Source organism: Schistocerca serialis, chromosome 6 (genome assembly GCF_023864345.2).
Source record: "Schistocerca serialis cubense isolate TAMUIC-IGC-003099 chromosome 6, iqSchSeri2.2, whole genome shotgun sequence".
Taxonomy (NCBI): Eukaryota; Metazoa; Arthropoda; class Insecta; order Orthoptera; family Acrididae; genus Schistocerca; species Schistocerca serialis.
In genome coordinates this window covers 363,050,240-363,194,418 of record NC_064643.1, presented here as the reverse complement: position 1 = coordinate 363,194,418, position 144,179 = coordinate 363,050,240, and positions in this window count along the sequence as shown.

Below are 144,179 nucleotides of genomic sequence, written 5' to 3'. Positions count from 1 at the left end.
TTTATTTATATACTACACAGAGTGGCCCACTTAAGCGTTTCAGCCCAAATATCTCTGGAACGAATACAGATATTGAAAAACGACTTCCATGGGTATGAATGTAAGGCTTGGGTTCATGATAGTAAATCCTTTGAGTCATTGTAAAACGGAAGCAAATATTTGTTTCAACACACACTTATGTTTTTCTAAATGGACACCCAGTATTATTTCTTAGGCATTCAATAACATGAAAAATCTCAAAGACAATGGCGTTGGTTGCATCGCAATTCAAGAATTACATTCTTAGAAACTGCAAAGCGAAGTTGACGCTTCAGATAAACAAAACGCTCCGGCATTGCACATCCCAAGATGCAAGCGTGAACCTCACGTAGTTTACAATGGCAATGTGACTGATGTACCGAGACACGACAAAAGCTGTACTGTTATTATGCGGACTGGAAACGGTACAAATGATCAGTCACACATAAAGAAAAATAAGGAAAGGGTTTACTCGTCCGTGCTTTATTGATCTTTACTACGCTACTAGAACGGGTATAACGGTAACGAAATACCCAATATCACCGACAATGGTAAACGTAATTAACGGCTGACGAAAGATCTAACAGAATGGTAGATGCTAGTTGTACGTAGCTGAACATCAATGTAATGTGGCGTGAAATGTACACGACGTGTCACTGAATGTTTTTAATGACTAAGTTACAAATGAACTTCTGCAAATGATGGAATGACAATACAAACGGACAGTAGTAAATACAAAACAAACACACTTCTATGTCAAACACATCGCGGTTGCGACCAACGTGGGGTACACATTTGTATCTGGGGATGTGCAATGGCATCCCGTTTTCTTTATTTCGAGCGTCAGCTTTGCTTCGCAAATTCTTGGGAGTTATTTGACGTACTGTGATGTAAACTATGCCATTCTTTTTGTGATTTTTCATGTTACCGATGGCGGAAGAAATTACGCTGGGTGTCCTTTGGAAACTCATGTTTGTGTTGAAAATAATATTTGCTTGTATTATTTACTTCCATGAAACCCCTCATTACATTCGTACCGTGGAAGTCGTTTTTCAGTACCTATTGTTCCAAAGATATTTGCTCTGAAATGAGGCACCCTGAACACATAATTGACAAACAGTATTTTTTATGAAAATATGTGACAGCAGAACCGTCAAACTGACCACAGAATTTATTAAATTTTCGTTTCCATAACGAAAAAAAGCAGCAAATCGATCGATCCGTTCTCAAGTAACTATCTTTCTTAAGTGATTCTAATTTCCGATTTTTTCGGTGAATTTTCTTAAAAAGTTCTTTAATACAAACCTTGTTTTTATATTTACGAACACAACAAAGGCAAACAAATCTATCGAGTCGTTCTTAATTGGTGAGATTTCATACATGCGACATTGACGTTAATTTCAGACTTTTCTGTTGGATTTTCCGAAATTTTTCTTTAATACAAAGCTTGTCCTGACTGTGACGAACCCAAGAAAGCGGAATCAGCCAAATCGGTCAAGCCGTACTCGGGTGATGACGCATAAACTTTTTATTTACATAGATTTGCAAAGAAGATGAAACTTTTATGCATTGTAAGAGTGAGGGGATTCAGTATATTATTTCTCTTCTTTCAGTTACAATGAATGAAAAATTTTCTCACAATGTACTTTAAAATTAAGAATACATTGAATTTAAAAAGAAAGAAAGAAGTTAGTTAACTGGCGATCTGTGACCTAGGAGATGATGCCCCGACCTTACAACCTGCATCCAGCCAATCCTGTCCTGTGCAGCCTTCATTCAGTTTCCTGTAAATCCATCATACTGCAGGTACTCCACGGTACTCCACGCTCCCATCTTGTTCGTGATCTTTCCCCGGGGCACATTTCCTGTGGTCTTCCACCCAGCACTACATTTGGAACAGCTACCATCAGCGCACTAGTCCATCTCATTGTAGTTGTTGAAGCTTTGCTTTTTGTACAGTACTGGGCCGATTCATCATAGCATATATTTATATTTCAGGCTCCACTGGCCAAGAAATCTTTCTTGTGAGATTTCCCTTAAACACCATCAGCTTATTTTTCTATCGCTTTTGGAGGTACTAAGCGTCACTGTGTCTTATAACAGCAAAGGGGCAATTATTCTACTACAGGCCTCAATTGAGATTACCTGTGGTTTCATTATTAGTTTTATGCTGTTGTATGATCTGGGAGCATTAACAATTCTTTCGTGCTATTCTACCTATTTTGACAAAATGTGAGAAGCAATACGGCGTCTGATCCCAAGTATTTGCTTTATTTTGTTACCGGTTTTCTACGCACTGATAATCTTAAGAATGATCTAAGACGGATGAAAATATTTAAGACGAAGAGGATTTTGAGAAGTTAACAACACTTTAAGCAGCTACTGCTTAGAAAATAGCAAACAACCTACCTGTAATCTCGTGCAATCGCATGTACTGCCGGTAGTCTGCGTCTTCCCAACACAACTTTTCGACGGCATAACTCGGCACCTTCATCAGATGTTTCCTGCGACTGGTTGACAAACTGATCCTGTCCTTTATCTATGCCTGTCAAGTTTCTGGTGTTCCACACGCTGTCCGCGACCCTTGCGGCAGTTTCTGGCGGTGCTGTCCATCCCTAGAGGTTCCGTCTTCCTTTCACTCCCGTTTCTGCTGTTTTCCCTGGTGGCGGCAGTGGAAAGGCGTTCCGTACTGGGTCGGCGCCCGCGAGGCGCATTCCCAGCTCTGTCGGCAAGCTGCAGGCGTTTTTAATACTGTTGGGAACCGCTACGGCTTTTTATAGTGCCCCTGTCATTCTCCAGGCCTTGTGGGTTCGGTACGCCCCAGCAAGGTGCGCTTCCTGCCGAATCAGGTTGCTGTGGGAATTGCATATTCCGTCCGTGCACCACGAAGCAATATCACTTGGCGGTGGCCGCCGTCTGGAGTTCTGTACTGTGTCCACTCTTGTGTGGTGCCTCATGTTTCTGAAGATTGATGTTGTTCCCTCTCTTGTCCGTGAGCGATTCAGTTGTCTCCCGAGGAGATAGTTGCCGCCTGGTGCTCCAAGAGATTCGACCCGTTTATTACGCCCCTATTTGTCTGAGGTTCGTCACTGGACAAGGGATTTCTTCAGTTGTTTCTTTAGCGATTCTAAAGCCGTATTTTACGTCGTACTGAGCTGGTATTCTGCTTCCCGGTAGATCAGGTTCTCTGTCATCTTGATTTCGATAAATCCAGTAATACGACTACCCTAAAATCTGGGGGTCTGAGCCATGATTCAATGTGTCCTGAAGTGGTAACTGCTGAGCAGAAACGCAACATCATCGACTTACTTTCTGTGTGGATGCCAGTTTTATGAACTGACTGAAGGAGTGGCAGTGGATAGTCCCTTATCTCCGCTTGTGGCAAATCTGTTTACTGAGCGATTAGAGGTTGAGGCACTTACGACTCCTGCCTGCCAGCCGACGTGTTTCTTCAGGTATGTTGCCGGCACATTCGTTGTTTGGCCACGTGGTTCGAAAAGACTGGACGTGTTGATTGACCATCTGAACTCGAGACAACCCAATATCTTCAATCGGGGTACTGATGATCAGCTGCCGTTCCTGGATATCCTGACGAAAACGAAGAAAGACGGAACATTAGGAAACACTGTGTATAGGAAACCAACACATACCGACTTTTATTTACAGGCTGACAGCTGCCATCATCCGGCGCAAAAGAATGGGGAACTGATAACACTTTTACACCGAGCCAAGACACTTCCGACTCAGATAGTCTGACAGCAGAGTTAGAACATCTACAGCAAGCGTTTACAGATAACGGGTACTCAACTTAGAGACAAGGGGTACTCAATCACGGACGTCCGCAAAGCGCTACATCCCACCAGACGACCTGAAAGAACGGGTGAAGAACAAGAAGAAGAGACCTGAAGGGTAACCATTCTACGGTATGCAGAGCCGGTATCTGCTGAGATCAGGAGGATTCTGAAAAATAGAACACAAAGTCAGAAGTGTGTTCTGTCCGCCAAAAAAGATCAGACCGTTGTAACGATCAAAGATACTCTGAGGAATGCCGGTATCTACCTCATACCGTATGAATGTGGTGTGTCCTACCTCGGTCACTCCATCAGAACAGTTGACATGAAGTATGAAGAGCACCAAAGACATACAGACATAGCAGGCTGCGGCAGACAGCTGAACCATCGGTAGCAGAGCACTGCCTGCAACTTGAACACGCCATGCTTTATGATAAAACCAGGATCCTGGCTCAGACCCTCAGATTTTGGGATGGTGTGATGACGGAGTCTCTCGAAATCGAGATGACAGAGAACCTGATCAACGGGGAAGCAGGATACCAGCTCAGAACGGCGCTGAATTCGGCTTTAGAATTAGTAAAGGAACAACGAAAGAAAGTTCACTTCTCCTGTAACGAACCTTGGATCACCAACGGGATCGAATCTCTTATGGAGCACCAGGTGGCAACTGCCTCCTCGAGAGATACCATGATAAATTTCCGTTTGGCGTTAATCCGTTCTGTTCATTCAGCAGTTTTGTAGAGTAGCGTTACTTATTCCCGTAGCTCTGTATTTCTTCAAATAGGTTCAATAGGCGGCAATTTCGGGCAGTGTCTACGACTTGCTTGATGTAATCTATTTTGTTTACTGTGTGGCTGTGCTCAGTCAGTTGTTGTCCAAATGCGGATTTGTTGTGCTCATGTGCATACATCTTACGCTAATATTAAAATTTCTGCCAGTCTCTACAGCATAAGAATTCTTAAATTCAACACAACGTACTTCACAGACGCCTGAATATGAAAAATTATTACGTTTCACTATAGACACTACAGCCAATAAGTGCAATGGCACGGTCATAATATATCACGTTAGTATTGTCAAAATTGAAACTTTTTTGCAAAAAACCGGGTCGTTATGTACCTCAACAGTAATAAGAAAAACTTCCAAGCAGACATGCATAAGAAATTACGAATTACACATTTTTACTTACTGAGAAAGATAGAGACGCGTTTAAAATGAAGAGCCATAGTATCACCGACGTCTCAAGCAAAAATACAAAATAATGGCAGCCTAATCCGTCAGATTGTGAACAACGGGTTAAGCCCTAGTTATAAATCTAATAATATAGCAAACGCAATATTAAAGCAGCATATAAATTTCACGAAAACTTCGGAGTTAAGAAGAGTTGTGAATTCACTGATGCTATTAAAGACGTGACTATTTCTAAAATAATGCAATTTTGACATCACTCATTATGACTAACTTTTACACTAATGTACCATTATTGAAACTGTCGAGATTATGAAACGTAATCTCAAGTCTCACAAGGAAAGCAGAAGCCATAGAGTTCGTTGAGATGCTTGAATTCGTGCTGTCCTGCAGGTGTTTCACTTTGCGATGGGAAGTAACTTAGTTGGTGCATTGGCTGTCATTTTTATTTATGACTAAGAAACAAACTTTTTAAAGAAATTCTCTGAGTGCAGAGATCAAGTCATCTGCTAACACCTTATGTAGGCGAGACCCTGGTGATGCTAAAAGCTAGCGCAGAAGAGATCGATGTCTTCGCGCAAGGGTTTTATTCTATGCATCCTAAAATTAAATCTACTTCATAAATAGAGAAAACTAACTCCACTTATAACATTACTCACGCCAAATCCAGTCACGAAGTACAGTATAAAAGAGTCTTCATTACTTCCATGATTTACCGACTTATTCGCCAGCCATTATACAGTCAAACAATACATAATGAACTACACATATTGAAACAAATAACCAAATGCCTACTCAGACAGCTTTTTCGTGCGATCAAACAATAAGGTAAAGGGAAGAGGAGAACAAGAACACCATAGAGAACAGGAAGCAACGAAAAAAATAATTATCCGAATAGCCTATTATGGACAATCTTTTCAGCTGCTAGAGAAGCAACTGAAGAAACCAACCATCGGATGCGGCTTTCAAATAAATAGAGCACTGAAACTGCGGCTTACACACAAGATAGGTGACCAATGTAATAAATTTCGAAATTAGCGTATCCATAAAATATACTACGATGACTGTAATAAATTTTATGTTGGATAGACAGGCAGAAAGTTATATATTTGACTTAGGGGGCATACACATCTGTAGAGCAAAACTACATTTGGATAACACCTGACTGAATACAACATTACTGCAAACAAAATACATTACAACATACAAGTCGTATACACTGTGCCAAGAGGCCGCCAGTTGAACCTTTTGGAAGATATACAGATCTCCGGGGATAATAAACCACACTCCACATCACCACTAAAAGAAGACAACGAATTTACGCCGTACACCAGTTTATTGTTGTGTGACTGTATGTTGTTGTTTTTGCAGTTCCTGATGTCCTGACTCTGTCCACATGTTTTCTGCCCTGGCCCTGTGTCGCCTAAATTTCTTGGTTCTGCTTTATCGATCCCGTTCAGTCCGCGTATTCTTGTGCCTTGAGGTGCTGCTTTCAGCTAACTTCACTATGGGCTGAATACGCCTCAGAGGCAGATTTGAGAGCTGGAATGTATACCGTCGTCAGTAAATAGTAGACAAAAGATGAGGTACGTCTATGAAGCTGAGTGGTCAGCGCGGCTGACTGATTTGGGGAGATCTCGAGTTCGACTGCTATTACTTACAGGGGTCTTTCCGTGGTGGGAGAACTTGAGCAGCGTGCACTCAGCCTCATGATAGCAACTCATCACCAACTCAGTAGAATAGAAGCGAAAACTGAAACGGCAGAGAGGACGGCGTGCTGATCCAACGCCCCCCCCCCCCACCCATTCGCCCCCCCCTCCCAAACACACACACACACACACACACGCACGCACACACCACATCTAGTGACGCAAGTGGCGGACGGTGACACGAGAATGATGAGAATGTGGACGGAGTTTCAAGTTTACGAAGACTGATGAGATTCATTTGAAGTTCTCTAATGCTATATATACTGCGACAATGAATACCACAATAAGCGATTAGTTTGAACTGAATGGACAGCTCTAAAAAGAGCTATCACAATTTTTGGAGTTACTAATGTCGGTAATAGGGACTTAACTGCCTAGGTACCATGGATAACGTCACAAAGAAAGAAGTAAAACAGTATAAGACTGTAATACAGCAATACAAATCACTTAGGATGCAATACGTAGGATACACAGAGAAGCTAATGTAAAATGTTGCAAGAAAAATGTGAATAAATGGAAAAGGAAATGGTAAGACACAATCATCAAACAGAAGAATAAAAAAAAAGGATATAAGATGATGTATACGGAAGAAAGGGAAAAAAATTGATTGTCTTTAGATGACGATTAGTACGGCTTTAAGGAATCCTAAAGGCACCAGAGATGCAATTCTTAGGTTGCTGTTGGTAATGGAAGCAAGACTCACGAAAAACCAAAATACGTACATACGATTGTGGAACTATAAAACACGTCTGACGTTGTAAGAAGAAACAAGATGCTCGAAACTGTGGAAAACACAGCAGTAAAGGAAAGTCCTCAGCATAGAATGTGTGTACCGGAGGCTTATGGACTCTGTAAAGGAGAATGGGTGGCGATCTGTAGCGAATAGGATGACAGAACAAAGCTGGTGTAGCCACACGTGAATAGGAGCACACAATTCATCGCAAATTCGTGATCATGCGTTTAGCACAGACAACCCTTTCGTGCTCCCAACTCGACCCAGTGTCATCGCCAGTTACGAATGCAGTGGGCATGGGTTGGTTGTTTGATTTGGGTGAGCCGACTAAACAGCGAGGTCATCGGTCCCATCGGATTAGGGAAGGACGGAGAAGGAAGTTCACCGCGTCCATCCAAAGGAACCATTCCGGCGTTTGCCTGAAGTGATTTAGGAAAAACACGGAAAAAGTGAATCTGTGTGGCCGGATGCGGGTTTGAACCGTCATCCTCCCGAATGCGAGTCCAGTGTGCTAACTACTGAGCCACTTCCCTCGGTGTGGGCATGGGACTATAGCGATTGCACTGTGGATCAGTGGAAACGTATCACCTGGTCGGATAAATCCCGTTTTTTGTTATTCCACGTTGATGATTGTGTCCGAATAGGCCATTAACTAATGCCAGTTCAAAATATGCACTGCACCTCGACAAAGGCCGGTGGGGACAATATTGTGCTACGCATAACATTCACCTGTACTGTTTAAATTACACAAAGTAAAATAAGTTACCACATAACCAACAAAATATAAAAGAAAATAGTTCATAACACTAAAACAGCAAAGCCACATTTTCACAAATTTGCTCCTGCTACTACATAGGGCAAACAGTACGAAAGAAATTCGATACAGAGAACACACAGATGTACTACGTTAAAAACATTTAAGTATATCTAGTTTTGTAACCCACCTAGCAAAAACAGTCATTCAATTACAAACGTCAGAACAAACCTCCATATCCTACATATTGCAGACAAAGGAGTAAAAATGGATGTCCTGCGACAATTAGAAATTCTCGCCCATAACAATAAATCACCCCACACCGCTTAAAATAGAAAAAATTGAGTTAGCAAATAACCCGTTTTTCCAAAATTTAAAAGAATCATTAAACTCGAAAAATTAAATAACTCAAAACAAAAGAAAATACATCCTCTACCTCTCTCCCATCCCTCTCTCTCTCTCTCTCTCTCTCTCTTGCACATTGTATCGCGTACTCAAAACTCTCACCTTCTAATAGACAAACACACACACACACACACACACACACACACACACACACACACACACAAAATATCTTCGTTCCACATGCCAACCTGACTGATATCTCATTATTAAAAGATAAATTAATGCTGTGATGATTATTGCTTACTTCATAAGAGTTAACCAATCTTAGTTAAACAAAAGGTAAATGAAATCTTAAACGAAATTTCAGTGTCAAAATTATAGATGTAATATCTTCCAGACTCGTTGAATAACAGATTTTCTAAATAACACATGCCAATGTTGCCGATAACTACATATTATTTTCACTAAGTGTCACCCGTGTGTCTTACAAGAGATGAACAAAGAGAATCTTTGGCATAACTTTAGCTATACTGCTTGGTTTATTTATGTTTTGTAAAGCATGTGGAACGTGTTAACCGTACCTAAGTGTACAAAGAGATGTAAAATTAACGTCACTGGGAAACATTCATTATGTTTGCCAGAATACTGTATGCACCAATAACCAACAAATTTGTACTAAGAACTCTAAGTAACGTAAGTAATTCGATCTTATAATGTGAATAATAATCGCCATCCTCACTGCTTACATGTTTCGCTTATACATCTCCCCCGCGAAATTTAACCGACAAAAGAAGATGCTGTGATATGCAAATGATTAGCTTTTCAGAGCATTCACACAAGATTGGTGCCGATGGCAACACCTACAACGTGCTGACATGAGGAAAATTTCCAACCGATTTCTCATACACAAACAGTACTTGACCGACGCTCCCTGGTGAAACGTTGTTGTGATGCCTCGTGCAAAGAGGAGAAATGCGTACCATCACGTTTCCGACTTTGATGAAGGTCGGATTGTAGCCTATCGCGATTGCGATTTATCGTATCGCGACACTGCTACTCGCGTTGGTCGAAATCCAATGACTGTTAGCAGAATATGGAATCGGTAGGTTCAGGAGGGCAATACTGAACGCCGTGATGGATCCCAAAGGCCTCGTATCACTAGCAATCGAGATGACAGGCATCTTATCCGCATGGCTTTAACGGATCGTGCAGGCACGTCTCGATCACTGAGTCAACAGATGGGGACGTTAGCAAGACAACACCCATCTGCACGAACAGTTCGGCGACGTTTGCAGCAGCGTGGACTATCAGCACGGAGACTATGGCTGCGGTTACCCTTGACCCTGCATCGCAGACAGGAGCACCTGCGATGGTGTACTCAACGACGAACCTGGGTGCACGAATGGCAAAACGTCATTTTTTCGGATGAACCCAGGTTCCGTATACAGCATTATGATGGTCGCATCCGTGTTTGGCGACATCGCGGTGGACGCACATTGGATGCGTGTATTCGTCATCGCCATACTGGCGTATCACCCGGCCTGATGGTAACACGTCTCGGTCACCTCTTGTTCGCATTGACGGCACTTTGAACACTGGACGTTACATTTCAGATGTGTTACGACCCGCGGCTCTACCCATCATTCGATCCCTGCGAAACTCTAAATTTCAGCATGATAATGCACGAACGCATGTTGCAGGTCCTGTACGGGCCTTTCTGGATACAGAAATTGTTCGACTGCTGCCCTGGCCATCACATTCTCCAGATCTCTCACCAACTGAAAACATCTGGTCAATGGTGGCCGAGCAACTGGATCGTCACAATACGCCAGTCACTACTCTTGATGAACTGTGGTATCGTGTTCAAGCTGCATAGGCAGCTGCACCTGCACACGCCATCCAAGCTCTGTTTGACTCAATGAACAGGTGTATCAAGACCGTTATTACGGCCAGAGGTGGTTGTTCTGGGTACTGATTTCGCACAATCTATGCACCAAAACTGTGTGAAAATGTAATTACATGCCAGTTCTCGTTTAATATATTTGTCCAATGAATACCCGTTTATCATCTGCATTTCTTCTTGGTGTGGCAATTTTAATGGCCAGTAGTGTATCATCTGATGATGAATAGCTCGGCGGTTCGAACCGGTAACGGGATAATAAAAATAGAAGTACCAATGAAAAGGCGACTCGCTGCAGTAATATTAAGAAACCTACATTCATGACAGTCGCAGTGGTATTCATAATGGATAAAAGTCTAGGCGCTTGAGTCCGGAACAGCGCTGCTGCTACGGTCTCAGGTTCGAATCCTGTCTCGGGTACGGTTGTGTGTGATGTCCTTAGGTTAGTTAGGTTTAAGTAGTTCTAAGTCTAGGGAACTGATGACCTCAGATGTTAAGTCCCATAGTGCTTAGAGCCATTTGAAAAGTCTTTATTTTAGTCATTGCTTCTTTAACGAATAGATTGAACAGTGGGGGAGATAAAAACATCCCTGCCTTACGATTTATGACAGTTCACGGAGCAGCTAATGGTATGATGACTGTCACCAAGAGTCGTATCTCGATCTTCCACAGTGAAGCAATTTACCAATATCGAATTTAGTATTTCATCTTTTTCTCCTTCTTGTTCTGTTTATCTACCATCATTGCCAGTATCGTCACTGAACGACTGAATAAATAATTTGGATCCACCAAGTCCCAAAGGAATTTTAGGCAGATGGGTCTTCGAAAATTTGCTTTCTAATTCAGTGACCACTTTTTTCAATGCACTGTTTACCCTAAACTATGCTTAAGCGTCCATAATGGGCGTTTATCTGAAATAAAAATTGAATATTCACCCAACAAATGCACAAGAGCCAGGGAGCGGAGGGAGCAGGAAAACAGTGGAGGATATATATATTGTACAAATGTTTTCGGTCAATTAGGAGGGAGACTCGCGTTGGCGTAACACGATGAGTCAGAAATAAAAATTGCTGAAACGAGAGCCGTGCAGTCCCGTGCGACAGCTGCATTTGCATAGAGAGAGGGAGAGAGAGAGAGAGAGAGAGAGAGAGAGAGAGAGAGCGCAAAGCGTTGAGTTGCTGCTCTGGCGTAGCGAAGCAGCTGTATGTAGTGTGATTTCGAACTGTGACCCTTTTTCAAAGCGAGTGAGTACCTGTACTACACAGGCTTAGTACTTTAACTTATTGAACGTGTTTGCCACGACTGAGTGCTTGCTGGGAACACAATGTTCTAATTTCGCCTACACATTGCAACGTATTCGAAAATAAATCCAACGCAACATTTCAAAAACACGCTTCTCGTTGTTTTGTAAGGCAATACCATAAATACATTTCACATTTCATTTACATATCCTTTCATTTCGGAATACTTGCGGTATGAATTATAGATCGTTCGTTTTATCATAAACACTTATGTTAGATTTCGACACGCGGGCCGTAGTGGCCGTGCGGCTCACGTAAAACCATTTTTAATGATTTCATCTCTGTCTTCTCCGCTGCCCACGTTCTGTACTGACACACACCTCTGCTCCAAGCATCGTTTTTCATCATTTTTTACAGTGTTTTCCTAGGGTTTCTTGTTGATAAAACTGCTCGAATGCCACAGCCATGTCCGTAGAGTGCCGCTGCTCTATACCTGTCCGGCAGCTCTCGCTATTTTCTGAAGCGTTCCATACGTGCTATTGATAGTAGAGTATTGGCCTTGCTGTGTTTTCGTTTTCCGATTCGGATCGATCCTTAATCTGTCTGCGCACACTAACGGCGGCTTTCGTTATGGTTGGACTTTGCTTCTGACAGCCATTCATTTTGGGAACTCCGCCGTCACAGAAAACGCCGATTTGGTCCAGCGGTCTCTGTGTCGCCGCCAGTGAGAAAGATGGTAAACTGTGTCCTACCTATGCCGTGTAGGATGGAAAAATTTCCTTGCGATATGAAACGCGTGCAACACCACCAGACGGCTTTCAGTCTCATAATGTTTTCACTCATCAGTGTATAAGTAAATGCAATAGCTGTCACCAGACTTGAATTACTACAGTGGCTGATGTAGAACTGAGAGAGGACTCATGAAGTGATATTTCCTATTATCAAAAATATTGCAGATAATTTTAATCCAAGGACAGCCACAACTAAATACTCATCATAGTTTGCGAAACTTTCAAGCAGTAAAATATAGATGTTGAAATGAATAAAACTGATGAACATATAGACGAACTAAGGATTATTAATCTTCTATAGCTGTATTTATTGAAGTCCTTGTAAACTCTAGTCTGCAGGGGCTTCAATAAATGCAACTATAGAGAATTAACGAGCTTCAGTTGAGCTATATGTTCCTCAGTTACATGCTCAACAGTTTTATTCAACATCTATATTTTATTGCTTGAAAGTTCTGTAAACTATTTGCTAAAAGTATACCCAGAAGTCCTAGAACTGGAAAAGAAGGATTTCTTGCTGATGCAACATACCTAAATCACATTCAGTTTTCTGTTGACAGTGTTCTGCTAATCTCTAGTGTGAATAAATTTTAAAAAGGAGTGGAGAAAGTTAACTTGTTAGAAAGCCCGCTTAAAAAATCATTTGCCAAGAGACTAAAATAGTATGTCATCAAAACACAGAAAAGAAAGTAGTATAAATTTACGATGATATATGAGAAGTGGTCATGACTCTTTATATTTAGGGCAACCGGAAATAAACACTGAACTAAATGGCTCTGAGGACTATGTGACTTAACTTCTTAGGTCATCAGTCCCATAGAACTTAGAACTACTTAAATCTAACTAACCTAAGCACATCACACACATCCATGCCCGAGGCAGGATTCGAACCAGCGACCGTAGCGGTCGCGCGGTTCCAGACTGTAGCGCCTAGAACCGCTCGGCCACTCTGGCCGGCAAAAACACTGAACTGACAGTGAATGAAATGGAAATAAGACCAACACAGGCCGGAAGCGCTTTTGATGAACAGGAATTGCAAAACTAAGTTGCGTTAGGAAAAGAAATTTTAATGCGCCACGTTTGACATACAGCAATGATACATGGACCCGACTAATATAAAAGCCGAGGATCGGTTACTGAATAATGGAGAGACTTGTGTTTTGAATTACTAGCAGTGGCAGGGAAATAAGCGAATGAATCAGGGAAGAGGCTGACGTAAAGTCGTAGTTACGACTGATGATAATGAAATGGAGATGATTGAAACGTGTAGCGAGACGAATTGATGGTTTATGAAGCAAGGGCGCTCTTTGGTGGACTGTGATGGATAAAAGACAAAATGAAAGTTAGATTGCTTACATCAGAAAACATGCAGCAGGAACATGGATGAATACTGACGAAAAGCAGAAGAAAATATCTAGAGGAGTGCTTTCCGCGCTAGCTGACATTAATTCGCATGTGGTGACGATGATAATAATTGTTAGAATACTTTGTCTCCACTCTACAACATAGCGACGAGTAACCAACAATCGCCTCTCGTAAGTGCTAACAAAAGATTCCATTAGTCTAGTAGCGTACTCATAACAGTTACATAATAAGGGGAAAACAGTACCTTGGTTAGTTACATACTCCCTGCCTGAACACTACCAAACTAATACTCCAGTACATACGTGACTTTCGGATACTGAGATTAAAATTTCGTCCTTATGGGAGCTTATTTTCAGTATTTACAGTGCAGAAGGAAACCGTTACTACAGACAAAGAAAGGTACGAGTACATGATGGAAATTGGGAGGTATAACCGTCATAACAAGAGATTGCAAAGGCAGGTGGCACGAACGGTAAAGAGATAGGCTCAAAGACGGCAGCCACGACTTCTTCTAGAATGGTTACACCTCGATAATATTGTAGGATTTTTCGACAGGCTCTGAAGAAAATATGATTGACCCCAAGTAAAAACATGTCGAGCGTCATCAATATCGGCAAGGAATAGACTACTGGAAGTTGGTTTACGTTCTCGTGTTCTCATGCGTCGTTTACCGTTGACACTATATCGCAGACAGTGGGACAATGAGTGGGATTCTCAGCAATGTGTGTCTATTCTTTCAACCTATTTAACACAGCGACCAGAATATATGTAACGGGCATAGCGGTGTGAGTCTACACACACACACACACACACACACACACACACACAGGGCGAGAGAGGGAGAGGGTAGGAGAGAGAGGGGGAGAGAGGGGGAGAGAGGGACGGGAGGGGGAGGGAGGGGGAGACAGAGCAGCCACCATGCCAGTGTTTGTGCTTTCCAACCGTAATGAAACCTCTTGTTTCTGATCAACATGTGTTGCTACAGTCACTTAGCAGGAAAGACAAAGATTGTAGCACATTCCATTTCTTCTGGACGACATATGCGGATAAAAATCACTCTTGAACCAACGCGAAGCAATGTTCATTTCACTTAAAGATCATGTCCCAACCACCTCATTTCTCGACAGAAAGAGATGATAACACCCAGAAAAGCCCCAAAGACAATTAGATTAAAAGTGAGTGCATGCCTGTTTGTATTAAAAAATGTATGGGAGTGCCAATGTTTCACTTACAGTCAAGGAAGCAATCAAAAACTGACCGATAAATGCAGAGAAACAACGAAAGTGTGAAGGAAATGATAGTTAGCAGTGGTCATTGCTGGTTGGTTAATAAGTTACGTGTACCAGAGGTTAATTGAAATCCTTTTTTATCGAAAAGGAGTGGAATGAGTTAGCATAGATAATTGCTTACCATGGATGGCTAAATGATTGCCATTTAAAGTTCCTTAATGCCACATGGCCTAAAACTGACATTAATAAACCGATAATTGTTCAGTCCCATTTATACAAATACACATGAAAATGCTTATCTTTTTTACAGGCTGCCAGTTTCTAAATAAAAGTTAGTCAGTGGCATATAAGGACATGTCCAGAGGAAATAATTTTACAATAGTTTAAAACTTGCATTACTTCCTATCGGACACTTTATGTTATTGGAGAAAGACAAAAAAGTTTTGTGGATTCATACTGAAAGCCTTTTCACTGATAAATTCAATAATGAGTGATGAAGATCAGAACTCCGCTACTCCTTTCAAATTGTGACGAATTTGTAAGACGAATTTCATTAGCGGAAACATATATTGAATGCAGCTGAAGTGATTAACCTCTTGAAGAGGAACCTACAAGATAACTAAGTGAGCCCAAGACATTATTTTCATTACTCACTGTTGTTCAGTCAGTACTTTCAGTGCGAGGGAGTACTGTTCTCCTCCGGTAGTTATTATTATCTCGTTTGTTGTTATCTGCTCTAGACCATAACGTGTTCTAGGTGAGACAACGTTAATTACTATTTGAATCCTCCTGAAAAATAGAAAATAATGCATCTTACAAAACTTCTGGCATTCGGTATTACTCGCCTGTGCAGAGAATATATGTTTATACACGAATAAAATCTCTGAGAGGAATGATCCAATGGCGAAAATGGATGTAAAATAAAATTTTTCTGAACATAAGTAGAATTTCAAATGGTCTGAAACTATTGTCCTGGCTTATACTAATCATGTCGTCCCACCACTGCTTACATAATATGTAATATCTTCTTGTGTGCCACTACAGTTTTTCTCTCTCCGCTGCTACTTCCAGCACAAGGTCATCGTTCGGTGAAGTGGCACTTGTTGTCCCGTTAACATTTTACCTGTTTGGTTTCGAATGTTATCTGTCAAATTACTTTTTAAGTTTGTTTCACAACAACACATTTCTTTGCTTCCAGTTTTTAACTGAATGAAATTATCATTATGTAAACCTCAGGCCTATACTTCGCTGAGTTCTAGACGTAAACTAATCAAATGAAAATTTGCACGAAGTGCGCATAGTCTAACCAGGAATAGAAAAATAAGCCATTTCAAACTAAAAAGCATACTGTGAAATAAAAACAAAAGAATAAGCAAAATGATGGCAGTCTATTGAATGTGAAAATTTCTGTACATCTGTGAAATAAAAATCTGTTGCTCGATACTATTAATCTCTGAGCTGGTGCACCCCTAGCATTATACAATGCCTGGATGCTCATTAGCAAGTTTCCACAAATTGGTTGGGTAACTGATGTGAGAATAGCTCCTGCGGTGACGCGCAGCACTTTTCAGCTAGCTCAAGCACGTTCACACGGATTCGTATCAGCAAATACCTCAGGCCACCCCACTGAATGGAGTTGTTCCTGCTGGCGGAAGGTGTACACGAGATGTACTCCATGCTCTCATTTATTGTAGTCTTCAAACACGGACGCACCACAAAAATGTTTATTTGCCAATACTGTATAGATCTGAAATAACCCTCTACAACGATGAGAGGAGAGAATGTGAGGGCACTATTTATTTCATTTTATGGTATGGCTAAGGCCGCCCGTCGGGCAAACCGTACGTCAGATGCTGGTCTTTCAATTTGACGCCACTTTGGCGACCTGCCGCACATGAGGATGAAAGTATGATGATGAGGACGACACAACACCCAGTCCCTGGACGGAGAAAAGACCCCGACCCAGCCGGGAATCAAACCCGGGCCCAGAGGATTGACAACCCGTCACGCTGACCATTCAGATACCGGGGGCGGACATGAGGGCACTGAATGGGTGATAGTGCATCAGCTGAGAAGAAAATCAAATAATCATGGAGGATTTGAACACTGTAATGAAGGAGAAGAAATAGAAGACAGAGTTAAGGGCAGTAGAAGTCAGTGTACTCTGTTGTTGGGTGAAAGAAACTTGAATGTCCATGAAATGAAAAGCATATAGCGAAATAAGACACTTAAGATTTAAGAAACAGGAAGTGCATGGGACCTACAGAGAAATGATTGCAGCACAATGCGAAGTAATTGAAAAGTAAAATTCCATTGGAAGGAATGGTTCAGCATTTACAAAAGTCAAAATTCTGAAGGTCGCAACATTAGTAGTGTGAACGGAATTCCACTGGTGGAAAGAGATCGTTGAGAAACTGTTGACATGATTGAGGAAGAAATTAGTCTAGATTTGGAAGGCAAAATAACAGTTTTGATGGCACTTTTGGACTTACAGAAGATACGCGATCAACAAAGAAGGAGGGATAGTTAGCATTTCTTCGATATTGAGTGAAGCTGGAACGAACCAATTGTTCAAGGTAGTGTGAAACACATATGAGATTTGAGGTATCGGACTCTCTGAAGAAATCATCTTTGTAATCTTGAAGATACAACTGACTCCTGAACGCGCAAAGTATCGCACGGATCAGTTTAATAGCTCATACACCAAAGCTGCTCGTAAGAATAGTATACAGGAGAATGGAAAAGATAATTGAGGATTTGTTATTTGGCGAACAATTTTGCTTCAGACTAGGTAAAGGTACAGACACGTTGTTCTGACGGTGTGCTGGAAAAGGAGGCGACAAGACTTAAAAAAATCAAGACGCCTTTATAAGATTTGTTAACCTAGGAAAAGCACACGACAGGGTAATCTGGTGCAATATGTTGAAATTCTGAGCCATCTAAGTACAAGTAGTATTTACAAAAACTGACAAAGAACGACACTGCGCAACAAAATTGGCGGATCACATTACTGAACGCCGTAATTGTTTCCCATTCCCACGTATAAGTTTGCAATTTGGCTTAAAGGTGCCTACAACCTCCCTGTGGAATGATGCAAAAGCATGGCGCCCTGCTACCTCACCCAAGCACTCCGCTTCAAACAGCAAGGTGTCGACACATGCTGAAAAAACGGCCACAGGCTCAGGAGATCATGTGATTTTTAATGTGGGTTAGTGGAATTACGCCGGCACCAAATTTCACCGCAGTTCTGTCCAAAGCCACCAAGGATGTATCACAAGATAGTAAGATCTTCACGCCGATTTTTGCCCAAAATTCACAGTTTCCTTTGCCCCCTCTGTGAAGAAGATGAGAACCACGACACCCAATGTTGTAATCACACTTTTCTTGTGGATGACCCAGGGAAATATTTCAGGCACTCCGTCTCTCAGAATAGACACTAAAAGGCCTAAGGGGGTGGTGTAACGGACGTCAGTACCACCACCTCATTCCTTGGGACGGGGAACGCCACTTCGGGGTCAAAAATGACAGTTCGCATTGCGATGAGCAACAAGATGACGTACTTGACAACATTCGACACTGATGCCACTGTCTGAACGCTTCAATCCCAAACACATCCTGGAGCTGAAAACCCACTGAACGTTACCAGATCCCTTTGGAGTGTAGGGCGGCAGCAATGTTTCCTCCTGCGTACAGGGTGGACCTACTAGGGATTGTTCAAAACCATTCTGAACGTGATCCGAAGCAGCAAAGGACATTTCTGCTTCCACTCACCTCCTGCTTTGTGTCCTGGAGTGCTGCGATTGTGGGGGGAAATAAACATTAACATTTGCCTGGGAAAGACTCCCTGCCCCCTCCCTGTCCCAAGGTCTGCAAAAGTGTCGGTACCACCAACTATCCACTGTTGGGAAAGTTACAAATATACTTGTCAGGAACTTGGACCCACACTTACCCTCTCTGCTGCTCTAGCGCTCAGCGTTACGCAACTCCTTCGACATCCTTCATGTTGAACTTCCCTACCTTCAGACGTTAAGAGCACCCGCGAGACAAAATTGGTTTCGCCGTTTCCTACAGGGGCATTTTTACTGTGCTCAACAAAGGTGCATAAAAGGCACCGAGGATGTGGTCTAACTGCAGGGGTGGTGGTCTTAGAGAGCCACTTTGCCGTTCTGTTCACGCACATCTTATGTAGCCCCTCCGCCACTCCATGATCACGCGACATCAGAGCGTGAAACAGAAGTGCTGAAGAAGCATAAAACCCATTTGCTGTTTCGGATCATGTTCAAATTCAGTCGAATGTTTATGATTGTTTCCTAGTGGTTCCACATCGTAGACTAGAACAAAAATTGCGATCGCGCTACACTCTGAATGAGACCGATCACATTCAATGGGATTGGAGCTTCACTGTGATAGGAATGAAACGCTCACGAGGTTGCAGCAGTGTCGAATGTCGTCAACAACGTCGTTCTGTTACTCATCGCACTGCATACTGTCGTTTTAGACCGCTAAATGTGTAGGAATGACTGGTTCAACAAAAGAAATGTTTACACTGACGCCATTTATGTCACCCCCTGAGGCTTTTTCTTGTCGATTCTGAGAGGCGGTGTGCCTGATATTTTACTCTTGGCCACCCATAAGAAAACCACATGATTTCAATACTGGGGGTCACGGTTTTGACCTCTACTGCAGAGGCGGAAAAAGAAGGTGTAACAGGGGTTGTCAAGATCTTCCGAGTGTGTGATGCGTCCACGGTTGCACTGAGGAGAATTATGGTGAACTTTGGTGCCAATGTGACATCATCGACTCACCGTTAAGCTCACAAGAACTTGTGAGCCGTCGCCTTTTTTTCATATTTGCCGTCACATTGCTGTCTGAAGTGTCACCTGAGCCCCAGCATGATGTGGAGGTTCCAAGCTATCATAAAACTATAGAGGAATGTGGTAGGCACTTTCAAGCCAAATTTCGAATCTAAGCGTCGGGAAGGTGGACAATTACGAAGTCTGGAAGAAGCGATACTTTAATTTTGTTGCACGGTGTATAAGATTGGAAGACTAAGCAAAATTGAAATAGTCTTTCTCCACTACTGTTCAGCCCGTACGTCAAAGAAGCAATGAGGACGAGAAACGCAGGTTTAAGATTGAGTTTAAAATTAAAAGTGAACCATATCAATTATAAGATTCGTTGTTGACACCATCCTCTGTGAATGCTGGCACAGGAGGTGGAATCGTGGTGAAATGCATTAAACCAGTCAGAAGACTGATGATCCGAAGAAAAGAAATGGGAGGCGTCCATTGTCAGTGCGTGATACACCCCAAAACTCTGCTGAATGTGTGGGACTGCATGCCTGAGACACGCGTTGATACTTATCCTCCTCCACAGTCTATCAGCATCAGATACCAGAAAAATCCTGCACACTTTCGCGAACTAAAACTAACGTACTGTACTCTTTTGTTTTTAATGGACGCCTACAGACCAAATTAATCGTGTGGAGACGGCTTTGTACAATCTGAGTCGACACTGCCCAGCTACATGGGTAGTTCGCATCTCTCAGCTGCGTCTTTATTGCGCAAAATTGAAAACCGGAAATTGTAAGTACTGGTCATCGGTTGACGTTGTTGACCGTGGGTGGACAGTGTGAGGCAGATGTTCAGTGTTTCGTGCCTCAAGATAACACCTGAATGTTCGAATTGCGTTAGTGCAATGTACATCATTTCGGCGGATTCTGATAACGCTACTTATTGTAAAGATAAATCCGGTAAGAAAACACAGATGAAAAAATATTGCCATGCACCAATCTACTACTGCTTTATTTACCTGTGTGTCGCTATTTCCGATATAGGACGATATTTTCAGCTGTATGGAAGTACGATGCTTCCATTTCTACAACAAAACATGATTAGTTTCATTTAGCTTTGAGTTATATCTTTATCATCCTCAACCTTTCATTCGTGGCACATGCACTTGCAGTACTTTTCGTTGCGTTACTTTGCTGTTCCAGAAAATCTGAGAATGACAAGCCATTGTATGTAGGATATGGCGGATTTGTTAAGTTAGTGGACTTTCCATTGGGAGGAATTTACATCTAGCACTCATGTTTGTCTCCACTCACCTTTCTGTTTCATTCCTTTCACTACCTAGAGACCAACCCTTGAATCCCTTGGCACATGTTGCACTGATCGATCCTGCTAACAGTTAAATGCTTCCAGCATGTGTCTCTACCGGTCAAGGCAGTAGACAAATTGTTTCCGTCAATCACTAGACACTAAAGGTTCACTAAGTTTGGCATTATTTGTAACACCCTGGGGCTTATTGACGAGACTGCGACTTCGTAACAGTCACTAAACTGGGTAAAAACTACGGAGTTCGGGGAGACTTCTCACGGTTACAAGAACAACACCAAAATATACTTCAACAAAACTAATAGTAAGTTTTCTTATTTCTCTCAGCCCCAAACCCAGGACCGTTTTTTTTTTTAATGTAACACTGTGTGCTTTTCTACTCAAGAACTGCCATAGCGTCTGAGTTGTATGAGCAATTATTAGTGATTCACACACGCTGAATATAATCACATCTCTATCTCTTTCTATCATTATGTTATCTAACTACACACATACAGTAAGCACAGTGATCTAATGCAAACAAAAATTTGTGACATCGGCACATTATTTTTGGTACTTTAGTATGATTAAAATTTTAGAGTAAATAAAATTAAAGGTTCTGATACCATAATTAGAAGTCTATAAGGAACAAATGCGTTTTCTGCTAATCTGTGCCAGTTTCTGAATGCAAATTTTGATTCTTAATTATATCGAGATGTGAAAGTCAAAACTAATTAGTGCGCTCCAGATTGTTTAGCGTTTAAGTTCTCAAATGGTTCAAATGGCTCTGAGCACCATGGTACTTAACATCTGAGGTCATCAGTCCCATAGAACCTAACTAACCTAAGGACATCACACCCATCCATGCCCGAGGCAAGATTCGAACATGCGACCGTAGCGGTCGCGCGGATCCAGACTGAAGTGCCTAGAACCGCTCGGCCACTCCGGCTGGCTCGTTTAAGTTCTGTTTCGGTATATTTCATTTTACCACATCAACCTTTCGTAAGATCCATTGTTTGTACAATTGTGTACCTGATCTTGAGATAGAGTCTACGACAATAGTTACCTCACCACTGAGTTTCAGCCAAGAGTATATGGCGTTCTGTTACTCTTTGGTTCATTTTTGTTGTGTTTGTCTTGGTTATATTTCTTATTTGTTGTGTGTTATCTTTCGTTTACGTCTCTTTACTAGTCTTCTCGGTAGCTGACGTCTATTTTCTGAATTAAAAAATTAGTGTAATGCCGTTCATCGTTCACGTAGAGTTTCTTCTACGGATCGTGTACCTGACAAGGTCGACTGTGCATAAGGCTTGTAAGTTTCATTCACTAAAGACACATTTTCTGTCTCTCACATTAATCTGCGTATCATCTTAGAAACGTCGTGGTCTACCAGATTTGTGTGGCTACGCAATAAACAATGTGCAGCAGATTGCTTACGCTGAAGACAGCATTGCCGAGGAGTTATTTTCTGTCATTAGGGCGCCTTTGAAAGAGAATTACTGATTGGAGGCATAAATGAAAGGGGTAATTAATTCGAACAATTGGCTAGTAATTGTCGAGCGGTTAGCTGATGACTATTATCGTCAATTGCTTCTTTTCTGGCAAATGTTCCTCGAAAAGGCACAAGCGTTGAGTCTTCCATAAAAATGAGTTACTGTAATTAATTGGATCAGCTTCCTCATTCATTTAGAATCTTCACAGATGGTAACGCAAACTAAGTTGATAAAAAAATACTTTTCATTATGTTGTAGTTGTAAGTAATGTGTGTTCTATAGGCGTATCACCATGTGCAAGTAAACGTATGACATATTTAATTGATTGTTTAAATCACAGCTCTATGCTACAGAAGTTCCCCAACGTATTTCGTGCTGTATTTCGCAGCGGAAGTCAGATGCAGAATTTATCTGGGAGTACCAATAGCAGTGATAGAGCAGAGCAGTGATATAGCGGTTAGTCACTACTCTTTTTGAGGAGCAATGCATATATAACTCACAGTGAATCTCAGCTTCCCACACACAGCACTTAAGGGGCATGTATCCAAGCTTACCATACGCAGCACTTCGTGCGCATGTCAGGATGGTTCTTTAAACATTGCTGGGGAGTACTTTCCTGGTACCGTTTCTGACGTGGCCGTGCCGCCGAGAAAATAAAATGAACCTCGTGTAACTACTAGGGACGTTGGTATTTATCAGAGGGAACCTCATATTGTCATTTGCTAATGGTTAATGTACAGTGCCTGTGGGGAGATACAGAACGTTAATTTTGTGTAGTAATGTGGCAACACGGTCGAGAGAATGTTTTAAGGAAATCCAGTGATCTCAACCACACAAGAAGTATTCTACGGTCAACTATCATTAAACTGTTTTCTGGCAAAAGTCACTTGTGTAATATATTCCTACGGCCGAAAAGTAAGTACGTAATACAAAAAGGAATCTGTCTTCATATATGGTGTACTGTAAACTTATTACTACCCACTTTTTCTTCGGGAAAAGCACTTAACTCAAAGTAATATAAATGCAGACGTAGGTTGCAGTTGCTGTGAAATGACAATTTGTCATACAAGTTTTGCTAACTTATTGGGATCAAATTATTTAACAAATTTTAATATTGCGACCACAGTTTGGTACAGAAACCATTTCAGAGCAATTCTAAGAAACAATGGAGCACAAACTGGAACACTTTTGTACGTCAGGGTGAGTACTAGAGCTACAGTCACCAAACTTTCTCAGAGCTTCTTGCACGGGGAATATTAGGGCACAATTATAACAAAGTCACAGCTTAACTCTTTTGCAGCAATTACAAGTGGGTAATGAAACTTATAGTGAAAAAAAAGTATCTTTAACCAAGAAAATCATCGTAGAGACTTCAGTGCTCTTCACAGTCGTCACAGCTATGTTTTTTTCTCGAGTTCAGACAATGCTTAAGTCATCATGAAAGTTTATATATTTCTATAAGTCTTAAGAAGGAGAGTTACAGTCACCTCTCTGAGTCAAATCTGTCTTTACAAATGACTGACTTACGGGATATATGCTACTATTATAAAATAGTTTCTGTCCTCCGAGTATCGAAAATGTTGCACCGAAATACTTAAAAATGCAGCTGAGGTGAAGATCTTTGACATCAAACAAAGAAAGTATATTTATTCTGCTGGTTGTACAAGAACCTACGTTATCTTTAAGGAACTTTCTTAAGTGACACACAATATATACCCATCTCGTAGCAGATTTGTTCTTATGAGTAAACCACATGTCCTGTTTGTTGAAAAAGAAATGGTAGAAAAATACATTTATTACTTCAGATATGAAACTCTGATATGATCTGATATTACATATCACTGATATTAATTTTTTCAATTACGTGCTGTCCAACTTCATGATACAAATTAAGAAAGTACACTGACGGAAAAGATCCCAAACTTCGAAAAATAATTAATGTAGAATAATGAAATTTCTGGAATACATTTGCCTAGGTAACATATTTAAGTGATATACTTCGCAAGATCACATGTTAATGTAAGCATGAGGTAAGCAATTGCAAATGTGAAATGCTAGTACTTTAATAACCTGTGAATGTTGAATGAAAGCATCGACATGTGTATGCATTTTGCTGTAGGTACCGGGTGTCAGTTTGTGGGATGGAGTTCCCTGTCTGTTGCATTTCTTCGGGCTTTACAGGGACGGTGAATGCTGTTTGTGGGGAACACTAGAGTTGTTGATGTTCCACACGTGCTCGAATGGGGAGAGACATCTAGTAATCGAGCAGAGCAAGGCCTAATGCAGACCCTCTGTTGGCTACTTTGGGCTACAACAGCGGTATATGGGCGAGCCTTATCCTGTTGAAAGACACCCCCTGGCATGCTGTTCATGAATGGCAGCACAGCAGGTCGGATCACCAGATTGGCGTGCAAATTTGCAGTCAGGATCCGTGGGATAGTCACGAGGATGCTTCTGTTATCATACGAAATGACATCGCACACCATAGCTCCAGGCGGAGGTCCGATACGTCTAGCACGCAGACAGATTGGTAATGGCTCCTCAACTCACCTACTTCTAACCAACACACAGCTGTCTCTTGCACCGAGCTAGAACCAGCTTTCATATGAAAACACAGCAGACCTCCACTGTTCCTTCCATTGAGCGCTCGCTTGACACCACTAAAGTCACAAATGGTGGTGGTTTGCAGTCAGTGGAATGAATGCTACAGACTATCCTTGAAGTAACCGATTTGTAACAGTTCGTTTTGTCACTGCGGTACCAAATCCTGTTCAAATTGCTGCTGCAGATGTAGCATGATGTGCCAGAGCCATATGCTGAACACGATGGTGTCTTTTGGTAATGTTAACGTGTGACCTTACATTCTCACGATGACCGTTGCCAACAATCATATACAGTGGCTAAATTCTCGCCAAGTCTTTTGCAATTCCGCAGAAGAAACTTCCAGCTTCTCGCAACAATACTACAAGACGTCGTTAAAATTGAGTGACATGTTGATAATGGCGTATTTGTTGCCTTAAAGGCATTCTTGACTAACATCAGTTCACCACGGCCACCCTCAAAGGAAACTAATGCTCACGTCCGTTGCAGCGCGTATTTAACGCAAGTCTGATTTGCATCCTCATAGTGGAGTCACTACCGTCATTCTTACGCGACTAACGCAAAATTTTAAGAGACGTCGTCTATCCGTTCTAGAAATGCACCTACCAATTTTCATTTGGCGATACAGTTTTGTTTCCGAAAATGTATTTAAGGAAATGCGATACGAAATTTGACCTAGCCCATGACCGACTTAGCCTTATATATCTCTGCAGAGAACAAGAACATCATATGAAATGTATGCTTTCAAATAGTACACCCTACATTATCCAACATTTCTAATTACCTTATGCCATTAATTATAATGCGTAAGAAATCGATAGTGTGCGGCTTTTATTTCGATTATGTTCAATTTCGGGGCTTTTTACTGTCAGGTTGTACAGCCTGACATCTTGCGATCCTCCAAGTGTCACTAGAATGCGCCATCGTCAACTTCGCTTCTCAGGATCGATGTATGATAATGACCAAAAAATATAATTCCTTGAGCATTTGTTTTTATGTGCCTCTCTACTAAATTTAGACCTTACATCTGCGAGATCTGCTCGAATCTAGTTTTGGGTCTCCAGAAACAAAGTATCTCCTCCCAAGATTACTCTTTCCTTCAGATTAGCGATCGTTTACGTTTTATTTTGATCCACAACCTTCCACAAGCTCCTTTCGTCATTACCTTATCAACATATGATACCTTTAGGGTTGCATTAGTAACAGCGCCTCCTCAAATTTCGAAGTGCAAATCATAATTTTTTTAAAACTTATGTTCTGGCTGCTGCCAGGCGGTAGAGGGCAGCTGAGCCCAGTGTGTTGGTAAAGTCTGGCACTGGGAAGAATTGCTGTCATTACGGCAAACACTCCAGCCAGACGGGTTTGGGAAATCGCCGACAGGCAAAGTGAGCATAACTGCTAACGACGCAACACAATGTCACCAAGAGGGAAGTAACGCGTGCTCCGGAGAGCTCACACGTTGCGAATATGAAGTGGTGTAGCTATCCGTAATCGGTGACGAGCCTGCGAGCTAAGCAGTTAAAGCTAAAGGGACGAATAACGTGGACCAAACCCATTCGTCCCCCATCAGTAAAACTGCGTCAGTAACGTATCAATAAATGTGTAAATAATAGACTTTATGGGCTCAGCGTGTTCATTCGTGCAGCCATTCTGTCTGCGTCGTGATCCAGAAGACAGACAGCCTGTTGAGTTTCAGAGAAACCGCGATTAACACTTTGCTGGCTACCTGCCCACTGATAATTTTGTCAAGTTCCGGCCCGAGACATGCTGCATCCTTAGCAACTGTCTGGGGTTGAGAAACGTTACCAATACTAGCAGGTGGTGTGCGGCCAACCGCCGCCCTTTGAGCGACGTCGGCCGACGGACTGCGAGCTTTCTACACTCTGGTTAGGGGAGGCGCTCCTTCGCAGCCTCCTAGCCACCTAAACGTCATTGCTCACCTCCCTGAAAGACTCCTGGCTCGTGATGCAGCCAATTATTGCTCGGCATCCAACATCTGGTGCCAGCTATCGCACCCGAGCGCACGACATGGGGGCGAGGAGTAAGTTCATGAGCCGGTACCAGCCAAACTCCGGAGGGCCTGAGTGAGCCAAGCCCATTTCTTCGTCTGCTTGCAGGTCACATGGCATCGTGTAGCAGCTGGCCTCAACCCACATGACGGGCTCCACAGGAGCGTCAGTGGAGTCTGCAGCTGGCTGCGATGGTGTACATTTCGCATGGCCTAGAGGATGACCGTCGCACCGTTCATTGCTGCTGGAAATAATAAACTCTCAATGATAGCACTGTTTCAGTGAATGTCCTGGAGTAATTCAGCTTCACCTGCACCATTTCTCTCAGCCGTCCTGAAGCATAACTGTCTTGCCTAGGCTGTGTTGCTACAGTTGGTGTCATTAAGTGATCGTTACACTTCCCAACGCTATGGTTCGGTAGGAGAAGTGTTCATTGGGCACATTTCAGTGCCAAAATGTTCCAATATGGTATTCAATAGGCGTACGAGCATTGGTACTTGTCATAACTGTAGTGCAGAAGTATCAGCTCAGCATAATGTGTTGTGGTCAATTGATTTTTTATCTGTTCTCAGTCGTTAGATTTAATTTTTGCGAGTACTGGACAAATAACGTTTGAAGATACGTTTCTGAAGACAAATGAACCCGTGGACTTCTCGCTGTTTAAGCGTAGTAGCAGACCCGATAAACTAGTACCTGCAAGGTGCCAGTTTTGCTATCTTTAAGGGAACGAGTTGATGTACACCAAGGCTGTAGCAGCCATATGTTTTACATTTACGATGGTCATTGTTGGGAATGTGAGTGAGCCCTGACAAGTCGAAAAAATTAATTTACACAGATTTCTTAGTACTTTAGTGTGTTACTTAGTTCTTGGTGTTTCTGGCTATTAATTGCAGTAGGAGTATCGTGCGCAAAATACTGCAAACACATAATACTACTACTGTGGAGATTGTTGGTAATTAACAGAACAACTGCGAGTGTTAACAGATAACTGTCGCGAAAAGCAGGAGAATGAGGAACTCCTTCCTAGATCTGAGGCTTTGGAAGCCGTTCAGTTTTAATCAGAGTCGAAGACTGGAGAAAATCAGACAGAGCTGGAGCTAGCTTCTTCCTCTTTTGATCCTTCTGCAGCCGCATTTACCAAACCCTTTTCGGTGAAACAACTGAAGACGTGTCAATGTAAATTAGTGATGTTACAAGTACTGCTCCAATGAGCGGTAGGTCATACGAATTAATCCTTCATGTGGCCAACTTGTGTTTAGCAGGGGAAGTCAAGATGTAAGTGTTATATCAGAACCTCCTCAATAAAGCACAGTCGTTTCAGCAGTTGATCGCTGTACTGTGCCAGCGTTATCAATAACAAAACCGCACATGTTTTTATCGCGAGAAGCTCTGTACTTCGCCTTTGAAACTTAATAAGGCTATGGACGTCTTTTCAAATAGAGTTCACAAAGTCAATGCGCAGCATAAAAAAAAAAAAAAAAAAAAAAAAAGAAAGAGCGTTAGATGTTTCCTTGGGAAGAATAACCATAAATAACCATAGAAATGTGACATAGAGTTCGTGTTGAGAATGCCACTGATTTAGGGGCAGCTGTTAGAATTTCAGCACAGTTGGAGGAGATTTTACGTCAAACCAACAGATAGATCGTCGTGTATTCACTTCGGAGGTCAAATTTATCAAATGTGGATGTAAGGGTCATATAATGAAAGATCATCGGCAAACAGAGGGCAGGTTATGTCACCAAACATCGGGATAAGAGGAACGGGAAGCATCGTAGAACAGGGAGCTTTGTCGGGAGAAGCGGTCGTTAAATTTAAACGGCAATGTTTCGATCATCGGCAAACTGTCAAGACAGAGCATAATACACACAAGTTAGTGCATAGGCGGTATTACGCGTAGGAGCTGAAGTGAGTAGTGTAGAAGAAAGATTCCCTGTAGACATGGGAACACAGGTATACGTTATCAGTCTGGACCTGATGAAAAGGAAGAGTCTTGGGCCATCACGAATTAAGATACGTGAAGTTTGAGACAGCAGTGTTACGTCATCAGGTACAGCAACAATTGATTTTACTGTCGGGAAAACAAAGTTTACTGAATATATGGAAGTTTTACCATATGCGTTTGAGCCATGCGCGACTCGTATTTGTGCCGTTTATTATTTGACATCTTGTCTTTGCGGTACTGCCGTCCTGATTCTTATACGATTTACTGGCGTCACGAAGTTGCTGGCCTGCCTGCCCGTGAGGGGCAGCAGCAGAGCTATCGATAAGAGCGCTGTCGTACTACCTTTGCAGCGACCGCTAGTATTTCCGAGTCGTAGTGTGCGGTGAGTTCAGTCGGTATGGAGCTCCAGTGAGATCTGGACAGCCAATACTCGCCCGATCGCTGGGGACACACACATTCACTGTCCGATGGAAGGAGACTTGAGCAGCGACAACCGCTGGTTGGTCGTTCGGTCGGTTGTCTCATCGGACGACGTGTATTTGGTGTTCCGATCGCTTCTGGGCCCCTTCTTTTGATCATCTGATGGGACATGGTTCGGCTCCTTCCATGTGCAGAGGTGCCGGATTGCCAATGGGCAAGAGTTTCCTTTGGATGTTTGGGTCCGAACCAGTGTCTCCAGGCCTTCGTTCGTCCGAGGGTAGTCGGGATGGAGCTCCAGTGAGGTCTGCATAGCCAGTACTCGCCCTACTGTTGGGAGCGTACATGCACTGTCTGATGGAAGGAGACTTGAGCAGCGACGACCGCTGGCTGATCGTTAGGTCGGTCGTCTCTTCGGACGACGTGTGTTTGGTGTTCCTATTGCTTCTGGGCCCCTTCTATTGATCATCTGGCGGGACATGGGTCTGTTCATTTCTTGTGCAGAGAAGTCGGGTGGCCAATGGGCAAGCGTTCCCTCTGCATGTTTGGGTCCGAGCCAGTGTTTCTGGGTCGTTATGTGTCCGAGATGTGACAGATCACACATCACTGAAATGGCTGCTTAGTCTGGACGAACGATCTAGTCATCTAATGTGTTGGGCTTTGAAGTCCAGTGCATTTGATTACAAGGTTAGCCATAAGCCAGGTAGGAAACAAACAAGCACGAACGCATTAAGTCACAAAGTAGCCATGTTGGCTACACTGGGAAGGAATGGGTTAAGATAGCAGCAAGCACAGTTAGAGGATAAGAACTGTCAGGCTATTAAGTCATAGCTGCACTTTATCGTACATGATGACTCATTGTGAAAAGTCACGAGATGCGAACCATATGTTATGACCGAGCAGCTTCTCAAAAGCAAGTGCTACAACTGACATCGCTATGTGTTGTTGGGGCATGATGACGGATGAACAACATACAAACTTCTCGTGGAACAGTGAAGGGACGATGTGAAGAAGCACGTCAAGACCTGTGTACTATGCATGTAGAAAGCGGATATTAAGCATCAGAAAATCCATTTTTACATGTATCAAACCAATTTCAAATGCTTAGGTTCGATATTGTAGGACCATTGAACAAAATGTTTGTGGAGAATAGTTACGTGCTTGCGATGATCGACCATATTTCATGGTTTCTAGCAAAGATAACAATTACAGATCAAAAGGCCAGTATTGTAGCACAGGTATCAGTTAATATTTGGATAATGGAGTTTGGAGCACCTTAGCGACAAGTCAGGGTATGGAATTTGTTTCGGAGCTGATGAAACAGCTGTGTTGCTTTTTTTGAACTGAGAAGTTATGAATGATCCCGTTCCTCCCTCAAACAAACGGAGAACAGAGTGCATCCACGAACCATCTACATGAATGCTAGACATGATGTTTGAGACACCTATCATCTGTACGTGGTTTGCACGTACAACTCATAGGGTCATATGGGAACATGCATGTCATCACCTAATGTGGCATAAGTGAAGATGATGCCGTCCCTCTTTAATGTTTTAAATTCTATGTTGGTATCAGATAATGAACGGGTAACGAATTTTTCTAGAAGAGTATATAAAGTATATAAAAACGTGTAAAAAGGAAGCACAAAGGCTCCGTAACGCCAGAATCAACGAATATGCGCATGGGAAAACTACCACAATAACATGTAGGGCACTAAGCCCTATACACCGAAGGGGCAGATCAAGAAATTCTGGACCAGATAGCATGGACTGTGTCAGGTCATCGAGATGACCTCACCAGTTCATGTAAAAGTACAATTTCCTAGGTTGTGTTCCAAAAATGAACAGCATAGAGACAGAAGTGATGACACTTTCTGCACGACGTGACCATCATTTTGCAGGACCATGCTAAAGCACGTAAAGTGCAAGCTGTTACTGATTTGTTTGATTATGGGGCTGCTAAATGCTATACCACCTTCTGCACTCCCCTGTCTTAAGCCCTCGTGAGTTCAACCAGATTTCTAAACTGAAGGAAACACTTGACAGCATTCGCTTCCGAGCTGCTACAAATTCGTCGGCCAATGGACCGCACCGCTCGAACTGTCAACACAACTGGAACTGCTAAGGGTATCCTACGACTTCCACATCGCTGGCCGTGAGTTATACACAATACTGGTGACTACTTTGAAGGTCAGTAAAACTTTGAAACAAGTACCTATTTTGTACGAGCTGTAAATAAATAGTTGCCACTATTAAAGTTTCAACCCTCGTACTAATGGCTCCAGTCGGAAGTAGTAAAAGTTTTAACCGTATTCATCACGTTCTTTTTTTGAAACCCGTCGTGATGTCTCATAGGTAGTTACATCTTTAAGGTATTTTTACGTCCAGACTGAAGTCATCACTCCGTAGTGCCGTGTGCACTATTTTTGGATCTTTCTGGTGAATTAAAATTGTGTTTCAAAGCAGGACCCATTACTGGGACCTTACCTGTTATAAGCAAATCACTTATGATGTACCAAAGCCATTTTCCACCGTAAAGTTTTGAGCCATGTGTGGCTCGTGTTCCCGCCATCATGTATTTTACACCCTGTTTTTAACGTACTTCCACCTCATTACGTTAATTTAAATTACTACTGTCACTGAATTGCTGCTTTGTCTGACCGTGAGCGGCGTTAGCAACGTGCATCCGTATCCCCTCTCGAAGCAACTTTGCTCGACTGCTGTTACTTCTTCGTCGTTGCCTGTCGTAAGCAGTCTGGGGCGCGATTTCTGGCTGCCAGTCAGTTGGAACGCGTCTGGATCGAGCGCAGTCCGGACCTGCCATTTGGGGAGTTGCAATGCGGTACTAAAGTGCGCATCATTTATGTTGGCGGCCGAGTTTAGGTTCGTTCTGCGCATCTGACGTCACAAAACACAGTCAGCCAACGAACAGAGAACGACGTTGCCAGATCTCGACTGCAGCGCATAGCATGGAAGAGTGTCTTCAGTTTTAGAAACGTTCAGTCATAAATAAAGTAATAGAACAAAAGCAATGTCTTGATAGCAGACTTTCTTTTATAGAAAGTTTGGAAAAAGCATTCTTTACACCAATTGCTTCATATTCTATTAATTAATTAAACCAAACAAGCAATAAGACTCCTAATTCAGGCGATAGCAAGGAAAGGTGTTTGTATCAATCTCACGAACCGCTTTTTTGCAATAAAGAACAGCGGTAATTGTTTATTTCCTATTGTACTTCGACGAAGCGTGAGTAATTCATAGTCATACCAACAGTGTTTGTCAGTATTTTGCGTGACGAGTTAGAGTCCTCATGGTGTTCTGTAATCAGACGAGATGTGTTAGCGTAACGGTTAAGGTATTTGGTTTCTACGTGAAATGTTATGAGTTCAAACCTTGTGTGCTGCTTAATATTTTCATTATTTAAAAACAGTATCGAAGTGCCTTACTTCACGAATTATATTCGTTTGAAAGCAATTTTTTGGAAATTTCTAGTGCTTTGTCTCTTCATTAACCTTTTCACTGCTGCAGACACGTGCTCCCTGCATTCCGCGCTGTGCGCGATTTTGTCATCACTGCACTGCTCGCCTGCGCAGACACATGGTGTTCCCACTGCTTTGACACACTTATCATTCGATTTCACAAAAACTATTTGGCCCAAAAATTTGATTTTTACTCGTCTTCTTGACTGATACCTTCCCCCCATAAATGACTTAATTTTGTTTCGATGTTCAACGCAGTTATTATGCAGCATCACATGTAGTAATTTTATATAAAATTTAGGTATTTTGTCCACATTTCATTCTCAACATTGTGGCAACTAAAATCGACCATATGGAAAGTATATTCTATGGACTTTTACCTCTGCAAACTCTTCAAAATTTCGTGCAATGGCTTACTATATTTAATGCTGCATAATAACTGCGTTGAACATCGAAACAAAATTAAGTCATTTATGGGGGGAAGGTATCAGTCAAGAAGACATGTAAAAATCTAATTTTTGGGCCAAATAGCTTTTGTGGAATCGAATGATAAGAGCGTCAAAGTAGTCGGAACACGATGTGTCTGGACAGGCGAGCAGTGCAGTGACAAAATCGCGCACAGCGCGGAATGCAGGGAGCACGTCTTTGTAGCAGGGAAAGGGTTAATGCGGCCGTGGTGGCTTTAGTTCATGAACTGAGCGCTCCCCCCTAAACGTAAGCTTGCGAACTATGCTATACTATGGCGCTGCTCCTATTGGCGCGTGCGTCGTGTGCAACTGGCAACGCAGCAATCTCCCGCGTCTGGGCGGGCATGCGCGAGGCGCCAAGATAAAAGAATTGAACCATAGTGCAGTCGGCTTGGAGCAGCAGTGAGGTCTGTATTGACATGGCTCGCCCGACCATTGCCACCACGCATCACTTTAGCTGGGCGACGGTCTTGGTGGATCGTCGGTCGGTCATCCTACCGGATGACTATTTCCACTGACCACTATTTTAGATGTTCTCGGCATTCTGTGTAGTCGGTCGGTTGCTGCGGACCAGTGAAGTTATCTCTGTGCAGTGCAGTCTGCTGGGTCCGCTAGCGGTCCCGTCTCAGTGTCAGAGCGTGTGTGGAGCTGTCCGATCGCCACGAGCTTCATGGTTCACCGATCCAGGACGTCAAAGTTGAGTAGTGATTTCAAGTACCAAAGCCACGTCCATTCATGTTGTGTGGTTCGTTTCGGTGGTTCGCTGTTGCGGAGGTTTTCCTGTGAGCAACACCGAGTGTTTGTATGGCTGAAATTTAGGTGCCATGCGGTGGAATTAACTATATTGGTTGACTACAATTCAAATGCACCAGCGGAATTTTCTGCCATGTGGCCGTTAGTGTTCCGGTTACCTGCCCTTGCCAGTAACGAATTTCAGGCAGCGTCCTTCCTCACCTGTTGTCGCGTCCAAGACAGTGTGTAATTTTGACAGCTTAATACACATACCTATTTGATTGTGGATAATCACGTACCGATTGTTGGCAAGCATGTCGTTTGTCGGTCGGTCCGTGGCTGTCCCTTGGTTGGGTTCAGACGGATCAAGTGTAGTTGGGCTCACCCCATGTCTCACATAAGTGAACTAGAGCAGACCGACCCTCTGGAGGCTTCCGAGTGCTGTTGTCTTTACTGTCTTTCCCACCGGTGTTTAATTGTCTGTTTATAATCTATCATAGCCAATGACAAAAGAAAAATTCTTGGTTTTACTGTGTTTTATGTAAGTAAGTTTGAATTCCGACAAGTGGATATTTGCTGAAAAGTTATTGCCGTTATGCTGTTTTCTCTTTTAGTCCGCTTTTAGCTACTTAAAACTTAATGCTTATGGTTATATTTTTTTAAATTTTGGAAAATTTATCGTGGGCCTTCAGCCTTGGAACCTTATTCTTAAAATTACCTTTCAAGCTTAAACATTGCGGCTTGGAACCTTATTCTTAAAATACCTTCCAAGTTTAAATATTGCGGACTTCTGCCTTACAAGGTTATGGTAATTTATTTTAAAATCTTGAAAATTTTATTGTGGTCCTTCTGCCGTTTGTATTGCATCTTGTTTATGTTTGTCTATCTACCCTTGCCTTGAGGCTTTCAGCCTAGCTTTGATATATATATATATATATATATATATATATATATATATATATATATATATATATGCCTTCAGCCGTGAAAGATTTGGAGTTTGAAGTTCGTAGTTGTAAATGTTTGGCTGTGTGCCGCTTTGGTTGTAAATGTGTTATTAAATTACAATAAATTACAATTATAAAGTGAAACTGGCCCTAACCTTATTTGGCCCTTGCCACAATCCTAATCACCTGTTCTGCCCAGAGGGTTTAGCGGGCGTTTCTACTTTCTTCCAGGTGTGATAGATTTATGTGTTGCCTTGTTTCTTGATTTCACAGGCTGGCGACCAAAAATTACTTTTCTCCGAGCATAAAAGGTATTTATAAATTGAATGAAATCTTTTTCTACACTTATGGATAATTCTCACAAGCCTGAATATAGTATTTGCCTTTTCGTGCTCGTGGTACGTAAGTATATATGCTTTCAGCCGTCTGACCTATCGACAGGCTTTTTCAACATGGGGCAATTAGTTTCACCATTAATTCATAAATGTAAAAGTGGTACTTATTCCTGGTACTACTAAGGTAGTCTACATAAAAATTACTTCAAACGAACATTTCTTAGTAAAAATTTACTACCATTCCACCGGAAGTTGTAACTTGATCCATAGCTCACACAAGTTGCCACCATATCTAGGCTCTTATAAAAAGAGAGGATTTAAGAGAGGTAAGCTACGAAGCCAAATCCTACACACCTACCTCCCTCCATTACACTCCAGCCATGTAAACAAATCAAAACAAAAAAGATTTCTTCTTGAGGTATCTATCAACAACATGTGTAAATGGATGCGAATTGGACCACAGGTTCTTAACGTCAAATGAAAGCGACTGCAATTCATTTTGAGGAAACTCCACAGGTAAGTGGCCAAAAATTCCCTGTACTGCAAAGCGTGGAGCTTTGATCTCGGCTGAACTCTGGGTAAGACTCAAAATCGTGCAATAAGCGAAGAGAATCGCCCCTTCGTATCCGATATTGTCAAAAGCTCAGAGTGAGCGTCCAAATATAAGGCTTCTTGTGCAAACCTGTGACTTACTTATTCGCTCCTGCACTCCTGCTCCCTAATCTGTCTCCACAATAGCACTACAAGAATGTTAAAGTCGGATGAAGAGTGTTTTGGATTCGAAGAGTACTGATTTTCACGAGCCTAAAGAAGAAGAGCATGTTCGACGCACACATACTGCTGTGAATATATTCATAATATAATTTAGTTGCAACCAAATGAGTCAGCGCAAGTTTTGACAACGATCAAGAGTGTAACCAAGCTCTATAGTCGATCCAAGGTGCTTTTTATCATGAATGGTAAAAAAAGAGGGACTTAAATCCATTTTTTTAGTCATAAGCCATTTCCCTCTAGCAGCACTGAAATTTTCCCTGATGCCTGGACATTTTTCGTAACCCAACGTCTTTTTATTCTTGTCAGTGTTTTCCATATGCTTCCCTCTTCGCCGATTATGAGCAGAACTTTCTTATCAGTTCACCTTATTTTCAATATTGTTGTGGAGTACCACATATCAAAGTCTTCGATTCCCTTCTGTCCCGGCTTTCGCACCGTCCATGGTTCACATCCATACGATGCTGCGCTTTAAATGCACATTCACACAAATTCCTTCCTCAAATTAAGTCTAATGTTTGATAAGAGCACACTTCCATTGGCCATGAATGACTCATTTGCCCGTGCGAGTCTGCTTTAAAAATGGTTCAAATGGCTCTCAGCACTATGGGACTTAACTTCTGTGGTCCTCAGTCCCCTAGAACTTAGAACTACTTAAACCTAACTAACCTAAGGACATCACACACATCCACGCCCGAGGCAGGATTCGAACCTGCGACCGTAGCGGTCACGCGATTCCAGAGTGAAGCTCCTCTAACCGCACGGTCACACCGGCCGGCTAGTCTGCTTTATGTAACCTTCTTACTTCGTCCGTGAAATATTATCACGTTTTCAAGAAGCAGAATTGCTTAACTTCTTCTACTTCACTGTTACGAAAATGGAATTTCTCTTTGACCATGATGTAATCTTCCAGTGTCCTTAGGCCTTTTCTATGTACGCCTCCTATTTTGTGCATTCTGAACTATGCATTCACTATTACGAGCTGAATTTTTATTGAGGATCTCAGACTTTCTCCTCCCTCATTGGTACTACCAAATTCTTAATCTCCGTAAATAGCTGACTGTTCCTTCTCCTACTACCGTGTTCCATTCGCTGATGATTATTAGGTGATTCCCTCCCTGTATCTACTTTCACTACATCTTCGTCTTCTGCTCATGACGTCTGCATGTGTACCTGTTATTGATGTGGGACTTAGACTGATGTCGATTTTAATGAGAACAATTCTATTACTGAATTTTTCACAGAAACTCATTACTATAAATCCACACGAAGTACAAAATACGTAGAACTACACTCCCGAAAATTGAAATAAGAACACCGTGAATTCATTGTCCCAGGAAGGGGAAACTTTATTGTCACATTCCTGGGGTCAGATACATCACATGATCACACTGACAGAACCACAGGCACATAGACACAGGCAACAGAGCATGCACAATGTCGGCACTAGTACAGTGTATATCCACCTTTCGCAGCAATGCAGGCTGCTATTCTCCCATGGAGACGATCGTAGAGATGCTGGATGTAGTCCTGTGGAACGGCTTGCCATGCCATTTCCACCTGGCGCCTCAGTTGGACCAGCGTTCGTGCTGGACGTGCAGACCGCGTGAGACGACGCTTCATCCAGTCCCAAACATGCTCAATGGGGGACAGATCCGGAGATCTTGCTGGCCAGGGTAGTTGACTTACACCTTCTAGAGCACGTTGGGTGGCACGGGATACTTGCGGACGTGCATTGTCCTGTTGGAACAGCAAGTTCCCTTGCCGGTCTAGGAATGGTAGAACGATGGGTTCGATGACGGTTTGGATGTACCGTGCACTATTCAGTGTCCCCTCGACGATCACCAGTGGTGTACGGCCAGTGTAGGAGATCGCTCCCCACACCATGATGCCGGGTGTTGGCCCTGTGTGCCTCGGTCGTATGCAGTCCTGATTGTGGCGCTCACCTGCACGGCGCCAAACACGCATACGACCATCATTGGCACCAAGGCAGAAGCGACTCTCATCGCTGAAGACGACACGTCTCCATTCGTCCCTCCATTCACGCCTGTCGCGACACCACTGGAGACGGGCTGCACGATGTTGGGGCGTGAGCGGAAGACGGCCTAACGGTGTGCGGGACCGTAGCCCAGCTTCATGGAGACGGTTGCGAATGGTCCTCGCCGATACCCCAGGAGCAACAGTGTCCCTAATTTGCTGGGAAGTGGGGGTGCGGTCCCCTACGGCACTGCGTAGGATCCTACGGTCTTGGCGTGCATCCGTGCGTCGCTGCGGTCCGGTCCCAGGTCGACGGGCGCGTGCACCTTCCGCCGACCACTGGCGACAACATCGATGTACTGTGGAGACCTCACGCCCCACGTGTTGAGCAATTCGGCGGTACGTCCACCCGGCCTCCCGCATGCCCACTATACGCCCTCGCTCAAAGTCCGTCAACTGCACATACGGTTCACGTCCACGCTGTCGCGGCATGCTACCAGTGTTAAAGACTGCGATGGAGCTCCGTATGCCACGGCAAACTGGCTGACACTGACGGCGGCGGTGCACAAATGCTGCGCAGCTAGCGCCATTCGACGGCCAACACCGCGGTTCCTGGTGTGTCCGCTGTGCCGTGCGTGTGATCATTGCTTGTACAGCCCTCTCGCAGTGTCCGGAGCAAGTATGGTGGGTCTGACACACCGGTGTCAATGTGTTCTTTTTCCCATTTCCAGGAGTGTATTAGCGGAAAAACTAACCACGTTCCAGCACATTTGAATATGATCCTACGTACAGCCAAGGTAAGAAAACATGTACCGAAATCTCATCAGTAATGGTACTGTTCCCTGAAGACCTATCACAACGTCAGATAGCAAGATCCACAATTTGCCCAGTCGTTATGACCAACATCCAGAATCTAGGTGTCGTAGCGATTACCCCTACTAATTATTAAAAAGCTCTAAACAAGGCATGTCTCAGGCTTCAGGAGATATCCAAGAACCCCGCAGAAACCATATTCTAAAGCTATTCTCAACTCGAAGGTTTGCGTGAACTTTGTAGTGTTTTACTAGATATGGACCTACAGTGGTAAGTTCTTGGCTTCCTCATATATTTCTATTGACTTACTCAACCAGCTATACGGTGTACTGAGGATTTCAAACTTCGGCGTAACTTTGAATTTGTGACGTACGTAAATCACTGACAAAAATGAAAAGAGCCATAAGTGTCAGTCGAAATCATAAGCCCGACTGGGGATTAAAAAGCTTTAGGATAACGGAATATTCAGCTTGTATACAGCGTAAAAAATAAGATATGAGCATCTACAAATCAACAAGCATAAGTAATTATTAACAAGAGTAACCAAGGAAAAATCCAAAAGAAAATAAGGAGGACTGGAACACAAGGATTAACCATTGCATGGTAACAGGATTGGGCTCAGCCGATGTCACGAACGCTTGTTTGATTCCGTACAGATTCTGAAACTTATACACAGAAAACACATTAAATATACACAACTTATGTATGACAAATAGCAATCACAACAGAGAAAATAAGGGCACATAAGTACTTGGGATTAACGTCGTAGAATTTACTTAAGTAGATAATTTACCTCCTAATGGTAACCGACAATGAAAAATAGTAAAGGTACATAAACCAGAAGAGTGCATCCACCAGTAATAAACGTAAATGCACATCTTTCCAGAGCAGCATTAAACCGTAATGGGGAAGTTTTAAGGAAACCTAAACCTAGAAATCAAACGCACCAGAAGTGCATGTGGAGATCCAGATCAAGGTTAACACACAGTAAATTTTTTTAAAGAGACCTAAATTTAGGAAGTACACGCACTGGTAGTCCAAGTAACATTAAAGGGTAATAAAAAAATTTAAAAATGTATAACTCACCGAAACCTAGAAAGCACACGACCAGTAGTGCAGGTGAAAACAAATAGAAGAGTGTGAAATTAAAACCCTCTTGCTATTGGGGATGTCCTTATTACCGGAATGGTGACCCACGTTAAGGGCTTTGGCCAAAACAACGCCCAGCAGTATAAGCCAAATCATCTTGTCTCGAGAATATCACAAGGAATTCAGTAGCAAAAGCAAAGTGGTTTGCACAAATAGTGACGGACACTTTAGCGCTCATTATTCCTACGTCAGGAGAATTAAGGACAGCGAATGTGGCCACGTCAACTAACCAAAGCAGCAGGAAACAGGCTTAGTGGAGCTCCAATATACGGCCCGTTCCCGCACAGGATTAAGGAAACGGTAACTCCCCAGCAAGTGCAGGTACGTTGCTTGTAGAAAACACCCCGTATCCAAATGCGGCGATCAGACCTCCACTAGTAGCAAGCTGAAGCCGCGATCCAGACACTCCTTCTCAGTCAACTCCCAGCAGACAGACCTAAAACTGTGACCTATGTGCGCACATAGGTCTAGCTCGAACCGCCACAAGGATGTCGTGTATCTTGACACCAGAGAAACCGTACCTATGTAACGAATCCGAGAGATATTTCGCAAGCCAGGTGTCGATGTGAAGTAGTCGCATGGCTCAAAAAAATTCCTAACAGCAGAGGTGGACCAATACCTTAATGGAAACGAAAACTCCCAACTTGGGTGCAAGCCATTACCAGGGCGATTTCTACAAAAGTACGCCGAATATTAAATCTAAGAAAATCAGAAACAGACTGATTTAAGAGCCTATTAATTTGCGTGACATATAAAATGAAGCGTTACACATTGTAGTATTACTTGATAATGTGAAGAGTCCTGCTATGGTTAGATCCAGCTACAGAAATATGTATATTACTTAAAAGAGGCCAAATTACATCGGGAAGACTGAGCAGAACCATTATAGACAATCGAAATTTTGAAATTTTATGTACCTCATTCATTAGTTACAAACTAAAGAGTAACGCATTTTATATGGTATTTATGATGTTAATGTTCTATTGGAGACGATAATAAATTGGACATATGACTGAAAAATAATCATTTTAATTTTCCAACTGTATGCGAAATGGAATTATGGAACAAGAAACAAAAAAGATAATAACGGAAACACTTCTGAGGTGTTACAATAATGGTCATAGATGTCAACAGATGTTTGTAAAGGACCTAGTTTCCATGTGGATTATGGAATAGTGAGTAAGCAGCGTGTTACAACGATGTCACTAATAGTGTGAAGCCTTTCGACAGAAAGCTAAATTGTGTTCATTAGCAAAGCACAATCGTTATGTCCCAAGTAAGAGTATACATATTTTGCTCTGCTATTTAACGCACCTCAGGGCCCATGGAGAATTTCTCCTTTTTCTATTTTCATTTTTGTTAGTCTTGTATGCGCCAAGCTCTTGAAATAAAATTACCCTTCACCGAAAGACAAAAAGTCATGGAAAACTGAAAAATAATCGAGAACGAGTAACATACGTGAATATATGCAAGAAAATCCCTAGAAGACACAGCGCAGTCTTGATATTAGCCGTATCGTTGAAATGTTTTTGTTTCGCTTTGAGGTCTAAATCCACTACAGTACTCTACGCTGCAAAGTGTCTCAATATGTCGGCTTACCTATAAGGCATACTTTTCAACACTTTACTGATTTTATAATATGTTTCTGCTATTTTCTGTGTTTTAAATTTTCCCAGCCTATTCATTGTATGAATGTAAGTAGCAAGAAACTCGGATGGGTCCAGGAAGGCCAGAATGATAGGACAAATAGTACTCCTACACAAATGTTGGAATACTTTTTATGCATGCCGTAAATTTTGATCCACTTCATTTTATTGTGAATACATTTTAATTAAATACAATTGATTAGTGAAATGACTCTTTCAGTGCATATACAATTCTGAAAGTTTCGAGCGCAGATAATAATAGTAGCTGATTCGGGGAATGTTGCGGAATGCTAGGTCCGTAAATGTATAATACTAACGAAAATTACACAAATTTTTATTTTGTCCGCCTCAGTTGAATGAACATATAATTTATTGCTGCAGTGGTTACCGGTTTCGGGCTCACTTGCCCATTCTTAAACCATACACCTCGTTATTAATCGTAACTAGACACACGACATGGTGCCGAAAGGCACGAACCGATCCATGCAAGAAAGTCAAACAACAAATAGGCCCATTGATATGACAGCCTATGTGTTTACTGCTTCACATGAACGACACAATCAAACTCTGAAAAATAAAACATTATCAAATTTTTCACGACAACTTTAATAGAGTTTGAAACGCATCTGAATGCGTCGAGTAGCTTCAGTAGCCAATACAAGTTTGTTTGCCTTGGAATGAACGGATTACCATCAACTGTGTATCTCGTCCCAGTCTAAGAGACAACACGAGGGCGTTTCATATGCAACCCAGCTTTCAGATGCAACCCAGCATGTTTACATAACACCTTCCCTTCCACTGCCAGCAAAGCTATAATGCTGAAATGTACTTCCATTATCGTAATCAATTCATGTTCTTATCTCGCGACACCCCGCGTACATACCGGCTTTATGGAAACTGAATGTTGTTTTATAAGTTTTAAGTTTTTATCTGATGATAGGAGTAGACGAAATACTGTAATAAATAAATATACTAAGTAATCTGAACTGGTTTATTCAAAAATCACAATCACAGTTCAACAATTAAGATATGTAATTTCTGGCAGACCTTCGCAAACTTAACATTGCAAAAAAAGTGGCAGTAGGCAGTCAATAAGTAAGCCATTGCAACTGGAGTCTTTGTAAACAGTTGTATCTTTAAAACAATAAAAATTGCACAAAATTTCCACGGAATGATTTCACTCGAATTAGTTTCTAACAGCCTTCTAAGATATTTGCTATTCTTCATGTAACACCGTGTAATCGCGTGTGTTGCGATAATGATTTACGTTGGATGGCAGTTTATATTTACAATGTCAAGTGTGTTGAGTGTCAAGGTACCTCAAAGTGTGAGATATAAGTTGAGCTTCTACAGATTTATTGAAATTTTTATCGATTGTCGCTCTCTTGTGGAGGACATACAGAAATTTCTAAACAAACATGCATTTCCACGTGATGGATGTCAGGTTTGCTTCCGAAGCTGCGTAACCAATTTTGTAGGATAGGAAGATCTGCTACATATTTTTTAACTTTGTTGGCAAAACAATTTCAGAAATGTCAGAAGGGCTTCATGCCACATAAAATGGTGGTTCTTATACGTAGTGTAAAGTCGTTCTGGCACATCATAAAGCAGTGACAATGGTAATATGAGTTTCCAAAATAGACACGCGTATAAAGTTCGAAGAAAAATTGTAGTTGCGGAGAGGATCTTCCTCTCTTACAAGAAACTTAGATTTGTTACAGAGTTCTGCGAGGGCGAGTAATTGTAGCAGAAAAACAGAGTTCACGTTAACTTAATTTTAAGAAGAGTAGGAATTGCATATATCGGGTAATCGGCTATTCAGCTAGAATGCCAGAAATGTGATAAATAGACTGACGTGCGTGACTTCGAACTGATAGAATAACAGACACAGTTAATTGTTTCGGAAACAAACTCAAAGGATAGTAAAACTACTTTGTAAATCTGATCTCATTCGGAGCTTTCCTTTCATTAATTTCTCTATAAAAGGAAATGTCGTGACATCATCGCTAAAGACAGGAAATTAAAATCTGGAGAGGGTGTTGGTCTTATACTGGCAGGCGTCGCTTACGAAGAGATGTTTAGAAATTCTACCCATAAAGGGGTAGATACGGGAGAAAAAGTTTATGAAAATATGTCTAAAATAAGGCAGTTTGAAGCTACAACTACGGACATTGGTATTTGGTTCTTCGGTAAGAAATTCAAAAAAATACGTGTTTCAGCATTTTTGGAAATTTAACCAGCAGTGGACTAATATGGAAGGTATAAGGCTTGTTTTAAATAAATTTGTATTAATGTTCTAATAGGCATTTTTAAAGCAACATCTGTGAACATTGGTATTTGAAATGTTAAAAAACACGTGTTTCAGTGTTTTAGAAATTTAACACTTCAGATGGTGAAATAGGGAATGAAAATTTTTGTGAAAATCTGTCATTTTGAAAGCATTTTTAAAGTACGCCTAAGATAGTTAGTATTTGGCTTCTCGATTATAAATAAAAAATACGTGTTTCAGTGTTTTTGAAAACATTGGTATAGATAAATCTACGAAAACTGGTGCCTGACCTCTACATAAATATATTTTAGGTGATGAAAGTTCCTATGGGAACACAAGAACTCAAAAGGCAGGATCAACAATGATCTCTGACTGTAGCTAAGCCTCCGACTCCAGTTAACGGAATCGCTTTTAGGTCAGAAGTACATTCAGGTTCAAATGGTTCAAAAGGCTCTGAGCACTATAGGACTTAACATCTGAAGTCATTAGTCCATGGAAATTAGAACTACTTAAACCTAGCTAACCTAAGGACATCACCCACATCCATGCCCGAGGCAGGATTCGAACCTGCGACTGTGGCAGCCGCGTGGTTCCAGACTGTGTAGTGGGACGCGAAATTGAAGCGTCACCCATCCACCAGTGTCAGCCCAGTTTGCAGATGAATGTAAGTTTAATTTAGTGGTTTGTTTATGTATTTTTGTAATCTTTGTAATTGTTGTGAATTATCTAAAGTTTTGTATTTATTTTTTATGTTTCATGTACGGAGAGGGCGGCGCAACGAACGGAGGCAGCATCTTCACTGCCGGGGTCAGAGAGAAAATTGCTGGCCACTATACGTCGCGGGTCGACAGTCAGGGAGCAACAGAAGATCCTGAAACCGAGTTGTTGCGTCGTGCTTCTAAAAACTGAAAAAATAAGAATTTGTAATGTTTGTACAACAGTGACGTCATAGAAAGTTAATCATGTTGTAAATGTTCAGTCCTATCTTGTCAAGGCTCAGGTTCAAGTCTATATGTAGTATATAGGAACATAATAAACTAGTGTATACCACGAAAGTTTAAATACGTGTTCCGAGAATTTATTTGTGAAGAATTATATCAAGGAAGAAGCATTATTGATTTTTTCGACAAGATTAGTAATTTTTGACAACGTTCATCGCGAGTTTGAGTCTTAAAAGTTTATTCAGTGTGGTTTTAATATATATTAAAGCAGATTACTTGCATTAATATAATTTCTGAGAAGAAACAAACGACATCTAAATTGAAAAAAGTTTGCGCAAACCAATTGGACTGAGTGACGTAATTCTGCGCATACGACTCAAATGATGATGTTTTAATTACAGTTTCGTTCAAGGACCATTCAGAGACAACTTTAACAAGAATTTAAATAATTTTGAAGTGTTTTGTAACTGACGTTGGTGACGAAGTCTGCACATGGTCATATATCAAAAAAAAAATCATTCATACAAAACTTACGTCGTTACACTACAACTGAAGCGCCTAGAACCGCTCGGCCACACCGGCCGGCAGTACATTCAGGAAAGATCATGCTACTATGACCGTAATCAGCGTGAAAAATTCTGTTAAAGATAAAACAAAAATATGTGCAGACCATACAGTCTACGCGAGCGAAGCAGCAGAAGCTAGGCTAGTAGTATATAATTAGAAGAAGTAGTCTAACCAAGATCATAGTGTAAAATGCACATGGTCATTGTTGGCAACAAATACGACACATGGATGCGAGCCACAATGCTAGTCTATCATTCGGATGTCAAAATATTAACGAGCTGTAATAGCCAAGTCCGGTGTGGAGACTGTAGGCTCTGTACATCTCTAGCGACCAGTAGGCGGATCCTCTAATCGAATTCCGGATCTCTTCCGGTGTCAGAATTGCAGTCTGATGAGGCAGCGGCGAAGACGGCGGCATTACTTGCGCTTCGGTCGTAATCTCGCCTAGGCTATTATTGCTAGATTAGGAATCCATCAGATTCCCCTACTGCCCTTTGCCTTTACAATATTGCCTCTCCCCCTTCCTCTTCCCCCCCCCCCTCCCAACCCTCCTTTCCAGACGCCTCTCTCTGCCCACGCCTGCGAGAAGGAAGCTGCGCGCAGGATGTAATTTCCCGCAGTGAACGAGATTGTCCCAGCTTTAAGCTTGAACGATGTTACTCAATATCCTCTTCCTTCACTGAGTTAACTTGCAAGCCACTTTGCACCCATTCTGCTGAGCGGAGCGGAGTGAATGGGTGTGCGTAATACGGAAATGCCTCAGTTTACCAACAAGGGCTGGCATTAAGTGAGTGAAACTGGCACCTGCCTCATCGCGATGTGGTGAGACACTTGAAGAACCAAATCTAGATATTTAGCATAACCTTGGAACCGATGTAAACAAACTAGAACTTCCGCGCGAGATGTTTATCGTTTATCGGTTTTCCGACTGCTTTGATGCCACCCGACATGATTTCCTCACCCAAGAAAATCTTTTCATCTCACCGTAGTAACAATAGCTACCTACCTGAATGATACTTATTCACACATTTTATAAGAATGTATGTATGTATGTATGTATGTATCGTCTGTATGTTCCACATCTCCTGCAAAATCACTGGATCAATTTCAACCAAACTTGGTGCACATATCAGTTACTGGCAGGAGGGAATGGCTGTGGAGGTAAGAATCACCTACCTAAGAAAGGGCTGGGTGTGGAGGTAAAAAACTAGTATAGCTCACGTTCGCACTAATTCGCAACAAACGTTGCACATAATCTCAAACCTTCATGAAATTTTCTGTCTTTGACAGCTCCCACAAAATAATCAAAGGAAAAACGCGTATTCCTTACTACATTTTCGATAATAAAGCAGTAAAACTGCGGCGTAAGACGTCAAATTTTGTCTTATTACTTCTTACTACTAACTGAATTAACAACAGGTTTTGGGGACAGTATTCACAAATACCACTCAATATACGTGAAAAATTATATTGTACGACACATTGTTAGATGTATATGACGTCATAGAAATTCAGCTATGTGAAATCGAAACTGCAGGACGAGATTTTCTACAAACATAAGTGAAATATGTGTACAAATTGTCTGTGAAATATATTAAATATATGTGAAATGTGCGTGCTCCCGCAAAGCATCGGCTAAAAAGGTTCTTCTAAACTCCTACATCGATTTCTGTCCAACATGGTACACATGATACTACCTGGAAGGAAATACCGTGGAGGTAAGATCGACCAAGCACTTATGATAACATGGACAATGAAAGGAAGAAATGGTCAGACAGAGAGGGAGAAATAGATACAAATGTGAGGAGACAGAGAGAGGAGGGGGAAATTGACAGAGAAAGGGGAGGAGTTGGATAGAGAGATGGGGGGAGAAGGGAATAACGGGAGTGGGGAGCAGACAGAGGGGGTCATAGGGGGGGTCTGGTGGGTGGAAGGGAAAAGAGGGGTAATAGCAGATGGACAGAGATGGGGGCATAAGAAGATGCATTAGGAGGAAGGGCTGGAGCAGTTGGACAGAGAGAAGGAAGAGGAGCTGGAAAAGAGGCAAGGACGTAAAGAGAGAGAGGGAGAAGGGGAAAGGTGGTAGAGAGGGGGGAAGGAGGAGAGGGGTGATGGAATTGGAATAAACGCATACCTGAGCAACGCTGGGTACTCAGCTAGTATGTGTTTGAATCTCTGTCTTCCTCTACAGTATTTCTGTAACGACGAAAAATTGCTTGACACATGTCCTACCATTATTTCCCGTTTTGCAGTTAGTACTTTCCGTTTATTCCTTTCCTGGACGATTGTGGAGAGCACCTCCCCATTTCTTAGAACATCATTACACATAATTTTCTGCATCGTCCTGTAACACCACACCGATTATCTCACTCTGTAGCCATCCGATAGTACATGATTCGCTTCCATGCAGTTACGTGCACCAGGCGTAAATTCTCAGACATGGCTCTCAAATTAAGACCCATGTTCCATACTATTAGTTTCAGTGTGGAATGCCATCTATTCCCATCCTAGTCTTTATAACCATCTTACTTCGTCAAGCATTAGTTTGCTGCCAAGGTCAACGGTTTTATTCACTACGTGGACCCCATATATCAAACCTGCTGCTCCTAAACATTTTCGTTTACACACATAACGGAGATTCATCAATAGATCCACTCATTACATGCTATAATTCTTCGTTTGTCTTGCAGATGAGCGATGTTGCCGTGAGAGTCTCATCGTTGTTATTATTTCAGTCTGAATTTTAATCCAACTTCATTGAGTGTCCATTACTTTCTTTTCATTTATTTTTTATTTTACACGTCTAGTTCAGTAGGACCAAACTGAGGAGCAAATATCCACGCTCATTGTGTGTGTTAGTACATGAAATTACTACAGAAAAATAATAAGAGACAAAATAAAATCCTTATGAACCTCAAAACGATCTCAAATTATAAGTTTATGTGAATGCAATGAACACTGTAACACAGGCAAGAGCTTAATTTTTGAAGAAACTCCTCTGCAGAAAAATGGTTCAAATGACTGTAAGCACTATGGGACTTTACATCTGAGGTCATCAGTCCCCTAGACTTGGAACTACTTAAACCTAAATAACCTAAGGACATCACACACATCCATGCCCGAGGCAGGATTCGAACCTGCAACCGTAGCAGCTGCGTGATTCCGGACTGAAGCTCCTAGAACCACTCGACCACAGCGGCCGGCCATCGGCAGAATAGAAGGAGTGATTCATGAGAAAACTCTTCACTTTAGTTTTGAAATTACAAGGATTACTGCTACGATTTTTGAATTCTTGTGGTAGCTTATTGAAAACGGATGCAGAAGAACATCGCACACATTTCCACACAACAGTCAAGGTGGTAAGTTCGTATCAGATAAAATTGCTGAGGCCCGTTTTCGAGACAAAAAAAATACCCTTTGAGAATGGGAAGAGTTACTGTAAAATATAATAGCATACGTCACAAGCGAATGAAAATAAGCAGAATAGACTACTTTTCATGTCGAACTATCACTTACTTCGGATAATATTGTAATAATAAAAACGGCAGCTTCAAGTCTTTGAACAAGATCCTGAGTGTGAGCTTTCTACTATCTATCTGAACAACTAGAAATTAGAACTGTTCTGCCTCACTGATCACATCCCCATCCAGCGTAATTAAAAATTCAGGTTTTGATGAAATGGGTGTTATAAACTATAGAAACTCACTCTTACTGTGATTTAGCCCCCCCAGGGGCTCAGCATTCGTTTGCTGGGTACGGGCTTGGCGACCCCGGGGTTCCTGAGCTGGGGACTGGTAAGCGCCGCCAGTCCCCTGTCACCGTAACCTCTAAGCATACTTCAACGACCACCGTGCGGCGCGGCGGTGGAATGTTGTGTGTCTCAGGGAATGGGGATCTTGGCTTGACCGCCCGGATCGCGAGGATGGAATAAACCTCTATAAAAAACCACTCAATCTCAAGGTGTGCTGCGCGCTGATGAGATGCATGGCTGTTGAGGTGGAACAGTCGATAGCGGGCAACCTCTGGGGAACCTGCCGCACCTCAGTTGTATAAGGCTTACCTAGGCACGCGGGGCTCTGTCTAGGTGGACTTCTAGTTCCCTAGCTGCTCGTGGGACCGAGATGGATCCTTCGAAATTCTCTTTTCTTCCTCCCAGCGGAAAGGGTGGGCCGCTGGAAGGTTCTAACACCCAGTCTCTTAAGAGGGCCCGTGCAGTCAGTCCCCCTGACTCCGGCGCTTCTTTGAAAAGTCCAGTCTTAGGTAACAGAATGCATTCTGGTAATCCGAATGTGTTTCTCATTGTGAAACGGAAGGAGGGTAGTTTCGAGAAGGTTTCGCCCTTCTATATACAAAAGGGATTGGAGGGAATCTGTGGCTCCTTAAAATCGGTGAAGCGCTTACGTAATGGGACCTTGCTAGTGGAAACTTCCACTTCCCAGCAAGCAACTAACCTCCAATCTGCTAAATGCCTTGGAGAGTATGCCATAGACACCGAACTGCACAGCACCTTGAACTATAGCAAAGGTGTTGTGACATGCCGGGATCTAGCTGATATTCCCAAGGAAGAACTGCAACGTGAGTGGGCTCCGGAAGGTATCGTTGATGTCCAACACATCATGAAGGGGGTTGATGGCACTCTTGTCAAATCCGACTCCTTTATTCTGACCTTCAGTTGCACAACACTTCCTGAACATGTTAAAGCTGGCTTCCTTTGCCTTAGTGTGAGGCCTTATTTCCCGGCCCCAATGCGCTGTTTCAAATGCCAGCGTTTTGGGCATACCACCTTAGGCTGTAAAGGCGAAGCGACTTGTGGAAACTGTGGTCAGGCTGCTCATGAAGGAGCTGGTTGCTCGTCTCCGGCTAAATGTATTAATTGCTCTGGGAACCACCCTGTTTGGAGTAGGGACTGCCGCATATTTTTAGAGGAACGCAAGGTCCAGGAAATAAAAACAACCAAGCGTATCCCCTATGGTGAGGCCAAGAAGATTTATAAGTCGATGCAACCTCCCACATTTGCTACATCTTTTGCTTCCCTGGTACAGAAGCCTACTCCAAAAGTCGATGCCTCAACGCAGACTGAGGTGGTGAGTGTTGGCACTAACACCTGTAGCTGTCAGTGCACTTGCAACGCAGCCAGTGTTCCAGAGCCAGTAGCCCCAACTCGAACGGCAGACAAAAGTACAGTGGCGGACTTGGTCCAGCCCCTCGCGCCTCCAACAGCTGAGGTTGTCCCCAAGCCCAGTGCGCCACTTACCACTCCCACATCCGCTCCCCCAAAGTCCACCAAGCCACAGAAAGCTACTGTGCAGCAGCAACAGCGGGTCAAATCCCGTGGTAAACCATCTGACCATGCGGATGTTGTTTTACGCGAGGCTTCATCTGACTCTTCCCCAGAGTTGATGGAGTACGATGTATGTGTGGGGCAATCAACTCGTCCCACGCCTGCCGCTCCACCTGCTGCGGTCTCCCCACCCCGTCGGAGAGACAGGATGAAGGTGCTACCCCCAACATAGATGGCTCCCATACTCCAGTGGAACTTGCAAGGGTTCAGGACGCATGTGGAGGAACTTCGTCTACTTTCTCAGGGTCGACCATTGTCTCTCTGTCTCCAGGAGACGTATTTCCATCCATCATACTCCCCTGAGATACGAGGCTATACACTCCACAAAAAGGACGACCTGCGTGGAGAGAGAGCTAGAGGAGGCGTAGGTATTTTCGTCAGGACGGACTACCATTCCTCGCCTCTCTCACTTACGACGACTCTACAGGCCGTCGCTGTGTCCGTGCACGTGCGTCATCCATTGACTGTATGTTCACTTTACTTGCCCCCACATGATGCTCTTGATGAAGCGGCCCTCACCGACCTTCTTACACAGGTCCCCCAGCCATTCATTATTTGTGGTGATTTTAATGCCCACAATGTGCTTTGGGGCTCTGCAATTACCTGCCCCAGGGGTAGAGCAATTGAGAGGCTTCTCCTGTCATCCTGTGCCTACTTGCTCAATGGAGGACAGAGTACTCATTTCTGCACGGCGACTGGGTCGTTCTCTGCCATTGATCTCTCGCTTTGCTCTCCAGCTCTTGCCGCTAGTGCTCACTGGGAAGTGGTCGCTGACTTGCACGGCAGTGATCATTTCCCAATCTGGATTCACCTGCCAGATGGCGTGGGCCCCGACAGGAGACCACCACGATGGGTGCTCAGTGGAGCTGACTGGACACTTTATAGCCAGTTGGCCCAATTCGAACACTGTGCGAATGTTGAGGTGTGGGTGGATCATATTACCAAAACGGTCCACCATGCCGCTGCGACATCCATTCCACAGTCCACAGGTCACCGGAAAAGGCCGCCTGTGCCTTGGTGGAGTGACGAATGCCGCTCTGCAATCAGGACCAGGCGTGCGGCTCTGCGGCGGTTCAAGTGTCGGCCGACTGCTGAGAATCTTGCAGCCTTTCGGGTGGCGAGGGCGAGATGTCGCCGCATTATTCGTGAGAGCAAGAAGAGGTCGTGGCAAAAGTTCCTGAACACCGTTAATCGTTCCACCTAAAGTTCCATTGTGTGGGAGACCATTAGGAGAATTTCTGGCAGAGGAGGGAGGTGCCCCATAGCTGCTGTACTGAATAACGGCACTCTCCACACAGATCCGCGAGACATTGCCCAGACTATGGCAGCATATTTTGCGACAGTTACTGCCACAACCAGTCAGGATCCAGGTTTCCAGCGCCATAGAGCGGTTGCTGAGAGGTGTAGTCTGAACTTCCCGCCCACCTCTCATGAAGTTTACAACTGCCCTTTTTCTATGTGGGAGCTGTATTCTGCATTGTCTGGAGCTCGTGACACTTCCCCTGGTCACGACAGGATCCATTACAGTATGCTATGGCACCTCACAATGCGCAACAAAGAAATCCTCCTCGCACTTTTTAATGCCATTTGGGCGTCGGGTCACTTTCCTGATGCGTGGCGTGAGGCAGTTTTAATCCCTTTTTTAAAACCTGGGAAAGACCGCTCGAGCCCAAGTAGCTACCGTAGTATTGCCCTCACTAGTTGCATAGGGAAGACCTTGGAGCGGATGGTCAACCGCCGCCTTGTCTGGATGTTAGAATCCCGGCAACTACTTAGTCGCTTTCAGTGTGGGTTCAGGAGGTTTCGTTCCACCTTCGATAACCTTGCCCTCCTGGAGGCGGCTATCCAACAAGCTTTCCTACGCCGTCATCACCTTATAGGTGTATTTTTCGACATCGAGAAGGCCTACGATACCACTTGGCGGCGTCTCATCCTGGAGCAGCTTCACGAATCGGGTTTTCGTGGTTGTCTTCCTCTTTTTATTCAGTCTTTCCTCTCGCCACGATATTTTAGATACCGAATTGGTGACGTCCTGTCTGATCGCTTTGAGCAGGAGAATGGTGTCCCTCAGGGTACCGTTTTAAGTGTGACTCTGTTTGCCATCGCTATTAATAGCATTACGTCCATGGTGAAAAGTCCTGTCCAGTGTTCTTTGTTTGTGGATGATTTCTCTTTGTTCTGCTCTTCTTCAAGCCTTGCAACGACAACTCGTCAGTTGCAACTTACGATTAGGCGTTTGGATGACTGGGCGCTGAAGAGTGGATTTAAGTTTTCCACCGAGAAGTCTGTATGTGTTCTTTTTAACCGTTCTCGTTCGATTTTCACCTTTCCTGAGTTGCGCTTGAGGGACACTATTCTTTCTTTTAAAGACACGGTGAGATTTCTGGGTCTCATTTGACTCGAGGCTCACGTGGTTACCTCATCTTAAAGACCTGAAACGGCGGTCGCTTCAGGCTTTAAGCATTTTAAAATGTCTTAGCCACAGTACATGGGGAGCTGACAGGACTTGTCTGCTCCAGTTTTACAGGGCGTTTGTGCGATCTCGGCTCGATTATGAGTGCACGGTGTATGGCCTTCGTACTTAAAGATTTTGGACGTTGTCCACCATGAAGGGCTGCGGTTGGCCACCGGGGCATTCCGAACTAGCCCCATACCAAGCCTCTGTGCAGAGGCTGGTGAACCGCCACTTCATATGCGGCGACGGCTACTTACGGTACGCCAGGCGTATAAAACTTTGTCCACACCGTACACACCTGCATACCATACCGTTGCTCAGCCTCCTCTGGCACGGTTATTTCATAACCGGCAACCTGCGACGCAGCCCTATGGGATTCGCGCACAGGAATGCCTCGCTGCAATGTCTATGGCTGGTCTTCGTGTTTTACGTCGCGGTTGGAGTAGATCTCCACCTTGGCTCCTCCGGAGACCCAAACTTATTTTGGATTTGACTCGTTTTAAGAAGGATGGCACACCAGATTTTAATTCCAGTCACTTTTTTTTAACATTTTAGATGTGCATCCCGGTTTCACTGTCGTTTACACTGATGGCTCCAAACAGGAGAATTTCCTTGGCTGTTCTGTGGTGTTCCCTGACCATGTTACCCGGATTCGCCTCCCTGCTGAATATACCGTTTTCGCAGCGGAGCTCCACGCGATCCTGACGGCACTGGAGCAGATGCATCGAGTTCGGGGCGATCGCTTTCTTCTCTGCTCCGATTCTCTTAGTGCCTTACAATCGCTGCAGAACCTGTACCCGACTGAAGAGATGGTCCAGCTGATACATAGCCAACTGCGGGGTCAAGAGGTATCCTTCTGCTGGGTGCCTGGTCATGTCGGCATCTGGGGCAATGAACAGGCTGATCGGGCTGCCAAGGAGGCCTGCAGAGAGCAGGATGTGGTCCAGTGTCCTATCCCCTTGCAGTCAGTCATCGCTGCACTCCACAGGAAGTGCATGGAGTTGTGGGAGGACGAATGGCTGGCGGTGACGGCCAATAAACTGCGGTCGGTAAAGTCAACCACTCGGCCGTGGCGTTCCTCCTGTCGGTTGCTCAGGCGGGAAGAGGTGGCCCTCACACGTCTTCGGATCGGGCACTGTCCTCTGACGCATAGCTATTTATTACGGCGGGAGGATCCTCCGTTTTGTGATGCTTGTGGTGTGCACATCTCTGTCCGCCACATTTTAACAGACTGCATTTTATACCGTGATGCAAGGGCAGAAGCACAAGTTGATGGTGATCTGCCCTGTGTTTTAGCTAATGATGAGACGTGTGTGTCTAGGGTTTTTAAGTTTTGTGATGTGTCTGGACTCTGGCCTAAACTTTTAGGCTGGAGGTTTTAGTGTATTGCAGAGTGGCTGACTCCTCCCTTTTTTTCCTTGCGGTCAGCCAGCCACTTCCATCTGCAACATTGTTTTAGCCCCCTCTCTCGTTTTCATCCTGTGTTGTCCATGTTTTACTGCTGACGCCCTGCTTCATCCCACGCTTCGGTGTGGGTGAGCACATCTTTTCCGATGATTGTTTCCCGTGTTTTATGTTCCGTTTTATGTAAATATTCTGAGTTTTTTTTTTCCTTGACACCCGTCTCACTATGATACTGAACGGGCGCTGAAGACCTTGCTGTCGTGCGCCCACAAAACCCCTCTACTCTACAACAATGTGATTTAGCGTTAGTTTATTTTCATATCGCCATTCTGAGTAATTAAAACGTCAGGTTCTGTTGAACTGCTTGTTACAAACCATAGAAACTAAGTCTTACTGTGATTTAGCTTTAGTTTATTTTCCACAAGCCATGAACTTATGTCCTGAACGGCGTTATTTGAAACAGTTCCAACGTTGCATACAATATGCTTCACTACCAAGCAAGTATCATCAGCAAAGAGAAATATTTTACCATCATCTGCAAATATTTATATAAATAAGTGGGAGTGACCTCAGCACCGATCCCTGTGGCACCCCCTTTTGAATGTGAAGCACTCTTATCCCACATCATAGCCATTCTCAGTACTGAGGAGAATGATCTTTTGCTGTCTGTTCTTAAAGTAAGAGGTGAACCAATTGTGAGTTACTCCCTGTGTTCCACAATGGTCCAGTTTCTGGAGCAATATTTTGTGACCAACACAATCAAACGCTTTAGTTAAATAAAAAAAGATGTCTAGCGTTCGAAACATTTTGTTTAATCCATCCAGTATCTCAAAGAGAAAAGAAAATATAGTTTTTTCAGTTGTTAAACCACTTTAAAACCAAACTGTACATTTAACAGCAAATTATGTGAAATGAAATGATCAATTATCCTTACATACACGGCTTTTCAATAACCTTAGGAAACAACGGGGCGTATAAATATGTCCAAAACTGTCTACATTATCCCTTTCTCGTTTTTTATAAAGTGGCTTTACTACTGAGTACTTTAATCCTTCAGGAAACTGCCCACTCCTAAGGAAATAATTACAAATATGACTAAGTACAGGGATAACATGTGCGGAACACTGCTTTACACTGGATTTGGTTCAACCCCTCGCCATCCTTATTAGGTTTTCCTTTATTTCCGTACATCACTTCAGGCAAATGCTGGGATGGTTACTTTGAAATGGCATGGCTGATTTCCTTCCTGATCCTTCCATAATCCGATGGGACCGATGCCCTCGCTGTTTGGTCCCCTCCCACAAATCAGTCAATGAATCACAGTACTTTAGTATTCTGCTAAATACTCCGCCATATCCGTGAGAGTCCTTAGTCTTCAGTAAGTTATTGACTCAGTGTCCCCTATGTCACTATCACAGAGGAGTACTTTCCAAGAGAGTTATATGATTCACTTTAGAAACTTAGTTTTTATTCAGTTCACCAGATATGCTCACAAAATGACAAATACTGTACATATGTCTGACTTATCAGTAGCAGAAACATCTTTGATATGTACTGACTTTACATTCTCGACCGTGTGCTGCTGTCCACATACTGTTTCCACAGCTGACCGTGTAGTTATAATTTTTTTTCCTCTGAATTAGCTATTTTATTTGCGTACCACATACACTTTGCCTTCCTAGAAACATTATAGACACTTTACAGTATTGTTTGCAGTACTTTACTGTAGCTCGATTGTCACTACTTCTTACTTTTTGATATTATTCTCATTCTCTTCTACATGATATCCTCATCCCACTAGTCAGCCACCCTGGCTCCCTTTTACCGCTAGTACACTGTTTAGTTTGTTACAATGGAAAGCAACTTTCAAAGAGCATGAGAAATGTGTTAAGGAGAGCATCATATTTGTCGTGTATGTTATCAGTGCTATAAATATACTGCCACCCTGGTTGTTTAACAAGGTTTAGAAACTCTCTGTTGCCGTTGGTTTAGCTTTTCTACATAATTTGTAATTATATTTAACATTTTCTTGAGTACAAAAACCTCTTCACCTTGTAGCGGCACCACAGTTTAGGATAGGGAAAGTTAGTTTTGCGCAATATTCTGAGTACAAGTTGTAGCCAAGTGCCGACCTGATTGCAGTGTGTTATACATACCAACGGTTGCGAAGTAGAATAGAGGCCACAGGGCAGTCAAATTGCCGAAAGAGTATACGTAGTGGTTTTGCATGTCGCAAATCACAGGCAGGAGGGGCCCACTGGCCAACCTAGTGTGTTATGAGTACATGACGCAAAGCAGCATGTATGGCAAAACAGAGGAGCACAGCCGCATATAAATATTTGGCGTTTATAACGAAATTCATTCAAGTGTGGCAGCTCTTCTGGATGTCGGGGCATGTCACACCACCAGCTACACACAGCAGCAGATGGGGCGCCAGCATTCCAGTTCACTGCGGGTCAGTGGTTCGACCCTCTGAGGCCGACGCGGGGTCCGTAGCCAGCCAGTGGCGGGCCACTCCATGGCTCGCTACCTTATCAGTCCACCTAATTTTCAACATTCGTCTATAGCACCACATCTCAAATGCTTCGATTCTCTTCTGTTCCGGTTTTCCCACAGTCCATGTTTCACTACCATACAATGCTGTACTCCAGACGTACATCCTCAGAAATTTCTTCCTCAACTTAAGGCCGGTATTTGATATTAGTAGACTTCTCTTGGCCAGAAATGCCTTTTTTGCCATTGCGAGTCTGCTTTTGATGTCCTCCTTGCTCCGTTCGTCATTGGTTATTTTACTGCCTAGGTAGCAGAATTCCTTAACTTCATTGACTTCGTGACCATCAATCCTGATGTTAAGTTTCTCGCTGTTCTCGTTTCTACTACTTCTCATTACCTTCGTCTTTCTCCGATTTACTCTCAAACCATACTGTGCACTCATTAGACTGTTCATTCCGTTCAGCAGATCATTTAATTCTTCTTCACTTTCACTCAGGATAGCAATGTCATCAGCGAATCGTATCATTGATATCCTTTCACCTTGTCTTTTAATTCCGCTCCTGAACCTTTCTTTTATTTCCATCATTGCTTCCTCGATGTACAGATTGAAGAGTAGGGGCGAAAGGCTACAGCCTTGTCTTACACCCTTCTTAATACGAGCACTTCGTTCTTGATCGTCCATTCTTATTATTCCCTCTTGGTTGTTGTACATATTGTATATGACCCGTCTCTCCCTATAGCCTACCCTTACTTTTTTCAGAATCTCGAACAGCTTGCACCATTTTATATTGTCGAACGCTTTTTCCAGGTCGACAAATCCTATGAAAGTGTCTTGATTTTTCTTTAGCCTTGCTTCCATTATTAGCCGTAACGTCAGAATTGCCTCTCTCGTCCCTTTACTTTTCCTAAAGCCAAACTGATCGTCACCTAGCGCATTCTCAATTTTCTTTTCCATTCTTCTGTATATTCGACATCTACATCTACATCTACATCCATACTCTGCAAGCCACCTGACGGTGTGTGGCGGAGGGTATCTTGAGTACCTCTATCGGTTCTCCCTTCTATTCCATTCTCGTATTGTTCGTGGAAAGAAGGATTGTCGGTATGCCTCTGTGAGGGCTCTAATCTCTCTGATTTTATCCTCATGGTGTCTTCGCGAGATATACGTACGAGGGAGCAATATACTGCTCGACTCTTCGGTGAAGGTATGTTCTCGAAACTTTGACAAAAGCTCGTACCGAGCTACTGAGCGTCTCTCCTGCAGAGTCTTCCACTAGAGTTTATCTATCATCTCCGTAACGCTTTCGCGATTACTAAATGATCCTGTAACGAAGCGCGCTGCTCTCCGTTGGATCTTCTTTATATCTTCTATCAATCCTATCTGGTACGGATCCCACACTGCTGAGCAGTATTCAAGCAGTGGGCGAACAAGCGTACTGTAACCTACTTCTTTTGTTTTCGGATTGCATTTCCTTAGGATTCTTCCAATGAATCTCAGTCTGGCATCTGCTTTACCGACGATCAACATTATATGATCATTCCATTTTAAATCACTCCTAATGCGTACTCCCAGATAATTTATGGTATTAACTGCTTCCAGTTGCTGACCTGCTATTTTGTAGCTAAATGATAAAGGATCTATCTTTCTGTGTGTTCGCAGCACATTACACTTGTCTACATTGAGATTCAATTGCCATTCCCTGCACCATGCGTCAATTCGCTGCACATCCTCCTGCATTTCAGTACAATTTTCCATTGTTACAACCTCTCGATACACCACAGCATCATCCGCAAAAAGCCTCAGTGAACTTCCGATGTCATCCACAAGGTCATTTATGTATATTGTGAATAGCAACGGTCCTATGACACTCCCCTGCGGCACACCTGAAATCACTCTTACTTCGGAAGACTTCTCTCCATTGAGAATGACATGCTGCGTCCTGTTATCTAGCAACTCCTCAATTCAATCACACAATTGGTCTGATAGGCCATATGCTCTTACTTTGTTCATTAAACGACTGTGGGGAACTGTATCGAACGCCTTGCGGAAGTCAAGAAACACGGCATCTACCTGTGAACCCGTATCTATGGCCCACTGAGTCTGAGAATAGCGCGAGCTGGGTTTCACATGACCGTCTTTTTCGAAACCCATGCTGATTCCTACAGAGTAGATTTCTAGTCTCCAGAAAAGTCATTATACTCGAACACAATACGTGTTCCAAAATTCTACAACTGATCGGCGTTAGAGATATAGGTCTATAGTTCTGCACATCTGCTCGACGTCCCTTCTTGAAAACGGGGATGACCTGTGCCCTTTTCCAAGCCTTTGGAACGCTACGCTCTTCTAGAGACCTACGGTACACCGCTGCAAGAAGGGGGACAAGTTCCTTCGCGTACTCTCTGTAAAATTGAACTGGTATCCCATCAGGTCCAGAGGCCTTTCCTCTTTTGAGCGATTTTAATTGTTTCTCTATCCCTCTGTCGTCTATTTCGATATCTACCATTTTGTCATCTGTGCGACAATCTAGAGAAGGAACTACAGTGCAACCTTTCTCTGTGAAACAACTTTGGAAAAAGACATTTAGCATTTCGGCCTTTAGTCTGTCATCCTCTGTTTCAGTACCATTTTGGTCACAGAGTGTCTGGACATTTTGTTTTGATCCACCTACCGCTTTGACATAAGACCAATATTTCTTAGGATTTCCTGCCAAGTCAGTACATAGAACTTTCCTTTCGAATTCATTGAACGCCTCTCGCATAGCCCTCCTCACACAACATTTCGCTTCGCGTAATTTTTGTTTGTCTGCAAGGCTTTGGCTATGTTTATGTTTGCTGTGAAGTTCCCTTTGCTTCCGCAGCAGTTTTCTAACTCGGTTGTTGTACCACGGTGGCTCTTTTCCATCTCTTACGATCTTGCTTGGCACATACGCATCTAACGCATTATGTACGACGGTTTTGAACTTTGTCCACTGATCCTCAACACTATCTGTACTTGTAAGCAGCTTCGATGCATGAGCTGTTAAGCTGATTGTGCGATAATTCTCGCACTTATCAGCTCTTGCCGTCTTCGGAATTGTGTGGATGATGCTTTTCCGAAAGTCAGATGGTATATCGCCAGACTCATATATTCTACACACCAACGTGAATAGTCGTTTTGTTGCCACTTCCCCCAATGATTTTAGAAATTCTGATGGAATGTTATCTATCCCTTCTGCCTTATTTGACCGTAAGTCCTCCAAAGCTCTTTTAAATTCCGATTCTAATACTGGATCCCCTATCTCTTCTAAATCGACTCCTGTTTCTTCTTCTATCACATCAGACAAATCTTCTCCCTCATAGAGGCTTTCAATGTATTCTTTCCACCTATCTGCTCTCGCCTCTGCATTAAACAGTGGAATTCCCGTTGCACTCTTAATGTTACCACCGTTGCTTTTAATGTCACCAAAGGTTGTTTTGACTTTCCTGTATGCTGAGTCTGTCCTTCCGACAATCCTGGCTTAACTTAATCTAACCTAACCTAACCTCCAACACACGTCGGAGGCTTCCCGAGGCGAGGGCCACCGATTTGGACTTCAGATCGTGGGCGATTGTTGTCGCCACGGTCATAGCCACGCCGGCGAGAAGCACGCAGCTGTGTGACTGCTGCTCACACCAAGCGGCGCTGAGTCGGCAGAGATGCAGACCACCGAGTCACCTACCGGCATCCTGACGATGCCACAACTCTGCTGCCGTACAATGCCGACACACGGCAGTTCGTGCACGAGTCGCTGCGGCAGCCACTCTGCGCCAGGCCCATTCACAGATAGTGAAGTGGTGTCCTGAGCATTGCGGGACCCAGTGACATAGATAAAGAGGAATGGTAGAACTGTATTTGGAAACAATAAATCAGTTGGAAAGGTCGGACGAGTCTTAATACGGTGTCTTCTACCTCTTTCCGATACATTTGGTGTTGCTGTTACATTCAGTGGCAGAAGTTGCCACTACAACGTTAATATCTGTGCGTCGTGGTCTGTAAAGCCATTCACCCTTTTACTAACATCATGTCCATCTTGTAATGGAGAACGAATAAAAATATTGTCTACGAACATGATACTGTTCTCCTGCAACCTGGCCCAGTGTGCATCAGATCATATGAATTAGGAGATCTCCCAACAACTTTTTTCTTGCACAGACACATAAAAAATTAACATTGAAGTCATCACATACAACTAATTATTGGTACTTCCTATAAAGTGAACCAAGAACCCTCCCTAGCTTGAGCATAAATGATCTGGAGTCAGAGTTCCATGACCTATACATAACAACAATTAGAAATTTAGTTTCACTAAATTCAACTGTCGCTGAACAACATTCAAATACCTGTTGACTGCAGTGTGTGATACCTCTACAGATGCAAACGTAATACTGTTTTTCACATGTATGGCCACTGCCCTATTCCACAAAGAACTCCCCAAGAAAGTACCTTATCTGTATCTTGGTAAGGGAACCCTCTGAACTGTCACATTATTTAACTGGTGCTCTGGTATACCAATAATATCTCAGCCAACATCTATAAGCAGTAAACTAAGGTGGTTCCTTTGTTAAATAGACTTCCTTTAAGCAGGGATACCTATCAGCTGATATCAATCTAAAAAAGGTGCAGCTCTAACACCAATCACTACAGGAATTTTCCCATGAGTGATCCCACCACAGTCCACTACACTATTAGCCGGCCGCGGTGGTCTCGCGGTTCTAGGCGCTCAGTCCGGAACCGCGCGACTGCTACAGTCGCAGGTTCGAATCCTGCCCTGGGCATGGATGTGTGTGATGTCCTTAGGTTAGTTAGGTTTAAATAGTTCTAAGTTCTAGGGGACTGATGACCGCAGATGTTAAGTCCCATAGTGCTCAGAGCCATTTGAACCACTACACTGTTGTTGTTGTGGTCTTCAGTCCTGAGACTGGTTTGATGCAGCTCTCCATGCTACTCTATCCTGTGCAAGCTTTTTCATCTCCCAGTACTTACTGCAACCTACATCCTTCTGAATCTGCTTAGTGTATTCATCTCTTGGTCTCCCTCTACGATTTTTACCCTCCACGCTGCCCTCCAATACTAAATTGGTGATCCCTTGATGCCTCAGAATATGTCCTACCAACCGATCCCTTCTTCTGGTCAAGTTGTGCCACAAACTTCTCTTCTCCCCAATCCTATTCAATACCTCCTCATTAGTTACGTGATCTACCCACCTTATCTTCAGCATTCTTCTGTAGCACCACATTTCGAAAGCTTCTATTCTCTTCTTGTCCGAACTATTCATCGTCCACGTTTCACTTCCATACATGGCTACACTCCATACGAATACTTTCATAAATGACTTCCTGACACTTAAATCAATACTGGATGTTAACAAATTTCTCTTCTTCAGAAACGCTTTCCTTGCCATTGCCAGCCTACATTTTATATCCTCTCTACTTCGACCATCATCAGTTATTTTGCTCCCCAAATAGCAAAACTCCTTTACTACTTTAAGTGTCTCATTTCCTAATCTAATTCCCTCAGCATCACCCGACTTAATTAGACTACATTCCATTATCCTTGTTTTGCTTTTGTTGATGTTCATCTTATATCCTCCTTTCAGGACACTGTCCATTCCATTCAACTGCTCTTCCAAGTCCTTTGCTGTCTCTGACAGAATTACAATGTCATCGGCGAACCTCAAAGTTTTTATTTCTTCTCCATGAATTTTAATACCTACTCCGAATTTTTCTTTTGTTTCCTTTACTGCTTGCTCAGTATACAGATTGAACAACATCGGGGAGAGGCTACAACCCTGTCTTACTCCCTTCCCAACCACTGCTTCCCTTTCATGTCCCTCGACTCTTATAACTGCCATCTGGTTTCTGTACAAATTGTAAATAGCCTTTCGCTCCCTGTATTTTACCCCTGCCACCTTTAGAATTTGAAAGAGAGTATTCCAGTAAACATTGTCAAAAGCTTTCTCTAAGTCTACAAATGCTAGAAACGTAGGTTTGCCTTTCCTTAATCTTTCTTCTAAGATAAGTCGTAAGGTCAGTATTGCCTCACGTGTTCCAGTGTTTCTACGGAATCCAAACTGATCTTCCCCGAGGTTGGCTTCTACTAGTTTTTCCATTCGTCTGTAAAGAATACGTGTTAGTATTTTGCAGCTGTGACTTATTAAGCTGATAGTTCGGTAATTTTCACATCTGTCAACACCTGCTTTCTTTGGGATTGGAATTATTATATTCTTCTTGAAGTCTGAGGGTATTTCGCCTGTTTCATACATCTTGCTCACCAGATGGTAGAGTTTTGTCAGGACTGGCTCTCCCACAGCCGTCAGTAGTTCCAATGGAATATTGTCTACTCCGGGGGCCTTGTTTCGACTCAGGTCTTTCAGTGCTCTGTCAAACTCTTCACGCAGTATCATATCTCCCATTTTATCTTCATCTACATCCTCTTCCATTTCCATAATATTGTCCTCAAGTACATCGCCCTTGTATAGACCCTCTATATACTCCTTCCACCTTTCTGCTTTCCCTTCTTTGCTTAGAACTGGGTTTCCATCTGAGCTCTTGATATTCATACAAGTCGTTCTCTTATCTCCAAAGGTCTCTTTAATTTTCCTGTAGGCGGTATCTATCTTACCCCTAGTGAGATAGGCCTCTACATCCTTACATTTGTCCTCTAGCCATCCCTGCTTAGCCATTTTGCACTTCCTGTCGATCTCATTTTTGAGACGTTTGTATTCCTTTTTGCCTGTTTCACTTACTGCATTTTTATATTTTCTCCTTTCATCAATTAAATTCAATATTTCTTCTGTTACCCAAGGATTTCTACTAGCCCTCGTCTTTTTACCTACTTGATCCTCTGCTGCCTTCACTACTTCATCCCTCAAAGCTACCCATTCTTCTTCTACTGTATTTCTTTCCCCCATTCCTGTCAATTGCTCCCTTATGCTCTCCCTGAATCTCTGTACAACCTCTGGTTCTTTTAGTTTATCCAGATCCCATCTCCTTAAATTCCCACCTTTTTGCAGTTTCTTCAGTTTTAATCTACAGGTCATAACCAATAGATTGTGGTCAGAGTCCACATCTGCCCCTGGAAATGTCTTACAATTTAAAACCTGGTTCCTAAATCTCTGTCTTACCATTATATAATCTATCTGATACCTTTTAGTATCTCCAGGGTTCTTCCACGTATACAACCTTCTTTCATGATTCTTAAACCAAGTGTTAGTTATGATTATGTTGTGCTCTGTGCAAAATTCGACCAGGCGGCTTCCTCTTTCATTTCTGTCCCCCAATCCATATTCACCTACTATGTTTCCTTCTCTCCCTTTTCCTACACTCGAATTCCAGTCACCCATGACTATTAAATTTTCGTCTCCCTTCACAATCTGAATAATTTCTTTTATTTCATCATACATTTCTTCAATTTCTTCGTCATCTGCAGAGCTAGTTGGCATATAAACTTGTACTACTGTAGTAGGCGTGGGCTTCGTATCTATCTTGGCCACAATAATGCGTTCACTATGCTGTTTGTAGTAGCTTACCCGCATTCCTATTTTCCTATTCATTATTAAACCTACTCCTGCATTACCCCTATTTGATTTTGTGTTTATAACCCTGTAGTCACCTGACCAGAAGTCTTGTTCCTCCTGCCACCGAACTTCACTAATTCCCACTATATCTAACTTCAACCTATCCATTTCCCTTTTTAAATTTTCTAACCTACCTGCCCGATTAAGGGATCTGACATTCCACGCTCCGATCCGTAGAACGCCAGTTTTCTTTCTCCTGATAACGACATCCTCTTGAGTAGTCCCCGCCCGGAGATCCGAATGGGGGACTATTTTACCTCCGGAATATTTTACCCAAGAGGACGCCATCATCATGTAATCATACAGTAAAGCTGCATGCCCTCGGGAAAAATTACGGCTGTAGTTTCCCCTTGCTTTCAGCCGTTCGCAGTACCAGCACAGCAAGGCCGTTTTGGTTATTATTACAAGGCCAGATCAGTCAATCATCCAGACTGTTGCCCTTGCAACTACTGAAAAGGCTGCTGCCCCTCTTCAGGAACCACACGTTTGTCTGGCCTCTCAACAGATACCCCTCCGTTGTGGTTGCACCTACGGTACGGCTATCTGTATCGCTGAGGCACGCAAGCCTCCCCACCAACGGCAAGGTCCATGGTTCATGGGGGGGGACCACTACACTATTACCTACAAATTTGCCAACATTACCTACCCAGCTACTGTGGTGCAGGCCACGCTAGTGAAAACTGATCTATTGACAAACTGGCATTACCGTAATATGAGCCATGACCTCCGCCATCCGAGCCTTCTCAAGCCTTTACTTGACACGTCTAACAGTAGCACTAATACAAGGCCAATCATGACAGTGTAACAGTGGCACAAAGTGCACACTTGCTCCACCACTTTGTCTAGCTACCTTTCCTAGGTGACCACCTACATCATACTCACTGTCCCTATCAAGACTACTTACAGCTCCGCCCACAGTCACTACCTGATCCTGTTTCATAAAATTCCTACACAACTCCCCAAAGTTGACACTCACCTAAGCCAACCTTGCACTAGGCTGCACAGTGTTGGCGACCTGGTAGTCATTCCCCAGCACTTACTGCAACTGTTGGGCTACACCTCTGCAATGAGAACTACCTTACAGTAGAATCTTCCTCTTTGTGTTTGAAACTGCAGCTCTTTTACGGTTCTTAATTACTGAGGTCTGCTGCATTTTTCCTACAATTGCAGCTGCAAGGGGCTCCCATCCACTAAAATACGACAGTTAGTCAAATCTATTGAAGATAGGCAAAGTAGAACTGTCTGAATATCTCCTCCTCCTAGCTGCCTTCTTTTGAACTGCGAGTTCCCATTCCCCAGCGCCCTTCTGCTTCCTCACCCTATCTAGATCCTCCTTTGCGTTTTGTAACTGCAACTGAGGGGCACAGATCTTACGCTCTTGCTCCTCTATTATTTCTGCTACAAATTCTACATTTCCAGGAGAGGATTTCAGTAGAACGCTCACTGGCTTCCAAATTGCATTCCCCCCAATGAAAATAGTTTGAACAAACCTCGCACGTTAACCCACTACCCTCAATCCTATGAAAATTCACACACTTGTCATTCCTGGTAAAGTGTCAACAATTACTAAAAAAACTAAATGTCTCCGTTACGTAAGTTCAATTACTATAGTAGAACGACTGAAAGAAATAAAAATAGTGATCTCAAATTTCGCTCTCAACTAAAAAGCTACTACTTCTATAAATACAACTAAACAACAATTAGTACCAATACCATAAAAACACACTCAATTTCTTACCTAAAACCAAAAGTTCAAGCGTCGACAGTTAAACATAGTGAGCGAAAGATCTTACTAAAACATTTCACTAGAAACAGTAAGAAACGCTGGCTGAAAACTGGCGTACTAAATTTAGTAAAGAACTACAACGCACAGCTTCGTCCGATTAGGCCTTGAAATCCCAACGTTCCGACCGACCACCGTGTCATCCTCAGCCCACAAGCGTCACTGGATGCAGATATGGGAAGGTATGTGGTCAGCACACCGCTCTCCCGGCCGTTGTTAGGTTTCGTGATCGGAGCCACTACTTTCCCACCAAGTAGCTCCGCAAGTGGCCTTTCAGAGGCTGAGTCCACCCCGCTAGTCAACAGCGCTCGGCAGACCGAACTATGACCATTAAAGTGCTAGCCAAGCCCGACAGCGCTTTACTTCAGTGATCGGACGGTAACCGTTTTTACCACAGCGGCCAGGCCGTTACTCAGAAACGACTTTACAAAGAGTTTCCGAAAGTTTATTAAACCGTTTGTCAGAGCTGGGTTCTCAGGATGGGGCAGGATAAGGTTACGATTATGGACAGGGCCGTAATCAGTTACTCTCGGTTGCACAACAAATACGTAAACTTTATTTAAAGAAATTAAAATTTTGAAACAATCTCTTAAAAAAAACAAAAAAAAAAAAACAGAATGGACTGTATGAAGGCTGAAGGCCTTATCACAGGAAAAAAAAAATGTTCAACAGTTTTGGGGCCCGATGGCCACCAACACTACCTCAAACAATAAACGGCTGAAAGGCCTGAATTAGAAGTCAGAAGAACAATTCAAAATACCACATATTAATATAAATACTTCGTTTTACAACAAAACTGTAACACCGTTGAAACCCTTTCTATAGAGGAAGTGAAATTATTACTCGGCTGAAAGCCACAAACAATTTCAAATAACTAACGGTTGAAGGCCTGAATTAGAAGCCAGGAAAACAACTCCAAATAACACCTTTAAAATAAATAACTTGCCTTTAAAACAAGTTTGCAAAACAAAAACAAAACAGAAAATTACTGTAACACGGCTGAAGGCCTTGTCACAAAAGAAGTGAAATTATTGCTCGGCTAAAGGCCACAAGAATAATTAGAAAACTGCAAATATCCTTAAAACTAACATCACAGTCTAAGGAATCAAGACAAACAGTTCTCAGGAAGGGTCGGACTGGAAATGTAGCTCAAAAATAAGATAAGTTAAGGCAGGCAGCCAAGGGTTGTACTCACGTAACAGGATGGCAACTCCAAGTATGGGCAGCTTAAGCGCCGACCGACTGACTAACCAATGCGCCTAACGTCCGATCACCGGTACACGATGGAATATTTTCTTACGCAAGGGTGAAGAGACAGACACCACTATGTATTCAGAAAACACCAAGGACGAAGGAAACACTAGGAACCAAGGCAGACCTCCCAAAATATATGCACAGTACAATACAAGAGACTGTCGAACTACACGCCGTGTCGGACAGCTTCAACACGACGAGGAAAGGTACACTGCCGGAAAAGTACGCTACCCTCCAGGGCAGGTAACTGAGGCGTTAGCGGCCACAAGGCTTCAAATACCATTGGTTGCACTTCACTAATAAGAATAATACTAAATTCAATGATGAATAACACATAGAGAAGGACGGATGTAATATTTCACCGCCTCGGAACACTGCCAGGCTCAGCGGCCCTGGGGGCAACAACGCGCCGACCAAAGGCGAGATCTCAGAATAGTCTAGGTTGCATTAGACGTTAACTCTTCACTCAAATTAAACGTCCAGGGTTCCGTGTGCAACGAAGTCGTCGCCCTCGCAGCTAGCCATCCTCCATGCGGCAGTGGCAGCATGCCGCTACTGGCCCCTAGCTTGCCCTCGCGCTGCATGGACCTGCTCGCTTCTGCGCCCTAACCGACTGATGGCCGTTCGCAACCCCATGCTCCTCGCAACGCGACCCGGAAATACTAGCGGTCGCTCCAAAGATAGCACCACAGTACTCGCATCAATAAGAGCTGCTGCTGTCACCCACAAGCTGGTAATCCAGCAACTTAGTGACGCCAGTAAAGTGAATAAGAAACAAGATGCCATAACCGCAATGACAAGATCCCAATCAATAAATAACATGAACACGAGGCGCACACGGCTCACCGTAATTTCACCATAAACTGCACGAAACACCCATGAAAACAAGTAAATTTAGTAACGGAATAACAGTGCACAAACAACTTTATGAGAACTTAACTTAAGAATCGCTACAGCTGGAACTGCACCGCAAAATGTAAAGATACTGCTAATATTTGGATGAACGACTGAAAACTTCTGAATTTAATATCCGAATGCAGTGCACACAAACGAATTTGTCGTTTCTCAGCTTTATGACCGCTACAGCTGAAACTTCTTTGCTTCATCTGTATACAGGCTGAATATTAAGGAAAAAAATGACAACTATACATCAATTCTTTAAATTTGTGTACGAACACCGTGGATGGTCATCGGGACACCGTTCGAAGCGTTACTTATCACCAAACTTACATAGACGATATTCCACGCCAGTTTTGTTATCCTCCTTATCAAGCCATCCTGTACTTACTTTTCGACAACGTAATGCCTGTCCGCACACGGAGAGAGTTTCTATTGCTTATCTTCGTATTTGCCAAGCCATTTCTTGGCCAGCAAGGTCACCCATATTGAGAAAGTTTGGAGGATTATTGGCAGGTCCCTCAGACGAACTCTGTCCCGTCAATTGGACAAAATTTCGCACGATATCCATCAGGAGAACATCCGACAATTTTATGACTCAGTGCCAAGCTGCGTAAGGACCAAATGTTGACCAACGTGTTATTGCCTTGCTCAATGCTCAATTTGTTAAGCTCTTTCCCGCGAATAAATCATTCAATTTTTATAAACTGTAATCATTTATTTGTCTGTACATGTGGATAACATCCACTGATTTTGGTTCTATTTGGATAATTTGTTTGTGGAGCATCGATTTTTTTTTTTTTTTTGTCTTAGGTGCTTACATTTTAATGGTTCAAAAATTGTTCAAATGGCTCTGAGCACTATGGGACTTGACATCCGTGGTTATCAGTCCCCTAGAACTTAGAACTACTTAAACTTAACTAACCTAAGGACATCACACACATCCATGTCCGAGGCAGGATTCGAACCTGCGACCGTAGCGGTCACGCGGTTCCAGACTGAAGTGCCTAGAACCGCACGGCCACACCGGCCGGCACATTTTAGTGATTTAAATGGCCTTACATTTCGAATAATCCTCGTATCTTGCTTGTATCACGTATGTTGCGGGTTACTTGGCTTTTTCCTTTTAAGGCGTCAGTCTGTTATCTCGACTGTAAATAGGGGTTTCTGGATTCAGTGCACAGTAACCACGGTTTGAGCTGACTGTTAAAGTAAAGTGTTACAATCCGGGATGAGCAGCCTACAGGTGGCGGTATCGTAGGGGAAGATATCCTAATGCTCGTATTTTTACAGCCACACTCACTGCGTTATATGTAAACAAAATTTAATCGAGCTAGAAACGAAGCTCTTCTGAGGCCGTCATCTTTATTTAGTTAGCCCAAAACGAGGACAACTTAGTATAAATAAGAGTTAACGAAGGAACTATCCTTGCTGCACTTGTAAAAGATATTCTGACGGTTTGATGGTGTGTGGAAGTAGTCTGATGTACCAAACTGCGTCAGTTTTCGAGTGGCCAGATATTCAGATAATTAGAGTAGCTGACCTAACATGTTCTGATAAACTGTTAAATTCACGATGAAATTACTCTGCTGCACTTTACCAATGACCGGAAATATTAGATATGTCTTAGGCATTTCTCTGTAAATGGTGTTTTGAGAATTCCATCATAGATGGATAATGAGACATTTCTATCTAGTACGCGTGCTGTGGCAGCAGGTCACGTGTAGATAGTGAAAGCGTTAAGTCTCTGCGATTATCCATTTAGACTGCATTTTTTTGTAGTGATTCCTTCATCAAAACGCTGATGATGCCATCCAAACATAAGATTTATTCGCTTAATATGTGACCTAGTGTCTAGGTGTCTGATACACTGACAGACCGAAAGTTATTAAATTAATACATCGTCATCTACATCTTCTCTGAAATCACAATAAGGAGGTTAGCGGAGGGTTCATCAAACCACTTTCAGGATATTTCTCTACCGCTCCCCTCGTAAACAGCAGATGGGAGAAACGAACACACGTACCTTCATGTGCGAGCTTTGATTTATCCATATGTGGATTGGAGTCAACCAAATATTCGGAGGAGAAAAGTAGTGATTTAAATTTCGTGAAACGATCTAGCCTTAACGAAATGTCTTTATTTTTATGATTCCCACGGTAACACGCGTATTATATGCCTGACTCTCCCTCTCTCCTATTTCGAGATAATACAAAACGATCTGCCGTTCTTTGCACTTTCTCGATGTCCTGCGTCAGAACTATTGGTAAGGCTCCCATAACGCGCAGTATAGACATGCGCGGCACAGGGAGTCTCGTTAACAGATTTGTTACGTCTTTTAAGTTTTTTTTTTTTTCAATAAAACGCAGTCTTTAGTTCACCCGCCCCACAACAGTTTGTATGAGAATTTAACATGTTCCTATTTGTAATCCGTAGATATTTAGATTACTCGACACCGTTTAAATTTTCGTGATTTGTCGTGTAACATTAATTTAACAGTTCCCTTTAGTACTCATGTGGAGGACCATACACGCTTTATTGTTTAGAGTCAATTGTCACTTGTTGCTCCATACAGATATCTCGTCTAAGTCATTTTGTAAACGATTTTGGCCTTCCCATGACTTTAATAGACGGTAAACGACAACATAATTTGAAAAAAAAAATGGCTCTGAGCACTATGGGACTTAACATCTATGGTCATCAGTCCCCTAGAACTTAGAACTACTTAAACCTAACTAACCTAAGGACATCACACAACACCCAGTCATCACGAGGCAGAGAAAATCCCTGACCCCGCCGGGAATTGAACCCGGAAACCCGGGCGCGGGAAGCGAGAACGCTACCGCACGATCACGAGCTGCGGACTAATTTGCAAAAAATCTAAGAGTACTGCTAAAAGTGTCTACTAAGTGAATTATATAGATTAAATAACAGTATAAAACCTATAACATATCCTTGAGGTGAAATGAACCTATATTTCTGCCATTGCGCTTAAATGGAGTAGCCTACATTAATTACGCTATGTCATGTAGATCACTCATTCATCAGGCGCTGCAACATCACGCTTTCGAAGCTGCAGTTTGGTGTGTACTAAACAGTTGGGCACAATCCAGTGTTGACACAGCTAACAGTGAACTTTGAAATAACGTTGAATATTTCGAAGAGTACGTACTGAATCGCCGAAGTTATCGCCTGATTTTATTTTTATTATGTGTTAAAAAAATTTTATTTCATCTGATGGTCCGAATTAATGTATCGCGTAGCAGAGTTTTTCACATATAACTTGTCAGAGTTCAAAATTTGAGTGTGTATTTAATAAATTGCAGTTTGCGTACGTGGTTTGTGGTTCGTCTTTGAACCTGATTTTCTAGGATAGGGGATACTTCATTGGCTTCTAACGGCTTTGGTACAATTCACATCAGCTTCCTCTGGTTCCAGACTCTTGATGATAGAGTATCACCAACAGTGAACGTTCTCGATTATTTGTTGGACATATTTCTGGTGGAGTTGTTTCTCCTCTACATCCACACCTAGAAACATATAAGTTAGTCTCAGTTTTTTCCTCATATCTCTTTCTTTGCTGTTATTAATCGAAACTCCATTTCTTATCTTGTCAGTCCACGTGATTTTCAGCATGACTGTTTAAGTCCAAAAGCTTACATTCTCCACTTTCGTAATTTTACTGATGTCCATAATTCACTTTTGTACAATGGTGTACTCCAAATGTACACTCAGAAATTTCTTCTTTACATAAAAGTACTAATTTTGTGGGGCTGAATGGCTTGGTGCAGGTCTTCCCATTGGCCGTCATTCAGTGACTCGCGTCTTTCAAATCTGTCCTAGTTATTCAACCAGGGAGACGGGGCGTACAGTGTACGTGGCATATAAACCACTACTCGCTCCTGGCGACGTGTCACTTCGTTGGAGATAGAGGTGGGATTGAAACTCCACAGAAAACTTCTATGTCCCGATAGCAATTCGATTCCGACACCTCTCGGTTTAGGGCATGCGCTTTACTACAAGACCATCAAACCAATATATTTTTAAAATTAAAGATTGTGTTTTGCACCGTACTGGCCAATAAGGCAGTGAGGAATGTTCACTACGCCAGTACCAATGCGCATTTTATATCCAGGTTGCTTCGTCCACCACATGTCATTTTGCATCGAATGTTGCAGTTATCGTTGACTTCGTCTGATACGTAGTCTCCAATTTTTATGTTAAGTTCATCAATAATTTTGTTTCTGCTGCTACTAGATACTTCTGTTATTCTATTGCTGACATTCCCTTTGAGTCATCAATCTTCTGACTGGTTTGATGCCACCCGCCACGAGTTCCTCTCCTGTGCCAACCTTTTACCTCAGAGTAGCGGCTGTAGCGAACGACCTCAGTTATCTGCTGTATGTGAACACCAATCTCTGTCTTTCTCTACAGTTTTTACCCTCTAAAGCTCCCTTTAGTACCAAGGAAGTTATTCCATGATGTCTTAACAGATGTCTTGTCCCTTCTTTTTGTCAGTGTGTTTCACATATTCCTTTGCTCTGCTCATTCCTTACTTTATCAGGCCACCTAATTCTCAACGTTCCTCTGTAGCACCACATCCCAAATGCTTCGAATCTCCTCTGTTTCGAATTTCCCACAGTCCATGTCTCACTACCATAGAATGCTGTGCTCCAAACGCACATTCTCAGAAACTTCTTCCTCAAATTAACACCTATGTTTCACAATAGCAGACTTCTCTTGTCCAGCAATGCCCTTTTTGACATACTAGTTTGCTATTTATGTCCTCCTTGTTCCGTCAATCATGGATTACTTTACTGCCTAGTAGCAGAATTTCTTCACGTCGTCTATTCCGTGATCACCAGTTATGATGTTAAGTTTCTCTCTACTCTCATCTCTGTTACTCGCCATTACATTCGTCCTCCTTCGATTTACTCTCCACCATTATTCTCTATTCATTAGACAGTGCATTCCATTCCGTAGGTCTTCTTCACTTTCACTGAGGATAGAAATGTCGTCAGCGAATTTTATCATTGATGTGCTTTCACCCTGAACTTTTACCCCGCACTTGAACCTTATTTTTATTTCCGTCATTTCCTCTTCGACATATGGAATCAGCCGTGTCTTACTCTCTTATGAACGCGAAAACTTCTTCCAGCTTTTATTGTTCCCTCTTGGTTCTTGTATATAGTGTATTTTCCCGTCTTTCTCTGTGGCTCACAACTATTTTCATCAGGGTTTTGAACATCTTATACCATTATTCTCGATCGCTTTTTTCAGTTCCGCAAGTCCTATGAACGTTTCTTGACTTTTCTTAAGCACTGCTTCCATTGCCAACAGCAACGTCAGAACTAAACCTCTAGTGCCTCTACCGTTCGTGAATAATAACTGACCGTCATCTAACAGATCATAAAGTTTCTTTTTCATTCTTCTATGTATTATTCTTGTCAAAAAGTTGGATGGATGAGCTGTTACGCTGATTGTGCGATCATTCTTGCTCTTCTAGGTTCTTGCAGTTGTGGGACATGTGTGAATGACGTTTTTGCGGAAGTTTGATAGTACATCGTCAGTCTAATACATTATCTACACCAAAGTGAATAACCTCATTGTTGCCAGGTCTCCCAATGTTTTTAGTAATTCCGATGGAATGTTACCTATCCCTCTGCTTTATACGATGTTAAATCGTACATACATCAAAAATCAGAGTCCAATACTGGATGCCCTACCTCTTCTCTCTCGACTCCCGTTTCTTCCACATCGTCAGATAAGATCTCCTTCTCTTAAAGGCCTTCAAAGTACTCTTTCCAACTACCGGCTCTCCCCTTTGCATTTAACAGTGGAATTCCCGTTGCACTCTTAATGATACCACTTTTGTTTTTAATATCACCGAAGGTTGTTTTCTCTTTTCTGAGGGCTGAATAAGTGCTTCCTACAATTACTTCTTTTTAGATTTCTTCACATTTTTCAGCCAGACATTTCGCTTTACCTTCCCTCCACTTGCTATTTATTTCGTTCCTAAGTGACTAATATATCTGTTCTCCCGAATTTCCCTGATCATTTTTGTACTTCCTTCTTTCGTCGACCAGCTGAAGTATTAATTCTGTTAGAGTTTCTACTCTCTCATTGCATCTACCAAGCCCATATTCTCCCATAAGCCTTCCTTCGATTCTTTTACCTACATCCGCCTTCAGATCCCCTATGATTATTAGGTTTTCTTCTGCTTTACGTACTGAATTAACCGTTCAGTATTCTCATATACTTTCCCTATCTCTTCATCTTCTGCTTGCGATGTTAGCATATATTCGTCACCTGTTGTTGTCTGTGCTGGCTTACTGTCGATTCTGATGAGAACAACTCTATTACTGAACTGTTCGCAGTAACTCACTCTCAATCCTGCCTTCCTATTCATAACGAATCATACTCTGTTATTCCATTTTCTGCTGCTGTTTGTATTACCCTATACTCGTCTGACCAGAAAGACTTGTCTTCATTCCATTTCACTTCACTGACGCCTACTGTATCTAGATTGAGCCATAGCATTTCCCTTTCTATATTTTCTAGCTTCCCATCAATTTCGGACTTCAGACATTCCACGCTCCTACTCGTAGAACATTATCGTTTAATTGGTTATTCAGTCCTTTTCTTGTGGTCAGCTCACCCCTGGCAATTCTCCTCCGGAGATACAAATACGGGGCTAGTTCGCAACTTTTTGCCAATAGAGAGAACGTCATGACAGATCTTCAGTAACATGGTACATGTCCTGTGGATACACATTACGTGTTTTTAATGCAGTAGCTTTCGTTACCTTCTACATTCTCATGCCGTTGATTATTGCTACTTCTTCCGCCTTTTGGAGGCAATTTGCCAGCCCAAGGGCAAGGGAGCGCCCAGAACCTGTGTCCACTCCTCCGCCCTCTTTGACTAGGCTATTGGCAGATGAGGGTGACTTCTTATGCCGAAAGGCTTTGGTTACCGCTGCCGATGATTTTTATTCAATATTTAAGCAAGGATGGTGCTCGAACCAGGGACCGAGGGCATTTTTATTACTAATCAGAGACGCCATCTCTAGACCACGGTTGCAGAAACGTATTATGCATCCATATTTTGAGCTCGTTAGACTGTTTATTCCATTCCTGAAGCTTACGACGTTTGTTATTCATAAATGACTTAATGAGGGCGCGTTTGCCCAAATAGTATTACCCACTTGCTGAAAGATTGCCGCTGATATGCTAAAACATTTAGTCTGCCCTACCTAGAGTAATGGTAGTTCAATGATTTCTGATATACATACATATAGAACTGTCCAACGTGACGCTGATTAGTTTTATTTGAAGTCAGTAGTTTTCATTATCTTTCAGATATTATTTCTCCACGTTAATGACATCAGCGATGTTCTCTGAATGTGCAACAATTTGTCATTTACTATGTGCTAGCATTTGTTGAATTGCTGAAGTTGGTAGTTTTTCAAACCTTGTGATGCACTGTATGTAAAAGGTGTCTAACGGTATGGAATACTTCTTTCTTTTCCGTAGAGACACCACTGCTGATTGATGAAGAAGGTTGTTTAAAGATCTGAGTTTTCGTGTCATTTTTGTCTTTACTGTATTATTAGCTGCAGAGCCTAATAGGGGTTGAGCTACACATTTTATCAGATGATTCGATGAATTGTGCACCTTACTCATGGATGACTACTTGAACCGAGGAAGATGGCGCTCTGTCGAAATTTACAGACATATCTTTCTATGACCTCATCGACTTTAGCTTTACTGTGATGTTTTCTGTTGTACTGTACTGTTTTGCAACCACTGTCCTCATTTTCTGTGACACACATCATTCGACTGCTGTTGTTGAAACATTTAAACACGTTGTGTTAACATCGGGCTAGTAAATCTGACCAATCACTAGTTACTCACTCTACAAGTCAAGCTAGTCTACATGTACATTGTGGCGTGGCTATACTGTTTAATTGCGCTTTGTACAATTTCAGCACGATTACAGTAAAACTAGTTACCTATTATTAATTTAACATGGGGTTTTATTTAACCACTGCTTTTCCCGGCTACTAATCATTATTTTGTGAAAGAAGTTTCCGCCTGGGAACGTGTGGCAATGTTGTCTGTCAAGCAGTGCAAATGGCACTAAGCTCACATACAGAAGTAATCATATATAACCAGCAAACAAGCTAAATGTGTGATAAGTAAACTAAACAAGAGTAATGATTTTTAGTAACTTTCAGTGCTGTTGGATAGTAGTCTCTTTACTAGATGCAGATCTTCTATCGAATTTAACGCTACTGTTATTCGAGGTGGCAACACTATCTTTAACCAAAATGATCACTTTCGTCACACAATACTACACGCACACAACACTAATGTATTTTTCCCTGTCTAAATATTTCATGAAAGGTGTTACGAAATATCCATGCTTCATACATCAGCATATAAGAATTTGTATCACATAAGATGCTGTTTGCATTCATAGAAGTTCGCTATGTTTAGAGATTATTCACTGTCTAACTGGAATTTATTACCTCAGTTTGGGTTTTGGTCCACCAATACACATTTATTATCGCAGTTATGACCGACAACACTTACGTCTGTATGGAAAATCAATTTAAAACTACCGCTGCGGCTAAAATAAGACAATCACTTATCGATTCTGCTTTAACCCTTGTTTCATTACTAACAAATAATATATGTTAAATCTTTTTGTAGCTTCACTATATGCGTTAACATTTGAAAATATTTCTCGATGTTAATCGCTTATTATCCAGCATTTACCAATAAACTGCTCTGTAGATCAATAGCGCTAAAGGCTGCGCTCCTTTGTAACTTATAAGAAAAGTTAACACTTATATAGGACGAGAATCACAGTGAAATAAAACCCCAAACAAAGACGATTCAGTTCAATAACACACAAACTCTATTTTTCAAATACTAAATTAGTAACATAACACAGTTTTTTACAGACCTCTGTGTTGCGAGACATCAGTCACATCCTATCAGTACAACAGTTGAACAAGAAGAAGGATTATTTTAGAAGAATCATAGGTAACAAAAGATGGAGATTTTCATTATGTTTTTCCAAGGGTATTGTCTGAGATATAATTTTTTACAAAGTATTATATTATGTCAGTAACGATAATTATTTATTACTTTATTAGCAATGAAGTGATTTATATTAATATCAAGAGAATGTTCATCCACATTCCACACACAATGCTGTCGTGAATATTATTCTGAATAAAATGTAGACGTCGATCTTACAACATATAAGAGACGATCAAAATGTTTCCGTTCGAAGGCCGGAAGAGGTTTGCGAGTCAGGCACAATAGCTGTGAACATTGAGGCAATCATCTCACCGAAATTCGTAACTGCCTGCAGGGAGTCATCGTCCGGCAGGAATCGTCCACCCTTCAAGGCCTTTTTTAGTGGGTCTAAGGCGTGATAATCGCACGGTGAGATACCGGGACTGTAGGGCGGGTACACGATTGTCTCCCACTTCACTTGGTGTACCTTCTGCGTCTAGTGTCGAATCGGGACCAGCATGGAACTTCGAGCACTATTCCACAACCATGGTTTTTGACAGACTTTCTTCATTCTCCGACGGATGTATACCGGCGTTTGTCCTTTCAACACCCTGAAACGTCGGTCCTGTTTGGATCCATTTTGTAATAACGTCGCCATAGGTCCCGTTTCCGTATTTACCACACGCAGCTCCGAAGTCAAGAACCCTACACTAACCTCTACCCTACATGTCGGTGCTTATATTCCCGTATCTGAGTCACGCTACGTTCGTATACGCTGCAGCAGCGCCCTCACACCGAAACTCTTTGTTCGCCCCCGATACTTGAGCCGTGGGGGGACCGGCGCTAGTACTATCTCTGACATGAGTTCGATCGATTTCCTAGTACAGAGCTTTGCCTTGGGGCTTGGGCCGGCTCGGGATATTAGCGAGTGCCGACCGCGAGTAAGGGGAACAAGGCTTTGAGAACGGAAGGCGGCGGTGTGCGAGTCGGTGATTGGCTGGCGGGCGGAGGCGAAGACGATGACGTGCTTGAGGCCGGGCTGCGGTTATCACGTGGTTACACTGGAGGCGGCGGGAGTCGGCCGGCGCTGTACATTCTCCGGCAACCTCGTGAGCTGTGGATGTGCCCGCTTCCTTGGAGGGACACGCTGTTAAGGTCTTGCGAAGTGATGGTCTGATATCTTCACAAAATCGCCCCAGCATCAAGACACCCAGTTTTTGTTGTTGTCTTCAGTACTGAGACTGGTTTGATGCAGCCCTCCATGCTACTCTATCCTGTGCAAGCTTCTTCATCTCCCAGTACCAACTGCAGCCTACATCCTTCTGACTCTACTTAGTGTATTCATCTCTTGGTCTTCCTCTACGATTTCTACCCTCCATGCTGCCCTCCAATACTAAATTGTTGATCCCAAGATGCCTCAGAACATGTCCTACCAACTGATCCTTTCTTCTAGTGTAGTTGTGTCACAAACACATATTCTCCCAATTCTATTCAGTACCACCTCATTAGTTATATGATCTACCCATCTAATCTTCAGCATTTTTCTGTAGCACCACATTTCGAAAGCTTCTATTCTCTTCTTGTCCAAACTATTTATCGTCCATGTTTCACTTCCATACATGGCTACACTCCATACGACCACTTTCAGAAACGACTTCCTGACACTTAAATCTACACTCGATGTTAACAAATTTCTCTTCTTCAGAAACGCTGTCTTTGCCATTGCCAGTCTACATTTTATATCCTCTCTACTTCGACCACCATCAGTTATTTTGCTCCCCAAATAGCAAAACTCCTTTACTACTTTAAGTGTCTCATTTCCTAATCTAATTCCCTCAGCATCACCCGACTTAATTCGACTACATTCCATTATCCTCGTTTTGCTTTTGTTGATGTTCATCTTACATCCTCCTTTCAAGACACTGTGCATTACGTTCAACTGCTCTCCCAAGTCCTTTGCTGTCTCTGACAGAATTACAATGTCATCGGCGAACCTCAACGTTTTTATTTCTTCTCCATGGACTTTAATACCTACTCTGAATTTTTCTTTCGTTTCTATCCTTTACTGCTTGCTCAATATACAGATTGAATAACATGGGGGACAGGCTACAACCCTGTCTCACTCCCTTCCCAACCGCTGCTTCCCTTTCATGCCCCTCGACTCTTATAACTGCCATCTGGTTTCTGTACAAATTGTAAACAGCCTTTCGTTCCCCGTATTTTACTCCTGCCACCTTTAGCATTTGAAAGAGAGTATTCCAGTCAACATTGTCAAAAGGTTTCTCTAAGTCCACAAATGCTAGAAATGTAGGTTTGCCTTTCCTTAATCTATTTTCTAAGATAGGCCGTAGGGTCAGTATTGCCTCACGTGTTCCAATACTTCTGCGGAATCCAAACTGATCTTCGCCGAGGTCGGCTTCTACCAGTTTTTCCATTCGTCTGTAAAGAATTTGCGTCAGTATTTTGCAGCTGTGACTTATTAAACTGATAGTTCGGTAATTTTCACATCTTCCAACACCTGCTTTCTTTGGGATTGTAATTATCATATTCTTCTTGAAGTCTGAGGGTATTTCGCCTGTCTCATACATCTTGCTCACTAGATGGTAGAGTTTTGTCAGGACTGGCTCTCCCAAGGCCGTCAGTAGTTCCAATGGAATGTTGTCTACTCCCGGGGCCTTGTTTCGACTCAGGTCTTTCAGTGCTCTGTCAAACTCTTCACGCAGTATCATATCTCCCATTTCATCTTCATCTACCTCCACTTCGATTTCCATAATATTGTCCTCAAGTACATCGCCCTTGTATAGACCCTCTGTATACTCCTTTCACCTTTCTGCTTTCCCTTCTTTGCTTAGAAATGCGTTTCCATCTGAGCTCTTGATATTCATACAAGTGGCTCTCTTTTCTCCAAAGGTCTCTTTAATTTATGCGGTTTATCAAAAAAATAGTTCAAATGGCTCTGAGCACTATGCGACTTAACTTCTGAGGTCATCAGTCGCCTAGAACTTAGAACTAATTAAACCTGACTAATCACACACATCCATGCCCGAGTCAGGATTCGAACCTGCGACTGTAGAGGCCACGCGGTTTCAGACCGAAGAGACTAGAACCGCACGGCCACACCGGCCGGCTCGCGTTTATCCCATTTATTGTTTGTCATCTTCTGTTACGATACTTCCGCCTTGTTTTCTTACTACATTTACTGACGTCAATAACTTCCTGGCCGGCCGTTGTGGCCGAGCGGTTCTAGGCGCTTCAGTCTGGAACCGCGCGACCGCTACGGTCCCAGCTTCGATATCCCAGTGAGCAACAACGTGTGTTTTCAAGTTGGCAAATTTTAGCCACCCTCCGGTGGAGTTTACCTGTACTTGGTTATTTGAAATTGAAGTGCACCAGCGGAACGTTCTGCCTTGTGGCCGTTAACGTTCCGGTTATCTGCCCTGGCCATTGACGTAAATTCAGGCAGTGTATTTTCCTCATCGTGTTGTTGCTGTCCAGCAAGGTGTGTAGTTTGACAGCTCAATGTATAATTGGTTATTGGAGCCAATACCTTCTACGTTCTTCCATTGAACTCCTTCTTGTGCGCTGGTGGGGTGAAGTGGAGGTTAGGTTGTCGGTGGGTCCGTTGCCTGTCGGTGGGGTTGTCGTCGGATCGACAATGGTTGGGCCGACTGCCTGTCTCACCTAACCGAGCGTTAGTGTTTGAATTCGAGGCCGATCCTCGGAATTTCAGATTGCCCTTGGGTGTGTTGCTTTTTCTTGTTTGTTCTTGTTGCTTGTACTTGTATGGCTTCTAGCCGATTTTTAATTTTTAGAATAAGGTTGTACTACTCTTAAGGCGTAAGGTAGTTTCGGCCTTCAGCCTAATTTAAGAACTGTTTTATGTAAGGCCTTTGGCATTTTTTAAAAATTAATGTTATTGAGTCTTAAGTGTTGGGCCTTCAGCCGATTCTGAATTTAAGTTGTTTGGTCTTAAAGTGTCAGATCGTTTGGGCCTTCAGCCTAACTCAGGAACATTTTTAAGATAAGGCTTTGCATTTTAAATTTCCGATGTTGGTTGAGCTTTAAGTTATTGGCATTGGGCCGTTTTCAAATTAAAGTGGTCTTGGCCTTAAGGCATGAGACTGTACTGTGCTTTCAGCCGCTAATTATGTTCGAAAAGTAATGCTGTGTTTTTTTTAAATTTTCTTGGCACTTGTAATTTTTGATCAGATAAAAGGTTGTATGTTCGAGTGTAACTGACAGCCGCTTATTTTGGCCCCTTTCCACAACTTCAACTACCTGTCCTCTCCTGCGCGTTTAACAGGGCGTCTCAATTCCTAAATCACTAACTGCAATTGCCGAGATGGTTTCTGGAAGGGCACTGCCGACATCCGTACTTCCGATCATCCGTCTCTAATGCACTCGTCGTCCACTGAGGGTCAAACTGCATTATGCTTCCATCATTTTCTGTGGTGTTCTATTTCATACCAAAACAAAAAAAAGCTGGACAACTAAATTAAAAAGTATTGGAAAGTGTTTGAAAGTTTTATAACCTGTATTGGAGTCAAATATTGCTTCATATGTCTCTAAACCTGAATCAGTATTCCAAAAACGAGGTTTAGAATAACAATAAATAAAATATTATCAGCAGTGACGTTGTGAAACACTTTATGCGAATGATTTCACACAGTCTGTTTGTCACTTAAAATGGTTCAAATGGCTCTGAGCACTATGCGACGTAACTTCTGAGGTCATCAGTCTCCTAGAACTTAGAACTAATGAAATCTAACTAACCTAAGGACATCCACACATCCATGCCCGAGACAGGATTCGAACCTGCGACCGTAGCAGTCGCTCGGTTCCAAACTGCAGCTTCTAGAACCGCACGGCCACTCCGGCCGGCGTTTGTCACTTATACTTAATTAAATATCACATTTAGATGATGAACAGAACGTTCACGAATCCTATTACAGGCTTCTAGAGTAAGTGAAAGGGGCTTAGTAGATAACGTTTTGATGATGAACACACGTCCAGAAACATTCCATTTGGAGGTTAAATAACTTTCAAGAAGTTATCTCTTTTAAATGTCCCACTTGTCGTTGCACACACACGGGAGACAATGATTTCTTACCTGTGTGATTTACACGAGCTCATGGCATGGGAAATGTTTTGAGTATTCGTCTTCAGATTCTCTTCCACGTGGTGAAGGACGTCCTCTTCTCAGTTAAGAGCACAGCGCTTCCGTGGGGCATCAAAGTCAACTCTCCTAGTAGAGAATGTGCCCGTTTACCGCAGCCGATGTCGTTGTTGGACGAAACTGGCATGTGGCATCAATTTCTACAGGGACAGACGGTAGTGCTTACTTCTCGGTTGGCGTGCGTGCCGTGAAGCTGGAGGACTGAAAGTGATCCAAAGTTCAAACTTAAATCACATCCCAAACGGTACATTTCACGGTATGGATTAATGATCAAAACTTTATGTACGGATTCCACTCCACATCCCTTAACAACCTGAACAGGAGTTGTGAAACACTGTATAATACAGGATAAAAGCTTTGGAATGAAATAAGCAAATAAATTCAACATTTCGTTAAAAAAAACAGCATCATTCATGGAATAGTTATTAGGCCGAAATATTACAAGTATTACCACACAGCGGTGACACATGGAAGATAATATAATATTTCTGTAGATTTTGACGCATTGATACAGATGCATATTTTCTTTCATGTACCTCCACTATTATTGCTGAAAAGGTTCTACACCACAGGCTCCAAGCAGAAATAGCCACGTACGAAAAAACTTTAAACAGCGTAAATTGTATTTTAGGTGCCTAAGTAATATATTTAAAACACGGGCGTAACAGTTGAGAGATGAAGAGGGAAAAGAGAGCAGAGAAGAGAAAGTCTACATTGTCGTTTTGCAGAGCATTCTATTTAATTGAGCCCAGAGAAAAATTTGCGTTTCCGAGCGCTCGTGCTCGGCGTCGCGTTTAATAGGTGGCCCTCCAAACACTCGCAGAGGACACGCAGCGTTTTAATGACGCGACCGAATTGTGCGTGCCGAATAATTACTACAACCAGCGTACACTCCGAAACCAGGAGAAGTGTGAGCTCCACCGCTCCACAGCGAAGATAAATCCGCGTCAAATTTTTCATTCGCTTGCAGAGTCAGTAGTCGGGGCCAATGAGTGGAAGAGCAGACTGGTGTACCTTAAATAAGACCAATTGTTTTCAACCATTAACTTTTAATAAACTATGACAAATTCTGAAGATACTACTATCTAGATGAGAAATTGTCTACAAACAGAAAAATATTATGTCACTGTTTAACATACGGTATTCATTTAGGCTGGAAGTAATCATAAATCCGCGTCCTTCCGTAGTAGGTATAGCCACATTCCTTACATAGTACATAACGTGTGCTACTGTGATATAACACAAGTATGTTTTCTAGCTCATGTGACTTTCCATTGTTTAGAATTAGTTCTTCGTACTCTGTAGAAAAATGGATTGACTGCTATGTCTAACAATTTGTTTTCTTCTGTCTTCTGTCCGCTTAGTCGGCCAGATTTTTACGTAACTAATCGTCATGTGATCTTTACACATAGTTTTTCATATTTTACCCGATACACTGTTACATTTTACACTTAAATGCGTTTAATACATACGGTATTTGCGCTGATATTTCATGTTGCGTAACAACATAAGTTTAATTGAAGTATAAGTTATTGTCTTCTAAGCTTGAAAATTTGCGGATAAAACTTTCATTTCATTGATAAAAAATCGAAACTACAGTTTGATTTCTACGCAGTTTTTAAGATATCGCAGCAGTAAGTTTCAAGCATGATCGACGCAGTCATGTTTGCTATTGTTCCGGCAGGAACAATGGGGAACGGCCCGGTGTACACTAGTGAAATTGGCATGGTCGAAAGTTGTATCACTTGGACGTTCCGACGTCGCTTCCAACGTCGTTTATTGAACCTTTTAGAATGCCGGTGACAGATAAACGTCGACCAGCGCATGGAAAAGCATAGGCTTAGTACACGCAAAGAAGAAAAAGGCAATGAGCCACTTTTTCTTTGCAAGAATCAAATTGCATTTTCCACACACCCATGGTCTCAGAGTGTCAGTTTTGGACAAAACAGCAAAAGAAATGTAAGACGCAGTTCGAGTAGACGAATACGCCTTGGGTCCAGAAGAATGGATTCGTCGATATCCTTTCAGTGGGAGGAGCACAGAATAGTGAAACAGTAATTGTACCGCTTGGAAGAGGTAGTAAAATTCATCTAATAGATGATCCGAGTGGGAGTAACCCTTCGTTACTGTCTGTAATTACAAAATTATTTTCGTTACCTTACTTAAGACAACTGAGATACCTGACGTCACAAACAGGGAAGGGTTTACCTATCGTGGCAACTAACTGTACCTTGTTTGAAGGAGACAGTGACGAGGATTGGCCAAGCGCAGAATATGTCGTCGATGGCGGTCGACCCTGGGTGGCGCGGTAAGCTGCATTAGTAGTTTCATTGTTGCTGCCAGGGAAAATTGTGTAAAATCGCATAGGAAGCGACTTTTTAATGGTGAGCAAGTGCTGAATTTTCATAATATTAATACTACCAGGAACGGGCGTGGATATAAAATGACGAACGCAGCTTACACTGCGCCACTGCATCATTTCTCGCCACTGTGACTGTAAGCAGCGCTTGGATAGCTGTTTTACTATGCTGTTTTCTCAGGGTTGTTAGGTAATCGCTGATGTGTTTAGGGTCCCGACTGAGTGCGTAAGCATGATGGAGAACTTTTAAAAAATGATGTCAAGCAGTATTTCAATCCCCGGGCGATTAAAGAGGGATGTCCTGTGTTGCAGAACATTTTAACTGGCTACTTTATATCATCGTAATTAATATTAACCTATTCGTCTATTTCCCCACGGCTGTCGCGAGTCTGTAGAGAGTACCTCGAAAGACGACTATTCTAAATTAGTGACTTACTCAAGGGCTCCTGGAATTCTAGTTGTACCTACTAGAATGCGAAAACTAGTTCATCTTCGGGAACTAGTTCACTCGTGATTGTTCCATTTTTGGAACTGTACATTTTTACTCTTTCACCAATCCGTTTTTATCTACTGCTGCACGCTACACGGATTTTAGTTAAACATCCATAAAAAAATATCAAGTACGCACAATTATTACTTCTACAAGACTAATTCATTGATTGCTATACGTGTACACGTTGTTGACTTCGACTTCCTTAGATTAATCCGTCCTTGGGCAGTATCACAATATTTTTCGTGATGAATATATCCGATCCAGTTGTGTAATTGGATGAATTCGTACACATGACCCGAGTTTCAGAATTTAAGACCCGTCTTCAGGCGGTGAAAAAACAAGGAAAGTTAAGAGAGATTGTTGAAGATTTCTATTATTGGGTTGTAAGTAACTTATTGTTCCTCAGCAGTTATGTACTATATTTAGTATTTTCTGGAGTTTCCTAGTCACGGTGGTTTCTCTGTCACTGGCTATTTCATGCGCTATGATTATGAAGATTACCCCACGCAATGTGTTGCACCATCTGCATCTATAACCTTGCATTCTTAATATGACACACTCTTGTTGACTTACAGGGTGACGGTTATTGAACTGTATGAAAAAAACGTAAATCACTAACACAATATGGCGAGAACACATTTTATTCAACATGTAAACGTCATTACAGGTATTCGGATTTAGATCATGACGTGTTCGGTGGCGATGATGTGGCACAGACGAATAGCGAAATTCTGTATGATCCTCTGAAGTGTCGGAACATCGATGCCCTCGATGACCTCCTGAACCGCTGTTTTCAGCTCAGCGACTGTTTTTTGGTTATTGCTGTACATCTTGTCTTTAATATAGTCCCACAAAAAGTAGTCGCATGTGTTCAGACTCTTTATTCTTATTCCAGTCGCCTCTGGGTACCCAGAGCCATAATGCGGTGTCCAAAGTGTTCTTCCTGGACATTAAACACACTCCTTCTTCGTTGGAGTCGAGCTCCGTCTTGCATGAAGTACATCTTGTCGAAATGAGGGTCATTTTGGATAATGGGAATGAATTCATCTTCCAAGACCTTCATGTACCGTTTGGTAATCACCATGCCATCAAGGAATATCGAACCATTTATTCCCTGATTGTACATTGTACAGCATACAGTCAACAGTTGAGGGTGAAGAGACTTCTCGTACGCGAAATGCGGATTGTGAGTCCCGCAAATACCAACATTTTGCATATTGACGAAACTATCCAAATGAAAGTTGGCTTCATCGCTAAACTAAACCATATTCACATGAATGTCCTGATCATCAGATCAGTGGACAACAGTGTTAGCGAAACACAACCACTGTTCCATGGCCCTGGGGCTTAATGGCTGATATTCTGGATCGGAAGATATGCAGTTCTTCAACAACCGTTTGTGGCAGTATCTCCCGGTTGGTTCAAGCCTGTCGTGCAGCTCGCCTGATCAACGTCCTGGGGCTGTTTTGAAACACAGCGCGTGTCTTCTCGATGTTTTCAGACGTTTTCACCCTCTTTGGACGACCGACACTGCCAGCACTGTCATCACGAACACTACCCATTTTCTCAAACTTGCGAATCAAATTCTCGATTGTTCTCACATTTGGCCGGTTGTCTTCAGCTTGAACTCTGCGCAAACTTTCTTTGCGCTGCAGTTGGGCTGTTTTTGCTCGCGTAGCTATACGCTCAGGCACGTTGTACTCTGACATTTTCACGTGCAAATGGCCGAAATCAACAAGGCTCGTGCACATGCGCATACTAATTCCCGTCATGCCTCACGGATAACCGTGCAGTCTTAACGGCCTACACGGAAACCGTTCAGAAGTTTTGACGATTTTATGTCATGTTTACGTTTAATTTGTGGTATGTCGGTTTGGTCCCTTTTATACTTCATACTATGATTTTAATAATTTTGTATCTTGCATTATTGTCCGCCCCTGGTAGCTGAATTGTCAACGTGACGGATTGTCAATCCTCTGGGCCCAGGTTCGATTCCCAGCTGAGTCGGGGAATTTTCTCCGCCGAGGGACTGGGTGTTGTGCTGTCTTTATCATCCTATCATCCTCATCGACTTCAGGTCGCCGAAGTGGCGTCAAATTGAAAGACTGGCACCTGGCGAGCGGTGTTCCCGACGGGGGGCCCCAGCCATACGATTGAATACATTAATTTTGCACTATCGTTTCATGAATTTTATTTCTTGACAATTTGATTATACCTTTTTATTATTTTTGTTTCTCGAAAATAGAATTATACGTTGCATATGTACATTTTATTGTTTGCTCTACACTAGGACTATAGTACCTAACGGTACGAGTAATTAAGGTGATTTTTGCGGGTGGCGGTTGGAAGGAAACGTGGGACTGCGGCCGCTTTGTTAGTTGTGATTTCTTGATTGTTCCTGCCGCCCTCGGTATTAGTTCGGGTAGCAGCCACTCTCTGACATTATCAGTATGTGCACACAGGAAAGTCACTGCGGTTCGGATGACAATCTGTTGACCGGTCCTGGTAGTCTTCCACGACATACGGTGGGCTGGGCACTTACTCGGTACACTACTTTTGAGGTTCACAAATATTGGTATTCGACGTCTGTTTTACATTTGCCCGCATCTCGTGGTCGTGCGGTAGCGTTCTCGCTTCCCACGCCCGGGTTCCCGGGTTCGATTCCCGGCGGGGTCAGGGATTTTCTCTGCCTCGTGATGGCTGGGTGTTGTGTGCTGTCCTTAGGTTAGTTAGGTTTAAGTAGTTCTAAGTTCTGGGGGACTGATGACCATAGATGTTAAGTCCCATAGTGCTCAGAGCCATTTGAACCATTTGTTTTACGTTCATTTTAGTTTCTAAAGCCCATTCCACACGTGTAGTTGTTCGCAGTTGTGTGGTTCACTTGGTTTTCCTTATTTTTTTATGTGCCTGAAGATTGTATTTACATCCTGGAACCAGGTTCATGTGTACGATCTTATGCAACTAAAGGATTTGTCAAATACGGCTGGAGCGGATTATTCATCACGAAAAATTTAGGCAATAGTTGTAGATTTTTCGTATAGAGTGTCTGGTGCCAATACCAAATTAGTCGGTTGAGGTGATGGACCAGTGACCAAAAGCTAGCAAAGAGAAACCTGAACGAAAGTATGGATTACGGAATCTGTTTACAATCCAGTGCGGAGCAACACAGCCATCAGAGACCTTTCGAAGCAAGCTTGTAACTCCAGCCTTCTGCATACTTGTGCCATTGATCATTACTAGTTCGTCTTCGGGGTAATTTCTCATCCCAAGGGCAAGAGAATGCTCTTCTGTCAGCTACTCCTCCCTCTTTGATAAAGCTGTTAGCATAGTGAGAGTGACTTTTTATGCAGGAAGTCATCGTCTGCCATGCTGATTACCTTTATTCACAATTTAAACGGGATTAAGGACGCACTGAGTACTTTTATTTCCTTATTTTGTTCGTTATTGTTCTCGGGATTACGTCCGAGTGACATTTCTTCAATTACAGGACACATGCCGTGCACGTGCAGATGCATGTTATGTGTCTTTAACAGAATTGTTGCCTTTTGCATCCTCATGTCGTTGACGTTATTGAGTCGTCCGCCCTTAGGGATAATTTCCCACCCCAAGGGCAAGACAGTGCCCTGAACCTCTGTCTGCTCCCCCGCCCTCTTTCACAAAGCCATTTGCAGAACAAGGGTGACTTGTTATGCCGGAACTCTTCGACCGCCATTACTCATGATTTTTATTCACAATTTATGCTGTGGCGGTGTTCGAACCCGAGACCGAGGAAGTTTTGATAACTACACCTAAGCCACGGGTTTGATGTTTTCGTTTATACATGAACAATGACTGGGTTTCGCCGGCCGAAGTGGCCGTGCGGTTAAAGGCGCTGCAGTCTGGAACCGCAAGACCGCTACGGTCGCAGGTTCGAATCCTGCCTCGGGCATGGATGTTTGTGATGTCCTTAGGTTAGTTAGGTTTAACTAGTTCTAAGTTCTAGGGGACTAGTGACCTCAGCAGTTGAGCCCCATAGTGCTCAGAGCCATTTGAACCATTTGACTGGGTTCACCAACTGTTCTAGACAAAAACAGGAGATGTGAATGACCCGTGTACTTCCAAAAATGAATTATTTTGAGAATTTTTGTATTTATTTACGTAAATATAAGATTTCTTTCTATTTACGGTGCAAAAAAAATTTTTTCAAAGAAAGGTGAGTGACTGGTGTACATTATATCTTTATGTTTAAATAAATGAACAATTACTTTTTTATTTAAATTCTCTCCTCCCACGGGTTTCTACCGATCACCTCCTTGGGTAAATGCTGAGTTGAGGTGAACAGAAGCCATATAAGATACATTTCTTAGTTGTTTGGTGACTTTATCACTTCAGTGTGTCTCATTCAATTCATTTTGAGGATCATGTTTTATCAAGTCTTACATCTTCCGTTCCCACACTGATCAGTGTTTTGACATATTGTAGCAAAGTTCATTATTAAACAAACGGCTGTTCAGAAACATCGACGACTCCGAAAGAAAAATTACTTGTGTGGCATTCAATAAAAAGGGAATATGGGAACGACAATAGCAGTGACGACAAGTGATACCAGATTGCAGTCAACAATAACGATTTCACAATGTCAAAATCTTTCCATTAAGACCTGAATGCGCCGGGAATGAGGCGATTGTATCGACTGTCTTCATTCGATTCCTCCTACACACTCTTTTGATTCAAAAGAATAAGTAATGACTCTAACCGATATGTGCAACTACAAACGTCTGAATCGACTGTTTCGATTGTACTGCTGCTATTGTAATGCGCTGCTTGCATTTTGATTGATTTGAAACGAAGGACCTTGCCTCAAGGAACTGAAAATCATTAATATCGATTATACATATATGCATTTATTAATACCATTGCAGTTTCCTTAACATCTCACAGTTGACTTAATTCAGAAAATTACTAAGCATAATCTGAATGTTAATTCAACCCAGTTAAGGAAGCAATTTTAGATCTGAAGCAAATGACTAGCTTTCTTTGTGCCCCTTCTTTTCTTTCCTAAAAAAAGATAAAAACGGATAAAATAAAATAAAGTGAACTTAAATAGAAGTTTTTCACTGTGTTAAAATTTCACAAGTTAAAGAGGTATTTTGTAACCTTCTAAAATTTCACCAGTTAGACAGAGGTTTTGCAACCTTTACAAATATCAATGACATAAACAAATTAATTCATGAGAAAATTTACAACAAACATTATAATTTGAATCAGAAGAGCCAAACGTGAGGGCAATGTTGCAAATAAGCGAACACTCGGGGCTAGAGATAACACCCCGACGTCATCGGAAAATTTCAGAACGCACAGGTCTCCTGGATTCATTAGTTGGCAGCTCGATGTCTACTGATTAGCGTTGCTGTCTCTGGATCACGGGGTCCCGGGTCGGACCGGGTCGGGGATTTTTGTCCCCACGGGGACTGGGTGTTTGCGTTGCCCTCATCATTTCATCATCTTTCAGGAATATAGCGAGGCTGGACAGTGAAAAGTTTGGGAATTTGTACGGGGCGGGGGGGGGGGGGGGGCGTTCATAAGCAAGCAGTTGAGACCCCCACAAACCAAAACTCATCATCATCATCAAGTATTTTTTCAGTTCCTACTTAAATTTAAACCATGCGGCAACAGCTTAAGGGTCAGAAGATATCCCATTTAATTTTACCCAACAGTGATCCCAAATAACCAAGGCCGGCCGAAGTGGCCGTGCGGTTAAAGGCGCTGCAGTCTGGAACCGCAAGACCGCTACGGTCGCAGGTTCGAATCCTGCCTCGGGCATGGATGTTTGTGATGTCCTTAGGTTAGTTAGGTTTAACTAGTTCTAAGTTCTAGGGGACTAATAACCTCAGCAGTTGAGTCCCATAGTTCTCAGAGCCATTTTGAACCAAATAACCAAACCAGTTCCCCCCAAAATGGCAACAGCCTTACAATCCACATCACACTAAGGACATATTCAGAAATCATTAATGAATGTAACTTATTAGAGAAAAATGTCAGTTTTGTCCCAGCGAGAGGCAACAGTTCAGCAGTTACCAGGTCCATCTTAGTCAGAGAGACCAAGTTATTAACATTAGCCGCTTTTACTGTTTAAAGGCTCCTAAAAGCCAAACTGCGCAAACTTATTAGTCGAGATGATGAGAAGAGAACCAGTCGATTTCACCATAACAAAACATCGTGTAAAAGTGTTCAAGATAAACCGACACTAAAATATCTCGAAACGGACGGGCTAACTCCACGTGTTCACCAAAATTTTGAAAAGTTTAAGCAGCTTCTAAATCACAAAGCAGCACATTAAAATCCGCTCACCAAATAATCAGCGATGCTCGGAAAATGCTAAAAACTCCACTTGGAAGGTGCGAGTGATCCAAAGCCAGTCTAGGTCGCCTTCCTTGGGTACCGAAGACGTGGCGGGCATGTCTCGGCTCAGTAACGAACTCCAAACGCGCCATTGCCGGCACCACACAGCCAACCCAACAAACACGCTGTACACAGGCTGCCTCAGTCCTCCTTAATCCAAGCCCGCTAAGAATCAGTTGAGAGCCATTGGCTCTGCTCCCTGCCGCAGACCACTTCCACCTCGCTTAATCAAAGATGTCAGCTAAGACGTAACAAGACTGTCGATGGTCGTGGCATAGCTCAGCCATGGATTAGTTCCACTCCAAAGAATGAAGGAATAAGTCAACTACAACCGAAATAATCGATTGTTTTCCAACAATGGATATAATCCGCTGTTCATATTAGGTTCTTCCCATCACTGTGAATGGCTTCTGCCTCTACCTTCGGATGAAGACCCTTTTCTAAATGTCGACGAGACGATATTTCATCTGGAACGTTCCTTGGGCAAAATTTAGACTTCTACAACCGAGGTTTCCACCAGCCAGTCAGTTGAAGAGTAGAAATGTAGAGGTGTACCAACACCATCACAATGTTTCATGGCGGCAGCTCGATATTTCAAGGCAATAGATAAAACTTTATGCCTGCCCCAAGTGCCACTACGATTGGTCTGAGGTATGCTCGATGTTAAATAATGCACCACAGAGTTTGTCTACTCGCCCTTGCGCTAAAAAGAACAGTTTTTTCTACTCTGACAGAATACGGCGGTCTATGAGGCTGCTACGATTGCTCAGACTTGTGGGCGCGGATAGAGACGGAGCGCCTAGCAGGGAGTGAGCCGGGGTGGGGCAACTCTCATTTGGCGCTGTCAGAGCGCTGCCCCGGCTAGCGGACGGCCGAGTTGCGCAATAAACTAGGCGGCATAACTTTCCCAAAAGCCTGCCGGCTGCCGGCTGGCAGCGCAATAAAAGATCGTTCATAACGAGATGTGGGTCAGCGGGCTGCGCCGACACCGCACTGACTGACGGCGCACAAGCCCTCAGCCACCCTCCACAGCCCGGCCTCCTCTTCACCGATGCGGGGATTATGCGCAGCGACAAAGAATGTGGGGAAGTATATGTTATGCGGATTTACTTCCGTTGGACAGTAAAATTTTACAAAATGTCACATAGGACGTGCATGTGTGACTCGAAGTTTTCCCGGCGTAATGAGTAACTAGCGACAGTTCGGGTTAGCAGGCTGGTGATACCGAATTCTCGTTACGATAGTACATCTACATCTACATACATACTCCGCAATCCACCATACGGTGCGTGGCGGAGGGTACCTCGTACCACAACTAGCATCTTCTCTCCCTGTTCCACTCCCAAAGAGAACGAGGGAAAAATGACTTCCTATATACCTCTCTACGATCCCTAATCTCTCTTATCTTATCTCTGTGGTCTTTCCGCGAAATATAAGTTGAAGGCAGTAAAATTGTACTGCAGTCTGCCTGAAATGCTGGTTCTTTAAATTTCCTCAGTAGCGAATCCCGAAAAGAAAAAGAACGCCTCCTTTTCTCTAGAGACTCCCACCCGAGATCCTGAAGCATTTCCGTAACACTCGCGTGATGATCAAACCTACCAGTAACAAGTCTCTTAATTGCTTTTATGCCCTCCGTCAATCCTACCTGATAGGGATCCCAAAAGCTCGAGCAGTACTCAAGAATAGGTCGTATTAGTCTTCTATAAGCGGTCTCCTTTATAGATGAACCACATCTTTCCAAAATTCTACCAATGAACCGAAGACGACTATCCGCCTTCCCCACAGCTGCCATTACATACTTGTCCCACTTCATATCGCTCTGCAGTGTTACGCCCAAATATTTAATCGACGTGACAGTGTCAAGCGCTACACTACTAATGGAGTATTCAGACATTACAGGATTCTTTTTCCTATTCATCTGCATTAATTTACATTTATCTATATTTAGAGTTAGCTGCCATTATTTACACCACTCACAAATCCTGTCCAAGTCATCTTGTATCCTCCTACAGTCACTCAACGACGACACCTTCCCATACACTATCCATGTATACAAGAAAAATAAGGACGGTAGTACAAAGTCTTCCGAAAACAAGAGTGTAAAGTAGACGTTTGGCCTTTCGTCGCTACTGACCAATCTGTACATTGAAGATGCAACGACGGGAAAACAGAAAAGTTCTCAAATGACTTTAAAATTAATATAATAGCCGCTGATGACGTTGCTATTCTCAGTGCAGGCGAAGAAAAATAACAGGACCTGTTGAAGGGAATGAAATTATCAGAGCACATACTGAGAATTATAGCAATTTTTTTGTTTGTACGTGTACATCACATTTACCGATTTCAGTCCCATTTCGATAATTCCTTCGTGGCGCTTGGTTTTTTGTCCCTAGAGTGTATAACCCCAATGAAAACGATATTCTTTGAAGTTACCGAGCCTATAGTTGCCATCCGGAAGATGTTACTCAAGTGCTGCATGATTTGTCTGAAGGATCAATAAATGAATTATTGAGTAAATTAGTATATTAAATAGAATGGTCCAGTTCGTCCAATCGCCGGAGAAGACAGTGACGAGTTCAACAATTTTATTGGTTAGGAATCTGTTAACATGGTAGAGGGGCTAGATTATGAGAGATGTATCAACGGTGTTGAAACGCAGAGTTTGCCAGCGCCATGTACGAAGTCATGTAGGAACAAATCTACAGCATATGAAATACAGTGCCTTACAAAATGTGGAGCACCCAGAGGAGGAGAAGGAAACAAAATGAAGCGTTGCGGGTTGAAACGGTAAACGATGTTATTACAGTGACCACAAAAGGGTCGGCCGGCCAGAATGGCCGAGTGGTTCTAGGCGCTACAGTCAGGTTCGAATCCTGCCTCGGGCTTGGATGTGTGTGATATCCTTAGGTTAGTTAGGTTTAAGTAGTTCTAAGTTCTAGGGGACTGATGACCTCAGCAGTTAAGTCCCATGTGCTCAGAGCCATTTGAACCATTTTGAACAAAAGAGTCAAATTTACAAATAACGTTGTAATATGAGCCATGTGTGTGATATCCTTAGGTTAGTTAGGTTTAAGTAGTTCTAAGTTCTAGGGGACTGATGACCTCAGCAGTTAAGTCCCATGTGCTCAGAGCCATTTGAACCATTTTGAACAAAAGAGTCAAATTTACAAATAACGTTGTAATATGAGCCATGTGTGTGATATCCTTAGGTTAGTTAGGTTTAAGTAGTTCTAAGTTCTAGGGGACTGATGACCTCAGCAGTTAAGTCCCATGTGCTCAGAGCCATTTGAACCATTTTGAACAAAAGAGTCAAATTTACAAATAACGTTGTAATATGAGCCCGCTTATCAGTGTGACGTTACACTCCCTCTGGCCAGGATGCGTGCACTGATTCGGTTAGGGAGGGTGTCATAAGACTGCTGTGTCCTCTCCTGACGTAAGTTACCACATATTTGTTGGAAATGGTTCGTGATATCCTGGAATGTAGTTGACGTTCAAGCTCGTCCCACATACATTCTATCAGGAACGGGCCTACGGATCTTGCTGTCCACGGGAGTCCGTCAACATCAAGCACACAGCTGACGGGCCATATGAGAGAAGTGGTCCTACGATACTGTCACATGAGATGTAACACTTCAGGATGCAGGACGTCCGTGACGTATCGTTGTGCCGTTAGGTTTCCGTCATTCGCTACCAGCCGTGACCTGAAGACATACGCAATGATGACCCTCGTCATGACGCCAGGAGTAACGGCACTGCATCTCTCCAAAAGAGTAGAAGAATGGGACCTCTCTCCGTATGGCTGCCAGATGCAACGATAATCTCCAGGTGTGGTGCAGGTCATTCATTGCTGAACACAGTGCGCCGCTATTAGTTAGCAGTCCATATCCGGTGACGGCACCTCTCACGCAGAATTTCTGTTGTGCTCTTAATGGCAGCCTCGGGCGTGGTGCGGTAATTCCGTTATCCGACTGCTGTTAGTTTCCGACCTAGTGTGCCGAATGACACCCTGACGACGAACCGCCGCTATTAGTTAGCAGTCCATATCCGGTGACGGCACCTCTCACGCAGAATTTCTGTTGTGCTCTTAATGGCAGCCTCGGGCGTGGTGCGGTAATTCCGTTATCCGACTGCTGTTAGTTTCCGACCTAGTGTGCCGAATGACACCCTGACGACGAATAAGCCCTGCCTCATGTTCCCATGCAATGCAACACTGGACCACTCTCGCACCCTAATCCCTCACAAATCAGTATATTACTTGATTAGGCGAACAGGCTAAATCAAGAACAACAGAGGGGCTCCTTTCAATCTCTGTCGGGTTCTGCTAGGTCTCTCGCACACACGTCCTTCGTAGTGGTCACTCAACATCCGGTGTTATGTGCCCTACCAGAGCTGGTAACAACACTAAACATCAACAACACGGATGTACTAAGGTGGCCGGCCTACCTGTCACGGAGCATTGAAGCCCTAATCATTAACATACCCACCGATGTGTACGAAGTACCACGTACCCATCTATCCATGAGAGTGGGTGGTTCACTTCTGGAAGTACTTCCATAAATACTAAACAGTAGCAAATAGAGATCCTGCAAAAATTTTACTTGTGTTACTAGAGTTAATTGAATGGATCACAACGAAAATGCAGCTGATGTGATCTGACATAACCCTACTAAAGTTAAACGCTAACGCAGTTAACAATCTAAACATGTATTTTAAGTTTTGTGTCGCCGATGCCTCCGGGTAAACGGCCAGCCGCAAAGGTTTTATCATATTTACCGCAGATGAAACCCAGGCATTTTTTAGTCTCACTTGCATTGGTTGAAGAGGAAGCTCGCTATAGTTTTCGCTGCTAGTACAAAAAAGATTCTGATAATACAAAAAGGATTCTGACAATGCTATGACGCTGCAGAAAAGATCCTTTCCGCATCACGAGCTCATAGGTTAATATGGTCATTATCTTGGTAACATTGCCACCAGATGCTATTGTCTGGGATTCTCATAATGAAGTCAAGTCCGATTAGCGCTTCCACTGGCATAGTCTAAATCCTCCCTTGACCGTTTCAACATATACCTACATGCTGTGTGTTTCAGATTCCGTTTATAAAGCCATTACACAAGTATCTGAACTAGAATAATATATCTGCTCACAAAGCTGACGTAAGAAGAAATGGGTGACACAGTATTATCAACTTAGTTTGCCACCGCTTTAAAATACTTGCAGTCAAATGAAGGATTACACACAGATAGCATTAATTCGGAATTTCTAAAATAATTGGGAACATGGTAACCAAATAATAATTCACGCCGATATGTAGAGCGTTGACAGGAAACATGCCATTAGACTTTCGGAAAAGTGTCCAGACATTTCCCAGGATATAAAGGGCAAATATATGCTTGAACTGTGGCACAACCGGCTTATCAGATCACGCATCATGTTTACTTTATGAAAAATATACAAGGTAATAGGAAAGAAAACAGGTGAGACAATCAATTTGGCTATGGTGAAAATAAAGGCGCTAGAGAGGCACTTCTGACGCGCTTGATAATGGAAGCAACAAAGACTAAACATATTCATAGGATTGATCGACGTGGAAAAAGCTACTGACAATGTAAAATGGTGCAAGATCTTCGAATTTTTTGGCAAAAGTAAAGAAGCTCTTGTAGCTATACCTCGTCGTCAAAATGTGTGGTGACAACAAAGAGAGAGGCAACGCTGATGTTGGTGTAAAAATGGCGCTGCTCCCTCGATGTACAAGTGGTGTACGTATCAGGCACGCAAACCTGTAAGCAAGACTATTGAAATCACGGCATTTATATTTCCAAAACAAATATTTATCCATTAAAACGCAAATACCCAGCTTCAAAAGATCATTGTAGACTATGCTATCCTACTTTGATTCTAACGCAATTGGTGCACAATGCAGCCCACTAGCTGGCATAGGCAGTGTGAAAGAGTGGTGAATATTCTTGGGACAGATGAGCAGTGAAGACGGAGCGTAGGGAGGCTGCGACTGGAACCCTGGAGCACACACAGAAAGACAGTATGCAGGGACACTCGCAAGAACACACTCGAAGATACACTATCAGTTACGATGCGGAGGGCAGTTTATATACTAATGCGCAGTGATATCACGGCTCCGCAATATTTCAACTTTTCGTTCTTTGGGGCCCGCAAAACCGATATGAAAAAATAATAATAAACAACTAAATTTCACACATCACTTGGGCCCGCAGAAACTATATGAAATAATAATAATAATAAATAACAGAATTGCACACGTCACTTACTTGTAATGGTAACTATGTAAACGTCGCTGACCCACTGTCATCCAACAGTCAGAAAAGTAGCATATACACTCCTGGAAATTGAAATAAGAACACCGTGAATTCATTGTCCCAGGAAGCGGAAACTTTATTGACACATTCAAAAAATGGTTCAAATGGCTCTGAGCACTATGGGACTCAACTGCTGAGGTCATTAGTCCCCTAGAACTTAGAACTAGTTAAACCTAACTAACCTAAGGACATCACAAACATCCATGCCCGAGGCAGGATTCGAACCTGCGACCGTAGCGGTCTTGCGGTTCCAGACTGCAGCGCCTTTAACCGCATGGCCACTTCGGCCGGCTATTGACGCATTCCTGGGGTCAGATACATCACATGATCACACTGACAGAACCACAGGCACATAGACACAGGCAAAAGAGCATGCACAATGTCGGCACTAGTACAGTGTATATCCACCTTTCGCAGCAATGCAGGCTGCTATTCTCCCATGGAGACGATCGTAGAGATGCTGGATGTAGTCCTGTGGAACGGCTTGCCATGCCATTTCCACCTGGCGCCTCAGTTGGACCAGCGTTCGTGCTGGACGTGCAGACCGCGTGAGACGACGCTTCATCCAGTCCCAAACATGCTCAATGGGGGACAGATCCGGAGATCTTGCTGGCCAGGGTAGTTGACTTACACCTTCTAGAGCACGTTGGGTGGCACGGGATACATGCGGACGTGCATTGTCCTGTTGGAACAGCAAGTTCCCTTGCCGGTCTAGGAATGGTAGAACGATGGGTTCGATGACGGTTTGGATGTACCGTGCACTAATCAGTGTCCCCTCGACGATCACCAGTGGTGTACGGCCAGTGTAGGAGATCGCTCCCCACACCATGATGCCGGGTGTTGGCCCTGTGTGCCTCGGTCGTATGCAGTGCTGATTGTGGCGCTCACCTGCACGGCGCCAAACACGCATACGACCATCATTGGCACCAAGGCAGAAGCGACTCTCATCGCTGAAGACGACACGTCTCCATTCGTCCCTCCATTCACGCCTGTCGCGACACCACTGGAGGCGGGCTGCACGATGTTGGGGCGTGAGCGGAAGACGGCCTAACGGTGTGCGGGACCGTAGCCCAGCTTCATGGAGACGGTTGCGAATGGTCCTCGCCGATACCCCAGGAGCAACAGTGTCGCTAATTTGCTGGGAAGTGGCGGTGCGGTCCCCTACGGCACTGCGTAGGATCCTACGGTCTTGGCGTGCATCCGTGCGTCGCTGCGGTCCGGTCCCTGGTCGACGGGCACGTGCACCTTCCGCCGACCACTGGCGACAACATCGATGTACTGTGGAGACCTCACGCCCCACGTGTTGAGCAATTCGGCGGTACGTCCACCCGGCCTCCCGCATGCCCACTATACGCCCTCGCTCAAAGTCCGTCAACTGCACATACGGTTCACGTCCACGCTGTCGCGGCATGTTACCAGTGTTAAAGACTGCGATGGAGCTCCGTATGCCACGGCAAACTGGCTGACACTGACGGCAGTGTGAAACTTCCCCTTTGAACAATTATACATCACTGTACTTAAACTGACACACAATATTTTGTTAGCGCAACGCAATCTGACTTTCAAAATTCCCTACAAAAGAATGGCCCTGAGTAACATGAAACTATACCTTTCACAAATCACTTACCTCACAAAAATCTTCGCTGCTCAAGCTACTGCAATACAGCGAGCGCCACTACTGCCAGCTAAATAAAAGATTCAAACTATGGCAGGCACTAACTACTGATAGGGATAGTTAGCAAATGAAAGATATTAATAGAGAACAAACAATGTATTTACCTTGATATCATCGTATATAAATATAGCAGTTCATGACAAATTTCAAAACTCCGCCATCTCTCTCCCCACATGCACCACTGCTGGCGGCTCACCTCCAACTGCGCAACGCTACGCGCTGTTCACATCCAGCTGCCGCTGCCCAACACTACAATGGCAGACAACAATGCAAACTAGCCACAGACTGCACACAGCACAGCCAGTGATTTTCATATTGAGCGCTACGTAACGTTGCCAATAAGAAAACATAAACAGCCTACTTACATAGAGAAAACATAAACAGCCTACTTACATAGAGAAAACATAAACAGCCTACTTACAAGTGGTGCACAAATGCTGCGCAGCTAGCGCCATTCGACGGCCATCACCGCGGTTCCTGGTGTGTCCGCTGTGCCGTGCGTGTGATCATTGCTTGTACAGCCCTCTCGCAGTGTCCGGAGCAAGTATGGTGGGTCTGACACACCGGTGTCAATGTGTTCTTTTTTCCATTTCCAGGAGTGTATATGGAAAACAAGCAACATCCGATATAAATCTCCACTCTACACCAAGAGAAAGTAATAATTCCAAAATAAACAGGACATGACAGCAACAATGTGACTTGTAAGGTAAAACACCTAATTATATATTATAAATTTTCAGATGATAGTTACAAAACTCTTATATTAAGACCATCGCTTATCTATGTATTTGCAGAGCACCTGACGACGGCAAATTTGCCGAAATGGGCTCATTGTGAGTGTGATAAAATATAGACATCTTACATTCATAAATAATCCGCACTATTTGTTTCACACTATGCAGCCGGCCGCTGTGGCCGAGCGGTTCTAGACGCTTCAGTCTGGAACCACGCGACCGCTACGGTCGTAGGTTCGAATCATGCCTCAGGCATGGATATGTGTTATGTCCTTAGGTTAGTTAGGTTTAGGTAGTTCTAAGTGACTGATGACCCCAGATGTTATGTCCCATAGTGCTCAGAGCCATTTGAACCATTTCACACTATGAGTGACGCGAAAACTAACTCGGCGCTCTTAGCTACCTCAGCAGCGGGCGTTAGTATTCGTGGGCATACTTACTTCGCCTGGGCACTCTCCATGCCTGGAGGGAAGTCTAACGGGGTGGGGTTGTGGCTCGCAAGCATACCATCCCTCTCTCCCCTCTCTCCAGCCATTGGGAGACATGTGAAGTATCTTCTACCTCTGTTGCTACTGCTATTGCGGATGAAATCCATGCCTGTGCTGACGTCTGCGTATCCACTGCTGTGTACCATCTCCACAGCTTGCTGTTGCAGCAGGGCGTCAGCACTGGTTAACAGTTACAGATCTACGGCGCCTTGGTTGACGTGAGAGGGTTCGTTATCTCTGGAATGAAACAATTTATCATGATGCGGCCGTAAATGGATCATAAACTTGCAGTAAGTATGAATATCTTCTGACATTGTCGTGTGCATTGCCTTTCCAAGTCTAATACCATAGTCAGTGGGTACCAAACTTTCTTCCCACATTGCACCTTGTAAGATCACTTTACGGTGAACGTCGTTGCACCTTTACCGACTGCCACGCTCTTTGGCAACTGTTGGTGCATGCCTATGAAGTGCTGTTAAGAAAAGTAGTGACGTCATCTTCCTTCCATATACTGTTTCGACTGCGAATACAACCTTATGAAGAATGCTCCTATACGTATTGTTAGCTGAGATTCCTCATTCGTGATTTAAAAGTCCCGACAAATCATTCTGCAGCAGTATTGAATTAAAACTGGATGCCGGTTCCTGTTACGCAAACAGAGATCTTCATTTTCTTGTATGCTAAACTGTCCGCCAGTGTTAATTACAATGCACGTGTTAAAATTTGCGAATTGCTGCGGTAGAAGCTATGGGCATGTTTTATATAGATTGAGTACTCCTTTAATAGCATTTTAGATTGCCGTCTGTTACTTCAAACGTCCCTTCTTGATGAATTATTGTCTTGCTACTACGTTCTGGTGGTGAGGTACTTGAACATCCAATTCTTCTGGATTTCGTTCCGTTATGCAGGAGACGCTAAATGGTAGATCGCTACTTCTACTCCTAACTACTAATTCACTTCAAACGAACTCTCATTTCAACGCTTCTAAATTTTGAAGTTCATTACTCATTAACATACATACATCCAAAACAGCTTTGCATCACCTCGGTTCCGAGAGTTCCGGAACCTGTACATAAAATTGGAATAGAGATGAACATAAACATCATTTCCGTCCATTTTACTGCTCATGAAAACCACACATTGCATATTGTACCACCATACAGCGAGACATTCAGAGGTGGTGATGCAGATTGCTGTACACACAGGTGCCTCTAATACCTCTTGCATTGATGCATGCTTGTATTTGTTGTGGCATATTATCCAAAAGTTAATCAAGGCACTGTTGGTCCAGATTGTTCCACTCCTCAACGGCGATTCAGCGTAGATCCCTCAGAGTGGTTGGTGGGTCACGTAGTCCATAAAAAGCCCTTTTCAATCTATCCCATGCATGTTCGATAGGGCTCATGTCTGGATAACATGCTGGCCACTCTAGCCGAGCGATGTCGTTATCCTGAAGGAAGTCATTAACAAGATGTGCTCGATGGGGGCGCGAATTGTCGTCCATGAAGACGAATGCCTTGCCAATGTGCTGCCGATATGGTATGTACTATCTGTCGGAAGACAGCCTTCACGTATCGTACAGCCGTTACGGGGCTTTCCATGACCACTAGCGACGTACTTCGGCCCCACATAATGCCACCGCAAAACATCAGGGAACCTCCACCACGTTTCACTCGCTGGACAGTTTGTCTAAGGCGTTCAGCCTGACCGGGTTGCCTCCAAACACGTCTCCGACTAATGTCATGTTGAAGGCATATGCGATACTCATCGGTAAAGAGAACGTGATGGCAATCCTGAGCGGTCCATTCGGCATGTTGTTTGGCCCATCTGTACTGAGCTGCTTGGTGTCGTGGTTGCAAAAATGGATCTCGCCATGGACTTCGGGAGTGAAGTTGCGCATCATGCAGCCTATTACGCACAGTTTGAGTCCTAACACGACGCCTGTGGCTGCACGACAAGCATTATTCAACATGGTGGCGTTGCTGTCGAGGTTCCTCCGAGCCATAATCCATAGGTAGCGGTCATCCATTGTAGTTTTAGCCCGTGGGCGGCCTGAACGAGGCATGTCTCTGACAGTTCCTGTCTCTCTGTATCTCCTCGATGTCCAAACAACATCGCTTTGGTTCACTCCAAGACGCCTGGACACTTCTCTTGTTGAGAGCCCTTCGTGACGCAAAGTAACAATGCGGACGCGAACGAACCGCGGTATTGACCGTCTAAGCAACTTTGAACTACAGAAAACACGAGCCATGTAACTCCTTCCCAGAGGAATGAATGGAACTGATCGGCTGTCAGGTCCCCTCCGTCTAATTGGCGCTGCTCATGTATGGTGGTTTACATCTTTGGGCGGGTTTAGTGACATCCCTGAACATCCAAAGGGACTATGTCTGTGATACAATATCCACATTGAACGTCTATCTTCAGGAGTTCTGGGAACTGAGGTGACGCAAAACTTTTTTTCATGTGTGTATATTACAGTAGTTCAAACAGAGTGTGTAAGTGATAAAAGGCATCAGTCGACACGTCTGATTTGAAGGTCGAACAGACAGTCAGTGGTATATTAAAAGGTAATTCATTTGTTTGATGATGTCGTTGGCATTTTCGTGGGGCTGTGCATTTCGGCCAGCCCCTCACGCCAACAGCTGGAAGCATCATGGTGTAAACACGTGCGCCCAGCTTGTAGATGCCTCGCGTTCACCGCCATCGTACCTCTGCCCTCCCGTAACGCCAGTGCAACAATAAAGCAGCGCGGACGGTCTCTAGTTTCGCCTGAATTACTAGTTCTACCTATATCCCCTATCGCGAGCATCTTTTGCTTGGTCGATTCTTCGCAGAGGACCTGGATACTTGATAAAACATTCTGATACTCTAGATATCGCCTCACTCAAGATAAAGACGTAGAGTACAAATTTCTTAACTATATGCATTTTCAGTGTCGTAATATATCTCCAACAGAAATGTTGTGTAATAACTTTCAATTACACACATTTATTGCAATACGTATCCCATAGGTAAATGGATTTCGTATGTCTTGAGTGATTACCATATTGTTATTAACAGATAATGAATTTCCAAGAAAGTGTTTTTCTTTCTATTCACTCGATTAAATATATAGCAACACTTAACTGCTACCTTTTGCTTATATACTCTCTCTTTGTCAGTATTTAAAATTTATTCCTATAGGTAGGTATTATTATTTTTTGGCTTAGGCTTGATGCTGTGATAACAGGACAGATTTGGTTTTAAGTTTTCTAATGTGTAAGGTGTCAGGCAAATCCAACACCTTCCATGAAAACCCTGACATGATAAGCAATATCAGTAGTATGTCTCATAGCTCTGAATAAGTCTTGACATTAAATTAACCAAAGTAATACGAGTAACGAGTGAGCAAATGGAATACCACAGACTAACACAAGAATGCCTAAATGCATGTCATACCTCCGCACCGTGAGACAGACGCAGTTCCGAGGGGAGAAACGAGAACAGAAACCGAGAGCAGAACCGTGTTAAGCTGGAAGGCCGTACGATAAGGGACGGACACCAACGTCGCCAGCTAACCACCAGGACTACCCCCCCCCCAGCCCATGTTAAAAGATAGAGCCCTCCAGAAGAACAGTATAGATCTTACAATAACACTAAAAGGGCCACACCAGCTGCAAGTTTTAGCGTGAGACTTTTTCGCGTCTCTTTTACGTTGCAAACTTTAAAAACATTGCCCCACCACGAAAAGTATAACGTTTCTCATTGGATAGACAGAATTTTTGTAGGCAGAGCTTAAGGTTAACATTGAGACCCTGATTGGTCAGATGAAAACACAGCCACACAGTTTTTTTTTAACCAACTTCGGTAAGTTGTAGTAAGGAGAAGTTAGGAAAGAGTTACTTCCGAGACAGCGAGCTAGATGGAGCTGCACAGGCCGCCGCCCCCTGACGAACACCGACAAGGTAATGAACGCAAGCGATGCCGCATTTTTGAGCGCATAAGGCTTCACTCAGAACTGCAGAAGTCTCATCTGTTACATCCCCTTTTTACGTAATACTAGTGTCGATCGTCAATTAAAACTCATGGTATTCACATTTGCTACGTAAGTTAAAATCTGAAATGCGATGATTTTTCTGTTATATAATTACTGAGAAGCCACATCAGCCACTGTAATTTATGACAAGTTAGATAAGTAATTAAAGATAATTGAGGGTAACTGTAGACCATTTTGATAGTTTTGTCTTTTGTGAAACTTAATTTAAACCTAGATTATAGATGTGATATGGCATAGGTCATCCCTCGATCCATTGTAGAACTTGGAAACCCATTCAGGGAATATTCGTTCACATTTTTGTTGAACACAGTTGGTTTTTATCATCCTGTATTAAAATATTTCCTTTTATCAATAGTGCAGTTTATAAACAATGTTTTGTGAGTAGAATAAAATTTCCAATGGTAAACTTAACTGCTTTTTCGACGTTATTTTACCAGCTAACTAAAAATAGGAAAGCCTTGAACCCCTTCCACTAAATTTAGTTAGTATTAAGATTCTTTTACAGGGAGTGCAGTGGAGCTGACGCTGAAATCATTAAGTATTTGGTTATATCATCGCTAGTCTCACTGAACTCTTCTGAACTCTACATGTCATGTGTGGTCTGGCGTCTCCTTACCAGCAACAGGTCCCAGGTTGAAAATAGTCAATTCCCTAAAAAACACGCTCAGAGCGTCGTTGCGCGAAAGTGGTAGGGAGACACGACTTAGAACAAAAGACACCACACAGAATGTTAGAAATGTCCACACCTTACGGTTCCATTAATATTTTTAATACAGTAAATACAATTATGTGTTACGCTATTTTCTTGAGCCAACTTATGTGGCTTTCTTGTTATTTTTTACGAGTATACATGAATATTTCAATAAAGACGTGAAAGATCTCCATACCTCACATCTACGAGTGTTCTTTGTTACCTTAACGACTAAGGAAAACTAGTTAGATGACAATCATTACTGAAACCATTTGACCACATTATAAAATAATCATTTACCTCTCTTCTAGGTAGATACTGCGCGATATTTGTTACTTTATTTTCGTGACAGTGTCCCATGTCAATCCCTGCAAATGTATAGCAGAGGCCATTCCTTTTCTGAATACACCTGACCCACGGTGTAGCTCAGATTCTTGTGGATCTGTCTACTTGTCTTGAATCGAGTCTTCCTTAACGTTGGTGCCCTTAACTCTTAACATAATTGTACCATACAATACTTATTTTTTACTACTCTTTCACAATATTACTCAGACGTTGCTCATTTTGTTTGACGGCTCTCGGCTTCACTACAAGCTTCTCATACGTCAATTTCTACGCTCCGCTAGCACAGATACATTTCCTTATGTTGAAGCAAATATACGTTTATCTAACCTTCCCTGTATTGTTTTACATCTAACTCATACAGCTTAAGGCATGAATCGTTCTGTATAGCTTTATTTCTCTCAGTGTGACCTATGAACGCTCCATGTTTGTCAAATAAATAAGTGGGAATTATTGTGACTATTGCTATTGCAGTCAATATTAATCTGTGACTCACTGAAAGATCCTCTGACCTTTACTGTTGCTTGATCTACTCTTTATGCGTGTCAATTTGCTTCAGTACCTGTGGTGTAACAGCGCTTTTACTCTTATAGCTAATATGTGTTTATTAGAACATTCGTCTCACTGCACATACCGAATTTAACAGTTCAAAATACCCTATGAGTACTTATTCAATGTTTTTCCTCAAGAGTGTTAAGTATTCTTATCAATTTCTGCCTTATTCCGCTATTTGCGCTATCGATCTTATTTAAAGCCTATTTCTCACTCCGCAACTGCGCTTGTCAAACAAACGACTTTTCATCAATTAGTTAACTTGTCAAAGCACAAATTAACTGCGCACTTTCTTGTCTTGTTGTCCAGGTGTGTAGATCAGTCTCAGCTGTCCTATGAGAAAATGTGTGTAATTACACGGATAAGACAAGAGTTAAGCGAATATGGTCAGAGGGGAAGATACGAGGAAATTTGAGAAGGTAAAAGAATAGATTTGTTGGAACTGAAGAAGGAAACAGTCCATACAGACGGGTTACCCTTCCCACCCTCCCCGCCCCAATGGTCACCACTTGGCAACAGTTGTGGGACAAGCTGCTTGTCACGCCACTCTCCATTGTTGGCAAATTTATTCAAGATGGCGAATCCGAGAAGACAGCGATAGATATGGTGTCACAAGGACGTCATGGTGGGAAGTTCAAATTCTGGTAGGAGGATAAGTCAATTGGGCTACCTTCGCTAACCTAACCCCTTCCCCTCCCCATCACCATTGCTCCCCCAGGAAATGGTGGGAAGTTCAAATTCCAGCAGGACAATGCAACATACCACAACTACCTCCATTACCCTAAGAAAATGCGGGACAGAGGGCACTTGGGCTACCTCCACTAACCTATGTCATGTGACCGCCACCTCCGCCTAGGAACCGGTGGGAAAAGGACTCATAATGTGCTGGATTGGATGGATGGAAGTCTTTATTTTGCAGGCAGTGTTTACTTAAACAATTATAGGCAGTAGCTCCATCCAGTGTGTACACTATGAGGTCTGGAGTCCCACTGACCTAGTACACAGTACTGCCACAAGACTGTGCTTTCATCCCATGGCGGTCTGGGGGGAAAAGTGGTGGAAAAATGACTCAGCCTGTCCAGGGCTGCTGGGGAGAGGAAGGAGTGTACCTTATTGATTTTGGAACGATTTATTTACTCATGGTTTTCACATAGTTTATTTATTATACTGATACAAAACACAAGCGGTAACATGCTCGGAGTCACTATTCACAGCCTACAGACCTGCAAACTACTCGTAAATCACCTAAATAATGCAGTACACTGATGTACAGACAATCAAAGAACACGTAAATTGAACAAATAATACATGTATAAAGCTCTGCAAACACACTTGCTAATTGTAAACTGTCGAAATAATACATTGAACAGCATACAGAACTGCAAACTACTTGTAAATCACCGAAATATTGCAGTTCACTGATGTGCAGACACGCTCGCTAGTTGTAAACCGTCGAAATAATGTATACAATTTATTTAGGGACAGATTTCACCTACTGTATTTATTACACTGATACAAAACACTCGCTCTGGCATGCTTGAGGTCGGTGTAAATAGTCTACAGACCTGAAACTACTCCTAAATCACCGAAATAATGCAGTACGTTGATCTGCAGAGACGCAAGCAACTCGGAAATTGTCAAAATAATGCGTGTAAAAGGCTCTGCAAACATGCTTGCTAATCGTCAACTGTCGAAATCATGCATTGCACAGCCTTCAGACCTGTTCACAAAATAGTGCGACAGACACGAAAACCACTCGTAAATCATCGAAATAATGCTTATATAATGCTCTGCCAGAACGCTCACAACGCTTAAACAAAATAATTCACTGCACAAACACTCAGTGCATGTAAAAAATGCGACATGTCAGCAAACTGCCCCCCTACAGAACTCCAAGGCACACTCACACTGATCTCATATGTGAGACCCCTCTGGCCACGTGTGTTTACCATTGCTGGCGCGATACCTGTGGATACTGACGTCGTAGGTAGCGCTATAGAAATCTGTTCCAGAATAACATCTTCTGCATTCTCCCTAGCAATCCTAAAGGGACATACAAGCTATGTCTAGCCATGCACACGAGCTTACCTCCTCAGTGTGGCTGACACATTGCCCTGAAATGTCTGCAAGTGTAACTCAGCATCTAAAAGGTTCTCAATGCTATACTGACATCACATGGCTGTGTAAAGTAAGAGACGAGTTGACCTCTCTGAAATTGTATAGTGTCCCAGAAATAGTTAACGGTCGCTTTTGCAGGAGCTTTTTTGATGTCTCAGTTTGTCTGTATGGAAATCCTTGTCCTAATAGAACCTGTTTACAAAAACAGCGCATAATAACGCCGAATGCATTCCTCCTGATGGTCCTGTACCCCGTTAATCACATGTTACCCTTACTGGAAAACGATAACACCTGCTTCGGACAAAAATCTCTGAAAACCAAATTTTCTCACTGCTAAGTAGAGGCTCCTACGTCCTGGCACAGCGGATGTCTTGTGAATGAATGGAGCATTATGACTGGCTCTTAGCGAATTTACCCGCCGATTTACTGATGCTGCACGTGCGGAAGCACCGTCTACCTTTTTTTTCTTTCTGCAGATGAGACATTCAGCTATTTAGCTATTTAGCACACATCACCATCTTGCACCGTCAATTAAACCTTGCAAAGTTGCCTGCAGATCGTCAAAAATGGAACTACCCTTACTCAATTACACTGCTCTACCACTGAGGACAGGAGATTGAATACTAGAGCCTCGCAGTATATCACCACATACAATGTCAATGTACTAAACATACAATTCGTATCCTGCGCCATATAAAATCGCCTCTTTTACATCGTTTGTATTGCTATCAACCGCCAGGCACTCATACATTTACCACAAAGACAGACTGAAGTCACTCTCAGAACTGTTCTACGAATTCGGGGTCAGCTTCTCTCGGCACCAAAGCGTTACTGTTTCCGGTTCCGACCTGCTTGCTTGCTTGATTGCTTTTCTACACCCATCTCCAGATTCTAGGATTAGAAGAACATATATAATTTTTCATGGTTTGCCAGAATATCATACCATTTTCGCGATGCTTCTCTATATCAAGCACATACCAATATCGCTTGCACAGCAGTATCACTCAAACAATATAATTCCCAGATATAAACTGGAGATCATTTCACTAGAAACTGAAACTTTAGCGATATGGAGCGTGCTGTAAACCACTGAGTAACTAGAAACGTATCCCACCTGCAAAGATCTTTACATGAAAACTCAAAAAAAATAGAACAAACTGATGTTTCCACTCACGAATACCAGTGCCGGTGATGTAAGAGATTGCAAATCATCCCTATAATTTACGAAGTCAACTAATATGCTTCTCATGTCTAGAGAACCAGCAAACGTGTCTTCCACCTGTCTTTCACCTGATATATGCATACACCACAATTGACGTTTCCTCAAATAAAGAAAAACACGAAATGAGCATAAGAAGACAACCAGACAATTCACATGTGAGGGAATAATTGTCCAGAGCAAACACACGTCCGTATTGAACCATTTCAAATTTCCACGCGATCGCGAAAGCTTCTGAACACATACTAAGTACTAGCTAGCTATTCGGCCATCTAGAGGACGACACCGTTAAGTCGGCTACGTTTTTGCAGCCAAGCAGACCTTTCCATTCAGACAGCTCCTGCCGTTTATGGGAAACTTAAATCATTCCCATCACAGGCCACCGGCGCTGCTTGCCAAGTACACATAGGCAGAATCATCATCCCAGGAAATCGGTCACATGTATATTTAGGCACAACACTTACAATTCATTGTTACGATAGCCGTCTCAGTTGAACGACATTCGACAACGAGCGAAGTATCAGGAATACACAATGCTGACAGCTGTGGCTCTGTAAATGGAAATATCTCTACCATTCTTATGACTTGACATACTCTTCCCATTACTATCACAGCACTTTATAAGCATGATGCTCAAGACGAACCTATCACATATCTCCTACTATTGTGTATAATACTTCGTCAATAACTGATTGGTGGCGATACGAAATAATACTGTCCGAAAATCAACGATGGGTGGACATGCCTCGTACGTTTTCTTGCGAGTGGTACCACTGTTTCTGAGATAAAGAGGTGTAATCGTCTTACAAACTGCCAGATGTTAAAAAACACAACCATATTACCATCACAAGCGGTCTTGGTTCTACAGGTGAATACAAGTATCAATGTTAAAAGCTGTACTGGCTTTATAAAACTATGTATGGCATTACCTCTGAATGAAGTGGTTTTGTTCCAGACAAATACCGTGACACTGAATATAGACAGTGATCGCCAGAGTGTATAGTATCGGAACAACAGTGCGGTTACACATCGCCAACGGTGCAATCTCGCAATAAAATTATCGAATTTTGAAAGTGATTCGGCTACAGAGCTTGATATGAAACCGGTATTTGCAATCCCCTCACCCCGCTGCTGCTAGATATTTCTCCAGTATTTGTAACGGATTCTGTCTAGATGCCATAACAGAGTTTTAGTGCTATATCGACTGGGTTATAGTCGATGTTTAATTGAGAAGGATCACAAACAGTAGTAGACGTTGTGCTGATTGAGTACGTAAGAAATGTACACTAGCTTTACAGATCTGTAGTGCTACGCTTTCGGTAGAAACGCTGTCTGGGATGTGGAATCAAGTCTTTCCATTGAACCACATAACTGCATTGGATCTAATGGAGAAGTTCTTTAATGATTACAGCCATTAGTGAATCATATTCCTGGCACTCTCATATCTCGAAACGGGCCACCTTTCTCAAACCCATCTCCTACAGTATAATTTCAATGTGGTTTTAGGTAGTCCCTATACATCTTGCAACTGCCCCTCTGCGCTGCCATCCCTGTAGCTTTGCGCATGTGATCGTTCCAATGTAAGTTGGAACTCAGTAGAAGTCAGAGAAAGCTATATCTGCCACCTTCTGCAACCCATGTAGAAAAAGGCTAAGCTGTGTTACTGTGATGGAAATGAAGCCGGCTCCTGCAATATGAGGTAGTATAAAAGACATTACGAGAACTGGGGAAAGGACGTGGATTGGCTACTGCATTGTGGAGCTTCTCCAGACTACAAACTGTTACTACAGATCAGGGCCCATTCACTTCTATAATCTCAACATTCTTTCATCGTTATTCTGTACCATCCTCCAAAGAAAAATTAAGAAGTATAAAAGCTCCACTAGCTTCATCCGATAGAGAACCTGATAAGATTTTCTCCACATCTCTCTCCTCCCATATATCGAAAATAAATATCGTCTGCATGCCGGAATCAAGCACAGGCGACGATCCTATTAAATATACTGCTATTGATCCATTGCACAGACCATTGTAAAGCTGTATTGCCTGTACTGTAGGAGGATGACTGTATCACACAGACTCGAATGTAAGTCGCAAGATACGCTCCCTGTTATCCTGTACCGTTGTTTTAAACATTGTTTTTCTGCTGTAACACGCTTTGTATGCTGTCATACGTTTGGTTTTTCCGCCACGACTTCGACGTCTGCGTAAGGCTCTAAACTGATATTGACACATTCTGATCCTTTGCTTCTCACAGAAAACTAGACGTCGTACAGTATAAGTAATGTTGGTACTGCTCCCACCATAACACACCACACACACACACTGGATGACTTTGAATAAAAGACGGTTACAACAGAAGGAAACTGGAAGAGTTTGCCGGCGTTGTGGAGAGTTTTCAGACTGTTGACTGAAGGTGACTGACGACCTCTACATTGAAACTCATCTGTAACAGTGACAGAATAGCTAATGGCTCTGCATTCCATTCCGACTGATTCCTCATATTGCAGGCATGTACACGATCACTGTTATGGTGCTAGCCATTCCCAGAAGGTGTTGCCCCTCCACCAAAACTCTGTCTCCAACTCAAACAAGCGATGTCAGTCAAACATTATGTGGTAACCAACAGCATACCATTGGGTGGATGGGATGGAAAAGATACCGTCGATGTATGAAAATAATAAGTATTGCAGTTGATAGTGCGAACAATTTTAGCAATTTTCCAGTTATTTTAACACCAACCAGTGATGCAACAGCTTGTTCCCCAATCTCAGTATCTTCACAATTATGTTGCACGAGCGATATTGCGATATGCTTGATATCAAGGAGTATCACACAAATTGTATAATATTCTGCCAAACTGTGTGAAAACCTACATATGTTCTTGTAATCCCAGGGTCTGGAGATGAGTGTAGAAAAGCAAGCAAGCAAGCAGATCAGCGCTAGAAGGAGTAACGCTTCTGTGCTGAGGGGAGCCAACCCTGAATTTGTAGAACAGTTCTGAGAGTGACTTCGGTCTACTGAGGGCGCTTTGGTCATGCATTGGGAGTGGATGACTGCCATACCTTGCAGAAAATATCTAGTGCAGCAATGAGTATAGTTACAGTGAATGAGCTTATGCTGTCTGTCTTCGCGGTACATGTGCAAGTGTCTAGCTGCTGATAGCTTACGAATGATTTGGAAGGAGCGATTCTGTATGGTGCAGGATACGAACTGTATCTTTACTATATCGACATGGTATGCAATGATGTATTGCTGGGTTGGAGATCGGTTTCACAGTCTAATATTCAAGCTTCCATCCTCAGTGGCAGAACAGTGTGATTGAGTAAGAGTCTTTCTGTATTTGACAACCTGTAGGCCATTTTTCAGGGTTTAATTGTCAGTTCAATATGATCATCTGTAGAAAATAGTTTTTTCCACTGAAAGTCTTGTCTGCAGAAAGAAAATAAATGCATCAGTGTTTCCACACCAGTGGTATCAGTAATTTGGCAGGTAAATTCTATAAGAGCCAATCATAATGTTCAATTCATTCACAATACACTCTTGGTGCTGGGACATAGGAGCATCTCTGGTGGGGATGCTGTCAGTCATCCGCCACTGTGGCATTAGGACACCTATAGACCAGTGGCGTAGGATATCGAAAATTCCCGCCATTTTTCGCTTTTGTAAGACAGTGCATCGAATTCTGTTTGTGTAATTGTTCTGATTTCCCCTCGTCTGTGCTTAGACAATGCTCTCTTTCCAATCAACAAGAATGCCTTTATGATTAACGGTGTTTGCATCAGCATGCACAGACATTATGAAGGCTTTTAGTGGTGAGAACGTTTAACACTTTGTGATATTCGCTATTTTTGACTTCATTAAAACAGCAAATACGAGTAGTTAATACTTTCAGCCAGAAGGCAAATACTTGTTTGTAAATAATGATTAATGTATAATGAGGCGTCGCATAGCGACGGTGGAATTTTCTAGTGATGTAATTTGTCGTCTTTGGGCGGCAATAAAAACAGAAAAATACGGATAGATATACGATCCTTCACTATTTTGTTCGCGGGAGAACAAATGAAGCCTGGAGCGGTAAGAAGACTTTTACTGTTTTTCTCAAGTAAGACGGACGCAGATCTGTGGCAGTCTGATCTAATTTTTTACTAAATGTATAAAAACGTGTTATGTTTAAGTTTGAGTGAAGTGTAAAGAACTGTTATAACTTACCGTGACGACGCACGAGCGACTCAAAGAAGACAATGGCTATATAAAAGAGCGCTAAATGGACATGATACGGACATAAAAATCTACCGTCATTGTAGTACTAAGCTTAAGGTACGCTATATGTTTTAGTTTATAATAAATATTTGTTCTGGGAATACTGAATCATTTAGCAGTGCTCATTTCTATTATCTCCTCAGTATTATTTTCATTTTAATTATGCATTTTGCTAATATTACAGACTCCAAGATCAGCAGTCCAATGTGCGTGTTACATTGATAAAAAGAAAACTGTTTTATCGTCTTCTTGCATCAGCTTTAATATTGAATTTCTCTTTTGTGTGATGTTACAGTTGTTTTTGCGCCCTTAAGAACTTTCTGGTCCCTTAGGAAATTTTTTTTGTCATAACAATAACTTCACAACCGGGTATGATCGTATCTACGATCATGAAGTAATTAGAAAGACGATAACGCAACTTCTTAATCAATAGCACGCTAGTTGTGACTGCCTCAAGCCACGCGAAACCGCAAGTAAAAAACTATTCACATCTCATAATGCAATATTTTATGACAATGGTCAATCCATGATTCTTACGCCAATTGTGATTGATAAAACAGTTAGTTAAATCTCAATTTCCAACTTTCCATTGAATAGCAACATCACTTTTATTTTGTAACATCACAACTTCTGAGATGTATGTTGACAGCAGGACGAACATTTTGCAGTGATGCATCAGCCACACTGGGCAGGTAAGCATGCGTGCATGGTTAGACACAGCTCGCATATCCCGTTAGGATCGCTAGGAACAGTGCACCCTGTGCTACTCTGGGAGGCATTTAATTAGATTTCTATAGCGCTGGACCCGCAGCTCTCTGTCATCACACCAGCAACAGTGCCTTGGTGAATATGTGTTCCGACAGCAATTTCTCAATTGTCATGTATGAAAGGCATGCTGCCGCTTCATCCTTGTGGGGCCTGAACTGACGCCTGCACGTGGCTTGGCAGCTAATGGCATTGTTGTCACTTTGCAGGGGCTGCCGGTGCATCCTGGCTCCTGGGAGCATGTGTGGTAACATTCTGTGTGGTCCAGTGGACATGGGACAGTGGGTGGGATGTGTTTTACTAGTGATCTTTCTTTAGACTATATTCCATCAATTTCACTGACCAATAGGATGCGTTGAATAAAAAGAACTACTTCATATATGTGAAGAATATCAATTTAATTAATTTGCATAAATTTTTTATATCAACGTGGTTTTAACAGTACAGTGGTTAAGGGGAGAGTGTGAATGGGCGACAAGGAGTAGAACAGCAGGTTAAGTGCAGAACACTAGGTTTCTTTGCAAAATTTTTATGTGAAACGCAGTACAATAGTGTAGGAGGGTGGGTGACAAAGAGGAAAGTGCCAGAAATGGCGTTCAAAGCATGTGAAATTCGAAAAGTATACCAGAAAATTGTGGGAGGACGTAACTAACTACTTAATTTGGTATCAAAGACGGTACAATAGATTAAGGAAATGGGGGTGACCTGGAAAACCACTTTACAGAACATTAGGTTAAGTGTCGAGAAAGGGCTGAACATTAGGTTAAGACACCCAGAGTACAGGGGTGAACATTGGGTTTTGCAAAATGTCTGCCCCAGAGATTTTGTGTCTCTTCACATGAGTGTACTGCATTATTTATGAGTAGCTTGCAGGTTTGTAGACTATTTACTGCGACCTCAAATATGTCAGGGTGAGTGTCTTGTATCAGTGTAATAAATATACTATGTCAAATCCGTCCCTAAATAAATTGTTGCGAAAAAAAGTACACTCCTTCCGCTCTCCAGTAACCCAGAATAGGCTGAGTCCTTTTCCCGCCATTTTTCACTCTCCAAACTGCCATATTGGATTACATCACAGGAGGGACAACAGTGTTCTCTAGTGGCGGTACTGTGTACTAGGTCAGTTGGACTCCAGACCTCGTGGTGAACACTCTTGATGGCGATAGTGCCTCAAATTAAGTAAGGACTGCCTCTAAACAAAGGCTTACATCCATCCTATCCAGCACTGGCAGAGTCCTTTCCCAGCTAATTCCTAGGAGGATGTGGCGGTCGGATGACTTAGTGTAGTGGAGGTAGCGCAATTGAGCTATGTTCCACCCATTTTCTTAGGTTAGTGGAGGTAGTCGTGGTGTGTTGCATTGTCCTGCTGGAATTTGAAGTTTCCACCATTTTCTGGGGAAGGGGAAGGGGGAGGGAGTTGGGTTAATCAATTGATCAATTTAATTATGTAGTCAATCTAATTGATCAAAACTGAAAGTGTACCTGTGGCAGGTGGCGGAGGGGGAACAGTAGATTAAGTGCCTGTCAATCAAAAGAAAGGATCCCTTTAGCAGAACAATAGGTTAAGTACCTGTCAATCAAAGGAGAACAATAGGTTTGTATCTGAGTGTATACCTGACCCTGATGTAGGCAAGCTACACTAACAAAATAGACCAGAACGAAGTTGCCCCACTACTGACAACTACATCACTATGGCCTCGGAGGACTTATACTTTCGGCATATTCTACAGATCGAAGTGTCTCAATTTCTCCTGAAAAAATGAAGAAATTTCAGATGTAAAAAGAAATTTTTTGTTGTTTTTGAACTTCCACTGCTATGAGTGTGAATACTGAATCTTTCCTGGTCATGCTGACGAAGTTTTATGAATTTATTTGTGAAAGTATAGACAGTGGAAATCAAAATGTCCTGTGGGGTCTCACTGTTCCAAGTCGGCCCTTTTGACGTTGTATCCCCGTTAAGTTAGCTGGTAAGGCTCGCCTCCGATCGATTGAACCACTGCGGCTTCTTGGGGATTGTACCGGACAGCCAGAGGTCCCGAAATGTAGCACCTAACCTGCCATGTGCCGTCCAACCAACTGACTGACTGTACCAGAAGACGCCAAACCAATAATACACGCCTCGACCAAAAACCCTAGATCCCGACATATGTTCAGATCGATATCGGCAACGCAGGTTGTTTGTGGCGCCAGCGGCGTGCCATGTCACCAAAATTAAAGCCGCCACGGCTAAGTGGGCACGGCGCATGGTAACTTTCGACGATTCCTGGGACTCTACAACAATTTGTTTCTCCTTAGCACAGCGTTTCGCACATTCCTCTTTCTCATCCGTTATTTGTAGACGATCTGCTGAATCCTGGACTACATGTGAGTTTCTAGGAGAGGTCGGCTCCCATGATTTTGGCAGCCGGTGGAGACTGCGAGACGAGCAGTATTGCTGCTACTATTGCATTGTTACACCACACAGTGTCCTTTAATTTTAATCGGTTCACCACTAAAGCTGGGCAGTGTAGACTGAAACTAACATAAATCGATGAGTGGCACTGACTATTATAGTTCTGGAATAATGCATATTTGCTTGGAATTGTACAGGGTTATTACAAATCATTGAAGCGATTTCACAGCTCTACTATAACTTTATTATTTGAGATATTTTCACAATGCTTTGCACACACATACAAAAACTCAAAAAGTTTTTTAGGCATTCACAAATGTTCGATATGTGCCCCTTTAGTGATTCGGCAGACATCAAGCCGATAATCAAGTTCCTCCTACACTCGGCGCAGCATGTCCCCATCAATGAGTTCGAAAGCATCGTTGATGCGAGCTCGCAGTACTGGCACGTTTCTTGGTAGAGGAGGTTTAAACACTGAATCTTTCACATAACCCCACAGAAAGAAATCGCATGGGGTTAAGTCGGGAGAGCGTGGAGGCCATGACATGAATTGTTGATCATGATATCCACCACGACCGATCCATCGGTTTTCCAATCTCCTGTTTAAGAAATGCTTCTGCTTTAGCCTTTTCCGTAAGATTTTCCAAACCGTCGGCTGTGGTACGTATAGCTCCCTGCTTGCTTTATTCGTCGACTTCCGCGGCTACGCGTGAAACTTGCCCGCACGCGTTCAACCGTTTCTTCGCTCACTGCAGGCCGACCCGTTGGTTTCCCCTTACAGAGGCATCCAGAAGCTTTAAACTGCGCATACCATCGCCGAATGGAGTTAGCAGTGGGTGGATCTTTGTTGTTAGTCCTGAAGTGTCGTTGCACTGTTATGACTGACTGATGTGAGTGCATTTCAAGCACGTCATACGCTTTCTCGGCTCCTGTCGCCATTTTGTCTCACTGCGCTCTCGAGCGCTCTGGCGGCAGAAACCTGAAGTGCGGCTTCAGCCGAACAAAACTTTATGAGTTTTTCTACGTATCTGTAGTGTGTCGTGACCATATGTCAATGAATGGAGCTACAGTGAATTTATGAAATCGCTTCAATCATTTGTAATAGCCCTGTACATTATTCCAAATTTATTCCTATGTCTATCAATACTACTTTAGCACCACTGCATATTACTTCGTAAATTTGTTTTTCAGTTGTCGGTCTTCTCACTGGTTTGAGGCAGCCCGCCACGAATTCCATTTCTGGGCCAACCTCTTCCTCTCAGAGTAGCACTTTGTAACCTACGTCCTCAGTTATTTGTTTGATATATTCCAATTTCTGCGTTCCTCTACAGTTTTTACCCTCCACAGCTCCTTCTAGTACCGTGGAAGTTATGGAAGTTATTCCTTGACGTCTGAACAGATGTCCTACCATCATGTCCCTTCTTCTTGTCAATCTTTTCGGTACATTCCATTCCTAGCCGATTTTGTGTGGAACGTTTTCACTCCTTACAGGATCAGTCCACAAACTTTTAACATTCTTGTGTCGCATCACACCTCTAATGCTTCGCTTCTCTTCCGCACTGGAATTCTCACAGTCCATGTTTCATTAACATGCAATGCTGTGTTCCACACTTGCAATGTCAGAAACTTCTTCCTCAAATTAAAGGATATGTTTGATACTAGTTGGCCTATCTTGGCCATTAATGTCGTTTGCTTTTTAATGTCCTCCTTGCTTCATCCCTCGTGGGTTAGTTTGCTGCCTATGTAGTAGAATTCTTTAATTAAATCTACTTCGTGATCACTAATCCTGATGTTAAGTGTCTCGCTGTTCTCATTTCCGTTGCTTTTCAATACTTTCGTTTTTCTTCTGTATATTCTCGGTCGATACTTTGTATTCATTAGACTGTTCATCCCATTCAGCAGGTCTTGGAATTCTTCTTCACTTTCGCTGCGGATATCAATGTTATCAGCGAATCTTATCATTTACATCCTTTCACTCTCAATTTTAATCTCACCCTGGAACCTTTCTTTTATTTCCGTCATTGCTGCTTCGATGTGTAGATTGAACAGTAGCAGCGAAGCACAACACCCTGTCTCACACCTTTTTCTATCCAATCACTTCGTTCTTTGTCTTCCATTCTTGTTGTTCCATTGTGGTTACAGTAGGTAATTTATAGGCCTTTTACAAGTCTTCCTCTATAGCTTACCCCAATTTTTCTCAGAATTTCAAGCATCGTGCAGCATTGGATATGTTGATCATTTTTTTTCAGGTCGACGTATCCTATGAACCTTTCTTGATTTTTCTTCACTCTTGCTTCCATTATCAGTCACACTGTCAGAATTGTCTCTCTGGTACCTTCACCTTTCCTGAAGCCAAAATGATGAGCGTGTAACAGATCCTCAGTTTTGTTTCCGGTTCTTCTGTATATCATCAGTAACTTGGGTACATGAGATGTAAAACAAATTGTATGACAATTCTTGCACGTATCGGCTCTTGCAATTTTCGGAATTGTGTGCCTGATGTTTTTCCAAAACTCATATGGTATTTCGCCAGTGTTACACTTTCTGCACACCAACGTGAACAGTCGCTTTGTTGCCACTTCCCCCAATGGTTTTAGAAATTTTGATGGAATGTTACCTGTCCCTTCTGCCTTATTTGTTATTAAATTATTATCCTAGGCTCGGATCTCCTACCTCTTCGATACCTACTCCTGTATCCTGTTCCCTCATGTTATCAGACAGGTCTTCCGCGTCATGGAAGTCTTCAGTGTATTCTTTCTACCTGTCTGCTTTCTCCTTCACACTTTTCAGTGGAATATCCATTGCACTCTTAGTGCTACAACCCTTGCTTTTAATTTCACGGAGGCTGTTTTGACTTTTCTATATGCTGAGTCTCTCCTTTCGAAAACCATTTCATTTTCGATTCCTTCGCATGTTTGATGTAGGTGTTTCGCCTTAGCTTCCCTGCACTTCTCACTTATTTCACTCTTAAGTGACTAGTATTCCCGTATTCCTGAACTTCCTTCAACACTTTCGTACTTTCTTATTTCATCAATCAGCTGAAGTATGTTTTGTGACCCATGGTTTCTACGCAGTTACCTTCTTTGTATCTACTGTGATTCCCCGGTTTAGATATGACGATTGCTCTTCAACTGAAATGTCTACTGAACTATTCCTTAATATAGCATCTATGGCCTCTTGAAACTTCAAGCAAATTACTTCAGATGGTTCAAATGGCTCTGAGCACTATGGGACTGAACATCTGTGGTCATCAGTCCCCTAGAACTTAGAACTAATTAAACCTAACTAACCTAAGGACATCACACACATCCATGCCAGAGGCAGGATTCGAACCTGCGACCGTAGCGGCCACGCGGTTCCAGACTGAAGCGCCTTTAACCGCACGGCCACACCGGCCGGCCTCATATTACTTCATTCATTGGTACTTCCTCATCCCAATCCTTTGCGCAGTGATTTTTTCTGGCTAGTCTCTTATCTTCAGCCTGCTCTTCATTGCTACTAAATTGTGATTTGAGGTATCTGCTATTTGGTACGCCTTACAGTCCATTATCTGATTCGGAAGTGAGCCATGCCGGCTTTGTAACTATCGATATTCGTTCAGAGATGCTAAATGTCAGGCGCTTGTGAGTCGGTCGCGAAGTGACGCGGCGGTGATCGGATCGTCGGAAGAGCGCGAGAGGTTTCTTGGGAAGTGGACAGAAGAGGTACGATTGCCCGAGGCAGGGAGGTAACCCGGTCGGCGAAGAGGTGTTTTGAAAAGACATTGTACAGGGACAGTTTTAACGTCTGTGTCTTGAGATGGTCTGTGCAGCCAAGCAGTTGGTGACCGTTAACCGATTACATTTTATTTGGAGGTTCTCATGTGCTGTTGGACGATTATTTCGCTGACCTGATAAGGTGACATCATTCTATTTATGTCTTTCACTAGCCGTGCACTTTCTGCTTTCCGTACTGCAAGTGAACCTCACTGAGATAAACTATTAGCGAGCGCTCAGTTATGAAAATCTGTTTGTAATCCACTTTGTGGTCGGACGCTACGCAATTTGTTGCATCATTCTGATCGAACTGTTGTTGCTTGGTGAGTAGTAGCGTCAGCATTCTGCCTTACCATCCAGGTTGTGGTGCTTATTGTGTGTAATGCTTTAAAACTGAGTGTTTGGTTTGTTCCAGACAATATTGTGGATGTTGAACTGCATGATGTACCAAAGTACTCTAACTCCGTGAGACACTTGGGCGGAGGTTTGAATGCCGGCATCCACCAATGGCTGGATTATCGTAAGGATAAAATACCATTTGGTGTTTTTTTTTGCGGGCATCACGTGCGGAAGTGAGCTCAATCGATTACTAAAAATATCTCAACCCTGAGTCTTGTTTAATTGTCACTTGTAAGCTAAATTCAGCAGTCGCAATTTGTTTTAACTCTTGCGATACTGCTACTACGCCTTTTTATTTAAACTGGTTTTAAGCACTGTTTGAGAGATTTGGTGGTAGCGTGTTGTTGCTGCGTCAGCATATGCAATTTGTTGGGCTATAATTGTTGATACTTTGTTCTACATCTGTTCCTAGGTGGTGGGTCAGGGCTACACCTTCGGGTCATCGATTGTCCTTGCATATGAGGGAATTGAGCGTTCCGGTTAGGCCCAGGTGCACCCAATGACAGCCCTGTGAGTTAACCGTTTGTGGCACCTGGGAAGTGAAGTCGGACGCCCCTACTGTACTTCGCGCCCTCGGTCGGGCTGATAAATCGGGCTCGAGCGACACAACCAAGTGTGGCTCGTGTTGGCTGCTCCGCAGGACGTTCATGTCCGCACTTGGCCGAGGCCTTGAGCTGAGAACTATTTGTTAGAGAAATGTTTGATGTATATTATTGTCTATCTAGTTGGGAATCCGTATGTAAGGTTACTGTTTCTTTTAAACGAACATATTTGGGCAAAGTTTTAAAACTGTCTGCAAGTGAACTTACGGTAGCCCTTTAGGCGTTCAGCGTATTCTATTATTCATAAAAAGGTATTATCTTTCTCATATGAAAATTTGTTATACTTTCTTTGGTATTTAAAGCCAACTCATGGGCTTCATGTACAAATATTCTCTCACTTGAAGTTTATGATAATTGCTATTTCTGCTGATTGACTTCAATAAATATTGTGAACAATAACAGGTGAAAGCTCCCTGCCCTAAGGTCCTGTCCTTCCACTCAGTCCTTTGGGCGCTTTATGATTCGCCGAGGTAATACCGGTATCACGAAGCTCTATCTGACCATGATGCAATCTAAGTGAAATCCTGTAGCTCAAGGCCCTTCGAAGTACGTTTCCTCCCCTTGTGATTATGGAACAGAGTATTCGCTATTACTAGATGAAATTTATTGCAGAACTCAGTTAACTTTTCTCCTCTCTCATTGCTAGTACCAAGGCCATATTCTTGAGAAACCCTTTCTTCTATACCTTCCCCTACAACTGCATTGAAGTCCCCCATGGCTATTAGATATTTATTTTCCGTTATGTACTGAATTGCCCTTTCAATATCCTTTAGATGCTGCCTCCATTTCTTCATTTTCTGCTTACGTTGTTGGAATACATACCTGTACTACAGTTGACGGTGTTGGTTTGCTGCTAATTCTGATGAAAACAGCCGCATCACAGTGGTTCGATCTCTATTGTACCTTCCTATTCATAACGAATCGCCGCGCGTGATTAACCAACCGCACTAGAGCGCTGCAGTCATGGACTGTGCGGCCGGTCCAGCGGAGGTTCGAGTCCTCCTTCGGGCATGGGTGTGTGTGTTTGTCCTTAGGATAATTTAGGTTAAGTAGTGTGTAAGCTCAGGGACTGATGACCTTAACAGTTAAGTCCCATGAGATTTCACACAGATTTGAACATTTTGAACATAACGAATCCTACTCCCGTTATCCATTCTCTGCTGTTGTTGATATTGGCCTACTCCCATCTGATCAGAAATCCTTAACTTCTTTCCATTTCACTTCACTGATCCCCACTTTATAAACTAAATAAACATTTGCATTCCCTTTTCAGATTTTCTAGCTTCCCTACCACGTTGTAGCTTCTGACATTCCATGCCCCTTTTCGCAGAACGTAATCCTTTCGTTAGTTATTCAATCTTTTTCCCATGGTCACTTCCCCCTTGGCCGTCTAGGGCATCCGAATGGGACTGCTCCCAAATCTTTTGCTAATGGTAAGACCATCTTCACACTTTTTCAGTTACAGGCCACATGACCTGTGAGTACACGTTGTGTTTCTTTAATGCAGTGGTTACCATTGCCTTTTGCATCCTCATGCCGTTGATGATTGCTGTTTCTTCCACCTTTAGAGGAAGATTCCCATCACAGGAACAAGACAGTGCCCTCTCTCCACACTTCCGCCCACTTTGGCAGGGCCGTTGGCTGAATCAGGGTGATTTCTTATGCAGAAAGTCTTCGGCCACCCTTGCTGGTGAGTTTTGTTCAAAATTTAAGTGCTGTCAGTGTTCGATCGCTAGGCCGACTGTATTTTGATTACTAATCAAAGACATTACCCCTACATACTATTTTCACATTCTTCATTAGTACTATCACTGTCTCCAGATTTCGCGTTTTTTGGCCAACAGCTTGATTTCCTGTTATGTGTAATAAAATAATTGATACATAATTTTATTTCGTAGAGCCCATCTTCTTTCGTACTTCCGCCTTTTTGAGGGTATTTTTGTGCTCATGTCAAATTGTCTGCACTTTAAAATGTATGAGGACGAATTCTATTATGAAAAAACCGTCTTCTCCATTGTTTAGACCCATTTCTGTTTTTGACTGCTCAGATGCATGAATATTCTGAACTATTCTTCGAGTGTTGGGCTGTTTTAGGGGGGTAGGATGTCAAACGGGCTGACTTCGAGCAGTAGAGGCACCACAGGGTACTTTAAGTTCCACTCTCTATAATTTTACAAATAAATTCATAAAACTTTATCAGCATGATCAGAAAGGATTCAGGATTCGCACTTATAGCAGTGTATGTTCAAAAGCATAAATAATTTTTTTTACATGTGAAATTTCATAAATTTTTCACTTAGTATAGGCTGCATTCGTTGCTGTAGGTATACTTTTTCCCGTAAGTGAGAGATTCTTCAATGAATTTTGTACAGGATACAAACCATACTTGCGGGTGCATGAAACTCTACAATTTATTTAATTTATGAACAAATGAATGAGCCGTCACATTTTAAACTTCATGTTTAGAAAAAGCTCAAATTTTATATTTAATTATCTCAATTTTTAACACAGTTTTTAATAGGTTTGGAATGGACCAACGCATTATTAACTTACTCAATTTGTGTAGCTCTTTCTCTTGAATACATCATTCATTTCTTTCCTGTCCCACTCCAATAATTCTTTCGCGGTGCATTGTCTATCTTCTGTGTTTCGGAGTGTATTACCAGTTACGTGAGCCAAAGGCGATTGCGTTATGTGCCCAAGAGCAGACCCGATGCTGGGCCCGTATGACGATGAACGCAACTGGCAACGTCCGTTCTCCTCTCTGCTGCTGCGTCAAACTAAGCTGCAACAACGCCCCCCCCCCCCCCCCAGCTGACAGTCGACAGTACATACGACGTCGTTGCCCTACCTGTGTGTCTACTTGCCTTGCTGTTAACAGTGTCATTTCATGGCTCTGGGTACGTGACGTTGCTGTACGGTATTGCACGGTGGAGCAAACTATACGTCTGTCTCCGGTGCTCCTCGTAAGGGGCCTCTGAGATCCGGCATGGTGCTCGGTAGGGCCCTTCTGAACCAATCGATTGCATATCCGCACAACAGTCACTGGAACCCGATCAACTTGAGAAGCAGTGTGGTGGAACGATGAACTGCAGTCTCGATATACTACGAACTTGCCGCCGTCTATTTCTGATGTGCTGGTACACGTCCCTCCTTCCGTACGATGATCTTTTTACAAACAACCATAATTCAAATGCTGTTTCTGAATGAGGAACTACTAACGTCCATATTGTGTAAGTGGTTTTATTCATAACTAGTTGGAGCGGCTGCACTGAAACGAATTTCTCTTGCATATACCATATTAAGTTTAAGAAGGGCCCATTCCGATTGAAAAAATCCATAATTTACCGTGGAATATTCCTGCTTCAGCCTCTATAGCTTCATGGAGTTCCGACAGGTGGCGGCATTATACGTAGCCATCAAAATGGCGTCAGTAACGGAGGAGCGTTCCAAGCTTGGAGCTGTTACTGAGTTCTTTCGACAAAAACCAAGATCATTACCAACATTCATGGGTGCTTTCTGAATGTCTACGGAGCCCTGGCAGTGAACAAAAGCAACTGTCGTCGTGGAAAAGCCGAACAGGAGTAGAATTGATTAGTGAACAAGTTAACACAACAAACATAAAATTCACTTAACTTGTATTTCTCCAAGTGAACGAAGACATTGCAAGCAATGCCGTACGAAACACAGCCCAGCTGTTTCAACAACGGTGACGATGGACTCGGAGCAGCGACCAGGTGGGTTCTGCAAAGTGCCGCTAAGTGGAGTGGCTGCGAAGTGTAACGTCTCCTGGCAAAACACATATTATTTGTGGTAAAAAAAAGAACAGAATAATTGAACCAGATGATTCTAATTGCGTGGACAATGATTGTGTGAACTTTATGAAATAGAGAGAAACCATTATGTGTCATGTTTTATACTTCTATAGAATTGTGTACCGACGTTTTTAAAAAGATAATATCTGTGTCGGCGGGTACTGAAACCGCCACAGACGATACTTATTACATATCAAACAAAGATGAGAATATGTGACAACGAGTATAAATAGTAGTGACCGACCATTAATTCTTCTTGGAGTTACGTGAGTAAGAAGAGCCTATGACGCTATATTGTAAGCTTGCGTAGCATTCTTTTGTCAAGATTGAGAGAAGGACGCCATTACGTACTGATTTGTAAAGTTGCGTAATAATTTAATCTGTATAAATGTTTTGAATAGAGTTACTTAGTGATAACTTGCACTATGGTTGTAATAAGTTTGCCTGGTATTTTATCCCATCCTTTTAAGGGGCTCCGGAAAGGCTCAAAATCACGAAAAGTTCAATTTTTACTTTTTTGCGTTTTCTGAATCTGCAGACTATTACCTTTTAATAGATATATAATTTATTCAATTCCGAAGACTACAACTATTTTTAAATTTTTTTTAAATGTGTTCTATATGGGCGTGACCCACTGTGGCGCTGTTAAACTGCTGTCAAATGGTGTTATTATTAACGTCCGTGTTCATCAGGTACATTTTAGTGATGTGAGATAAAGTATGTGTTGTGGCTAACCTGTGATGGTTCAATATATATCGCTGGTGTGATTGTCCATTGTTTCATGTTTATTTACTCTGTCGTTATCTCGAAAATATTCGTAATTAATTCTGTTTCTTGAGTCTCTGTTTTGTTGAAGTATAATAATGAGTAAAAGTAAAGTTATTAGAAATCCTCTGATGGCTTTTAAGAAAAGGAGAAATGTTGGAAAGCCAAAGGTATGTGTTATTACTGTAAACAATAAAGACGATAACCAAGTGAGTGAACCTAACCTCTCAAGTACACCTGCCCTTAGCAGTCAAAGTAGGAAAGAAAATACTTCACAGAAGAAGCTTGGTTCAATGAGTGAAAACTATGAATGTTTTATGGGCGAATCAGATGTGAATGAAATATTTGATATGTCGGTTCTCAAAGGAATTTTTTCAAACTGTGTAAGATGTATTCATTGTAGTGAAGTTGGTCTGGAACTCTCCATAATAAAGCACGTAGGACTTGCTAGTGAAATACAACTGAAATGTGATAAGTGTTCATACATGACCACCTTTTGGAACAGTGTTGCAGTAACTGCAACGGAAGAAAATGGTAGCAAAATCTACGAACACAACATTAGATTTGTTTATTCCTTGCGTTCAGTTGGTAAGGGTGCTACTGCAGGTGCAATTTTCTGTGGCATCATGAATCTTCCAATTCCCCCAACCAAGTTTACGACCTATAATAATTTAATAGGGTCTAAAGTAGAAGATGTCTGTATAGAATCTATGAAGAATGCTGTGGAAGAGGCAGTAATGGAAAATAATGGTAACAGAGATTTGACTGCAGCGTTCGATGGTACCTGGCATAAACGGGGACACACATCTCTTCATGGTGCAGTATCTGCCACCAGTATGTATACAGGGAAAGTTTTAGATGTAGCAGTAATATCAAAGTATTGTAGATGTCCACAAAAATATAAAGGTACACATGAAAATAATTGCAAAGCTAACTACAGTGGCAGTAGTGGAGGAATGGAAGTGGCTGGTGTTGCCAGTATATTCCAGCGTTCTGAGGCGTGTGATAAAGTGCGATATGTTTATTACCTTGGTGACGGTGATTCTAAATGTTTCAAACATGTTCAAGGACTGAAGCCCTATGGTGATGATGTTGTAGTGCAGAAATTTGAGTGTATTGGACACGTACAGAAGCGAATGGGAACAAGACTTCGGCGACTGAAAGCTTCGTACAAAAAACAAAAACTCAGTGATGGTAAAGGGTTGGATGGGAAGGGAAGGTTAACTGACAGTGTAATTGACAAAATACAGAACTAGTATGGAATGGTTATTAGGCAAAATATACAAAGTGTCGACGAAATGAAGAAGGCTGTTTGGGCACTTTTTTTTCATACTTCTTCAACCGATTAAAATCCCCAACATAGCTTGTGTCCCAAAGAAGAAGACAGTTGGTGTAAATATAACAAAGGATTGCTAACTGGTGAAGTGTACACTCATAAGCATAGTCTGCCTCATGCAATAATGGAGGTGATAAAACCTATTTTCAGAGACTTAGCAGCACCTGAACTGTTGAAAAAGTGTATTCATGGAAAAACTCAAAACCCCAATGAAAGTGTAAATAGTGTTATATGGTCGAGAATCCCCAAGACTGTATTTGTTGGAATAGAAACACTTCAGTTTGGTGTGTATGATGCTGTTGCGACTTTCAATGATGGCAACATTGTAAGGTGCAAGGTATTTAGAAATATGGGAATGAAGATAGGTTCTAACATGGTACGAGCGATGCTTGCTTTAGACAAGGAACGCCTTCGGGCTGCAGACAGGGCTGTAAAGAGTCTAGAAATACAAGCAAGAGTAAACAGGAGGAGGAACAAGAGGAAGCTGGAGGAGGAGTTTGCAGAGGATGAAGATAATCCATCCTATGGACCTGGAATGCACTAAAAAGTTAATCCAATCTTTGTCGCTCGATTCCCAAAACTTTTATTTTCTCATACTAATTACATGTTTTCTAAGGATCTTCCAAACATATTTGTTTCAAACTTTCAGTAAATGTTACACAGTACCTTCTGCATAATTTAACACAGCCTTTTTCCAAAAAACTGTATATTTTTGAATATATAAATAAAAATTGCAAAAAAAATGTTGTGAATTTCATTACAATTGAAAAAAAATCAGCTTTAATAACTGAACTAAAATTTTGTAAAATCCCTGTGTTAAGTTGTAGCCCATATTCCAATAAATAATCTGTAAAAAGTTCAACTTCCTACCTCAAATACTTTGTGAGGAAAGATGTAATTTATAAGCGTTATTTTAACATTGCAAGTATAGGGCGTTCCGGAGCCCCTTAAGACATTTTCCGCTATTTAAATATTATTCGTGGTGCAGAGCTGCGCTACGAACGAACGAGCCCGCTGCCACGGCGCATTCAAATTGCATGAAATGAAACCAATCATACCGCAAAAAGCGGACAGGTAATAGTGAACTCAAATTATTTCTTTCCACTTTCGGAATTGCAGGGCAGAGCAGCAGATTTTATGATGTGTTTTACAGGTGGACGCGGGCTGCGGATGATATATTATTAACAGTGCAGAAAGATAATTTACCTTCATAACATAAAAGAAATCTTCCTGTGCGTAGTTCTGGGTCTGGCAAACATTATAGTAAAAACATCTTTTCCTCTGATAATAGTCTCATGTTCTCGTGTTAGTTGTGGTACATATTGGTGTTTTACTGTTAACAAAAATCCATTGCAAAATTTTGATGCTGAACAAACATTGCGTACTGTGGCATCAGTACTGATAACGAAATAATTTTGAGTAACCTTTTCAATAACTGTAATAAGGAACATATGTTGAACTTTATAGCGAGTTACAGTAAGGAAACAATGTTCCTTTAATAGAAAGCCAGATCCAGAATAATAAGAACATAATATATTTTGTTTTGTTGAAATTAATGATCCAAAGAAAGTCACAGCACAGCACCCCTAAAAAGTATTTCAGGGCTCTTTTCGTAGCAACATATTTTATTTCATATATTAGTTGTTACGCGAGCAATAACAAAGCAGAGAGCCAGCGAAAGAAGACGAGAGGGCTGAAGGGCCGCTGCCAGGCGTCCTACATCGTGGCGGGAGAGGGTGCTCTTAGTACAGAGCTGCCGGGGCAGTGACGCAGCGGGCACGCGCCACTGTGTGCCCAATCCCATGCGAACGTTATCAGTGTCGAACGGAAACTTGGAGTCAGCTCTTCGAAGGAAGCACTTGAGAATTCCCGACATCCAGAAGCAGATGGACCCAGTAGGCCAATATCGACAATTTTTTTAGGTCTGAATCCGGCGTACTGAACTGCCGAGACTGGCAGCGAAAATAAAATGAATAACTTCTTAATTTGCACGGATGTTTGACGAATTTCTTTGTTAAATATTTGACCAGCCGCTGTTCCACGTCCACAATGGATCAACAAAGACGAAAATTTGCAATTCAAATACTAGCTTAACGACGCCCAAGGAGTGATATCAATACGCGACACCACAATTCCCTGGTAAGTCAATCTGAAGTCCAGTAGTTAAATTTATGTTGCGTGTTTCCTTTTGGATATAACATGAGGTCAAATTCAGTTAAGGTGTATGTAAGCCCTGACGAGTGTAACATCCACGTGATACATTTTTGGCTACATTGCGACGAGAGGAAATTATGCTTGTAACAGTTATAAACATTTTCTATTCGACATATGAAAAAATGTAATTAGACATATCGATGTGTATCATACAAAGACAATGATAATTGTAAATTCCTTTTATGATCTGCGTTTGTCTTCCTTTGTTTTTACCTTTTGTTGGATGGCTTTTGTAGGTTCAGCACGCAAGACGCATATCAAACTGAGGTCTGTTAAGAAATTGTAATTATTTGTTAATTATTACTTGAAAATAGAGTTCATTATTATTATAAACATGAGTGAATAATTATTTGTAACTTTAATTCCTCTCTCAGTAAGCATTATCTGTGTTAATTATTTCTTTCCGCTGCAAGGAGCGCAGCCATTGATGATAGCGATTTGTATCGCGTATTTGTCTGTGTTTTCCTTAGAAACAAATCAAATGTTTGCTTGAAGAAGTCTAAAAAGTGCACAATACGAAAGTAGAGTTTCTGTAAAGTTTAATAAGCATTTACAATACTTATTTGCTCTAACAATAGAAAGTCTCTATCAATTGTCTGCCGCCATCTTAACAATTATCTCAGCGGCAAATTCAAATTACGCAACTCTGCAGACATAAATGCCGATCGTAATACAAATGTGTAAAAATAAATGTGCACCGGTGGTTCCGAATCAGATTGGTTCCTTAGAAACAGTGCTCATAGCACGATCCTTATAAGAAACTTTTCTAGCTGAAGTATGGAGCCGAAATTAATTACGCACGAGTTGCGAACAATATTGTTTTAGGTAACATACGTCACTGTTGTGCGCGGCTGATATTCGGTGGTTTTAATGATCATTTTGCTGAAGATAACTGTTTACATCATAATCCATAGTTGTATAGAATCCGTTGTATGAACTGTGATTTAGTGACACTTACACAACTTACAGACAACACTTTAACACGACGTTAACTTGGAGTTCTTCAGCAACTTGATCAAATCTTTAGCCGGGAGAAAAATTATTTAGTAATTACTCAATGTAATAAAATAAGATTATCATTTCCATTTACAAATTAGTTAAATACCAAATCACTGAATAACAGCGAACGCCACACGAGTTGCTATTCGATGGAAGTTAGAGAATGATAAGCGTCGCTTTGTTCATTAGGAAGCTCAGGGCGTAAGACGTGTATATTTCTATAGTCTATTGTCAAACCACAATTTATGAAAGATGTTTATATTTTATGAATAGGATTAAGTAGGAATAATTAATATTTGCCAATTTGGAAATAATTGTGGTAGCAGGGAATGTCTGCACCAAAGTATTGTTGGCGGGAGAGACCGCACATTGATATAATTTTAAAAAGGGCGGTAGCGACCGCGTATGATAACATTTAAAAAAAAGAGCGGGAAAGACCGCGCATTGATAGATTTTGTAATTGTAGCAGGGATTGTCTGCAACAGAAAGCACTGATGGCGGGAGAGACCGCACTTTAGCGTTCGTAGGAAGTCAGTAGTAAACGAGATATGAAGCGAGTCGGTAGCAGGTCTGAAGCGAGAGGTTGAGAGGAGCGGTGTGCCTGCTAACCACCAGTTATGATTTACAAGAGGTTATAAACGCATGTAAACAGACATCAGTTAACTAATACATAAGAGGAACTAAGACATAAGAGGAACTAATATTATTGAATAATTTTTTCGAGAAACTCAAGACTACTTAAGGTATGTTTGCGCAGTGCTAGTTGTAATATTGTTGTAAAAAGTAAGTCCCCTTTGAACGTTTGTAAAATCATTTCATTATCAACCGTAAATATTTCAAGAATCGTTTTCAGAATTATAATTAATTTTTGCCAGCAATATTGTATTACTGATTATAGTTCATCCCAAAAACCATCAACGAAAAACCTTGCAAAATGTTATTGTTGTCAGGAAAAAGTTTAACTATGAATTACGCAACTTCAGTCAAATTAATTAAAGAATAACGTCAGCCTTGCTATTAAAGAATAACGTCAGCTTTGATAATAAATACAGCCACTTATTGTGACAGCCCACCAGCACGTAATGGAGTATAGTAAAACAGTAAGTATATTCATGTCGCAGTTCGATGTAGCAGTCAGATGGCGATCCAGTAACAGTAAAAAAAGTAAGGAACAGTTTTTGGTTATTGCAGGTAACGACTGAGGGCCACGACGACGACACATTCTATGTTTCGTCGAAATAATCAGCAAATCACTTTTAATAAGCAGCATTTAAATTTGAATGCGAATTCACACACACACGCACACACACACACATACACAGTCGCACACACGCAAGCATGCATGCACACACACACACTTATTATTATTATTATTGAGAAAGAGAATTAATTTCAAAGGGAAGATTTCATTTGTTATTATTAAGGAAGAGATAGAAATCCTAAGGGAAGCATTCATAGGTTATTGTAGAAGGGAAGGTTGCGTAACAGAAGAGATATAGAGGAGGCGGGAAGGTTTCAAGGGCTAGGAAAAAGTCCATTTTACATGGCAAAAGTTCGTGTCAGTAGTTCCACCTGCAATATTTTAAAAGCAGTAAGTGCCTTCTAAATAGAAATGTGAAATGCACTAAACCGATGTAGCTGAGGTTACTATCAAAGAATTACCGTCTATCTTCCGCTGTCGGAAGGAATCCAAACTACGTGCCGGCGGCAGTCAAAATTAAGACACTGAAACGGGTGTAAACGAACACGTGCTGTACAAAGCGAGGAAGGCGACGTGGAAATAAAAAGTCGCCGAGCCGAGTGCCGGGCTGGCCGTGTGGCGAGTCGCTCTGCCGCAATAACTGCCTGCAGTAAGGTGGGGCGAGGGGGCCATCGCCCCTGCCGGCCGCCAACACCGACAATAAAACGGCGCGCGTCACGGTACGGCCGTATTTAAGGCTGCGCCACGTGATATACGCGTCCGGTATAATTGCGCGCGGCGCTGCGTCGCGCCGCGTCCACTGCTCTCGCAGTGCCGGAAGCGCGACACCAGATGCGCGCCGCACCAACTCGCCTTGCCTCGCCTCGCAGCAACATCGTCCACCGCCTCCCAAGATGAGGTTCTCGCCCTGCCGAGTTTCCGCTGTATTCTGACGAAACTACGTCGTTTTCAAATCGTTGCTGACTTTTTACGACGGTCGTTAAGTGTGCCGCTCATTTGTGGTAATTGGTTTGCTGCGCGCATCGTTTTGTTTTAGTGTCTACTTTCTTTTATAGTCCACATATAAATTTCGGATATCGTGAACATCTGTAAGACCATTTATACGAAAACCAACAGGCAATTACCAGCATTTTAGTCAAATTTGACTCTCAACGGTGGTTACGTTTCATTATTAACCGTGTAAATTATACTTTCTTAGTAGCTTAGCGCCAGCTAATTTGCTCGCGTTTGCATAGTTATTGTAATGAAAATAATTTTATAAACATACATTAGGCCCACTGAAAAATTGATGTATGAAAGTGTCGTTTCTTTTTCTATACACTTACGACAAATCCGATGTGCCGTGGTGACAAATATATTTCTTTGATTTAGTTCACAAGCTGCTAAACCTTCTAAATTTTTTACGCCAATTAAGGCCATAGAAGCATTGTCTATCTCCATCTACTTTTGACCAAAAAGCGATTCTGGTCCCTGGACTCCAGATTTTTGTTAACCCTGCCCTTTCAGTGCTTGTGGTGGTATCTCCAAGAAACTTTCATCTAACACATATACATTTATTTTCAACCAACTGGGCCTAGTCAAATATATTTTAAAAGATTTAATTTAGAAAATGTTTTAATGTAAAGAATTATTTTCATAAAAATTTTCATATTCTATTCCACCACCTCAACAGTTACATTCACAAAAGCATTAAAACACGTATTTTTTTTATTTTTAATCGAGAATTGAAGTACAAATTTTCATAGTTCAGCTTCAAAAAAGCTTTCACCCATTGTTTCACTCTCTTCTGATATGAAATTACAAAAATGGTGACTTCTTTTTTTAATTTCTGGCCGAGGTATGAAATATGAGTTTTCATTGTTCTATCATCAAAATTGCGTTATTAGAGATATAGATTCAAAAATCTTTCATCCCCTCTTTCACCCTCTTAAGGATGGAATTTCGAGAAACTCCTTCTTTAACGATGTCTGCACTGTAAGATCAATAGCGTCTCTAATTTTCTATCCATAGCGGTTTGGGATGGACGATAATGTGTCGATCAGTCAGTATATATTTTCTTTCATACTGAACCTTTTATTTACATATACACCTCTGTGTGGCATGAAGAAACGGAACTTCACAACATTTTTGGAATCATAAACGGTTTCCCAAGGAAAATAATCACACTCGAGGTGAAATAAATGGTCATTTCAATATACCGAATGTTTAATGAATACTTTTTTCCGACTACTTTGGTGCCATCCGCTACTAATACCTCCCTGTCTCTTCTTCTTGTCATTATTCTCCGTATGTTACTTTCTTCACCCGATTCTGCGTAGAATCTGCTCACTCCTTATCAGTCCACCTAATGTGCAACATTTTTACATATATCTTCATATGAAACTCTTCGTTTCCGGTTTTCCAAGATGATCCTCCATAAACCGCTGTGCTCTAGACGTATGAGCTCAAAACGTTTTTCCTTCAACTCAGGCCGTTGTTTGATGTTAGTGAGTTTCTTTTGTCCAGGATTGCCCACTCTGTCTGTACTAGTCAGCTTTTTATGTTCTCCTAGATTATATTTGTTACTTTGCATCCAACGTAGCAGAATTCCTTCTTATCGTCTGTTCCATGATCCGCCAATTTGATGTTAAATATATCATTAGTTATATTTTTCCTAGTCCTTGGTACTTTCGTGATTCTCTAATATACTCCCTATCCACAATGTGCTCATTAGAATTTTAAATGCAGTTAAGAAATCTCTCAGTTTTTTCTGACTTTCACTGGGGATTATAATTTTATCGGCGAATATCCCTTTTACTCTCAATTTCAATACCACTACTCAAACTTTCTTTTTTTTTTTCGCATTGCCTCTTCCATGTACAGTAGCGGATTGCCACTGTAAAAGGAACTACGACTGCACCAATTTTTCCCTAATTTTAATTCGTTCACTTACATATATAACTTACGCTTATTTTCCAGAGAATTTAGAACACATGATACCATTTTACTTCATCGAACTTTTTTTTCCAGATCTACAAAACCCGTCAACGAGTCTTGCTTCCATTATCTATTGCAATGCCAGAAATGTCTCACTGCTGCCCTTAAGCCCAACTGATCCTCGTCTAACACATCCTAATCTATCTTCTCCATTCTTCTGTGTATTATTCTTACCAGGAATTTGAGTCCACGAACTGTTAAGCTGATTTTATGATATAATGATGGCACATTCAATGCACTTATTTGCCATTGCTATCTTCACGACTGACGGGATGATGTATTTCATGAAGTCTTCTGAAATGGTAGATTTACGAGATAAAAGCAAAAATGAAGCTCGCAGTTATGCCCCAGACGAACTAATCGGAACCTACCGCCTCCGTGTTTTCCTCTGCCGATGGCGTCATTTGAAGTCGAGAGTCGTGAGGTGAGTACACTGGTCTCCTGGCCGATACAACTCACTCAATTAGATCCTCAGTTGGCATCAAGAGGCTGAATGCTACCAGTGACTGGATGTTTACTTTGTGGTTTTAATTTCCCTAGGCTCACGTATTTTTACTGAAATGTGTGCAACAGTTAAAATTAATTTGAAAAGGGTGGCTCCAAAGAAACATGAGTCAGTAAGAGAATAAGAGATCGTCATCTCATAAATTATCTGTGAAAATATGAGCTAGTGGTGCCTGCTCGTTGACTGCGTGATTATGTCGAAAGACTGATTAACTGAATCATGAATTCTACATCAAAGTATGCATTGAATGTGTGCTTATTCTCTCCACGAAATCATAATATTCCAAACAATTGTTCATTCCTATCGTCGTACCTAAACGTAACTTCCGAGTCTGTTCATCTGTTTGCCTAAGCTCCCGTAATGTCAGCGGACCTGAAAATCGATGAGCAGAACCCACGATGTGCTACTAATTCGACCGTCAAGTCCGCGCAGAAGTGTGGTGAAGAAATCTGCTCTCGTCGGCTCCCTGGGAAGATGTCTCTTCTCGGTGCCTCCCAAGGACGAAGTTGATCTAATGTTTGCTGCTTGAGAAGAAGTGAATTCTGCTCGCTCTCCAGACTAACACTCACTTCTATGTCCACACTACTTTCTGTGGGCCGATGAGACGATTGCAAAGTACTCCGCCCAATGGCACGCCAGTAAATAAGTCAATGTTTTTCGATTTTGCGATGTTAACCTATGGAAGGGCTCAGTTCGGAAGAAGTCTACCTGGCGACTCCACTTTGCTGTCGAGATATCTCTTCGACGAATCTGCTGGGTCCACGTTTTTGATTTTTTGGAAACCAGTGCTCAGCTTCTCCACTCTACTAAATTCTTGCGTTGAACAAGCAAGGAGCGTCGTTCCAAATTTTGTAGCAAGTGGCTGTGCTGTCCCAAGTGAAGGCCAGGGTCTCTCACGGAACTGCGAGAGCCTCCAGTCGCACACCACTCGCTTCTGAGAAGAGCGTTCCCTACTTGAAAACAAACCTCTTTTGTCAAACAGTAATAGTAGGCTGCCCTGGCTTGCTAAACGGTCCGAGTCGGCAAAACTCAAGTGTTCTGCTGCTCCGTTATCCGATTTTCTTAGGCAGGATGCAGGACTACACGAAGTCTGAAATACAGTTCCGGGACGGCTATGAGTTTAACAGCAGGAGGTGTGCAAGGCCCCAAACTGTGCACTAACAGGGTTCCCAGACGCTCTTCCCGTTGAGACCCACCATTCAAGGAAGTTGCTGAGAGATCTTCATGCAACTACCAACAGTGTGAAGAGAGAATATGATAATGTTAACCGACGTCCTAATCTCCGCAATCACGGTTCACTGTTATAAATGTGAGATTTCGCCAACTAACATCAATAAAACTCACACAAATGTACACTGTGGATTCCAGTCAACATATCTCGTAATTCTTCTTCACTTTCACTGAGGGCAGAAATGTTACCAGCAATTCTTATAACTCATGTCCTTCTACCCTTGATTTTACCCCACGTTTTGAAATTTCCGTAATTTCTTTATGGATGCACAGACTCAAAAATACGAGTGAAATACTGCATCTTTGTTTTACAACCCTTTTAATCAGAGAACTTCGTTCTTGGTCTACCAGTCTAATTCATCTTTCTTGGATCTTGTACATATTTTATGTTAACCGTCTTCCCTATCTCTTAGTCCATTTTCCCAGAATTTCGAACAGCTTGTACCACTTTATAATAGAGGACGCTTTTTCTACGTCTACAAATCTAACGAAAATGTCTTGATTTTACTTAACGTGGGATTGCCTCTTTAGTGTCCTTACCTTTCCTCAAGCCATGCTGATCGTCATCTAAAAGATGATCTATTTTCTTTTCCATTCTTCCGTATATTATTCTTATTAGAAATTTGAATGCATCAGCTGTTAATCTGATTGTGTGTTAGTTCTCGCATTTATACGCTATTTCTATCTTTAGTATTATGTTATTTATGTTTTTTCCGAAAATATGATGGCACAGCGCCAGTCTTACAGCTGCTATGCACCTACATGAAGAGCAGTTTGGCATCCAACGGCCCTGCGCCGTTGGTAACACCTATTCGCGCCTGATCGCTGGAGTTAAGCAACCTTTGGTCTCACTAGCACGTGGATGGGTGACCGTTCTGGGGAACCTGGTGCTGTTGGTTTTAAGGACACATGTTTCCGATCTGGCGTCTGCCTTCTATATCGACTGCACTTTCTTCAAGTCATCAGACAAGTCCTTCCGTCACACCGGCCTTCGAGATATTACTTCCACTTATCTACTTTCTCCTCTGCATTTAATATTCGACCTGACAGGTACAGACTGGGAGCGTCACGCTGTCAAAGTTGGTGCCAGAGACTGCAATTCGTGTGACATTGCTCTTGATGTCTTGTCCAAAAATTACTTTGAGCAGATAGACTATCAACTCGCTAGGGTAACGTCTCAGACCTCCTGCCAACAAACAGACCTGAGCTTATCGAATCAGTGAACGTAGAGGAAGGTATTGGTTCTAAATGGTTCAAATGGCTCTGAGCACTATGGGACTTCTCAGGTCATCAGTCCCCTAGAACTTAGAACTACTTAAACCTAACTAACCTAAGGACATCACACACATCTATGCTCGAGGCAGGATTCGAACCTGTGACCGTAGCGGTCGCGCGGTTCCAGACTGAAGTGCCTACAACTGCTCGGCCACTTCGGCCGGCCGAAGGTATTGGTGATCATAACGCCATGATAGCATCTATGACAACTGGACTTACAAAAATGTTAAGAATGTTAGATAGATATTTTTGCTTAGCAAGGGTGACGGTATACAAATTTTAGAGTATCCAAGCAGTCAGCATCAAATATGCGATGAAGAGGACGAAGATGTGGAAAACAAATGGGGAAAAAAATTCAAAGGCATCTTGCAATATATCCTAGACAAATATGTTCCGAGTAAGATCTTAAGCTATGAGAAAGACCCACCACGGTTTAATGGCACTGTTAGGAAACTGCTACGTAAGCAAAGAAAATTTCTTCTCAGATTCAAGAGAAGCAAAATCCTAGCTGAGAAACAAATCTGAATGAAGCGAAATTGAGCGTAAAGAGAACAATGAGAGAAGGGTTCAATGACTCTGAAAGTAAAACTTTGTCAACTGGTCTGAGTAAAAATCCTAAGAGGTTTTCGTCGTATGCAAAATCAGTCAGGGGCTCAAATCATCCATTCATTTACTCATTGACCATACCGGCAGCAAAACGGAAGATAACTGAGAGAGGGCAGAAATACTGAACACGGTCTTCCGGTATTGTTTCGCCGCGTAAGATCGTAACACTGTCCCTCCTTTCAATCGTCGTACGAAGTCGAAATGACAGATACTGAGAAAACCGATCGCGGAATAGAGAAAATACAACAATCGCTTACTATTGGGCAGGCATCAGGACCAGATGAGATACTTATAAGATTCTACAAAGATTATGCGAAAGAACTTGCTCACAGTAATTTATCGTTATCGCTTCAACAACGACTGAAATAAAGCGCAGGTCATTTCAGTTTTTAGAAAGGGCCGTAGGAAAATTCACACTATTACAGACCTGTATTGTTGACATCAATCTGTTGTTGAATTATGGAACATGTTTGATGCTCAAAAACTATGACATTCTTGGAGAACGAAAATCTCCTCTATAAAAATCAGCATGGATTTCGCAAACAGAAGTCCAGCGAAACTTGTCTCGCTCTGTTCCTCCATAAGACAACCGCGTTCAGGTAGATGCCACATTCCGTGACTTCACGAAGGTATTTGACACCCTCCCGCAGTGCCATTTAACTAAAAAAAAATACGAGCCTATCGAGTGACGGAGCAGGTTAGCAACAGAATTCAGGACTTCTTTGCAAACAGAACTCAGCATGTTCTTGACGGAACAAAGTCGACGCATGTCAAGGTAATTTCTGGAGTATCACCACGAAGTATTACAGGACCGTTACTGTTTGTAACTTATACATATTATATAGCAGAAGCCGTCGGATGGGCTTTAAGGCTGTTCGCAGATGATGCGGTTATCTATAAGGAAGCAGCAACGCCAAAAGATAGTAACGATTTTCAAAATGATCTGCAGAGTATTGATGAATCAAGCACGCTCTTGCAGTTGACCCAGAATGTAAATGAATGTAACATGTTACGCATACATAGGAAAAGGAATCTACTACTCGGCAGTTACACTACTGATGAAAAACCGCTGGAAACAGTGTCTGCCGTAAAATATCCCGGAGCAAGTATCAAGAGCGAACTTAAGTGAATGAACACACAAACAAAAAATGGTTCAAATGGCTCTGAGCACTATGGGACTCAACTGCTGAGGTCATTAGTCCCCTAGAACTTAGAACTAGTTAAACCTAACTAACCTAAGGACATCACACACATCCATGCCCGAGGCAGGATTCGAACCTGCGACCGGAGCGGTCACGCGGCTCCAGACTGAAGCGCCTACACCGCACGGCCACACCGGCCGGCGAACACACAAACAGGTTGAGGAAAAATCAGATGACAGATTCAGATTGATAATAAGAATCTTAAGGAAATGTAATTCATCTACGAAGGAAGTGGCTTATAAGGTGCTAGTTCGACCAATTCTTGAGTATTAGTCCTGTCGGGGATTTCTATCTATTAGGACTGATAGAAGAGACAAGAAGATCCAACTAAGAGCGGCAAGTTTCGTCAAGGGATCGTTTAGGCGGTGCGATAGCCTTACGGAAATGATCAACAAGCTCCATTGGCAGACATTACAAGAGAGGCCTTGTTCATCACGGAGAATTTTTCTAGTGAAATTTGAAGAGATAACTTTTCTAGAAAAGTCGGTAACACATCAATTTCCCCCACCCATACGTCTCGTCTTAATGACCACGAAGAGAAAATCTTGAAATCAGAGCCAGTACAGAGGCGTACTGACAATCACTCTTCCCATGCGCTTTACGCCTTTGGAACAGTTTTAGAGGGCTCAGAGATAGAAATGTACCCTCCGCTACACACCATTTGGTGGCTTGAGAGGTATGATGCAGATGAATTAGCGTTGCCCTCTTACTGTTACCTCAATTCCTTTTAAATTGACCGGAGGTTGTTTCGACTTTTCTGTTTCCTGACTGTATCCTCCACACGAACATTTCTTCTTCAATTTCTGCAAATCTTTCCCGGAAACATTTCACCGTGGCAGCCCTACGATTCCTGTTTATCTCATTCCTAACAGGTTTATCCTGTTGTATTCCTGTCGTTCCCTGAACATTTTTGTACTTTCATTAAGTCGATCAGTTGACGTTCTCGCATTTCTTCAGCCACCCAACTTTGCATGGGGGCTTAATTAAAAAGAAATAAATTCAATAATGCAATAACTTTAGTAGCTGTGTGTCCGGTTACGAAAGCTCGTCACCGGTTGGCCCTGAGTAATATTAGCAAGCAATCAGACTGCATAAAATAAAAGTAAAGAATGACAAGGAATTTCCATTAACACAATTAATTAATTAAGTCTCCTGCAACTATAAAAGCTACGAAACAACAAAGCACACGTGTAACTGTTCTGTGTGTGGTAGTGTGACTCAACGTACATGTATCTGGCACGGTTCTTCCTCAATACGACAAGATATTTTAAACACCATTTACAATGAGCTAATTGAAAAACCTGAAATACTATAATTGCACATAGAAGCCAGAATTACAAGTCTAATACATGAACACGAGCCAGATGCTTTGTTGACTGAACCTGTGACCAAGAGGCATTGTCATTAAAGAAATGTAAAATATTTTTTTTACCTCAATATATATTGATGAAAAATACACTGTGATCATTGCAACATTTTCCATCAATACATCACACCAACCGAATAGCATCTATTCTCTCGCCCAACCGAACAACAACTGCACTCGACATCCTCTGAACTAGTACTGCTTTCGACATCCTCTCAACAAGTAGTGCTCACCGCAACCTCTGAACTACTATTGCCAGTGGAGACGGAGGAATAATAATCTTTGGCGCAATCTGTGGCGCTGTGACTCAGTGTAGCCACCTTTCATATGCCCCTCCTCCATGGGCTAGAATTTGAGGGTATTTTTGCCAGCATTGGTGGTGAAAATACCACCAAATTCGTCCAAAAAACACAGACAATAATAAAAGATGATATTAATAAGTAAATATCACAGAACTAAATAAATTTTGGCTTTGCACTGACCCTTCAATAACCTAATACATAAAATACAGTAATGAATACAAATGCTTGCATATGTGATTTTACATAATAGTTTACACAGGTATCATTTGTCAGAGTAGTTAAACTGTTCAATCAATGCCACCAGCAATGACGAATAGGTGCAGGTAAGAGTCTCATAACATTTCATAAACAGTAAATACACAAAAAATCAGTTTATACAATTATTCACATAAAATCTTTTCAATAGTTCAATAAACAAGTAGCATCCTCAGATTAGTTGACAGTTCCAACAGTAGCACCCAGCAATGGTCAACAGGTGCAAATAGCAGTCCTATAACATTTCAGAAACAGTAAATACACAATAAATCAATTTACACAAATATTCACATAAAATCTTTTCAATAGTTCAATAAACAAGTAGCACTCCTCAGAGTAGTTGACATTTCCAACAGTGGCACCCAGCATTGGTTAACAGGTGCAAATAACAGTCCCATAACATTTCATCAGCAGTATTTAAAAAGGTCCAAAGTGGCACCCAGCAAAGACGAGCAGGTGCAGGCACCAACAAGTGACATTATCTCAGTAGCAGCAGTGCCATCAGTGGCACCCAGTGATGTTGAACAGATGCAGACAGCAACAAGTGGCATCATTTCAGTAGAAGCAGTTCCATCAGTGGGACCCAGTAATGTTGAACAGGTGCAGACAACAACAAGTGACATCATTTTAGTAGAAGCAGTTCCATCAGTGGCACCCAGTAATGTTGAACAGGTGCAGACAGCAACAATTGACATCATTTCAGTAGAAGTAGTTCCATCAGTGGCACCGAGTAATGTTGAACAGGTGTAGACAGCAACAAGTGACATTATCTCAGTAGCAGCAGTTCCATCAGTGGCACCCAGTATTGTTGAGCAGGTGTAGACAGCAACAAGTGACATTATCTCAGTAGAAGCAGTTCCATCAGTGGCACCTAGCAATGTTTAACAGGTGTAGACAGCAACAAGTGACATTATCTCAGTAGAAGCAGTTCCATCAGTGGCACCCAGTAATGTTGAACAGGTGCAGACAGCAACAATTGACATCATTTCAGTAGAAGCAGTTCCACTAGTGGCACCCAGTAATGTTGAACAGGTAACAGTCCATAATATTCACCAGCAATAATTACACAGTTCATCAGGGCTCCTCAGCAGAAATTAAACATTGACAAGTGGCACCCACCAATGTTAATAAATGCAGGTAACAGTCCATAATATTAACCAGCAATAATTACACAGTTCATCAGAGTTCCTCAGCAGAAATTAAACATTTCCAAGTGTCACCCACCAATGTTAATAAGTGTAAGCACGAACAACAGTTTGAATGCACACACAATTGCTTTTACAGAATTATTATCAATGCTCTTACACTAAACATACAAATAATAATAAACACACAAATGATATCAGATAATTGTTATATTAACTATTACAAATACACAAATATCAGTAAACCTAT